The 144,179-nt window shown below is 43.1% G+C and overlaps 4 protein-coding genes and 1 pseudogene across 8 annotated transcripts in view; 3 read left to right on the forward strand and 2 right to left on the reverse strand.

The window, feature by feature from the left end:
• The first annotated feature begins 5,531 nt into the window (after positions 1 to 5,531).
• On the forward strand, positions 5,532 to 106,145 carry PLEKHG4B (pleckstrin homology and RhoGEF domain containing G4B). Its single transcript, XM_066627988.1, has 24 exons — positions 5,532 to 5,601; positions 34,595 to 34,792; positions 49,021 to 50,371; positions 54,778 to 54,963; positions 56,366 to 56,489; positions 57,618 to 57,711; positions 62,432 to 62,518; positions 64,135 to 64,251; positions 67,236 to 67,334; positions 69,633 to 69,775; positions 71,666 to 71,804; positions 73,114 to 73,236; positions 73,922 to 74,086; positions 77,397 to 78,298; positions 90,769 to 91,018; positions 93,667 to 93,756; positions 93,868 to 94,092; positions 96,170 to 96,340; positions 98,475 to 98,655; positions 100,133 to 100,249; positions 101,316 to 101,585; positions 101,948 to 102,162; positions 103,502 to 103,562; positions 106,085 to 106,145. The coding sequence occupies exons 1-23, from the start codon at positions 5,545 to 5,547 to the stop codon at positions 103,541 to 103,543; spliced, it is 5,346 nt and encodes a 1,781-aa protein (XP_066484085.1). The 5' UTR covers positions 5,532 to 5,544; the 3' UTR covers positions 103,544 to 103,562; positions 106,085 to 106,145.
• LOC136655142 (5S ribosomal RNA) lies at positions 94,170 to 94,283 on the reverse strand (annotated as a pseudogene).
• Positions 106,146 to 111,462: 5,317 nt separating the features above from the next.
• On the forward strand, positions 111,463 to 126,077 carry LRRC14B (leucine rich repeat containing 14B). Of its 2 annotated transcripts, XM_066627701.1 has the most exons (3): positions 111,463 to 112,390; positions 116,544 to 117,010; positions 124,156 to 126,077. In XM_066627701.1, the coding sequence occupies exons 1-3, from the start codon at positions 111,486 to 111,488 to the stop codon at positions 124,245 to 124,247; spliced, it is 1,464 nt and encodes a 487-aa protein (XP_066483798.1). In that variant the 5' UTR covers positions 111,463 to 111,485; the 3' UTR covers positions 124,248 to 126,077. The 2 variants fall into 2 exon arrangements, with proteins under 2 accessions (XP_066483798.1, XP_066483797.1); XM_066627700.1 differs by lacking the exon at positions 124,156 to 126,077 and having other exon boundaries at positions 116,544 to 117,912.
• A 2,567-nt stretch (positions 126,078 to 128,644) lies between these two features.
• Positions 128,645 to 139,095, reverse strand: CCDC127 (coiled-coil domain containing 127). Of its 3 annotated transcripts, none has more exons than XM_066627049.1 (4): positions 139,052 to 139,095; positions 134,301 to 134,385; positions 133,041 to 133,169; positions 128,645 to 132,430 (listed from the first exon to the last, which is right to left on the reverse strand). In XM_066627049.1, exons 3-4 carry the CDS (start codon positions 133,159 to 133,161, stop codon positions 131,760 to 131,762), a joined length of 792 nt encoding a protein of 263 aa, XP_066483146.1. In that variant the 5' UTR covers positions 133,162 to 133,169; positions 134,301 to 134,385; positions 139,052 to 139,095; the 3' UTR covers positions 128,645 to 131,759. The 3 variants fall into 3 exon arrangements, with proteins under 3 accessions (XP_066483146.1, XP_066483147.1, XP_066483148.1); XM_066627050.1 differs by lacking the exon at positions 139,052 to 139,095 and adding an exon at positions 138,727 to 138,806; XM_066627051.1 differs by lacking the exon at positions 139,052 to 139,095 and adding an exon at positions 135,516 to 135,536.
• Positions 139,096 to 139,239: 144 nt separating this feature from the next.
• Positions 139,240 to 144,179, forward strand: part of SDHA (succinate dehydrogenase complex flavoprotein subunit A) — a 22,797-nt gene continuing 17,857 nt past the window's right edge. Inside the window, exons 1-2 of one of the 2 annotated variants that reach the window (XM_066627047.1) lie at positions 139,240 to 139,343; positions 143,335 to 143,421. In XM_066627047.1, coding sequence (XP_066483144.1) covers positions 139,248 to 139,343; positions 143,335 to 143,421 — 183 coding nt within the window. In that variant the 5' untranslated portion in view covers positions 139,240 to 139,247. The remainder of the gene's footprint in view (positions 139,344 to 143,334; positions 143,422 to 144,179) is intronic. The other variant, XM_066627048.1, reaches the window with a different exon arrangement.

Here is a 144,179-nt window from a genome sequence, read left to right on the forward strand (position 1 = left end):
TCACCACTGACTGGCTCCAGAATTTGGTGGGGTTTGGAGTAAGGTTCCCTCAGTGGGTCCCCTTACCTGGCAACAGCAGGACCTGCAGAGAGAGAATTTTCTCTTGCATGCTGCCTCTGATCTTCCTGGGTGCTGCATACAAAGTAACAATGGTGTGGTGTAGACGCTTTGTGCCCTCACCAACAAATGCCTAAGTGCAACATCCCTGGAGCCGCCCCAGTCAAAGAAACTCCTGCAGGGAGTAGGAGGAGCCAACAGTGGACGAACAGACATGTCCCCAGGAGCTCCTGGGAGACAGTTTGTTTTCCCCCAAATACTGCAGGTCTGAAGAGGACCTGAAGATCTTTTTTAGGAGAGACAAGATCTTCATCGGTGCTGGTATCTGGGAAACTGCAAGCCCAACCCGGGGGGGGGGGGGACTTCCTTCTCAGAGGAATCTAACCATTTGTGACAGTTACTGGTTGTGATTGACTGATTTGGCTAAAAGCCCTGGATATACTAGAGGCGTTAACGAGAGACTTTTTAAGGAGGTTGAAAGTGCTCTTTTTCTCTGTTGTGGAATAAATTGGTGGTGGATTATAATTACAACTATGACTTGGGTGTGAACTAAAATCCATAATTATTCTTGGACATAATTGGATATAAATATAATTCTCATTAGATTTGAAAGAGCTTTGTTTTCTCTGCACCAGAGACGGTGAGACTGTTCTTGTTCGTTTTGTTTCTCTCTCCGTTAACTGCACTGGACTGTTATCTGCAAGAGGTATGTAAGGAATGCGGATGGCAGAGTAGTAATGAGGTGGTGGAAGTATGGAGAATAATACGATGTGGACATCTAGTGGACTAGAGAGAAATTGCAAAATGGATTCTTTTCCAGAAATGTGGATGCAGAAAATCTTGATTAATACGGAGAGATTGCTTGTTATGGAGTGACAACAGCTGAGTTGGTCCTCGCAGATTCAAGCCAGTCTGGAGACTCTTTTCCAACAGACAGATGTGTGCAAGGAACAATTGGAAGACGGGAAGAAACAAGCAGAAGATAAACAAGGCAGTGAAAAAGCAGACAAGGAGGAAGATCAACAGGATGAAGAAGAGGCGCTGATGGAGATCAAGAAAGATAAGATGGACAGAGTAACAGGAGTGCACAAATCACAAAATTTGTTGGAACAAGAAGAAGAAAATATATCCCAGTTAACTGGAAGAATTAACACACTCTATATAAGAAAGTGGATCTATATAAGTGGATCTATCAGATTCTGTTATAGAGATAAATTATTAAAGATATTACAGGAGAAAAAATGGAAAGAAAGAAAAAGAACCCTGAGGGGTAATCTGAGGGTTAAAGAAAATTGGAGGATATATTCAGCTAATAACAATGGCCCAAATTTATTTGAAAGGAAAAAAAAAGAATACATATGATATTGATAAATATGAATTAGAATGTATTAAAAAATATAGCTGGAAATGTAAACATGTGGAAGAATTGTTTTATATGTGGTTATTATGTCAAAGAAAAAAAGTGTAATTAGATTGGAGAATTAGATAACTGAGGTGATAATTTTGGTAATTATTTTGTTTTAATATTAATGAGCAATTGAAGTTAGTTTAGGCTTAGAAAGTGAATATTTAGAAAATATAGTATAGGGCATTAGGGAAAATTTATTGTATATTATATAAATAAATGGATAAATCAATAAGAGGTAGAAATAGATGAGTAAGTAGATTAGGAGATATAGTATGATTAATTAGTAATGGTATATGGTATTTAGCACTCCTAAATGTATGTAATATGTTTGTATGTCTGTGTGTGTTAATAAAAAAGAAAGAAAGAAATTCAGTCTGCTGCTTTTTTTGATAGACTGGGAGAGACAGTTTGTCACTCCCAGGAATGGAAGTGAATTGCCAGCTTTTCTGGAACTCCCATGTTTGTTATACTGTATTAGTACTCTAAGTTCAATATTGACAGTGGATGATGCATGTTTGGACTTCTACCGTGTTTTTCTTTTTGTAAATGCTTCCACTGCTACAGTTTCTGAGGAAGCATGATGGACTGACTTTATTTCCTGTGATGGTATTTCCACTATTTTATTAAAACACCAAAGCATAGCAGTTTTGATTGCCACACAGAATGCTCCAGGTTCACAGAATGCTTTCTGTGGTGCTAAAAAGCCTGTTGCTTTTAGTTGCCTGTACTCACTTTTATTATTGGGTATTGTGGACACGTCACTTATTTATGGGTAAGAATAGTTCCAATGATTTGCAAGTTTTAATGGAATTTAATTCTGAATTTTTTGTTATATATGCCTTGGTGTGTGTTTGTTTTTAAATGACTGATTCAGTGGTTTTTAAAAATATTTTTTTAATAGTAGACTAATAGTTGTCATAGTAGTGGTCTATATAGTAACAAGAGCAGATAAAAATGTAAGCTTTTCCATCCAGAGTACAAAGTTTGCTTTCCTTTGTAAAATGACTGGGCGATGGATCTGCCTGTCCCTTTAGCACATTTCCAACCCATGAATGCTGTGACCTGTGAACAGAAGGTTAGCTCTGGGTCGCCCACCATTAACACCAGAGATGATTGTTCACAACATAAATAGTTAGGAATTACTTGGACATCAAATTTTTGATGTGACATTTAATGCAAGCCTTTTGTAATTGTCTTTGACACTAATGGGAGACAATCAGGGTTACATTCTTTTCTACCAGTGAAGAAGACATTAAAACATTGTTTTGTGTTTTTAACATTATTGTTTTTCAGAAGGCTCTGGTATGTTGCACACACTTCAAAGCGAATACAGATTTCTTCAGTTCATACCTGGATTCAGTTCTTACTAAGCCATGAAACTCAACTAATGAGTTTGGGCTAGTCATCTCTCCACCTATGCTACCTCAGAGGATTTTGAGGATAATAGGAAGTGAACCATGTACACTACTCCTTGGAGGAAGGCTAGGAGAGAAATACAATAAATAAATAATCCTTTGTCACCTAACAATCGAACAGCTTTTATAACTGAGTTCCTGCTTCTGATGTAGATGCAGATATTTTTATATGGGGTTTTCATGTTTTTAGCTATAGTTCCTAAAGTAATCGTTTTGGTTGTCTTATCATTTGTTTTTTGTCAGTTTGTACCTGCTTCGTATGCCAGCCCCACCTCCGGGGAGAACCCAGAAATGACATCATAATGTCTTGTGACATCACTGCCCCTAGGGGCCGGGGCAGGATGTAATTACGCCTATGCCCTGAATATCTCCCTTTTGGAAGAGGGGACTGGCTTTAAGTGAGGGACTGTACCTCAGTGGTAATGCACATGCTTTACATGCAGGAGATCTCAGGTTCAGTTCCTAGCATCTCGGTGTAGGGCTGGGAGTGCTTCCTCTCTGAAACGAAGGAGAGCTGCAGCCCCTCGGAGTGGACATAGTGACCTATATGGGTCAATAGTATAAGGCAGCTTCATATTTTAGGACCCCAACATGCATTTTCCCCTATTGATGTATGGGTAGCTGAAATCACTCATCATTATGACATTTTTATCATGTTGTTGCCCCTCAATTTTTTTTCTTTCTCGAAGTTTGGAGGGCATATAGCAGTGTTTCCCAAACTTTTTCAACTGGCAGTTCGCTTGACCTACTGGGCCATTGGCCGAGGCTCCCCATTACGGCTTCAGTCCTATTCATTGTATAGTGATTTTGGAAGGATTCCAGGGCTCCCCTGGCTGGTTTCCGCTGCTCCCTGGAGAGCCATGGTTCACCATTTAGGAACTGGCTTATATATCTTATTGTACAGTCGCCTCCCTTAAAGGTCTGTTTAGAAAACACTCCTTGATCCTAACTTGAAATAAGACTATATAGGTAATGTTGCCCATCCTGAAGAGCACCTGCAATGCATCAGGCATTTCATTTCCCTAACCCAGCAGTTTTCAAACTCTCTAGGAGAGTTTGCACCGCTGTAAGTCCTTGTGGGGACGGGGGGGGGAGGGAGACAGCAGGGGTGGGGGGAAGGCAGCGATGCGATCCCCAGGATTGCTCCGCTCAGGAGAGCTGCAGGGACTGGGTTGCACTCACCTGCGAGCGTCTGCAGGGCTTCCCAGGTCATCAGAAGTGAAAGTGGAGTGATTGCACTCCACTTCCGGTTTTGCAGAAGTGGAGTGCAATCACTACTTTCATTTCTGATGACCTTGGGAGCCCTGGGATCGCGTCACTGCCTCCTCCCTGCCTCCCCCCTGCCCCCACCCCTTAAGGGGAAGAGGTCAGGGCCCTTAGACTGGGGCATCGTGACGCCCCAGTCTGAAAACGACTGCCCTAACCCAGTGTTTCGCAAACTGTGGGTCGTGAGCCAATTTCAGGTGGGTCCCCATTCATTTCAATATCTTATTTTTAATATATGAGACTTAGTGCTCCCATGGCACGTAACTGCATTTGGGGAAATGTTACAGACCTGTACTTTTAACAAGCTACTATGTATATTTTTTTTAACCATGATAGTAGATGGGACTTACTCCTGGATAAGTGTGGGTAGGATTGTAGCCTAGGATTGTTAAAATGTTTCCTGCTTGATGATGTCACTTCCGGTCATGACATCACTTCCGGTGGGTCCTGACAGATTCTCATGCTAAAAAGTGGGTCCCAATTCTAAATGTGCAAGAACCACTGCCCTAACAAATAATTGATAGTGTGTGCAGCTTTCTGGGTAGAGTGGTAGGTGGAGTAAGGTGAGGAAGCATATGCCATCATCTGTGTCAAGTGCAGCACAAGTACTGTATATGTTTTGCTATTGGTACCTGGGCTAGGTTTTGTACTTCCTGATTCAAGAACTTGTAGCAAATATTTCTTGCCATACTTCACAGATGATCATGTAATGTATTTTTTCACACAGCAGTTACCTCTCAGTAGGGGGAAAACTTAGCCTCAGATGTGCATGTGTATTTTTGTTAGACAGCCAAACCATGAGGTGTCTGGCTAGATTAAATAAATTCAAACAAGAATTGTCTTTGCAATATATTACTGCAAGCTGCAAACTATTGACAGAATCCACCCTCTTTTATTTGTGAAAACACTTGCAAATTTCAGATGGCTGTTGAATATGTTAGAATACTGTGTTAGGAAGCTTTTAGGGTTTTTGGTTTTGGTCTATGAAATGGGATGTATGAGCCTCCAGCTCCCTGCAGGGCACTCTGAGCAGCTTTGTTTGTGTGATGGAGGTAGATTCGTTTTCTCTTTCTCTCCCCCTCTCTCTTGGATGGAGGAAGTTACATCAGTATGCATAATAAAGCAGTGGGAGAGCAGTCCAGGCTGTTTGGAAGTGGACTTTTTTAGTCTGTTCTCACGGTCTGATAAGTGTGCAACAGGCAGTGCAGAAAACTTCTTGAAAACATTTATGGAGTGCGTAAAATTCACATGCAAAAGAGGGAGAAGGGAATTTGGCAGAAACGTCAAGTGAAATTATTAGAAGGTCATGGATGTGAGTTACAGTCTTCATTGTCTTGACATAGTTGATTTTATGGACTACTTTTTTTGCTTTGAAATCAGAACAGAGAAGGTGTCATTATGAATCACCAAGCTGCAGCTCTAAAGACGAGAAGTTATCATTATCTGAGCATAAAGGTATATTGGATGCAGACTTTCTATTTTTTTTAGTTAACTGTTTCTATGGCTTTGTTGTTTATTTGGAAAAAGTAATTAACAGTACAATCCTGTACATCTTTACTCAGAAGTAAATCCAATTTTGTTAAATGAAGCTTATTCCCAGGTAAGCACTCTTAGGATTGCAACCTAAGAATTTCATGGAGAATTTTAGCAACATGCAAAATTTACATGCTTCCTATTATGATTAATCAGACCAACCACATTTAAAAATAGCATAGGTTTTTACAGTGAGCAGATCCCTTTGCTGAATGGGAGAGAACCTGCTGGGGCTTTTGTGTCTTGTTCCCTTCTCTTGCTTGCTTTCTTGATATTGATTGATAAATAGGATGGCTCTTGACTTTGTAGCTGTACAAAATGAACTGCCATCCTGTTTCATGTTGTGAAAGAGATGTGGAATTTTTTCTTAGGAATATAGACAAGCTACTCTAATGTAAGAACATAAACTTGCTGTAGGGATTAGTTCAACAAAAACAATATTTTCAGAAGCAGAAAATTACAGAAGTGTCTTTGTTGGTTTATACAAATTGTTTAGAAAGATTTGGACTTATATTTTATTCCATTTTTATTATGAGAGTTGAAATTGGGGATTTTTCTTTTGCAGTTTTTGTTTTTATTTCTTGCCGCTCTTTTGATGATAGCTTTTTGGACAGTTGTATCAGAATGAATGTGGATTAAAACATTTGTACAAAGAGATAAGAATTTTTGTGTTAACAAGACAGTTATTTGCAAGCAGACTGGGATCTGAACAGGAAGAATTTGGGTTTTAGAAAACACATTTGTTCATTTTTTAAAAATATAGTTTTTACTCTGATACAATTACAGTATGACAAATTTAGCGTTTTATTAGCTATAGTTTAATATTTACCAGTTTAATATTTTCTCAAAGCTCAACTCTTAATCCAATATTAGATTTAGAGCATTATATTTTCTATACTTTGTGACTGACAGCGCAATCCTAACCTGTTTGTGAGGTGGTGCGGCCATCCCTGCCATCTCTGAGTGTCACAAATGTGCTATAAAGCACATTTGCAGCTACTCGTGATCCGGCAGTGCTGGCCCAGCTACCTGCACAGGCCTGCCGGTGCTGCATCCAGGAGTAGCAACCGGCCCACAAGAACAGCCCATAAGATCAGGCCGTAGGCCCATCTAGTCCAGCTTCCTGTATCTCACAGCAGCCCACCAAATGCCCCAGGGAGCACCCCTGATACCAGGGTGCAGGTCTCTTGTTGCCTACCTTGCATCTGGCATTCTGATATAGCCCATTTCTAAAATCAGGAGGTTGCACATACACATCATGACTTGTAATGGATTTTTCCTCCAGAAACTTGTCCAATCCTCTTTTAAAGGCATCCAGGCCAGATGCCATCACCATACAGGTAGGGTTGCACCAGGAAGCACAGAGGTGGAAGAGGGTGGCCAGAGGGCATTTTGGAGGTGTGGAGGGGTATTTTTGGGTCGAGGAGGGCAGAATGGGGCAGATCAGGCCTGGTAAGGGGGCAGGATGAACAGAGCAGGCCTCTATCGTATCCCAATCCTTATCCCGGCCTGCCTAGCATTACACTGGGCTTCCCAGATTTGCGTTGGCTAAATTGCAGGCGTGGATCCAAGAAGCCCCATAGCGATGGCTGGGGCTTTAGTAAGAGTAAGGGGAAATAAACCCCCTCAACCCAAGGAAACCTCCGGCCACCTCCTGAGCTGCACTGGATGCAGCATAGATGCGGCTGTACCTGTGCAGTTTAGGATTGGGCTGTTAATTGCTTGCGTGTGGAAGTTAGCATTGGGCACAGAATTTTAAGATCCTGAGAGCCTCTGCTTTCTTTGCTTTAAAAAAAGCTCCCAACAAGTTCTTAGCCTTTTAGAAGGCCATACCACACTGAGACCATCTATTCTGGCCGTACCACACTGAGACCATCTCTCCCCCTTTGTCCATTGCTCTTCTTTTAAAAATCTAGCAAGTACAGGTTGAGACTAATTATTCCTGTGGGTTCCCTTCCAAGCACTTTTGTTTTGTGGATAACAAAAAACCCGCACTATAGCAAATCAATTTAAAAAACAAAGTTTCTTTGCTCCAGTGATTTAAAAACAGCCTTGCTGACCTTCCTGATGTAAGATAAGAGTCATTAAGAAGACAATCCATCAGCACTTCACTCAGTGGAAGGGTACATTGCAAAGCTACTCAGCAAGTGCTTGAACAGTAGCTTTTAAAAGTATGGCTGCCCAGCATGATACTGGAGGTGCTGGAGCAGTGACTTTTTGTTTATATTCAGGAGTGGGAAGTGGGGGAGAAGGAGGAAGGCTGTAAAGCAGGGGTGCTCAATAGGTGGATCGCGATCTACTGGTAGATCGCGAGGCAAAATGAGTAGATCGCGGAGCCCTGTCTCTCCAAACTGTTAATATGTCAGTTTCGTCTAGTGACTAGACGAAACTGACATATTTAGCTAAACTGACACTGAAACTGACACTTTAGCTGCTCTTCAGGCATGCAGCAACAAAACTGACGAAACTGACTAGACTCCAGCAGGGGCTCCATACATTAAAGGGGGTGTCTATCAGACGCTTCCTTCCCCCCTGGTAGATCTCCGGGCCTTACTTGGTTTCAAAGTAGCTCTCGAGCCAAAAAAGTGTGAGCACCCCTGCTGTAAAGGAAGTTTATTTATTTATTTATTTGATAAATAAATCTGCCTAAATAAATAAAGATTTATTTATTTGATAAATAAATCTGATAAATAAAGGCAGATTAAATCAAAATAAATTTGATTTAATCTGCCTTTCTCCCTGGAGGGCACCCAAGGCAGCTAACAACATTTAAAAATAATACAATACATCAAAAAATACATAAAACAGCAATAAAATAGATAAAAAGCAACCAGCAGCAATAAAATCAGCAGTAAAAACAATTAAAAGCAGCCATCAGGCATCAAAGGCTTGCTGGAATAAAAATGTCTTCAGGCTTCACTGGAAGGTTAACAATGAAGGAGCTGTTCTCAACTCAAAGGGGAGGGAATTCCACCATACAGGTGCCACCACCAAGAAGGCCCTGTTTCTGGCCACCATCTCCCTCACCTCTCTTAATGGTGGCACAACCAACAAGGCTTCCTCTGATAACCTAAGAGGACGGGCCAGAATATATGGGAGAAAGAGTCTCTCAAATACACTGGTCCCAAGTCGTTTAACCGTTTATCTGACTGCCCTTGCTCATCCCAGCTTGAGAAAGGTGCCTCTGTTGTTTTGCATCCTGCCTAGGATGTGGCAATGTATTCTTGCCGTGGAGGCAGGCACTCAATTAACATGCAGTTGTGATTAGATTTGGCCATGGTGCTAGTGAGGACAGCTAGGATTCCAGACGCTTCATTTATTTATAATAACTTCATTTTAGTCCAATAAAAATATGCAATTCATAGCATTTTCCAAGAAACAAAAGAAAGGCAAGGTTTCTGCCAAGCCAGTCAGTACAGTGAGATGGGTGTGATTCCTCTGTTGAACCAAAGAGCCTTAAGGAGGGCCATGCCCTTCCTTAAGGCCTGTGGGACCTGAATCCTCTTGCCATCAGCCCAATTCAAATGACACATGATTGGCTTGGCAAAGTCATTTGCAAAGATTGGCAAATAATACAACACTCTACTGGCATGCCCTAGCACCACATACACAGGTAGACAAACAAGCCAGTACTGAAAAACAGGTAAAAGTTTGTGAGGCAGGCAACAGGGCTATTTTGACAAATGGCTCATAAGGGGTTAGCAAATTATAACAATGGTTATCCGTTTGCAGCAGTCTTAAGTACCATACTGCAGTGTAACTTTCAGGGCAGAAACAATGTACACTTTCAAATCTGACAGCATTATATAGTAGCTTCTGCTACCCAAGGTCTATTTTTCAATTGAAATGGTACCTTTTGCATGCACACCATGTATCACTTAGCTATAACTCCTTCTCATGGGTCACTGAATGTTAGACATTGTATTTTCTTTTGTTTGTGTGCAAATAGCAGCTTCATAGGTTCCTGGTCTAGATCAAACTGTAGCAGGGGGAAAGGTTAATTATCCCATCCCTTCATGGTGTGATCTTGATCAAGACGGGGGCTCTGTACCTGCTATTTGCATACACACAAAAAAGGATGTGTGATGGCAGGTGCAGTTAAAGTCCTGTCTAGTTTGGCATTGATAAAAATTTTCGGCTTGATTTCAGTAAGGTAAATAAGTGTGTGTTATAATGCTATGTCCAACTTTGATACTTTCCCCTTTTATTCCCCCTAATGATCACCTGTACAATATAGCGCTTAATGGTCTTTCAGTTTTTATTTTGCAGTTTAGGGCAGACTACCTTTTCTGCAACACTCCTCTTATGCTTGAAAAGAGTTTATTTGAGTGCATACAGCCTATCCTTGTTTCAGATGCACTGATGATATAATAATGTTTATTAATATAAATAGTTTTATGTCCACTTTGATGTAGAATAAAAACTTTTAATGTGGATTATCCTATTAAAACTCAAATCCAATTTGAAACAGAAGCACATAATCCACCCCCAATCATCTACCAGTTTAACATGAATACTGTCACCTTCCTCCCAAGTGCCTCAAAAGGACTGAAACCTTGAAAAAGAACTGAAAGTGATTGTGGCTGCTGAATTCCATGTTTTGATGGAGTGCTGAGGCTTCATTCTAGCTCTGCCTTCCAGCCTCTCATCTTCAGACAGAACCCAGCAATTTATCCTCAGTCATGTATAGGTCAACCCGCCTTATTGATGGGTTCAGGACCCACAGATTTAACCCAATGTGGGTCAGGAAGACCGTACTGTATCTCCCTGATGCGACTGAAGAGTCTTCGGGTTCCGTTGGGAGGGAGGCTTTTTGAGGCGTGTGGGGACAGTAAGTGACTTCCTTGTGCCTCAGAAGCCTGCTTGAGCCCTCTGAAAGGTATTTCTGGTTTTTCACTAAACTGGAAGTGTATCTCAGAAGGCTTTGGAAGGCTTTCTGAAGTGCAGGAAGGCCATGCACAGCCTCCCCACATGGCCTCTAATGGGTTTACTTGGATCTGTGCAAGCTGTTTTGCTGGCATGCATCCGAGCAGACCTGAGAGGGCATGGAGGGCAAACTGGTGGTCAGGATTTCTCCACTGATACTTGCTCACCATCTTCCTGTGACCCTCTCCTCCAAGGCCACAATCTCTGCCCCAGATCCGCCCACTTCCTCTACCAGCGGCTTACCAACTCTAGTGACTGTGGTGGGCTCTGGTGGTTAGGATGTGGTGCTACTGTCTTTTGTGGCAGTTCCTTTTTCAGCACCATATGTTCTGCTGTCATAAATTCCTCCTCTTGCCGACCTTTCAAGTAATAAAAAGTTTGAAAGGGAACCCTCGACAAGTGGAATCTGTCCTACAGACTTACCTTACTTTAAGGTTCTTCACTTTAGAATGCTTCGCTAATATGGAACTTTTCAATTATATTCATTTATATTTATTATATTCAATTATATATATTCTTTTCAGCGCTTGTCTGGCTCTTAAGGGGGTTTTCAGAAGTGATGTGCACATCAGCTGTCTCCGAGCTGAATTGAGCAAGTTGACCGGTGCCATTTTGTTACCTGTGCTCAATCTGTTCACTGCATTTGTGCATTTAACTCTAATACATTATAGTGCAAATATATTTTTAGGCCTTTATATGCATTTGCAAGTGAACAAAGGCTGTGATTCACTTTGAGGTGATATTCGGTTTACAACAGTGGTATGGAACCTAACCTGCCATATTAGTGAGGTATGCCTGTATATTATACTGAAGACTTAAAATCATGTATCTAAGCCAGGGGTGCTCAATAGGTGGATCGCGATCCACCAGTAGATCACGAGGCAAAATGAGTAGATCGCAGAGTGCCTACCCCCCCTTCAGGTGCCTCTGGGAGGAAACGCCGGGAGTAAGGCCCATTGTACTCAATGGGGCTTACTCCCAGGTAAGTGTGGCTAGGATTGCAGCCTCACAGCCTAATCCTAGGCATGTCTACTCAGGAGTAAGTCCTGTTATACTCAGTGGGGCTCAAGGTACACCAACATACATTGTACACATAAATGTTATATGTTATGATGGCGCGAACATTGTAAAAAAAACTCTGGTAGATCTCCGGGCCTTGCTGGGTTTCAAAGTAGCTCTCGAGCCAAAAAAGTGTGAGCACCCCTGATCTAAGCCTTCAATATAAACTCTACAGAACAGTCAGCTCTCAGTATCTGTGGGGGATCCATTCTAAGACCTCTCATGGATACCAAACCCGCAGATAATTGAATCTAGGTGGGGTCCATCAACCATGTCCAGGAGACGGTCTGAGGCCCAGGGAGGCCTCTGCGCTCATCAGATAATTACCATCTGGCAGGTGACTCCCTTTGATTTCCTCTACCCTCTTAGAGCAATCTGTCTGCAAGCTGGTGCCAGGCAATCCTAAATTGTCAGCTTTATTTCACTGAAAAGGCTAACTTCTGACTATCCAGCTTTCAAAAAGTGGTATGGTTCTTACACTTCCCAGCAACTCAAATCTCAGAGGAAGAAAATCTCCACGTTAAAGCAGCACTATCCCCACATCCTGCTTCAAACACTTCCTGCTCACTCCTCAGAGATGATGTAACAGAGAGGGAAGACCCACCTCCATGACAGAGTCCTTGTTAATGTCAGTGGCCTGTGGCCTGCCCAGGACACCTGTCCACTCAGCAAATGTTCATTTGCACAGTGCTGACTGCAGCTCCCTTTGCCATCTGAAGAATGCAGATTCTTCACTCAGGTTGCTCACTCTGTGCTGGCAGGAGTACTTTAACCAATGAAGGCATGAAATATATGTTAGAGAGTTGGTGGTTGTGAGGCCTACTATGTTTTTTATTAACAATAGCTGACCACTCTACACTCACCTTCTCCAAAGCTGAAAATAAATTTGAAGAACCTCTTCTTCCATGTCCTATTGCTCCTTATCCTCCTAAATTATTATTTTGCTGAGCTTTCAATGAACTAGAAATATTTGACATCTTTAATTTCTTAGTGTTTTGTGAGAGATTACCAGAGTATTTCAAGTGTGCAAGAATAATTCCCCCCCCCGTTGAAAAAGTTTATTACAGGAAGTTCAGAGAGCAACATCAATAATATGTAAGGATGTAAAGAATCCACACTTATGAAGAAGAATGGAAAATATGAGGAATAGTTCTGTGAAGAGGTTAATAAGGAAAGATATAGCAAAGCAGTGACTGATATGGAGAGGTCAGTACCGTATAGGGGACCATTTGTTCTCTACCATCTAATGAAAGAATAAGAGGACGTTAAATGAAAGTAGGAGGTTGAATTCTAATATGCTATTCAATAAGGTTATTTTTACACAACATTTGAACAGGCTGTGATACTAGCACAGGCAATTCCCTGAAACAAGGAATCTCTAAGACCAAACTAGGTATAATTGATCATGTCAGCCCAGTGGCGTCACTAGGATTCGTGTCACCCAGTGCGGGAGGCCTGCACATCACCCCATGCAGTGGGTGGAACAATACCCCAGGTGGTGGGCATGGTGATGTACCATCGCCCCACCCCCACTGGTTTTTTGACTGTACCTTTTGATAGAACATAGATATTTCAATGTGGTTTGTTTCATTGCATTCTGCATGAAATTACGCATTGATTGATATATAACATGATGGTCTTATTCCTCCAAACTCTGATTTTAGTGATTTTGAAAACAGTCAGTCAGTCACACTCTCTCTCTCTCTCTCTCTCTCTCTCTCTCTCTCTCTCACACACACACACACACACACACACACGTCAACTTACTAACACCTTATTGCAGCAGTTCTCAAACTTTTAGCACCAGGACCCACTTTTTAGAGTCACAATCTGTCTAGGACCCATTGAAAGTGATGTCATGGCCAGAAGTGACGACATCAAGCAAATTAAAATAAATAATTATAAATAATTAAATTAAAATAAAGAAATAATTAAATAAGGGGGAGCCAGTCCTGTTCCACCAAGTGAATTTTCTCTGTAGTCTGCCTGCAGTAACACCCCCCCCCCAGAAAGAATCAGTGAGATTTCCAGCCCTCCCCAGTGCCCAGTTTAAAATTCTTCTATTTCAAGTTCTTCTGTTTCTTCTATATCAAGATAAAGACCCACTTGGCTTTACGAGTGTAAAATAGAAAACATTCCCCTTACCAGCTGAAGCCTCTTTTTTTGGTCCTTTTTGGGGCGGGGGGGGAGGCTGCCTTCTGGAGCATTTGTTGAGCTCCATTTCCATTGGATCGGGACCGTTCTGGTGTCCTCACATTCCCCTTTGCCTGGCCTGGTCACAAGCCAAGGCACGTCTGCCTAGTTGCGAGTAAACGCAACCATGTGGCTTAGTTTCGCTTTCCATAGGGCTCAAAACACTCACAGCTGGGAGGGAGGGACCTCCTTCTCTGGTGTTTTTGGGGGGCTGCATTCATTGGGTCAGGACCATTCAGATGTTGTTGGATTCCTCTCAGCCTGCCCTTTGTGATGCACTAAGGCAAGTTTGTGCGATATGGCTTGATTTCACTTTCTGTAGGGCTCCATGCATTTTTTCTATCCTGGTTTTCGGCCATAACGTTTGAAGAAAAGGAGCTATTTCACTCTGGTTTTTTGCATTGCATTCCGCTGGAAATTCCGCATCCAATGGTGTATGGTATGACGGGGTTGCTCCTAAAACTGCAATTTTAGCGCATCATCCCCCCAGTGCGCGTCACCCCCCTTGCGCGTCACGCAGTACAGCCCACATCCCCTGCACCCCCTAGTGATGCCACTGCATCAACCAGAGCTTAAGAATTTCTAGCTATTGGAAAAGGAGTTATAAAAAAAAATCATGCTATAAGTTAAAGGCAGCATTTTACGTTTGTGGCAAGGCTGGTGATGGTGAACCAAAGAAAGAGCTTGCATATTGTGCAGTGTGAGAAACCCAGTTCATATCTCTTCATGCAGATTGATGCAGAGGTCTGGAGAACTTGCTCACAACTTTCTGTTGTAATAAAGGTATCATTAGAATTTGGCTTTTAGATTTTTTTCTAATGTGCCTACACAGCTACCTACAATTTTTGTAGCTACATCAGTATTTGCAGCAGGAAACACTTAAAGTGTGAAGAGGGAGACAGACCTGTCCAAACATGCAGTGGGCATGCACCACAGCCAACTGTGGCTCCTTTAGCATTTCTGTGTTTGGAAACGTAGTTGCTGCCTGGTTGACAGTCTATGTATGCTTGCCTCCTGGTATTTTTTTTAAAGTGTTGTTTTTATTGAATATTTTCTCTTTTACTCATGGGCATGATAAAAACACGATATCAGCAGATAAATACAAAAACAGGACAACACATTTTATTCACTTACCAGTATTTTAGAGGCAGTATAGAAAATCCATTGTTGATAGATACATGAAAAAAATTGTCCTTTGATCTCATTCTAATAATTAGGTAGTAGTTTCATCTTTTCTTTAAAGGGGGTATCTTTTAATGTAATAGCATTAGCCAATGCGTTCCATGTGATTTTTGCCAATCAAATATTAACCAGTTATTGGTTGAAATGTAAAAGTTTGTGTAGATGTGGGTAGTGAAGAGTACAGACAATGTACCATAGAATTGGCTTATATTGAAATGTGTATGTAACTTCAGTAGGGGGTGGCATCCATGGTCAGCCAAGTCAGTCACTGGCCAAGGACCCACAACCACCCAAGACCCCAAGCCTACCCCTGAAACCTCAGTACCATTGACTGAGTGTGCCATGGGGGCTCTATTGCAGGCCTTTGCTGCTGGGCCTGCAGCAACCTGATGCTAGCATTGGACTTGCATATCATAGCTACAGGGGGAGCAAAATGGCAAGTACTGCAGGTGCTGCAATGCGCCATGTAAGCGGACCCTCCCACTCACCCTCAGAGCCATTCTGGGCAGCAATGGCAACACATAGGTGCTTGCTGAACCAAACAGTGTCTCTTGCTTGTTACCATCGCTGACTGGAATGGTTCTGAAGGTAAGTGGGAGGGGCCACTTACACAGCGTCTTGTGGCACCTACAGTAATTATCATTTTGCCCCTCTAGCTTCACTACTGCTTAAACATATGTTTGGAAACACAAGTGAGCTTTAAAATCAAAATAAACAAATAATGTACAACAAGTAATGTATAACAGTTATACTCTGGAGATGATTGACTGCTTTGAAGTGGGAAACTTTTATCCTGCTTCCTTCTGACTAGATGGATCTCTCTTCACAACTCTCTTGTGAAATTTACAATAATAACATGGTAAATTGACATGGATGAAAACTGACAGAACCTAAACATGCCAGTATTATGGGAGGAACCCAAGAAACTTAGTGATTTTTGGTGCAGGGGAGAAAAACCACTTTCAAGTGATGGAATTCTTTTGAACCAGTCATTCTTTGACTTTGTTTGCTGTGAACTGGTGTTATTTCAGTTAGATGTTGCATATCATCAGGATGTGACTATAAACGCCACAGGATGTGAGGAGGGTTCTTTTCCTTGCTCTTTCCAAGGAGCCCTGTGCATTTCCTTGCTCAAGAGTTTTGTTCTCTTGGATGCCTCAACAGCTTTTAGGATCAAATTCTAAGGATCGAGGAAGTCCCCACTAACAGTGATGAGACAAATATAGTGCTTTCAGCAACATTCCTCCACCCAGTTGTACTTGTCAGTTTGTGTTGTTCATGAAACCCACTAAAGCAAAGCTGAGAATGTCCAGGTGTTTCCTTTAAAGCCGGAGACTAGCTAAGGTGACTTGTCTTTTGGCATCCCTCCATTGTTATTATCCTGACAAGATGACATATCTATGGTAATCTCTCTATATACCACATAGCCTTTGCTTTGTTTGTGTTCTTGTCTGTGCTGTGGATTGCATGCCAATGCTTTTTTTAATAGCTGAGGCAGATTCCACAAAACCAAAGAATGAGATGAGCACTGTCTTTGCTGAACTCCCTTCTTTCTTCATTCACTTTCTTCTGCTGTGCCTGATAAGTACTCATCTTCTTACCCCTTTAAAAAAAATCACTCCTCTTTTACTTCCCCTTAATCTATTAAACCCTGTAGTTTTAATTCCTTTGTAAAGATTACCTTGGACTCATTTGGAAGACTCTGCATTAACCAGAAACTTTTCTCCTCCTCTTTAAGGGTTTTCTCATTTCTGCCATAAAATTCCTGGGACCTAAAGGGTTCTATAAAGAACATGATGCAGGAATTTGGAAAGACAGAAAGTATTTTATTTATTTATTTATTGCATTTTTATATTGCCCTCCTCCAAGGAGCTCAGGGTGGTATACATCGTTCCTCCCCTTTTATTCTCACAAAAACCCTGTGAGGTGGGTGAGGCTGAGAGATGGTGCCTAGCCCAAGGTCTTCCAGGAAGCTTCATAGGTAAATGGGGATAGCCGTATGAACAGATCAGAATAAATGGTTAGAGAATTTTAATCTTGTCCATCCTTTATTATAACCTCAGAAGAGCCTTTTCTTTGTATAACAGCTACTGTATAGCTCAGTCATGAGAAATAGTCTACTAAGAACTATGTCCTAGCTTGCTGCACTTGTTCAGTCCACTCAGCCTCAAACAGGCAGAGGGCCCTGTCAGTCAGTGGCATACCTAGGGTACTTGACACCCAGGGTGGGCCACTCAAAACCATTGGTAGACCTGGCCTCTGCTTCAAGATCCCAGATGAGGACAGGTCTACTGGCTGCTCAGTGGCACATATGACACCTGGGACTGCCCCTGTCCCTCCCTTGATACACTACTGCTGCTGCTGCTCTCTATATAAGCTGGTTTTAAAAATGCACTTCAAGCAAGCAGAGAGCCATAACTCTTCACTCACTCTTATAGCAGTACAGTTCTTTGCTGTCTTTTGTTAGAGACAACATAGAAATGAAGCCAGAATGCCAGAAATGAAGCCTTGTTCTCCTAGCAAAAAATCCATAGTGAGAGTGAGTGAGCAGTAGTAATTTCTCTCTCCTTGCTTGGAGCGCAGAAGGAAGCATGGAGTGGAACGGGGGGGGCATGATTACCTGTAGCTGCTTTGAGGTCTAGCAACCAGTACAGCTGTTGGGGGCTTCATTCCTTATGCAGAGGTGCATACAGGGGGCCATAGCTCAGTAGTAAAGCATGGATAAGGCCCCAAGTTCAGTCTGTAACATTTCCTTTTAAAAGGGTTTTGGGAACTGAGATCGGAAGACCCTTTTCTAGAGAACCACTACCAGTTTGAGTAAGCAACATTTGGACTAGGTTCAGGATGCTCAAGAAGCAAATGTATGAACCAGGGCTGTATGACATAATTAGTCTACTTTTCACAGACAGACAGACAGACAGATAGAAAGACACACGCACACTAATACACATAGGACTGGTTCACATTAACTTTTTTTAAAACTAGCTACCACTTCTGAGCATCCCAAGGCAAGCACTTAGGTAGAGACCTAAGTATTGTTAAAGTCGTAATGGATGTGGCCAACAACAAATCCTGTGATCTCAGTAGCTGGGAAAGTACTGTTACCTCTGATCAACTGGTTCACACAGGAGTGAATCAAGGGTTGACCAAGTCAGGCTCTGGCGGGGGGCCCATGACTGGTACCTGAGACCTGTATGCCCAGTGCCTATACCATAGCAGCTGCACAACTTAGTTCAAAGCGGGGGGCTGCAGAAGGCTTCTCCTAGCAGTGCACCAAAATCTGGCACTGGTCTTGCGTTCACATCATGAGTATCTTCATGGGATTATGTTCTCATGCATAATAGATTGGATTGGGGCTACTCATGTCCATACAGGAAATATTATGTGAACTGTAGAGAGTAAAATATCAAGCATAATACTATCCTCCACCTCCACCACCCCACTGATGCAACGGTGCCAAAAAGGCTACCACTACATCCTGCAAGAGGGGGTCATTTGTTCCCTTACTCGGGGTAACCCTCCATGGCACGGGTGGGTCAACTCAGACCCGTGCCAGTGAAATCATGTTGTTCCAGGATGGTAGATTGAGCCCAGTGAGGGGGTTCTCAAACCTGATTACCCTCCCCTGCCAACTTACCTGCCCTGGCTGGTCCAGGGGATTAGCTGACATGTATGGGAAGGCTCTGGCTTTCCTACATGCACTGTGGCAGCCCGCACCTACACGCACTGTCAGGGGGCTGTTTACAGCTATTTTGAGTTAATCAACTCTGGTGGGACTCTTGTTCCACCAGCAGGACAGCCCAATAGGATTGGAATGTTAATATCATAAAAATATTTGAAAGTTATATGTATTCTAAATGCTCATATTTATAAATTTGCTTGAAGATATCTAGTCTAATATGTGTTATACAGGTGGAGCTTGTTTATCTGTGGAGGTTCCATTCCCAGATTCTCTGCAGATACCAAAAACCATGGATAACAAAACCTGTGGTTTTTGTAGCACACTTGAGCTCCGAATATGACTGAAGCCTTGCTCCAGTTGTGTCCGGAGCTATTCTGAGCCTCAGAGAGGCTGCACATGACTACTGCGAGGCTCTGATTGCTGCCAGGAGCCTTTTTCATTAACTTCCAGTCTTCACCAAAAACCAGAAGTTGATGAAAAAAGGCTCTTGGCAGCGTTCTGAGCCTCGGAGAGGCCACATACAGTGGTGTGCAGCCTCTCCAAGGCTCAAGAAATCTCCCAGATGCTACTGGAACAAGGTTCTGATCGTGTCTGGGAGGTTTACAGGGGGGCAATTTGCGAGTTCGGAACCCACGGTGAGGCAGATCTGCAGGTGCTGAATCTCTGGATAAAGAGTCCCCACCTCTACTGGTTAATGATGAGTACAAAAGATTCTGCATCATGTAGATTAGATCATTACAAGACAAGCAGAAGCCAACAAGATGCACACTGTGAGAGATACTTGCAAGATAAATAATAAGTTTACAGTATAATTTTGCAGTTCAAGTACATCAAATTCTGAGAAAATTGCCAACCCCTGATGTAAGCAAATGTTCCCATGATCATGTGCTAAGTTTTTTTTTCCTTTATTCATTCATAAGTACAGTAACAGTCATGGTCTCACAGAACTGAACCTCCAAAATGGGACCAAGGCACATCCATGTGTCATAGTGCAATCCAGCAACATATAAATCATAGGAGCATCTGTAGCTTATGCTGAGCATTGCTCAATCATGATTGAGACTGTGTACCTTGCAGGCATAATCTTGCCTTCTCCAGTTAATCAAGGTGGACCATAGTGATGCATCACATTATAAATCATTTGGGCACTGTTTGTTATTCAAAGCTGCTGAAGAAGAGAGTTGGAAGCAGTAAATGAAATCAGATTTAACAGTGATTTCATATAAAATCTGACATGCTGTCAGAGCAAATATTTAGGCAGGTTAGTTTAGCAGCATTTATTTTTATCTGTACCATTTCTCTTAAACGGGACCTTCAGAAGAGCACCAGAAACCACTGGGGGGGGAATGCAAGTTCTTTAGTGCTGTTCTACTGACAAGAGTTTATTTATTAACTTTCTGCAGGTTACTTCATGGTTTCCAAAATGATCCCCCGAAGTAGACTTTGGCTTCGTTTAAGACTTCCTTTATTATCCACAAGGTCTTTATAGTTTGGATAAGTGTAAACAAACAGAAGCTCTTGGCATCTACAAGACCATTTTGCTCTTCAGAGATAAAGCTCACATCCTCTTTGGAAATCCCCATGCAAGTTGAGGCACTTCTTTCCAAAGAACAGAGAGTTGTGTTTTTTTTTTTAAACTCACCCAGCTCCACTAGAACAAGAATCAGTAACACACTGAATTAGAGCAGACTGCTCTGGACAGATTTGTAATGCTTTTGTTCTGCAACAGCAGTTGACATCATACTATTTGTCTGAATGCCAAAGAATGGTTGTCACTGGACAGTAACCACTTGGCAGTTTCTACTCTTATCCTAGAGGTCAAACTCCCTTAACCAATTGCATTGTATTACTGTCCTCCCCCACCCCCATCATGACTTGTGGTGGTCTACTCACAAGTCTCTCAAAAACCATTCATTCAGGAATCTCAGGTTACCACTGTGAATCCCTGCCTGACAGGTATCCTGTAGTATGGATGCTTCTAAGATCAAGTAAATTTGACTGTCAGACAAATAAAATCTTAGCAATAGGGTTCTCTCATTTGCTTATGATTATTTTAAATGCAATTACACTAGTCTGTCCAGACTTATATGGAACGGTTGGCTGTTGTTAAAAGTAATCCTGTCCCAGGTTTGGATTTTCAATTGATTTATAATACTAAAAAGTGAAAAGGTTACTTTGGCCTACATCTTTCCTTTTAGGTTAGAAGCAAAGAGAAAAAGATGAGTCAGTTTATACAAATTATTTTAGCGGAATCCTTGCATATGGTCAGAGCAGCCATTTTCAACCTTTTTCAGCTCACGGCACACTTACAAGGCACTAAAATTGTCAAGGCACACTACTAGTTTTTAATTACATTATTATGTTACAATTAATTTAATTAATATAACTAAGGGCAGAAGCCTAACCAGTCTACTCAGAAGTAAGTCCTATTTTGTTCGATGGGGCTTACTCTCAGGAAAGTGTGGTTGGGATTGCAGCCTGATACACTGAGGGCACAATCCTAACCAGGTCTACTCAGAAGTAAGTCCTATTTTGTTCAGTGGGGCTTACTCTCAGGAGAGTGTGGTTAGGATTGCAGCCTTAGATCATTACATGACAATGAAAGAAATTCCCAAGAAGCCTGGAGAGGAAGGTGTATGTGGTTTCTGGAAAGGTTTTGGAGCAGGTCTCTTCAAACTGTTATCAGCTGATATGCTCTGAGATGCCAGGAGGTGCTGGCAAAGAGATATGAGTCTGAGCGTACTGGAGAAAGGGGGGAGGGGCAGTGAGGAGATATGGCTGAAACAAGTGCAGGATTCACTAGGTGGGGGGGGGAGAGAGAGAATGGGAGGCAACTGGTTTTGAACTTTGGAAGGTGGGGAAGAGGGAGGGGTGGGGAGGGGTAGTCAGAGGGGTTAACTGCAGTTATGATGGGGGGTTGTGTGTGCAGGAGGGGAGGAGGTGGGGTGGGGGAGAAGAGAAAAGCATCACTTGCCTGCTCATTTATTCAAGAAAGAGTGTGACCAAGCCTCTGTATGGCTACTCCAAAGTAAGCCCCATTATAGTCAATGGGACTTACTCCTAGGTAAGTATGAATAGGATTGTGACCCAGTGCCCTTCCTGCCAAAGCCTTGCCAGTGGAGGCAAGGCAGGGAGGGTCACTTTGGGGCATTGCTGGCAAGGAAAAGGGTTTCTCCAGGATCCTTTCCAGCTGCTTCTGGCTCCTACCTGTCTTCAGGCTCGCCCTCACTCCCTCCTCGCTCTCACCGCTCGCCCTCACTCCCTCCACGCTCCGCTGGGAGCTCTTTCACGCTCTTCTGGCTGCCTGCCCAATCAGCGCGTGGGGCAGGCATGAGCAACAGCAGGAACGTCCAAGCCCCTGCGCGGCTGCTCCTTTTTCTCCTGCTGCCACGCGTGGGAGAAGCAGCTGCACCCTTCACTGCCTGCCACCGCCACCACCTGACTCCTTAGCCCCGCGGCACACCTGAGGCAGCCCTGCGGCACACCAGTGTGCTGCGTCACAGCGATTGAAAACCGCTGGGTTAGAGCTTCAGATTAGGTTTTATCTTGCTACCCCTCCACCGGATCAATCATTTCTTCAAGTACCTTTGGTAGAGTTATATTACTGTGATGTTGATACCGGGATACCTTTTCCATGGAGGTAACACAAGATCTTCGTCTCCCTACTTCACCTTCTGACATAAAATGCCTATATTTTATGTGTAATTCTGTGTGATTCTCACAGGTCTGGGCATTACCTACCCCTCTGTATTTGGCCATCTCAGCTACTTTGATAGCAGCTGGGATGTAAATTACAGAAAGCCTGCCAGACAACTCTATGGAAGAGGGAACGCAGATTCACCAAAGCTTAGCTTTGCAATAAGAACATAAGAACAGCCCCACTGGATCAGGCCATAGGCCCATCTAGTCCAGCTTCCTGTATCTCACAGCGGCCCACCAAATGCCCCAGGGAGCACACCAGATAACAAGAGACCTCATTCTGGTGCCCTCCCTTGCATCTGGCATTCTGACATAGCCCATTTCTAAAATCAGGAGGTTGTGCATGCACATCATGGCTTGTAACCCATAATGGATTTTTCCTCCAGAAACTTGTCTAATCCCCTTTTAAAGGCGTCCAGGCCAGATGCCATCACCACATCCTGTTGCAAGGAGTTCCACAGACCAACCACACGCTGAGTAAATAAATATTTTCTTTTGTCTGTCCTAACTCTCCCAACACTTAATTTTAGTGGATGACCCCTGGTTCTGGTGTTATGTGAGAGTGTAAAGAGCATCTCTCTATCCACTCTGTCCATCCCCTGCATAATTTTGTATGTCCCAATCATGTCCCCCCCCTCAGGCGCCTCTTTTCTAGGCTGAAGAGGCCCAAACGCCGCAGCCATTCCTCATAAGGAAGGTGCCCCAGCCCCGTAATCATCTTAATCGCTCTCTTTTGCACCTTTTCCATTTCCACTATGTCTTTTTTGAGATGCGGCGACCAGAACTGGACACAATACTCCAGGTGTGGCCTTACCATAGATTTGTACAACGGCATTATAATACTAGCCGTTTTGTTCTCAATACCCTTCCTAATGATCCCAAGCATAGAATTGGCCTTCTTTATTGCTGCTGCACATTGAGTCGACACTTTCATCGAGCTGTCCACCACCACCCCAAGATCTCTCTCCTGATCTGTCACAGACAGCTCAGAACCCATTAGCCTATATGTGAAGTTTTGATTTTTTGCCCCAATGTGCATGATCTTACACTTACTGACATTGAAGTGCATCTGCCATTTTGCTGCCCATTCTGCCAGTCTGGAGAGATCCTTCTGGAGCTCCTCACAATCACTTCTGGTCTTCACCACTCAGAAAAGTTTGGTGTCGTCTGCAAACTTTGCAACCTCACTGCTCAACCCTGTCTCCAGGTCATTTATGAAGAAGTTGAAAAGCACTGGTCCCAGGACAGATCCTTGGGGCACACCGCTTTTCACTTCTCTCCATTGTGAAAATTGCCCATTGACACCCACTCTCTGTTTCCTGGCCTCCAACCAGTTCTCAATCCATGAGAGGACCTGTCCTTTAATTCCCTTACTGTGGAGTTTTTTTAGTAGCCTTTGGTGAGGGACCGTGTTGAACGCCTTCTGAAAGTCCAGATATATAATGTCTATGGGTTCTCCCACATCCACATGCCTGTTGACCTTTTCAAAGAATTCTATAAGGTTTGTGAGGCAAGACTTACCCTTACAGAAGCCATGCTGATTCTCCCTCAGCAAGGCCTGTTCGTCTATGTGTTTTGAGATCCTATCTTTGATGAGGCATTCCACCATCTTACCCAGTATAGATGTTAGGCTGACCAGCCTATAGTTTCCCGGGTCCCCCCTCTTTCCCTTTTTAAAGATAGGTGTGACATTTGCTATCCTCCAATCTTCTGGCACCGTGGCCGTTTTGAGGGACAAGTTGCATATCTTAGTCAAGAGATCAGCAACTTCATTCTTCAATTCCTTAATAACTCTTGGGTGGATGCCATCAGGGCCCGGTGACTTATTGATCTTTAACTTATTAATGAGGTCTGAAACATCTTCTCTTTTAACCTCTATCTGACTTAATTCCTCGGTCAGGAGGGGCCGTTCGGGCAGCGGTATCTGTCCAAGGTCTTCTGCCGTGAAGACAGATGCAAAGAACTCATTTAATTTCTCTGCCATCTCTAAGTCTCCTTTTATCTCCCCTTTCCCTCCCTCACCATCCAGAGGGCCAACCGCTTCTCTGGCGGGTTTCCTGCTTCTAACATATTTGAAGGAGCTTTTATTATTCCCCTTAATGTTGCTGGCCATACGTTCCTCATAGTCTCGCTTGGCCTCCCATATCACCTTCTTACATTTCTTTTGCCACAGTTTGTTCCTTTTTATTCTCCTCATTAGGGCAAGACTTCCATTTACGGAAGGAAGCTTCCTTGCCCTTTACAGGCTCTCAAACTTGGCTGGTTAGCCATGCGGGCACCCTCCTGGATTTAGTGGAACCCTTCTTTCTTTGTGGTATACACCTCTGCTGGGCCTCTATTACTGTTGTTTTATGCAGCCTCCATGCACTCTGGAGAGTTCGGACTCTTTTTACCTTCCCTTTCAACCTCCTTCTAACCAGCCTCCTCATTTGAGGAGGATCCTTTCCAGCTGCTTCTGGCTCCTACCTGCCTTCAGGCTCGCCCTCACTCCCTCCTCGCTCTCACCGCTCGCCCTCACTCCCTCCACGCTCCGTTGGGAACTCTTTCACGCTCTTCTGGCTGCCTGCCCAATCAGCGCGTGGGGCAGGCATGAGCAACAGCAGGCATGACCACCTGTCGGAAGTCAAGGGTTTTTGTTAGAGATTTGCCCGGTATTCTTCCCCCAACATGCACGTCGAAACAGATTGCAGCATGATCACTGTTCCCCAACGGCTCAGTAACATTTACATCTCTAACCAGGTCCTGTGTACCGCACAATATTAAATCCAGAGTCACCTGTCCTCTGGTGGGCTCCATGACTAGCTGCTCTAAGGCACAGTCATTTAGCACGTCAAGGAATCCAGTCTCCTTTTCGTGACCAGAACACAAATTGACCCAGTCAATATGAGGATAATTGAAGTCCCCCATCATTACAACCCTGTCCTTCCTTGTCACCTCCCTGATCTGTTTCCTCATTTCAAGGTCCCCTTCTGATTTCTGGTCTGGAGGATGATAGTACACCCCCAGTATTACATCGCCCCACAAGCCTGGTAATTTAACCCACAGAGATTCTACGGTGGAGTCGGACCCACCTTCAATCTCTACTTTGCTGGATTCTATCCCTTCCTTAACATAAACGGCCACCCCACCTCCAACACGCCCCTGCCTGTCCCTCCTGTAGAGTTTATAGCCCGGGATTGCAGTATCCCACTGATTCTCCGCATTCCACCAGGTTTCCGTTATGCCCACTATGTCAATGAGGAGAAAGGGGGCAGATTGGAGACACTTTGCTCAGGAGCAGAGGAAGGACTGACATTTCCCTGCTTTCTTTCACCATGTAGATATAAGCCTCTGGCTTGCCAGAGGCTCGAGCCTTTGGCACAAGCCAATGGGCCCTTGGCCCTGGGATTGTGCCTGGAAGGTTGCTGACATTGGCAGAAGTTTCAGGGAAGACCTAGAAACACTAGAAAGAGACATCAGAAAGACTGTTTACCTTTGAGGAGAGCCAAGATGGCTGCTATTCAGCAACACCTGCTATAAGCTCTTTGTTTGTATATATTCCATTTTGATTATGGAACTTTGAGAGAACAAAGAATCTTTTGGCAAGCAGTATTGGAAGTTTTTAGTTTTTTACTTAAATGCAATTGTATGGATGAAGGCAGTTTGAGAGGATAGTTTGTCTCTTTGAGATAATGGGGAAAACCAAAAACATAACACAAGATACTTTTGTGGGCCCTAGCTCTGGTGCTCAACCAGTGCTAGCCCAGCACTGGCCGGTGCTGGGCTAGTGCCAGTGGAGCACCAGAGTTCTGCGGCTTGGTTGTTGTGTGGACTGCTGAGCAGCGGAGAGTTAGGTGGGGGTGTGGGGGAGGCAGGGAGGAGGTGTGACGGGAGGGGGCAGGGCAGGAGAAAGATGGGACCCGTGAAGCTTTGCTCCGCCTGCTCCAGAGCCTCTGTGTTGGGCTGGCCGTCTGACACGGTGGCTGTTCATTTGACGCTGACCTTTGGGTCAATGTAGAATCGAGTAGTCCAATTGCAGGGCTACTCAGTTTACCTGGGGGAAGGAGACAAAAGTCCCCTTCTCCCAAGGAAGAGGTGGCAGCTGCCTGGAGCACTCGGGATGCAGTGGCAGCCATTTTTGGCGCCGCTGCAGCCGCGCACACCAGGCAGCTCAGGATTGGGCTGTTAGTGATCTTTAGACTAAAGACCCCTATAAGCCATTGTCCATCAATGCTGGTGGTGGAGAGATAAAAAAAACACCCACTTTCCCCTGCTTGAGGACAAATCTTCTCAAGACAAAACAACGCTGAAAGTGGTGGGGAAAACACTAGTATTGTGCAATGTTTTCAAAGCATGAGGCAAATGTATTCCTTAAATGACCTTTTCAATAACCTGTTCGTACACGCATGCAGAAAGGAGAGTCTCCATGCAGTGCTGGTTGTTGCCTCCTCAGTCTTCTCCCACAAGGAGAATTTTTTTTCCTATGCCAACAGCACGCGAAGGTGGGAGGTAGAGTGAATCAAAACATTGGGTCCACCTAGCTCAATATTGTCTACAGCAGGGTTTCTCAAACTTTGAAGGAGCTTTACTCCCTCAATAAGTTCTTGTGTGGGATGGGCTAGGGCAGCAATGCGATCCCCAGGATCGTGTCGCGAGGGGGGTACTTGTGCCTTACTTTGTAAGATGCTGGGCTGCAGCAGGGTGCAGGCAGCCCTTCACAGCGCTCCCCAATGCTTGGAATCTGCAAAAGAAGCAGGCGCAAAGCACCTCCTGCAAAATGGATGTGCTTTGCACCCGCTTCTTTTGCAGGTTCCAAGCATTGGGGAGCGCTATGCAGGGCTGCCTGCACCTCCTACAGCCCAGCATCATGCAAAGTAAGGCACAAGCACCCCCCTCGCCCTCCTACGGGATCCCACGTTGCTGCCTCCCTCCCCTTTCCCCGCCCCTTAAAGGGACGGGGGAAGTGTTACACAAACTGGTGGGTCGCGACAGAGATTCAGTGCTGCTCACCCAGATGTCTAACAGGTGTCATTCCGAGTTCTAGCTGGAGATGCCAGGGATTGCACCTAGGATCTTCTGCATGGGAAGCAGGTGCTTTGCCACTGAAGGTTCACTCCACCCTAGACCCAGTACTGACTAAGGTGATAATTTGTGCTAGGGCTGTGCCATTTCAAACTACATTTGAGGGCTCACTCAACTTGATGCTCCACCATACAAAAAATATCATATATATTGGTATATACTGCAAAGCCCCTATAGGGATGTCTGCTACAAATAGTAATGTTGACCCGTTGTAGAAGACTTTTATGGTGTTTCTGTGCTATGTCTTTATTGTATCTCTCTATCAATTGAATGTGAGTGCATCTAACCTGCTTGATGTGTACCTGATCTGTGACATTGAGGTTGTGTACCTAGACTGTATGGGGAATAGCAGGTAAGTGCCCTGGATTACTATTTTATCGCAGCTCAGTTGACCAAGAGACTAGGCTAGCACAGTGTGGTCTTCAACCTTTTTCATGCCACAAACCCAAAATGACACTGGGGACCCACCGCTGATCCACCCCTCCTCACAGGATCAAATCAGTCCACCCCTTACCCACCCGGTTTCTCTAGTTCTTATGTTTTCACAACAACTCTTTGAGGTAGCGGCCTGAGCAGGGCTAGCCTTAGGAGCTGTGGGGCAAGACAGTGAGAAGAGGCTGTGCAAGATTATATCAAGAATAGTTTTGATTTGAATACCATTATTGAATTGGATCCAAGCCCTCTCTTGTACAGGCTTTGTAAGATTGCCATGCCCCCAGTGAGACCCTATTGGAGTCATGACCCACAGATTGAAGAACGCTGGATTAGTGAATAAAAACCAGGGCAGTTTGTGGTTGCATTTTAAGTAATGATAACACAAACATATGACAGTACAGTACCTAGCAATGTAGTCAACAAGATCTAAGAACCCCACATATTGTATCCTTTAGCGTTTGAATGTATTTGTTTTTTTGCAGGACCTTCATGAAGGCATGTGAATAAAGATCAGTTAGAATGACAAGAGATAGAGATATAGTAGCCTGTGCTTTTTGCTGATAAACTGTTAGGTCTGTCTTATTTCAGAACCTAATTCATGCACAATTCTGACTCATTATTTAAAGGTCAGTTGTAAGAAGTTATTCTTGTCAGGAAAAAGTACCATATTTCAGATATGCTGACTTCTCACACACACTAAAAAAGAGCTAGACAAGTTCACAAGGGATAACCATACCTAAATGGAACCTCTGTGTTCAGAGACCATGCACTAGCTGTTGAGGACATACATAAGTGAACACAAGCAACATCATATCTTGCTTGTGAGCCCCCCAGACACATGTGGCTGGCAACAGTTGGATGCAAAATACTGGGCTAGGAGGACCTTGGATAAGAGGATTAAAGGAAAACTTCCTGATAAGATCTACGATAAAAGGCATTCACCTTGCATTTGAAAACTGTATAAAACTGTTCTTAAGAATCCATGGTGATGAGTGCCTGTGTTCAAAATACATTGCAATCTGATATATTCCACTGATTCTGTACCAGCATCTTCTTTTGCCAATCTTGGATACAGAACTGTGGAGTCCATGGGCCCGATATCGGATTTAGCAAGGCAGTTCTTGCAGGGAAACATTTTAACTTTTCTCTCCAGATGTCAATAACTCTGTGAAACATGTTAATGTTACATTTGTACCTCTGACTAATACAGGCTGCTGTCAGGAGAATACCAGGAAGGGCTTAACTAACCAAGAATAAATCACTGGGAGGCTGGCCAGTAATGAGCTCTCTCTGTCTGGAATGTTTTGGTACCATGAAGATTCTGTCACAGGAACAATGTATTCTGGTGAGGGGCAGAAAGAGCTAAAAGGGGCAGAAGCCAGGTTTATACGCTTGGTGCTAAAACTTGAGCTCCCTCTTTAAAATGAGGCAGAAAAGTAAAACTTGGCAGAAAGTCAAACTCTCAATTTGGTTCAATTTCACTGTAAAAAATCCTTTGTTTCCTGTCATCTCAGCAGTCTTTTAAAGGAATATAGTCTTTGAACTATTATATCAGATCATTCCAGTTCCTCCCAAACAGCCCAATCCAAGTTAAATCTCATCTCCCCCCCCCCCAACCGATGCAGCTGCACCAAGGAGGCATGCATGGCATCCTATGGTTTGGGGGCAGTTGGAGAGGTGTTGTTCACTTTCACGGAGGAAAGCTTCCACTCTCTCCTTGGTCCTGCACCAGTAATTTTGAAAGTGTAGGACCAAGGCATGTAAATAAGAGAGAGAAGTTTTGGCCACATGCTCATGCTGCCAAACTTTCCCTCCCCGATTCTGCCTCCTTCTCCACTCACCTCCCTGCCCAGAAACTCCTCTGTTCCAACATCATTCCTCTCACTGCCACCTTACCTCATGCTGATGGATGGTGTCCTGGCCACCAGCCCACGTGTGTGACCAATACCAATTGTGCTGGAGACCTTGTTGCACTGGTTGGCAGTGCTGGAGCATGCAACAGTTTCGCAGAGCTTCTGGCAGAATCCAGACACTCCACTGGCAGAACATGCATTCCACCCATGGAGCATTTTACTTGGACTGGGCTGCCTAAAGGTGAAGTTCTGGTTTATACTTGCATATACATCACTTGATACACTCAAAATTTGGTGATTGACTAAATATGCAGATCAAACTCCATTTGAAGGTTGTTGTGTTTTGTCATGCAAAAGGTTCCACAAATTTTGGCTAGCCTTGATAGACAAGCTAAAATGTGTGGTTAACCAAAATCTGCCCCTCCCCTTCAACAGAATCCTCAATGTTTACTCCAAAATAAATCCTACTATGTTTAGTGGGACTTAGTCCTAGGTAAGCATAATTGGATTGCATCCTAAGCCTTTGATCTTGCTCTTTATGTTTGCCTGAGATCTCACAGAATCTAGAACAGGGGTGTCAAACTCATTTCATACAGAGGGCCAAAGTTAGCATTCAGGGCTCTAGCTGAGTGCTGGAAGTGATGTCTTAAGCAGAAAGTGACACCATTAAGGCTGCTTAATGGCCAGAAATCAGACCCTGTTCTAATATAGGAACTCATTAACTGCAAATGGCAGAAGAGAAAGTATGCAAATCTTGATCATATGTCAAGATTTGGGAAAGCCCAATTTTCATGTGTGCTGCCATTTCAGCTGTAACACCTCAACAGCTGAGAGCCTGAGGGCTGGATAAAAAGCTTCCGGGCCCCCAGGCCTTATGTGTGACACTCCTGATCTAGAAAGAGGGATGGGCAAAGCTGATTGCAACTGTAGGAAATTATCTTTGCCCTCCCTTTTTCAACTCCAAACTTAGAGATGGGTGGAAATGGGATTGTTTTGGCACTGTGTATGAGACACTTTCTTCTCAACCTGAAGCTGAGGGAGAACAGCTTCATTCATACATTCCTTGTAGTTTTACTGTGTCCTGTGAAGCTCAGTAGAATTGCAGGATTGGTTTTGCCCTCTCCCCAACTCCAAACTGGAAAAGGATGCTGAGGATCCTTTTGTAGCCCTCATCCAGAGGCAATGGAACACTCAACATGGCAACAAATGTGGAACTTTGGTGATACAGAAATTCCATCTGTGCTGTTAGATCTGTGTTGATTCATTTGCACATGCACGTGTGACCGCTCAGTGCTGCATTCATCAAGTAATGAAAGTGCATGGTCCACACCTGTTTCTGTGGCCCTCTTCTTCCTGTGTCAAATTTTAGATGGGAAGTCCTTGGGGGCTGACCTGTCATCTTGTCAGCTGACAATATATAAATAATACATGTACAAACCAGTCCTATGTCTGTGATTTTGAAACTGGAAACTTTTCCTTAGGTTTCTTTTGCGTTTTGGATGTCAGATGCAGTCACTCAGCATGATTTTGACAGAGAAAGAAGAGGCTGAAGTTCATGTACTGGGTATGGCCTGTTGTGCCTACTGTCAAAGATGCTGATGTTGTTTCAAAGTTTAACTTGTGGCTCTAATTTGAATTGTTGCCCTTTCCTGGTTTCTGTTTGCATTTTATTATTAAATTTCAGGATTATATCCTCTTACTTGCTCCTTTGGGCTATACTTAAGCAGCCACAAAAGATGCTGGCCTTCAAAGCTTTTTCACTATAGCTATGCGCAACTACAGGTTGAGTCTCATTATTCCGGAGGGTTCTGTTCCCAGAACTTAGGTGGATGGCAAAAAATGCACTAAAGCAAATCAATTTAAAAAACAAAGTCCCTTTGCAGTGAAAGACAGCCTTGCTGACCTTTTGAAATGCACACAGAGGCAATCAGTCTCTCTCCAGGTGCTTAGTCTTCACTAGGAGACAGAAATCCCTCCCTCCACCAGGAACCACAGTGAGAGGGAAAGAATGGGTGATAATCACTGCCATTTAGCCTTCTTTCACATGCTCAGGGGGAAGGGAGGGGTTTGCCTTGTGCCTGAAGAGAGAATGATTGATGGATTGCCAGCAGGTTGCCCTTTCTCTCATTAGGGTGGCAGTGCTCAAAGTGTGTAATTTTAATATCATAAGGCAGTGGTTCTTAAACTTTTAGCACCAGGACCCACTTTTTAGAATGAGAATCTGTCAGAACCCACCAGAAGTGATGTCATGACTGGAAGTGACATCATCAAGCAGAAAAATTTTTAATAATCCTAGGCTGCAATCCTACCCACATTTACCCAGGAGTAAGTTCCATTTACTATCATTGTTAAAAGCATATACAGGTCCAACCCTGTTATACACAGATTCTAGTGGGTCCCGACCCACAGTTTGAGAAACACTGGATACGGACATAAGGAATTAATGGATGAGGGGAGCATGAACAGCTTCTTGCTGTTTCTTCCTGGCCCACTTCCAATATCTGAAGTGAGCTGAGATGAGAAAAGTATGTGGATCAACAGCATGATGGAAAGTAAGAAGCAGGAGCTCAGTCTCTGGTAGCTCCAGCTGTAAAGGTCAGGTAGGAGATGATTAGAAACATCCCTGTCTGAGACTCATTAGGGCCACTGATAATTTGCATACATGTGTTAATTTGTTGGTTGGCAAGACATCACATCCTATCTTAGGTCCACCCATTTTATCTTCATATTTCTCACACTTGCAGCCATTTAATTCAAAGGGTAGTGCTGTGGGATGATCCGACAATGTATGGATACTTGTGCAGTGTTTGTTCTGTATGTTTTCCCAAGCTATCTATGTGATAACAACTTTTTCATCTTAGAAACTTCTAAGTGTTGCAGCATAACACAGTGCCATGCCAAGGAAAACTGAGTTTGGAAATAATGAAGAATGCGATTAGATAAATAAGCATCTTTCCAAAATTAAAGTAACTCTTCTGTTAATGCTTTGCATAGGATGATCTTGGTGGGTGTGGGCTGGAATAGCCAAGCTTCCCCACTATGTGCCGTGGGCTGTATCAAATTCTCCGCAGGGCCAGATGTGGCCCCCATGCCGGGGTTTGGAGACCTCTGGTCTACAATATTCATATGCACTTTTTATGGTAGTTCTATCCCTTTTGGTTTCATTTGTGTTGTTTGATTTTGTGTGTTACCTTTTTGAAAGCAGAAAGACAAAATATAAAATTTTAATAAAATAAATTCCACTGCAGAAGTCTCAGTGAATGGGAGTTTAGCAGGGGCACAATAGGGAAGATTGGACCCCTTGTGTCATGCATTATTATTGTTTAGTCCCAGCCTGAGTGAAAACTCCTTGCCCTTAGGCCTTGCACAGTGAGCTGAATCCTTGGCTTTAAGACCTTTCCTTCACGCAGGAGGCTTGAACATATGTTTGCACAGTAGTGTGTGAAACTTTACAAGGTTGTTTCAGTTCTCATCGGTTCATGGCCCATTTTCAGTGTCGCTCATTATTGTGGGGACTTTCTGTAGCAGGCAAATGTATGTTTGCATACACACATTCAGTTTTTGGCTTCCACTTCTGCAAGCCACTTCAAAGCAAGCTGCAGGCATGAAATTGAAATGTCATTTTAAAGAATGTGATAACCATTCAGTAGAAAGTGCAAATTGCTGAACCAGCAATCTCCATTATTAGATATTTCTTCATCAAGGGTTTTTCTTGCCCTTGTTTCTGTAATCTGTCAAGGCTGCATTCCAGACACGGGTACTTTGAGGGGTGGTGGTGATCTTTTTGTTGTGTTTTTCACTTGTTTGATGTTTTGGAGATATTTGATTGGAAGTCTGTCTTATGGCTGACAACTTTCAACCCCAATTACAGCTTAGTAGTGATAATAGTGTGGGGTCTATAGAATCCAATATTGCTGCTGAGAGTATTGATTAATAATCTTGGCTAATACTAAGATGCATAGGAAGAGAATTCTTGAAGACTTATGGTAAAACAATGACTCATAGACCAATCCTATCCCCCCTCCCCTGCTGTTGCAGCCACACCACAAAAGCACACACTGTATCCAGTGGGGAAGGGTGGATTAGGAGGCTTGGTAGGGGAAAGGGGAATTATTTTCCCTTACTACTATGTAAGTCTCCTACTCGCCAGTGGGTCAGTCTCCTCTGACCTGTGCCAGCTCTTTATCTGGTGCACATCTGAGGAAAAGAAAGGGAGCTTCCGAACAGGGGGGATTGCCACTACATCCACCCCCTCTCCTTGCCCTGTTCCTACCCCCTTGTCCCATTCCTCCCCCCACCCATCCGGTTTTGGAGCTCTGTACAACAGGATTAGGCTGTAAATAATATAATCCTAAAGTTATGTATTGGCTGAAACGCCTCAACACAGAAAAGGTATCTAAAACCCTAAAAAATATGTTTCCTTTATTCCAAGGCTTTCTTCCTTTGTAATGTAATTACACATCCCAGACAGCCAATACTTATGTCATGTAACATGAAATATAGGCAACGAAAAAGTGGTTTTTCAACTTTCTATACTCATAAAACACTTTCATATTGTCTTGTAAGCCGGGGCACCCTTTTTGTTCCAAAGGACTCAAACCACATCTCGCCTGCAGTTTATAGGTGATGATGAGTAGTGGTGAGCAAGCTGTGATTCATGGATGTTTGTCCACCACGACTGCTGTTTTCATAGAAGAGTGCCTGTTAAGTTTCTGGGGAACCCCAGGGTTCCCAGAAAACCAGTGCATTGAAGGTTGCTATTTTGTTGCTTTACACTGAATTATATTTCTCCCATCAGCTAACAGCCTGTGAATTTTTATTGCAGGACTCTGAATCCCTTGATACCTATATCCAGACTACACTTTCTTCTCTATACCCACCTTTTGAGGCTACAGCTGCTACTGTTCTGTGGCAACTTTTCAGCATTGTTGAAAAGTTATATCGTGGAGATGGTCTCAGATGTCTAATTGATTTCCTTGTCCCTGCCAAGAGAGTCTTACAGTGTATCCAGCGGGAAACCTGTGTAAGTATATTTGTACCTACTCTAGGAAAACAGAGACTTCCTTTGTTCATGATTTAAAGAATAAAAAGAAAGATAAGGTGGGCTTTAATCTTTTAACTGCTAAGCTTTCTAAATCTAGCTAATGAAACCCTTAGATAACCATGGGAAAGTTTGCATTTTAATAAGACAGTGAAAGAGAAACATCAGTGAGACAGGAAAAAATATACTACTTCCTTTTCTTTCTGTTGGGAATATGAGTCCATGTACTTTTAATTCTAAACTGTTGCACAGTTGCCAACCATGGCAATTGATCATGTTACATTTTGGTAGAAATGCAAAATATATTTTGTTTTTTGCTGCTGATAGTTTAACAAATATTCTGTTGTAGGCAGAGGAAGCGCAGAAGACAAAAAATGGTTTTAGAAATGTTTTTGTGCATCAGAGATTAGGTATTGGACATAGTAGCACCTTTATTAATAGAACACCTTAGTGTTCTATTAATAACAATAGAACAAAGATAGTAGCACCTTTATTAATAGAACATAAACTTTTGTGAACTTCTATCAATTTTGAAACAGAAGTCAATCAAAGGCATTTAAATGGATGTTTGCTATCAACTTTTCATTGTTTTTGTTTTAAAGAACTGTTCCCAGTATTTGCAAACTGTATGTTGGAGTAGATAATCATAAATGCCACTGTTAAACTTCCTTGTTGAAGTAGCTGTAGTTCATATTTCGGTTCTGCTATCTCCAAATGACTTTTTGCTCTGCCACCTGCTTCCACCAGAACTATTGAATGTGTCCAAAAATGATTAAATGCTTACTTATTCGGTTTTTTAAGTCTGTTTTATATCAGATTTGCATCAATTCATTCTCTTCCTTAAAACATAGCACTATTTGCGCAAGATAGATTGCTGATTGCGCAAGATTTAAAGCAAAATAATATGCATGAAGAATTTTGCTGAAATGCAGACATGTATTTGGAGGTAGTGGATACTTAATTAAGTCCTTTATCTTCATCACTAATCTTGACAGAGGAAGCATTCCTGGGTTGCCCTTGGGTCAGCACAAGCTCCTTGTGCTGGGCCAGGAGTGTTGCAAACGTGCCATAAGGCACATTTGTGCCTCCTTGAGAGATGGGGAGGCTGGCGCAAGGACATGTGCCAGCCTCCACACCCCGCTTATCGGACTTTGGCTGGGTAAGGCGGCTGGTATGGAGGGTTGGGAAAGGTAGGGAGAGGGCAGAACAAAGACATTCCAGGGCAGGCTGGTGGGATGACTGGGCCTGGGAGGGGGCAGGATCCTGCACTTAGCCCAGATCCTACTCCCCTCCCCCCCGCCAGGCAGCCCAACCTTACAGTGGGCTGCTTGGATCTGTGCCACTTCTTTAGGTGGCGCAGATCTGGGTAGCCCCATAGGGGCAGCTGCCACATGACTTCCCCTTACTCCGAGTTGCACTGCAACTTGCCCAGCTCTGTTCTGCATGCAGCACAGGGCAGCCGGCTGGCCTGCCTGCTCCAGGGCAGATTAGAATTGGGCTGTAAGAAGCACAGCTAGGCCTGGAGTCTCCTGCAAGGTCATATGTCTTATTGTGACTCACTGACTATCTATAACAGTGCTCTCCAGACTTCAGCCCATGGGCCTGATCCGGCACCCTGCCTAGTCCCCCTGCGTGAATGGAACTTACCGTTCTGTGGGGGAGCCTCTTTTTCATCTGCTGATCTCCCCTGAACTGCACTCTGGCCAGCCGTTTCTGGGTTCTCTTGCCCCCAGCAGGCTGTGCGCCCAGAGTTCTGGGCAGATGTGGCTGGCTGAAGCACAGTTTGGGGGAGATCAGCAGCAAGACTCCTTAGCGGAACGGAATGCTTCATTAGTGCCTTGGAAGCCTTTCCACATGTGCAGCAGTTTGGAGACTGCTAATCTATAACATGATTGCAAAATGTTGGGGTATTCCTTTGTAAAATAAGACAGCTATTCAGCAGAAATGCACAATCTGCTTATGTCATTTGGCTCAAAGGGCTTATTGGCAGTCTGTACAGTACTGGAAAGTTCTCCCAAGTTGTTGTTGTTGCTTCTTGAGAACTATTATATCAATTGGTATCTGCTAAGAAGGTGTAAGCATAGGATAGTGCTTCAGGGGCTATTATTTCTTTCTCTCCCAGTGCATACTACTCTGTTCCTATCTCCTAAACCCATCAGCAACCCTTCAGAGAGCTGCACTTGCTCAGTGATGCATGTAGAGGAGGGGTTAGGCCCAGGGGTTAGTTGCCCGGCACATGGGGCTGCAGCGGTGCCAAAAAAGACTGCCGCCGCACCCAGCGTGCTCCAGGCAGTCACCGGTGGCTCCTCAGGAGAAGGGGACTTTTGTCCCCTTCCCCCAAGTAAAGCGAGTACTGCAGGGGCTACGCGACTCTACGGTAAAGGTCAGCGTAGAATCATGAGCCTCTGTGTTGAGCCCAACATTGAGGCTCTGGATCCAGTGGAGCAAAGCTGCACCAGTTCCGCCGCCTTCTTCCTGCCCTCTCCCCACCCTCCCTCCGCCTCCCCTCTCCCTGGAATGCCTCCTCCCCACCTCCCCCCATGTCCCCACCTACCTCCTCGCTGCTCAGCGGTCCGCATGACCTCCGAGCAGCTGAGCTCTGGCGCTTGCCCAGTGCTAGCCCAGTGCTGGCCAATGCTGGGCTAGCACTGTCACTGAGCCGGCGCACCGAGCTCAGGATTGGGCTCTGAAGCAGTTCTTGTTTGTAGTTTGCTAGTGTTGTTCTGATAAAAAAAAAATAGTCTGGGGAGTTTATTTACCGTATTTCCCCAAAAATAAGACCTACCCCGAAAATAAGACCTAGTTGTGATCGGGGGGGGGAGGGGTCGGGGGGGAAGGTGGACAACGTGACCAGGAACGCTACACTCCCACTTGCCACCTAGAAAGCTCCTGCTGTGCTGCCTTGGGCAGAGGACGCTGAGGAGGAGCTGAGGCAGGAAGCAGCAAGCGAGGCAACCCTACCGGGCTCTGAGGCTGTCTACACTTTCCAGGGAGTAAGTCCCATTAACTATAAAGGGACTGACTTCTGAGTAGGCAGGCAGGCAGGCATCTCCCGAGCGCCACCTAGAAAGCACCTGCTGTGCTGCCTTGGGCAGAGGACACTGAGGAGGAGCTGAGGCGGGAAGCAGCAAGTGAGGCAACCCTGCCTACCGGGCTCTGAGGCTCTCCACACCTTCCAGGAAGTTCCCATTAACTATAAAGGGACTGACGTCTGAGTAGACAGGCAGCCGGACATCCTCCTGGGTGCTGAGGGGATATTTTTGTAAGGTATATTTTTGTACATGAATGACTGTGGATTGTTGTACATTTAAAAAAAAAAAAAAAAGACCTACCCCAAAAATAAGACCTAGTGTGTTTTTTTTGAGCCAAAAAAAATATAAGGCAGTGTCTTCTTTTCGGGGAAACATGGTAGCTTAAAAAGAGGACAGGTACATTACATTCTGTCCACTGCCAGCAGAGACTCCTCTCATGCAACAGGAGATGAATCTTCCAATTAGGCAAAATCAATGAGGACAGAGGTCCAGACATTTGCTTTCTACACTTGCTATGGCAAGTATCATGAGCACCACCCTCCCCTTGAGCTTGGAACTGAGAAAAATAGAGCATCTCTGGAATCATAGCGCACTTTGAAAGGACTTCAAATGGCTCTAAGCTTCGTGCAATATTAGAGAAAAGAGTCTGCCCTACCTTCATCTCAGTAGAGAGTCAGGGTGATGGCAACAACACATTTTGATTGACTACTAAGGCCAGTCAAAATGTGTGAATGAGAATTTGCATATTCAGCAGATGAACAGTGTGACCTACCGCCACATCTCCAGTCTTAACAGGGTTCAATTCCAATTCATTTATTACTTAAAAATAAAAAGCAAAATTTTTTAGCAGGAATGTGTCTGTGTCACACGGTGAGACTTAAGTCAAGTCTCAAGTCCCCACCCCCTTTGACTCCACTTGTGCTTGAGTCTTAATGGGCAGCCATGTGATCTCATCCAGAGCCTTTTTAGGACTCTGTTTGACTCAAGTTCGAGACTTTTTGAGAAAGAAATCAGGCGCGGCTGCTCATGCCATTTTGGGTGCAGCTTCATGAAATTCCTTCCCCAAACCAGGGGAACAAATTCACTAGCAGGAGTAAATTACTGCCCAATTCACCAAGGAAAGTATTTGAACCTGGGAAGCTATAATTCAGGTCCAGCATTCTCACCACTATGCCAAACTGGGTTTCCAACTCCTGAGGTAAAGGAATCCGTTCATAAAGCAGGAAAACAATTCAGAAGTAGGGGGATTTCATTACTGAATAGGAAGAACAATCCACTATGTGGTGACATCAAGCCTGTTGTGTTGTTGTTTTTTTTAATAGTGGCTGAATTTACTACCTCTCTACGAGTAGCTGCTGTTGAAATATCTGCCTTTTGATAACTATATCTCCTCTCTTTGCTTAGGTAGATACTAGGTGTTTGAATGTCCCAGTGGACTAAGGCAGTCAGTAACTGCTCTGGGTTAGTGATGGGATTGCAGGTTCTAATCCCCACTTTTATTTATTTAAATAAAATAACTAAATTAATGAAGGAGGATTGCATCAGGCAGGGACCAGGATGCAATGCAAAGTAAACTTAGACCACTTAAATTGGTTTCTGGATCGCCCACAGAGGTCTTTGGGGCACCGCAGAAGTGGCAAAAAAAGTAAGCAAGCACACAGAGAGAGACACCAAGTTGAGTGGTGTCTTGACTTGTTCCTGAGAAAAACTCTGAGTTGCCGAGTCACTTCCAGTTTCAAAACAGGTGTGAGTCAAGTTCGTATTAGTCACAAAATTGTGTGTTTGGTGACTTGAGTCTGAGTCTTCCGAGTTAATCACCCATCACTGCTTTTTAGCCACCAATAACAGTTCTGCTCATAGGGACAACAGTTGATGGTGGTTGGTGCAACAACTTCTGTAGTTCATCTTGTACTAAACAAAATTAGTTTCCTGATTGATCCTAATTAAACAGGGCTGTGTGTGTGTAATTTGTGTCAATAAACTGACATTTTGTGCCAAGAAAAGCTGAATAAATTATAATTCTTAATACCACAATTTACTTGAACCTGCGAAAGCTATGAAATACTTAGTTTCACTAGAGAGTAAATGTGACCATCTATTTATTTTGGGATGCAGGTTTTACTTCATATCTGGGTTTCAAAATTAATTACAATACATTTGGATGGGTAAGTCAAAGTGTGAGCTTTCTTTGAAGCATTAAGAGATTCTAATTCAGCAACTGAATCGCGACATGTTGTTAGCATAATAAAAAAAGAGAAATTTGTTCTAACAGTAAAATGTTTTTAGTCATTTTTAATGGCAAAGTATTGGAGAACTTGAATCCCTGCTCACAAAAATACGTAACCTTATTGTTAAGTTTTCTTCTTTCATTTAAGTTAGCCAGTACTTATAGTCAGTGCTTTGTGGCTGCTGTGTGAGTAGGACCACTTTCTTCACAGGGAGTGAAGGGGTTGCCTACATTAATACCTTGCGAACTGCAAGTTTCTCAGGAATGCAACTATTCAGGAAATCAGTTGAAGATTTACAGCCCCCTGACTGCAACTCACTAGGGAGGGAAAAGGATTTATAACCCAGTGTTTGTGCAAAGTACAGAATCTTAACAGGAGTCAGAATAAGGGGTTTTGTGTCTGTTTAATTGTGGCCGCATTAAAGACAGTTCTGTTTTCACTAGGTACTATATGCAATTATTCATTGCCCTGATGACAGAAGTTTCAGCTTTCAAATGCCATTTTTCTCCAGCCTTGCCTCCACAAGTATTTCTTTTCCCCCTCTTTTGCCAACAGCTTTCAATTTCCTGAGTGGGAAACCAGAGGTTATGCAGCTATTCTGGCCTCTTCTGACAAAGTCAAAGCCACATCTTTTCTTAGTTCAGTTAATTGCACAGACAGGGAGTTTCTCGGTGTCATAATCTGGAAACAGATTAGAGATGCAAGAATAAATATTTATTTTCTTTATCACTACAGTGATAAAGAGTGGCACCCAGTGATAGCCTTGAATATTGTTGGCAGAAAATGAGTTTCCTTAAAAACAGACTCCACTAGACCTCAGAAACTGCAGGCTTCATTCTGTGTTGTTTCCGTGTTATGTGTGGAACTTTTCACAGCCTGGTTTTTACCCCAAAGCAAGTGCCTTTGAAGGTGCTATTTTGTACACACTTCCTTGCAAGGAGTCTCATTCAGTTCAGTACGACTTATTTCCACGAACCTACCACAGCATCTCTCTCCTTAGCATTGAAGGAAAGCTGTTTGCCCGAGTTGCACTAAAGAGGCTCCAGGTACTTGCAGAGAGCATCTATCCAGAATTGCAGTGCGGATTCTGAGCCAACAGGTCCACCACTGATATAGTATTCTCCCTTAGACAGCTGCAGGAGAAATGCAGGGAACAATGACAGCCACTCTTTTTAGCCTTCATAGATCACACGAAGGCTTTCAACCTGGTCAGCAGGGACAGCCTCTTTAAGATTCTCCCCAAGATCGGATGTCCACCCAGGCTCCTCAGCATCATCAGACCTTTCCACAAGGACATGAAGGGCACTGTTGTCTTCGATGGCTCCACATCAGACCCCTTTGACATCCAAAGCGGTGTGAAGCGGGGCTGTGTTCTTGCTCCAACCTTGTTTGGGATTTTCTTCACTGTCCTGCTGAAGGACAGTTCCTTTGGAACTGCAACAGAAGGCATCTATCTCTGGACTAGATCAAACGGAAAGCTCTTCAACCTCTCCAGACTGAGAGCAATGTCCAAAGTCCAGCTGAAATGTCTGCATGACTTCCTCTTTGCCGAAGATGCAGCTGTCACCGCCCACTCTGCCAAAGATCTTCAGCAGCTCATGGATCGTTTTAGCAAGACCTGCCAAGACTTTGGACTGACAATCAGCCTGAAGAAAACACAGGTCATGGTTCAGGATGTGGACTCACCTCCCTGCATTACAATCTCTGCACATGAACTGGAGGTTGTCCATGACTTTGTGTACCTTGGCTCAACGATCTCTGACACTCTTTCTCTTGATACTGAGCTAAACAAACGCATCTACCATGTACTCCAGACTCACAAAAAGAGTCCAACAAGAAGCTGACAGAACATACCAAGATCCAGGTCTACAGAGCTTGCATCCTGAGTACACTTCTGTACTACAGCAAGTCATGGACTCTTCGCTCACAACAGGAGAGGAAACTGAACGCTTTCCACGTGCGCTACCTCCGACGCATCCTCAGTATCACCTGGCAGGACAAAGTTCCAAACAACACAGTCCTGGAACAAGCTGGAATCCCTAGCATGTATGCACTGCTGAAACAGAGATGCCTGCGCTGGCTTGGTCATGTCGTGAGAATGGGCGATGGCCGGATCCCAAAGGATCTCCTCCATGGTGAACTCGTGCAAGGAAAGCACCCTACAGGTAGACCACAGCTGCGATACAAGGACATCTGCAAGAGGGATCTGAAGGCCTTAGGAGTGGACCTCAACAGGTGGGAAACCCTGGCCTCTGAGCAGCCCGCTTGGAGGCAGGCTGTGCAGCATGGCCTTTCCCAGTTTGAAGAGACACTTGGCCAACAGTCTGAGGCTAAGAGGCAAAGAAGGAAGGCCCACAGCCAGGGAGACACAACAGGGACAGACTACATTTGCTCCCAGTGTGGAAGGGATTGTCACTCCCGAATTGGCCTTTTCAGCTACACTAGACGCTGTTCCAGAACCACTTTTCAGAGCGTGATACCATAGTCTCCGGAGACTGAAGGATGCCAATGGTGATTTCCATGTATAAACATGTACAGAATAGCATTGGGCTGTGTATCTAATGTCTTGTAGCGTTTAAGTATACTTATTGGGAAGTACTTAAGTATGTTGTACTTACTAAGAATCTCTTAAAGTCTACCCACAGTTTTTTACATCAAGGTTAAGGAATAATATGTTCATTAATTTCAAAGGGTTGTGTTTCATCCAGTACATCATATCTGTGTTAGTGTGTAGTTTGAAAACACCAGTAAAGCTAGTCATATTATTGAGTAATTATTCACATCAGCAAACACCCTATAAATCAACATCACTAACCTTTAAATAAAAATTCTGATTTTGGTTAACAAGAAAAAAATTCAAAAAGTAAAAGATAATTGGTAGATGCAAAGCACCTGCCCAGACCTGAAAAAGGAAGAGACATCTTGAGGGGTCATCTGCTGTCTGTTTCAGATAAACACATATTTTTAGAAATGACTCAGAATGCTCATATGACTGGCTGTTGGACAACCACAAAGACTGTCTGTTGTTCTAGGAAACAATTTTGACTCTACAATGGAAGCGTTCAAAGCTGAAACTTCACATTACATCATCCCGTATCAAATACCTTACAACTCTACAAAGAAGCAATGTTTGAATGAAATTGTACACAGAAGCTCTTCCTTCATGGGGGTGTTTATTTGTAGGGCACCTCCTTGGGTGTACTAGTACATTATTTTGCTGGAAAATTCTCATGAATATAGAATGTTTTCCCTGGAACACCTAAACTGATTGAGGTTAACCTTCTGAGCAACCATATCCATTTACTTCTGAGGATACACACAACTGTTTCTCAAACACAACAGTGTTTCCCAAACTGTGGGTTGAGACCTGCTTGTTGGTGAGTCGTGAAACCGAAACTGACAAACTGATAGCTGACAAGGAAAATGTACTGAGCCCTATGGAATATGAAACTAAGGGCGCAATCGTAACCCCTTATGTCAGTGCTTTCCAACACTGGCATAGAGCTGCCAATCCTGCAGTTGGGTGTCACTCACGGAGGCTTCCTCAAAGTAAGGAAATGTTTGTTTCCTTACCTCAGAGTTGCATTATGTCAGTGCTGAAAAGCACTGACATTAAGGGGTTAGGATTGTGTCCTGAGTTGCACGTGCATGTTTACTCATGAGTAGGCAAATGTGATTTGGCTCTTATCAAAGGCCAGGTGAAGGGGAACACAGGGCCACCAGAATGGTCCTGATCCAATGTACGTGGAGCTCAACAAATGCTCCAGAAGGTGTTGTCATTCCCCCCCAGCATAGTGAAAAGGGTAAAAACAGAGACTTGAGTGTCTGGCAAAATGAAACCTTCTTTTGTTCTCATAAAGCTAGGTGGGTCCCAATAGTGTAATTTTAAAAAATGGGTCCCAGAGCTAAAAAGTTTGGGAACCACTGAATGGCTAAGTAATCTGGTGATTGGCAAGCATACAGGTAGCTTGTACTAATCAGTGCCTAAGGTCCTATGCAATACCTGGCCTCGGCTACCTGAAACCATAATCACAGACCAGGAACAAGGGTTGGACAGAGGGAGTTCCAGGGGGCAGGTGAGCAGGATGTTGGGCTGGGGCCTGTCAGTTGTGCCGGATTCCAACCCCATTCCCTGAGTGGCCACTCCGTTCTCCTCAGGTTTGCACCACTTCCAGAAGTGGCGCAAGTCCGAGGAGACCCATTGGAGCCATGGTGGCTTACCTGGGGATAAGGGGAAGAGTTTCCTCTTACCTCCGGCTGAGCCACTTCTGGCCCCAATCTTGTGCTGGATACAGTGCAGGCCTCCTGGCCTCAGACTCGTCAGTGCCCAAGTCATCAACACAGGTGACTCCGGTCTGCACAAGTCAGCGAAAAACACATGTTTTTGCAACCCAGACTCAAGTTACCTTGCTGCTTTGATTATAGCAAACACCCTATCAGTGGAACTCACCTGACTTTCCCAGCCCTTTGATCTAGACAAACACGTTTTGCTACCCAATGGGCAAAGTAGCACTGTTGCAAAGCAAAATATCTGCCCCAGATAGGAAGATTGACTGGAACCTGCATCCAGCACATGCTTGGGGATTCCAATCGAAGGTCAGGGACTGCTTGCAAAGGATACCCAAGCAGACTTTTAGACTGCCAAATTTGCACAAGAGTTTCTGGGGTGTCCAAAAGTAGTGGGGAAATTGGCATTCATTGTAGGAGCTCAGAGACAACATGACTGAAGAGTGCAAAGTAGACAATGAGATTGAGAATCAGAGGAAGTTTAGTGGAAGAGGAAGAGATTTGAGGAAAGGAAGACTGTATACAAAGGATATAAGGCCCAGGAATAGAAAATGCAATGCACTGCTGAAAGGAAAAAACTGAACATGCAAAGGCAGGTTTGGAAAGGTAGGGGATTCTGGACTAGGGAGGCAATGCTGGGGCATAGCATTGTTATGGGGCAATTTGGCGCGTGAAGGAATGCAGCACTCTTCCCACTTCCAAGTGTCTTAAATTCAGGCACAGTGTATCTATACTGCCCTGAAATCCAACCCAACCTCCGTCTCTTTATCCCTTCTCATCCTTGAGAAAATCCGCCAGTGGTCCGTGTATATAAGTGTTGGAAGAGCGACAGTATTAGAGCAGATATATATTTTTCCCCATCAGTAAGGGGAGCTGTACCCTTGTTGCTGGTTACTGCTCAGAGTGGTCACTGACAGAGTGGATAGAGAGATGTTCTTTTCCCTCTCACGTAACACAGAACCAGGGGACATCCACTAAAGTTGAGTGTTGAGAGAGTTAGGACAGACAAAAGAAAATATTCCGTTACCCAGCATGTAATTAGTCTGTGGAACTCCTTGCTACAGGAAGTAGTATGGCATCTTGCCTAGATCCCTTTAAGAGGGGATTGGACAAATTTCTGGAGGAAATATTACAAGTACCTTTGTTTACTGTAATAGCACTTGCAGCATGGGGAGGGTGGGGCAAGAGGGAGGCTGCACTGGATCCTGAGCCTCCGTTTTGAACCAACGGCCTGACACGGAGGCTCTTGATTCTACGGCAACTCTTGGGTCACCGTAGAATTGATTTGCCTCATTGTGGGGCTAGTTGCCTTACCCAGGGAAAGGGGACAAAAGCTTCCTGGGTGCCTGGCAGCTCAGGATTGGGCTGTTGGTTATTTTGCAGTGGTCCTTCAGTGTTAAAGGGTATGGATACCTAATTCTCTGATTAACCCTTCTAGCATTTTGGAAAGTTTGGGGCTTTGCTGTACTGCTTTTCCACAAATATTTTTGTGACATTATTAACTGGACAAAAGGTTTTGATAAAGCTGAGCTCCTTCAGATCTGAAGGATGACTCCTGCTGGTCAAAGGAAATCCCTTGTCTGAGCCCATGGGTAAAGAAATATGCTCTGCTCAGTGAATGGAAATCCGAGACAGAAATATGCCACTCCTGGCAAGGAGACCCGATGCTTCAGATACCTTGCTTTCCCAATATTGTTCATTTAATAAGAAACAAATGAATCTTTATATACACTGAACTTATCACCTGTCCCTCAGGAGGAAAGGGTCAGGGAGTAAATTTCCTAATGTTTTTGCATTGCCTCAGTTACTAAGTTACATCTCTTTACCAACTCTGTTGGAAAATCACATATTCTGTTTTCTGTTACTCTCTTCTGTCAACAGATGTCTGTCTGTTGGTTAGTTCTGTTGGTCACTTCTATCTGCCTGACTCTCTTTCAGCAAAACAACCACACTGAAGACCACCTCTCACATTATGTTTTAGGCGTATACCTAAACATTGATGTTTTTGGAGGGGGGCAAAACGCTAATTTTTTCAGAGACACCTCTGCTTCACTTATCTCAGTGGTTCTCAAACTGGTGGGTCACAACCCACCAGTTTGTATAGCTTTCCCTGCCCCTTAAGGGGGCGGGGGAAGAGGAGAGGCAGGGAACCAATCCCCAGGATCATGTCCCTAAGGGGGGGTGAAGAGGGGGTGCTTGCACTTACTTTCCATGGAGATAGGACTGCAGCAGGCTGCAGGAGATGTGGGGACCCCAGCACAGCCCTCTGCAGGGCACCTTGAGGCTTGGAATCTTGAAATGGAGTGATCGCAAAGCACTTCCTGTTTGCAGGAGCTTCATTGCAATCACTCCGTTTCAAGATTCCAAGCCTCGGGGAGTCCTGTTGAGGGCTGCGCTGGACTCCCCGCAACTCCTGCAGCTTCCAGCAGCCCTCAATGAGTCCAAGTACGTGAAAGCACCCCCCTTCGCCTCCCTTAGGGACAAGATCCTGAGGATCACTTCCCTGCCCTTGCTTCTCCCCAAAGACTTAGGGAGTAAAGCTCCCTCAAAGTTTGAGAACCACTGACTTATCTGATAACCAAGACTGGCTGCAACTCTCAGTCAACTGTGCTCTATAGGAAGAGCACATAATGGCAGAGTGCCCCAAATGCATTTCTTTAGTTTGAGAACAATGCCATTCAATGTACTGATTAGTGATTTGCACAAACCACCATAGCCTTAGTTTATGCACGTTCTCTGTGGTTTTCTATTTACTTTTTTTGAATTGAATTTTTTTGGAATTGTGTGTGACGATTCCTTCTCCCCAGGAAGAAGGTGTGACTTTTCTTCTCCCCAGCTTGTTATGAATTGTAGAGGATTGGATATACTTGATAATATCAGTATGACAGTTAAAAATTTATTTAATGTACCTAAAATAATATCATTGTTGGGGTTCTCAAAGCTAGCGTTCCTTTTTAACTGCATTAGGCCAGTGTTTCTCAAACTGTGGGTTACAAACCAATTTCAGGAGGGTCCCCATTCATTTCAATATTTTATTTTTAATATATTAGACTTGATGCTACCATGGTATGTGACTGCATTTGGCGAAATGTTACAGGCCTGTACTTTTAACAAAGTACTATGTATATTCTTTTAACAATGATAGTCAATGGGACTTACTCCAGGGTAAGTGTGGGTAGGATTGCAGCCTAGGATTGTTAAAAAATTTTCCCGTCTGATGGTGGCACTTCTGGTCATGACATCACTTCCTGTGGGTCCTGACAGATTCTCATTCTAAAAAGTGGGTCCCAGTGCTAAATGTGTGAGAACCACTGCATTAGCCCAAGATCAGCAGCTACTTACAACCCAGCTAACAAGCATTTTACAGCCAAAATAAGTCAGCTAACATTAAGGGCGTAATCCTAATCTTGTGTAAAGCATGTTTGTGCCAGCTCGGAAGCTCGGAAGCCACCCCAGCACATGGAGGCTACATCCAGCTTCTGTGGCAGCTTGTGAGGTGAGCCTTGCATTGGCCATGCTTGGCCGATGCGAGGCTCTGGAATGGGTGGGGAGGAGGCAGGAGAGAGGTGTTCCGGGGTGGGGGGAGGCCAGGCGGAGGGCAGTCCCGGGGGCAGGCGGGGAGCGGGGCTGGGATCTAGCTCCTATGTTGGATCCCAACCCCCGTTCCTGAGCAGCATGGAGTGACTTCAAGCTGCTCTGCTCTCCTTGGACTTGTGCCACCTCCAGAGGTGGCACAAGTCTGAGGAGACCCAAAGGGGCTGCAGTGGCTGAGCCACTTTGGCACCCTTGTGAATGCAGCAGCACAAGATAGGATTGGGCTGCACGTCATCTAACATTACATCTCCTGTTCTAGCTGCTGAGACAAGCTAATATTATAAAATTTTACTGTCTCTGACTTCCTCAGAGTATTTAGGATATCATGATGCACCTTTTCTCTGATGTTTTTCCTTGCTGTTTTTTTTTCCCCCAGAGAAGATATTCCATGTTTGTCTTTGATCGTTCTGCTGTACCATAAACAATATAAGTGTTGAGTAGTGTAAATATAGTCATTTTACTACAAGGTGTTGAAGTCATGCAAAATTATTCTTAATCTTTGACCTTCTCTGTTGAGATATGTTTACTATTTCAGTATGATACTAAAAGCCTCCACTCAACAGTTTACCTTGGCATCTTGTGTGCACCACTTTATGATTGTTTGTCTTCACTGTTCTTATTCTATCAGTATCTGTCACAACACCTTCCTTATTTTTCATATCCTACACTGGTTGGGTGTAATCAAGGAAAAATAATAATTCTAGATGAACTAAAAACTTGTAGTGCATATTGTAAAGGCATATTGTTCTGTGTTGTTTAATAAATGGTTCTAAGGTCAGGTGAGAAGAATTTTAGCATGATTTTATTATATTTAATATGTGATTTATTTCAAATTTGTGCCTTTGGTCATTGTATAATACAAGAGTTACTACTGCTAATTGTCTGCAGGAGGAGGGTATTGCTGATTCTGAAACTCCGTTTGGTTCGAAAATATATAGCATCTTTATTTTATAGTTCGTAGTCTGCTAGTTTAATCATAAGTTAAATGCTGCATTAATCAATGAAGAGTGAAAGGAACACATGGTTAAAATTCCCTCATAGATATTTCATTTTGTGTCTCTCTTTACAGGACAATTATACTGGCCTCATTTTCTACCATGAAGGATGGCCGTTGTGTATCCATGAGAAAGTCATAGTACAACTGGCATCTCTCCATAAAGTACGCTTAAAACCAGGAGATTTTTACTTTCAGATTGTGCCAGCAAGAAAGCAGTCAGCCAACTTAGTATTAAAATGCCTCTCCAGACATGGGCCAGGGATGGAAGAACTTATTGTACCTGAAACCATGTTTGGATATATTTTCACAACAGAGTTTTTAGAAAATGTAAATTGTGAACGGAGTGGCTGTCCTTTGCAAAGCTGTTTGCTGACTACAGGCACAGCCATATACAGGACCCCTTGGAAAAATATTGTGAATCCTATCTTTGTTCCTACAGCTGAAACAATCCTGCATAAATATTCTAATACTTCTCCATTTGAGAAGTTAGTAAGCACCGGTTCTGATGCTAAAGCCATGACGCAAACAATGGAAAGCAGCAGCTCACGTGAGAGTTCCACTTCGAATGATACTGGCTGTACTGTGATAGAAGTACCACTTGCAGATAATCATGGAAATCAAAACAGTGAGGATGCTGGGTTATGTCATGGCCCTGGATTAACGTCTGAAATTTCAAGCTCAGAAACCTCATCTGAGCTTGGAGAAGGTGAAGATGTAAATCAGAGAGCACTTTCTGGGAGATACCCTTACATGGATTCAGTTGTACAGCAAGCTGTCAAGGAATCTGAAAAGACCTTTGAATTGTCACCAGAATTTTTGGAGAAAGATGCATCAGTGACAAAGAACAGCACCAAAAGCATAACATTCGGTACAGATTTGAGCAGTCCACGTCAAAGAGGACGAGATTCTGTGTATTTTGAAACAAAGCGCTTGTTTAGAAAGTCATACATAGAAGCATTACAAAACCCAATGAACCTGGGTTCCAGTTCTGAAGAATCCATTGCAGAAGAACTGTCACCACATCTAGTGGCCTCAAGAGAGACTAATGATGATTCCAGTATCACTGAGAATAAAATCTGTGCAAACAGTGTTCAGCAAGAAAACTCTTGGTCTGAAAGAGTGTCAAAATTGGAGGGAACAAAAGCGGCCGTTGAAGTTGGAGATTGTTCCCAAGCTTCAGAAAAACTGCTTGTATCTCATCAAAGTGTTCTACCAACAGGTTGCAGATCAGGTTCACGAAGATCACGATCTTTAGACAGGACCCACAAGAGTTCACAAACGTTAGATAATAAATGTGGGATGTCCTCAGATGGAGCGTTCAGTGCAAATCCCAAAAAGCTCATGAATGGACATTTTGTACGACTGGACAAAATGGATTCGCGCCTTCATCAACTAACTTCTACAAAAAGCAAGGAGGATGAAGGTAAGTAGAAGTAGAAGTATCTAATTGCATGTTTTTAGTACGCCTGTTTGATCTGTTCTAAACTGTATGTCTTCAGTTACTTTACTCTGCTTTAAAAACCCAAATGTATTTGAAACATTTACTGGAGAGTAGGGAGTGCACATATGATACACACACACTTTTAAAAAATTGATATATTGGTATGTCCTGAGAGCTCAGGGAGGTTAGCTGTAATTTTGAATGAAAGTAATGCAGCGGTTCTCACACATTTAGCACTGGGACCCATTTTTTAAAATTAGAACCTGTCAAGACCCACTAGAGGTGATGTCATGACTGGAAGTGACATCATCAAGCAAGAAAATTTTTCACAATAGGCTGCAATCCTACAAAGGAGCAAGTCCCATTGACTATCATTGTTAAAAGAATATACATAGTAGTTTGTTAAAAATACAGGTCTGTAACATTTCCCCCAATGCAGTCACATACCAGGGTAGCATCAAGTCTAATATATTAAAAATAAAATATTGAAATGAATGGAGACCCACCTGAAATGGGCTCGCGACCCACCTAGTGGGTCCCGACCCACAGTTTGAGAAACACTGAGGTAACGAATCTGTGTCCCTTAATTAGAAATGAGCAGAATAAATGGGCGCAAGTAACAAAAGAGCGACAACTACAAAGCAACCCATCAGAAAACATTCAGAAAATGTTAGATTTACTTAAACCCGATTGAACTGAATGAGACTTTATTTGTCTAAGGCAGCTATTTTCAACCTTTTTTCAGCTCACAGCACGCTGACAAGGCACTAAAATTGTCAAGGCACACTAGCAGTTTTTTACTTACATTAAATTACTACATTACAATTAATTTTTAATTAATGCAATTAATACAATTAAATCATTACATGACAAAGGGCACAATCCTAACCAGGTCTAATTCAGCTGGAGTGGGGGGGAGATAATGTGAGGAAAGTGATTCTGGACCTTTCAAAGGTGTGGAGGAGTGAAGGGAGAGACAGTAATAGAGGTGCTAACTCCAATTATGAGATTTGGGGGGGGATGTGCCTGTGGGAGGGAGCGGGGTGGGGAGAAGTGCCAATTGCCTGCTCCTATATTTAAGAAAAAAGATTTCAACCAAAAGCCCAATCCTAGGCATGTCTACGCAGAACTAAGCCCCAATATAGTCAATGGGGCTTACTCCCAGGCAAGTGTGGATAGGATTGTGGCCCAAAGCCCTTCTCCTAAAAGGCAAAAGGCAAGGCAAGGAGGGTTGCTTTGGGGAGTTGCAAGCACCAGGACCCTTTTAGCCAGCCAGTTCTTGGGCTGGTGGCCTCAAGACTCGCTCCCAAGACTCGCTCGCTTCCTGCCTGCTTGCCTGCTCCTTCCTCCCTTCTTCTCACTCCAGACCTCTCTAGCTGGACTTAATACCCAATCCTAGGCATGTCTACTCAGAAGTAAGCCCCACTATAGTCAATGGGGCTTACTCCCAGGTAAGTGTGGCTAGGATAGGAAGGGCCCAAAGCCCTTCCTCTGAAAGGCAAAAGACAAGGCATGGAGGGTCGCCTTGGGCAGTTGCAAGCAACTGCGGCAGGAAAAGGGACTTTTTGTGGACCCTTTGCCTCCTCCTCCGGGCTTCTCTAGTTGCCAAATCAGCACAGGGGACGGACTTGATACCCAATCCTAGGCGTGTCTACTCAGAAGTAAGCCCCAATGGGGCTTACTCCCAGGTAAATGAGGATTGGGTTACAGTCTTCCTCTCGCTCAGCAGCAGGAGATGCAAAGCAGCCTCTGCTGCTCCTTTTCTGCCGGCTGCCACCTGAGGGTCAAAGCAGCTGCTTCTCCCTGTGCCCGTGGCTGCTGCCTGCCTCCTCTGGCCCCGCAGCACACCTAAGACAGCCTCGTGGCACACCAGTTGAAAACCACTGGTCTAAGGCTATCCATACTTACATAGGAGTAAGCCCCACTGACTTTAATGGAACTTCTGAGTAGACATGCATAGTATTGGGCTGTGATGGCCCAATCCTATGAGGGTCTTACACTGCCTGAACTAGCATTCCAGCAGCTTAAGATCCTTTATGACTGTCACAAACTCAATACTTCATTTTGTGTAGCCATACCATGGCTGCAGTGGTGTGCCAGCTATCCATCCATATCTCCTGGCAGGGTGAAGCAGAGACAGAGGTGTATGGAATGGGAAAGGGAAAGAAAGGGGGGAACTGGCTGGGGAGGAGGATGGATTGAGGTTGAGAAGGAGGCAGTATAGATGGCAGAGGCCACCACCAATATGGGCAAAAACTGCAAGAGAGGAAATTCTGGTTGGACAACAGGAAGAAATTCTTGAACTGTAACGGAAACAATCTGTAAATTGAACAGATTGCGGAGGGAGGTGAAGGATTCTTCCCAAATTGAGCTAATCAGGCATAGGCTCAACAGACACCTGCTGGAGATGCTGTAGGACAGGCTTTTTATCTGGCCCTCGGGCTCTCAGCTGCTGAGGTGTTACAGCTGAAATGGCAGCCCACATGCAAATTGGGCTTTCCCAAATCTTGAAATATGATCAAGATTTGCATACTTCCTCTTCTGTAATTTACAGCTAATGAGTTTCTCTATGAGGACAGGCTCTGATTTCTGGCCATTACCTGCTTGATGATGTCACTTTCTGCTTAATGACATCACTTCCGGCCCTCAGCCAGAGCCCTGAATGCTAACTTCGGCCCTCTGTATGAAACGAGTTTGACACCCCTGCTCTAGGAGGATTTCCTGCTACAGGCAGGGGGTTGGACTATTATTATTATTATTATTATTATTATTATTATTTTATTAACAGTATTTATATACCGCTTTTCAACTAAAAGTTCACATAACTAAAAAATCAAATAACTAAATGGCTCCCTGTCCCAAAAGGGCTCACAATCTAAAAAGATGCAAATGAATAGATGATTTTGTTGATCCCTTTCAACTCTATGATTCTATAATATCCTATCCCCTTTCCCAGGTTTATGGGGAATTAGGTAAGATTGGGCTGTTACTGTACTTCCTGAAGTGACTAATAATAATAATACTGGTGGAACCACAAAATTGAAAAAATTGAAAATGATGCCAAAATATTATGGGATTTCCGACTGCTGACAAACATCTATCACACAATATACCAGATATAACTGTAGTCGAGAAGAAAGAAAAACAAATCAAAATAATCAATATAGCAATACCAGGGGATAGCAGAATGGAAGAAAAGGAACTGGAAAAAATAACAAAATACAAAGATTTACAAGTAGAAATTGAAAGGCTCTGGCAGAGGAAGACCAAGGTGATCCCAGTGATTGACCCCCTTGGTGCTATTCCAAAACACCTTGAAGAGCACCTGAACAGCATTGGGGCCACAGAAATTACCCATCCACCAATTACATAAAGCAGCTTTACTGGGAACAGTTCACATCTTGTGACAATTTTTATAACAGCAAAATAGGACAAAAACCAGGCATCCGAGGTCCTTGGGATGAACTTGATGTCCGGATAAAACAAACAAAACTTACCTGACTGTGCGAAAATCTCAATAATAATAATAATAATAATAATAATAATAATAATAATAATAATAATAGAGTTTGTTATGTGATTGGCTGTCAAATATACTTTTATGCTGTGTTGTATGAAAAAGGGTGGGGCAAGGTGCAGCAGGAGGTGCAACTTTCTGCTATTTTTCCCTTCCCCATTGTTCCTTATGGACTACTCCTACCTAAACCAGCTTTGTTGTTGGCATAGCATTCTTCCAGCATTGGGGTGTGTTCATTGTCTAAAGAAGGGTTATGATATGGTGTACATCAACTCCTTCTGTTTGTTTTTTTTCCAGTCAGAATTCAGGTGAAAATGGATGGTAAGTTGAATGTAATGTTGAAACTGGATAGTAAGCTGAGTTGAATGCATGTTCTGATAAAAAGCCAATATGAAAAATTTTATTTTTTAGCATTAGTTGGGTCCTTTATAACACTGTAATTGCACTTGAATCTCAATACAATGTCTGTTGAAAAATCATCTTTCAGGAGTGGAACATCCATCTTAAATCAGTTCACCTTAAATCAGCTTAACTATTAAGTATTTGATAGTCAGCAGGTCTCTAGGGTTGTTATTCGTAGAACTTATCTGCACAACAGGCCTAAACTGGTTTAATAATCATTCCTTCTCCCCGCAGAACCCTGGGAATTAGAAGAAACAGGAGCTACTGAAGTGTATTAAAAATGTGTTTTTAGGCTTCCTTTTGTTGGAAGCTTTCCCATGAAGATGTTTCTCTTACCTAATCCATCCTCTAATTGTTGTTTTATATTTAATGCTTTCTGAGAACATAAACACATTATCCCAAGGTAAACTAAGTAACCAGAGAGAGAGAGCTAAGCTGTCCTCTTTTATTTGACTGGTATCCTCTCCAGACCCATCAAAAGACTCCAGAACCAGTTTCCAGGATTGCAAATCTAATGTAAATGCGCCACCTCTGCTGCTTCATCCTGAGAATCAACTGCAGTCTACAAACACTGGGGACCCTGACTTCTTGTTACCAAACCAATTGCATGAAGTTAATCAAGAACTGCTGCAGTCTGGAGTAATAACTCTGTGTGGTATGTAGTACATAGATAATGTTGCGTTTAAATATATGTATATGCAAGCTGTATAGAGATCTCTTATGGCATGTCTCCATGGGAGCTTCTGACACTCCCAACTCAGCATTACAGAGTTAACAGGAAAGTATGGGGAAAAGAAATCGCATGTTGATATATTATATTATTTATAACCTTTTATAACCTTGCTGGCCCCACAGTCATTTGAAGAGCAAAGAAATGGGTGTGAGAACATGCTGGGGCCTGGAGTGGATGTAGACTAGGGGAGGTATTGATTTAATCTCAAAAGTGAAGTACAGTTGCATACTCTGTTATTCAGGTAGGTGAGTTGGGAAGGGGAAAAAAGTATATTCTATGCAGTGTCTGTTCTCAGGAACACAAAGTAATAAACTGCTGCCCTGCAGTTTATTCAATAAGAATAAGGGCGCAATCCTAACCAACTTTCCAGCACTGAGGGAAGGGCAATGCAGCTCTGAGGTAAAGGAACAATATTCCTTTACCTTGCAGAGGCCTCCATGACTGCCATCCAACTGCAGGATGCAGTATATGCCCCACTGGCACAGCTATGTCAGTGCTAGAAAGTTGGGTAGGATTTAGGCCTAAGTAGTTTTGGGTGCTCCAGTGTAAATCTGAACTGATGAGCACAGAGAAATAGTAGAAGCAGTTTCGTGGATAGAACACCTGTGAAATAGTGGTAGATGTTAAGGGGCAAGTGAAGATATTTTTGTACATTCTTAGTGAAATATATTTTTTACTAGCAAAATACCTGCCAAATGTGGCATAGCTGGTCATGAAGTCTTTCAAGCTGGCTCTCCCCCCTCTCTCTTTCCAATCTGTCCACTGTCTCATTTCCACAGGCCCCTGCCCATTTCTTTTCTGCCCATTTGTCTCACTGCCCTTGCCAGTGAGCTATAGCCCATCTCTGTGATCATGTTATTGAGAAGTCAGCCATGGTTGCTAGGCAGGTACATATACCTGTCCATGGACAAGGAGGAAAAAACTATGCATGTACTACATTTACAACAATCTACACTCACAGCTCAGACTTCTTTGTCCCTCTCTTTAGATTGAGTTGATGGTGAGGATATGTGCAATGGCTGCTTATGTCACAGAGACATTACTGATATCTTCCATAAGCACTAGAAAGCAGTGTTTTACTCTCTTACATATTTCCCAGGGCAAGAGTAGACTTTAGGGAGGGAGCTTTCTCCTAAGTAAAATATTGTAGGTTCCCCTAATACACAGTCTGTTGCATTCCACTCTTTCTCAGCTTTCAAAACATACTTCTGCTTATTCTGGCGAAGTGGTTTGGGAGGAGGGAGAGGCAAGCAGATAGGCCTGCCAGGGGCATTATTACAGAAGATTGTTTTAAATTCATTCTTTCATTTTAATTTCTGGTTAGGAAACCGGGATCGTGGTGGAAGAGCAGTGGTGCAGGTCTGTATGAAAAACAGTACCTGGTTAACTGAACATTCCAGAGTTAATGAGCTCACTCAACTTTTGATATATTTCTACAATATTCCCAGGTATGAAGAAGCAGCCACGTAACATTTTTAGTGTTACATTCATACTAGTAATGTGACTATTGTAAGACTCTATTTATCATCATGATCAGTAGTTCCCAAACTGAACCTCAGCGAGCCATGGAAACCAGCCAGAGGAGCTGCAGAAACCTTGTGAAAAATTGCAGCCCTCTACAATGTAGAGGATTGTAGCCCTAATGGGGAGCTGCAGCCAATGGCCTGATAGGTGGAGCTACCTGTTGAAAAAGTTTGGGACCCACTGATCAATATCCTAAAAGTCATGTGCCTGTGCATTTTGTTAGCAAGATGGCTTTGCCCTCAAATGTCCCAGGACAGGTTGGATGAAGTTGTTATCTAAAAAGTAATTTTTAAGTTGAATTGACTGGGGTTTGAAACCTTAACAAAATCTCCAGATGTTATGAATACAGAATAAATTCATAAAGAACTATTTTTCAAAGAGTGTTAAGACTAATAGTTCATCAACTGGAGAAAGAAGCATAGCATTTCACAGTGACCAGATAAGGCTCTTGTAACTTAAATTGGGAGGAAGGAGAAAGAATTTCAGTAGGTGCAGCTGGCCACTATTCAAACACCAGGAGCCTTGCTCTCCTTTGCATATGGTCAAATTGGCATCATTTTGTATGTGATTGCATTATTAGCAGTTTTCTTACATCACATTGTCTGGAGGGTCCTTATTATGAAGGAACCCTGTACTTTTGAACTCCTCTCTCTGTCAAGATAGGAACCTCAGCACATAGCACTCTGGCAGTGAATAATCATGTTACATAGAAACACCTTCCTGTGGATCCTCTCAGTCCTTACAAGCATGAAGGAAACAGGCCATAGTAGGTAACTGTTTAAGGAGGATCTGTGCTGAAACCAGGTGAACAGAGCCCAACATGGCCAGTCTGGTCTTGCTCATGAGTTTCAGCTTCATAAAAGGAAGATTCTGATTTTCTAGTCATTGTTTTCTGTCAAGTTTCACTTTTGTAGCCATGTTTCTGAGTGTAGTTTCTAAATGCTCCTTCATGTTCCTCTGTATCTGTTAGGGCCTTATGTTTCATTTTTATTTTACTGCTCTTTATATATTTAGTAAGTACAGAGTAAAGAACATCTACTTTTTTATTTTAGAAAGGATGTCTGTGCTTTGGGACTGCTTATTTTAGTGGATGTTCGCAAAAGTCAGAACATACCTGCCCTTTTCAAATCCTTGGCAGCATTACAGGTGAGTGCAGGTAGTTACAATCACAGCTAAAATATGGAGATTGGACAGATATTTAGGCACTGGGGTGTGTTCATCTGTCCAGGAACAATATTTCTTTCCTTGAAGCTAGGACATTCTCAGCAGCTTCTTTCAGACGATATTTCTTTACCCAGTGTGTAATTAGTCTGTGTGGAACGCCTTGCCAAAGGAGATGGTGATGACACCTGGCCATAATGCCTTTAAAAGGCAACTGGACAAATTTTCAGAGGAAAAGTCAATCACAGGTTACAAGCAGGTGTCTTGTGTGCTCCCTGAGGCATCTGGTGGGCCACTGTGAGATACAGGAAGCTGGACTAGATGAGCCTTATGTTCTTATGATAATCCTGACCTAATTTAGGGCCCAATCTTATCCAGTTTTCCAGCACTGATGAAGCTGTGCCAGTGGGGCATGCACTGGATCCTGCAGTGGAGGAACATTCACCAAGACCTCCTCAAGGTGAGGGAACATTTGATCCCTTCCCTTGGGCATGGATTTCAGCTGCATCTGTGCTGGAAAGTAGGCTAGGATTGGGCCCTTACTCACTGGAATAAAGTGAAGCTTAATAAAAGTTAGATCCTAGTTTTTAGCAGTGGGACAGCAAAAAATATTATTTATTAATAGTAATAATAAATTATTAATTAACTATAATCAGGGTCCTGTGCTCCCAAGTCTGCTAGAGAACTTACATGTAGTATATTTGTGTAGTCATATTACTAGAGTCTCCCTAGGACTCCCTAGAACTGGAGTTCAAGGACTATCCCCCCAAACATTTATGATCATTCCAGGATACTCAGAAGGATGAACTGGAGAGGAAGATGTGCAGTTAGGAACTTCCAGGCCAGATAAAAGGCTGAAACTGGGTTCACATGTGATCTATTGTACTCCATTTTCTAGACAAAATGGGGAAATGTGACATTTTAATTTGGGGGTAAGAAGATTACTTCCAGCCATGAGAGTGGTCTCCCCATCTGGATTGCCCCCGCTGCAATTTTCTTCTGCAAACTGGACAAGGGTGCTTGCAAATTAAAAAAAAAAATTTCAGAAACTTTTCATAACCCACCAAAAATTAGTTTGTGACCCACTGGTGGATCCTGACCCACAGTTTGGGAATCACTGCTCCAGACCACTTCTACTGTCCAGATAAGTTTGGGGGAAAGCTTACCTGGACACCATCTTTCTTTAAGGGCAGTGGAATGCGCTCACTACTCTGCTTGTGTCAAAACTGTACAGCAATAGGACAGGGACATTTAATTTTTTGCCAAAATAATGACAGCATATTTGCCATAAAATGCTGTGGGCCATAGCACCTTAATAAATAGGCTTCTTTCAGAGTTCTGTATGTAATCAGGACCTTAGGAGGAAGCTCATTTGTAGATGAGTAAAGGTACCTGGAAAGGCACCTCAGCCAAGCTCTGTAATCATCTCTTCCCACCCACCCCATTCATGAATAGGCAGGGACATCCATCTCGCCCCAACTGCTACCCTCCCTCCTGTCTGCTCCAGGAGAAATCTTGTACCTCAATTTCCTCCTCACACTCTTTACTTTGGAGGTCTCTAGCTCCCCTCCTTAAAAAACTGATACAGATACTGATTATGGGGGATGCAGAAACAGGAGGAGGTCAGATCAATACGCAGCTGTTGTTGAGGTGTCTGGAAAAGCAATTCAGAAATGTTTGGTTTTAACCATTCGAAATGCATTCAGTCATTGACTTATAGTGTACTTGAGCCAGTTAGATTTGTAAGGTTGCTTCCCAGTGGTCCATGGTCCACATTTCCTTAAAGACATGAAAATTAAAGTTTTGACTGAGTGTTTTTGCTTTTGTGTTTAAGCCTGGTGTGATACTTCACTTTTAGGGTGTCCAATTAATACAAATACTACTTTATGGGCATGGACTTACCAATGCTCTTCCAGTGGTGCATTCTTGCACCAGTTTCAGGGAACCTCAAAAAGAGGTAAACAAACACTATTTTTCATTTACAGTGGTGCCTCGCAAGACGAAATTAATTCGTTCCGCGAGTCGTTTCGTATTGCGAAATTTTCGTCTTGCGAAGCGCGATTTAAAACAACCCCAAAAGCAAAAAAATTCATCTTGCGAAGTACGGCCATAGAAAAATTCGTCTTGCGAGTCACCAAAAAAAATCACAAAACACTTTCGTCTTGCGAGTTTTTCGTTGCGCGAGGCATTCGTCTTGCGAGGCATCACTGTATTTTTTTAGAGGGGCTTAGTATCTGTGGATTTTTGTACAAATTCACTTGATGGAACAGGACTGGCTTCTTCCCCATCTCCCTTTCTCTGTGTAACTTGCCGAATAAATTCACTTGGTGGGATGGATAGGGGTGGCTTCCCACCCCATGATCTCTTCTACTTTGTTTGGACAGGGGTGCAATTTCAGTGCTTGCCATTTGCGCCATTTTCCCTAGGTACACTACTGGTGATAGCCAAATCATGACAAAGATGGGAGAGCAAATTATTGTTGAGAAAATGTAATTATTTTCCTAAGCTGACTTTCCTATTTTCTGTACACGTTATATGACAGGCATGCCTGGTAGAAAAACAAGTCCTCACAAGATGCTGAATTAAATTCTGGAAGCAAGTCAGTTTGCATTGGCCCAGTGTTTTACCAAAGTTTTGGCCTCAGCTGAAAGTAGTGGAAGTGAGAAATAGGATAATTCTATTATTATAATGCCTTTCTTTGTGAGAATCTGGTTCTTCCTTATATCAGCCTCCCTTATAAAGAGATTTTTCAGTTTAATTCACAGTGCATCAAAAACATCTTTGCAAAATGAGTAAGAGGCATTGCTTTAAAAAAAGTTTGTTCTGTACATTGTCTTCTGAGGTAGGGAGTTAACCAAAGCACAACAGTGAAGAAAAATGCACTTTGAAAACACATTTTATAATTTTATTTATGGAAGTACATTTTGAGACTGCAAATTCCAGTGAATTTGTGGGGAAGGGTGGAGAGAATCAGTTGAGGAAGGAAGTGTTGAACATTCTGTAAAAAAAAAAAAAAAAAAGCAGCATTGCCTAGAGAGGTTAAAATGACACTCAGTGTTGTCTTTGTGTTGAAACATTAGACATGATCCAGCCATAGTTGAGTACTTTGAAGTTTTACTGTGGTGCAGTAAAATTGCACCACAATTTCAGTAGGCCTGTGGTACAGGAAAATTGCAGCCTTTGTATCATTATATCATGCAAAATCCCCTGGGGGCTGGGGATAAGAATAGGCTCTCAGTTTGGCTGTACTTGTCATAAAAGGCGACTAAACAGCCACTGGGTAGATGGGAATCGTCAGCCTGGGAAGGCAGCTCATCTGAGAGAAGGAAAACTCTGATCCCAAACCTCCACTGCCTTGTGGCTACATCCAGTTATGGAAAAGGCTTCAGGAGTCAACCTCGAGGCAAAATCCGGAGCCGGAGTCCCTGAGGCAGTTCATGGCTGAACACAGTCACATTCTGGCAACTCCTGCGACGCTGCTGGAACCAACCGTATTGGCCTCTGCCTTTCCATTGGACCATTTCAGTGACGTGGAGAGGGGGGATTTGCTGCATGGGTAACAGCCTATCCTCCATACCTACTTTACCCAGGCTTCACGCACTGGAGAGGACACTCTGTTCCAGAACCACCATTCAGAGCGTGACACCATAGTCTTCCGAGACTGAAGGATGGCAACAAGATCATGCAAAATTGTAAGAATTATATTAAAAGAAATCATTAAAAGAAGTGGATTGTACTGCCTGATGCAATGCACATTTGCTCAGAAGTAGGTCTTACTGAATGAGGTGGAATTAAGTGTGATTAAGTATGTGCTTGAGCTGCAGTACTAAATTTTTACTATTGAAGTTGGGATTTTTGAGTGTTTAACTTTGGCTTGATCATTCCCATTGTGGACTTACACAGACAACTGGAGGTTAGGATTTGATAGACAAGGTTGACTATAGGCTTGCTGTTTTTTTTCATGGTTAGAAAGACCACCTTCTTTGGTAAACATACAAAAGAAGGCTTGTCAGATTTCAACATTTGGCCTGTAATTTTAGCCTCCTTCTTGTGGTCTCCAAATGAAGAGATCGCAGAGTGAGTGACCCAAAGGTGGGGTACAGGCTATTTTCTGCTTAGCTGGAGTGTTTTTTACTGGTAGTTTTTTCCCATCTGGCTCCTCTTTGAGACACCAAATATAGCCAGGCTCTATCCCCTGCCATATGCTACTAGGCTCTGCACCCACCATTACCCAGCCCCTTCCTCCAAGACTTTGTCCCCAAATGCTCAGGGTTCTCCCTTTGCCCCCCCCCCCAAGTATCCTCAGGACACCTGGTAGACCTGTGTACCCTTTGAAAGGAAGATTATTCTAGATGATTCTGATAATAAATCCATTGTACCCAGGCTACCACTCTCTTCATATGATTCATTCACATTGCTCTTTAATCCTAAACACACTTATATTGAGGCGAGTGGGATTTAGTACTGGAATAGAAATGCACTGGATTGATCTATTGACTGCCTTCCCATGCTGAATCCTCACTAGTGATTGCTGCTGTATTTTATTTTATAAGATTCTGGTTTATTTTTAGAATAAAACTCTCTTTGCATTTTTTGCTTGTCTTTTTTTAAAATGAAGTGATTATGCTCATGCAATAAATCTGCGTGAAGATTTACTTAGTCTTGAGTCTTACATAGAGAGTTTAATGACTTTTTTGTGTTTCAGAGTACCATTCCTCATTCCATTCACAGTGTGTTGATACTAACTGATAAAGAATCTACTTTTAGACCCGACAAAGAGGTTGCATTTCAGGTAAAGAAAAATACACTGAATTTTATTTTTATTTGCTTTTCATAGTAATTATCTCAGAGTGAGCACACAAGTAGCAACCTGTGCTTAACTCTGAAGCCAGACAGCATATGTAACGGGCCAAGCAGCACCAGTGGCTAGAACCAGAAATCAAGAGAGAGACTGAGTCAGGACTGACTCCTGCCATGTAGGGCTATACGTACTGTCTCCTTTTTTTTCTTTTTGCTTTAAGAGCCAATGTCCCTTTAGAGTTGAGGCAGTGGCATTGCCCTGCTGCTGGTCTTTCAAGCTGTTGAGCTCTTGGGAGCAAGAGAAGAGATGACAGTCAATCAGTGTGTGGAATCCTTATCAGGAATCATTTACAATTCTAATCCTCAAGGCACAGGTTGTAATTTCATTATCGGCTGGATCTTAAAGAGGTCTTACATCAGTGGAACATGCATTCCGCAGACACATCCTGTTGCAAAAATACCAGAAAGTGCTTTGCAACAGCGCAAGGCCTAGGTTTGCCAGCAGGTAGGCTAGAAATTTCCTGCTGGTGCCAACAGTCATCAGGAAGCCATCGCTAAAATTGCCTATACAGGCATTCCCCCCATATCTGCAGCTTCACTTATCCACAGTTCACAAATCCCCCTATCATGCAACTGCCTTATCTTTGTCTGATTGCAGTCCTCCTGTCTCTGTCACTGTGTACGAACGCTAACAGGAAGCAGGAAGAGCTAACAGGAAGTGAGTTGGGCAGCTGAAAATAATTCAACACTAAACATCACATTGTTTTCAGCCCTCCAACCTGCTTCTTGTTAGTGTTTACAGCAGCACAGAGGCAACAAGACACAGGAATTGGTGAAAGGAGGGCTGCAATAAGATGTCATTTGCGTGGTGGTGGGAATTTCTGAACTGCTTCTTGTACGGTTCACTACTATCCATGGTTTCAGGTATCTGTGGTAGCAGCAGGAACCTATTCCTATAGATATGGGGGGGGAAGGGGTCTGTACTCAAAATTGCCTTGAAAACCCCTGACCTGTGGAAAAAGTGTACTTTCTCTTTAAAAAATATGAGCCCTAGGCTGTAACTGAGACCAAAGCCATTTCTTTCTCTGATATCAGGACCCCCTTTAGGGCATGTATTTAGTAAGTAGAATGGCAGGCTGAATCACCTGCACTAGCTGCTGGTTTTTTGTTCTTGGTTTGCAGATCTGGTAAAAGAGAAGTTGCACTAAGCTATCAAAGTGCAAGATGCAGACCAACAGTACAGCTGTTTGTTATAAAAGGGGCCGATCTTTTTTGTCCTTTCCCCATTCCTTGGAAAAGTGAATTTATTTTGGGGATGTTGTTAAATATTTTACACACTGAGCTTTTCATTTGGTGAATGCTCTCTTTTCAGTAATAATTGATAGCAATATTTTGAGGATCACAGTATAAAGTAGAAGTTTGATTAAGAACCACAAGATGTTGCCTTGGAGTCAACTGGCTTTTTTAATAGATTCTGTTAAAGGTGCTTGTCTAACACCATGCAAGATTTTTAGGATTCACTTTCTAGTACAGGTGCAGTAGTTTGATGTGCTGCAAATTTTGTTAAGAATAAAGAAATGATAAATGGCTTCTAACTTTCTTTGGCAGTGTGAAGTTCTCACATCACTGAAAGCCTTGCATAGGTTCATTGACAGTACTCAACTGACAGCAGAGTTTGATGGAACATTTCCTTACAATCACAATGACTGGATATGTTTTCGAAGAGTAAGTTACAATTTGGAACTAGCTGCCTTTTTCATTATGATCGCTAAATAATGTTGATTGCCTTTAGTTAACATCAAATTGATCATAACAGTTAGAAATTAATAATCTTTACCAGAGTGAAATATGACCCAGGTAAAAGTTGTTGGCTCAATTCAAACATCACACCAATCACGGTTAATGAAGTTTCACTGTGGTTTTGCATAATGTTGGAGTTGACAAACCACAGTTACAGTCATTGCTTCATCTTAAGAAGCTGCTGCACCATAGAGATAAAACAGGAAGGCAGACAAGCTGTTCTTAAACCCTGGTTTGCCTATTGTACATTGAAGCTCAAATCAAGGGCTGGATTCTAAACAATGGTTAGCACTAGCCATGGTTTGGCATGATGTCTGCATCAGGGCCATATTAATCCGTGGCTGGACCCCTAGGTTTTCAGGTATTTCGGTCCCCTTCCAGCACTTCAACCCCACTACAGCAGACAGGCTGACCCTGGTACAGTAGGTACTAGACCTCAGTACATACTGAAACGAAGCATGTCCCGCCTTTTATTACTTTCACCTGAATATTGGAATAGGGATATGGACAAAAAAGGAACCAGTAAGCAGTGGCATAGCTAGTGAGGGGTGAGGGACGGTCTGCCCTAGGTACCCTGCCTGGGGTGGTGACACCACAAGTGACTAAAATCACGGTTTTAGGAATAATACCATCCTGTTATATACCACTGGATGCAGAATTTCCAAAAGAATTCAATGAAAAAAACCAGAGTGAAATATCTCCATTCTATCAAAACTTATGGCCAAAAAACCTGAAAACAAAAATGCATATTGCCCTATGGAAAGTGAATCTGAGCCATATCGAGTGTTCGCTAATGAGTACACAGACTTGCCATAGTTCATCAGAAAGGGCAGGTTGAGAGGATTGTCACCAAAATGGTCCTGATCTGATGAACACAGCACCCCAAAAACACGTGAGATGGAAGCCCCTCCCTCCAAGCTGACGAATGTATTGAACCCTATGGAAAGCTGAAACTAAGTCACACAGTCATGTTTACTTGCAAGTAAGCAAACGTGTCTTGGCTCGTGGTCAGGTTAGGCAAAGGAGAATGCGAGGCCATTAGAATGGTCCCGATCTGATGAACGTGGAACTCAACAAATGCTCTAGTAGTTAGCCCTCCCATAAAAAGAATAAAACAGAGGCTTGAGCTGGTAAGGTGAATTTTTTTCTTTTTTAGACTTGAAAAGCTAGGTGGGTCCTAACAGTGACATGGTTTAAATATGAGAACTTAAATTGAACTGGGCACTGGGTAGGGCTGAAAATCTTGCTGATTTTTTTGTGGAGGGGTGGTCTTATTGCAGGCAGGCTACAGAGAAAATTCACTTGGTGGAACAGGGCTGGCTTCCCTTATTTAATTATTTGATTTTCTTTAATTTAATTATTTATTTTAATTTGCTTGATGATGTCACTTCTGTCCATGACTTCACTTCCGGTGGGTCGTGGACAGATTGTCATTCTAAAAAGTGGGTCGTGGTGCTAAAAGATTGAGAACCGCCGCCTTAACTCAAAACGGACCGATGAGATGTCCTCAGGGTTGGGGGGTTTGACATCCTAGTGACCAAAATTGTGGAAATCATGTCTTTTAGGAATAATACCATCATGTTATATGCCATTTGACTCTGGATTTCATCCATTGCTTGTGGGGAAATATTCACTGCCTTTATTTTCTTGACATTATTATTATTCATTTCATGTCATGACTATTAGTATCTCTCTGTCTCACCTACCTCACAGGGTTGTTGTGAGGACAAAATAAGGGGAGGAGTCATGCACACCACCCTGAGCTCCTTAGAGGAAGGGTGTATAAAAATGTAAATTATGTCACATGGAGGGGTGACAAAAATTTATGGGCCCCGTGTGTCAGATGGCCTAACTACGCCACTGCCAATAAGAAATATGGCATTGGGGTGTGTGTGTGTGTGTGTGGTATGAGAGTGTATATATATATATAGATAAATGTACACATATTGCTACAGCATAGAGTGCAAAGTGCCTTTAACTATTGGAGCCCAGGCGCAGGTAACAGTGCCTCAGCCAAAAAAAGAAATGATGGGCCACTAATCCCTGTGGGGTCCCTAGGCTTATGAATAATATAGCTCTGGTCTGCATTGAACTAATGAATCATCCTCAAAAATCTCAGCTAAACAGCCCAATCCTAACCAACACCAGCACAGCTGGACTGCATGGCCTGCACTATATCCAGAGTGGGTTAGGAGGTGGCCAGGGGGTCTCCGCAGCCTGCCCTATAGGGGTTCTTGGATCCACACCAGCTATATAGCTGACACAAATCCAGGAAGTCTGGTGTAAGGCCAGGAGGGCTGGGGAAGAGGTTAGGAAATGGCGGAGGAGAACTACACTGATCCTGTCCTCCTCCTGCAGCCAGTCTGCCCCTCATTCCATCCTCCCCCATCCAGAAACCTCCCTCCACTCTCCCCACAACCTTGTGGTGCTTGGCACCTTATCTCCTTGCGCTGGTGTCCACAGGTCCGGATGTAGCAGTGGCCGGGTGGTGCAGGCCACTCCACCAGTGCTGCTTACTCCTAGGATGTTGTGAACACGCTTCAGCAGTAGAAGATAGAATTGTGCTGTAAATCATGTTCTTGAAAAGCAACCTCTCTGCTCGCAAAGTAGCAAAGTAGCCATACCCATCACAACGAAAAACTCTTACAGAATCCATTTTTCCCACTGTAACGCATTAGGCATGTGGAAAGGTATCCATTATGCATTGTGTTGAACTCATCAATGTAATTTAGGCTGAAACTTGATGCAAAGCAGCATGATTTATTTCTTAGGAAACAGATCGTGCCATTCAATTGTAAGTGGTGATCTAATGCAGAGGTCCAGTGCTGAACTCTTCTGCACAGTTCGAAATGAAAGTGCATGAGGACACTTTTAATAAAATGAGTGATTTCTTGTATTTATTCTTGCAGAAACTTGAACCATTCATTACAAACTGCAAAGAGGCCCTTGTTTTCTTACAATACTCTGTATGTTCACTCAGTAGTGCCCAGACTCCTACTTCAGCACAAGTAAGTGTTGGTCGTGTTTAAATGCTCTTGTCTATATCAACTAAACTTGAAGAACCACTTTCTGGGAACTAATGTAGTATAATGGCTGAGGGCCAGATCCTATCCAACTTTCCAATGGGCCCGATCCTATCCAATGCAATGACAATGGAGCCTCAATGTAAGGCTAGGGATGGAGCTGTCAACTAGGAGGTCCCCCAGTGCCACTTGCTCACAACAGTTTAGGTTCCCCCTAAACTGCAGTTGCTTTAAACTTCAAAAAAATCTTTGGGAAATATTATCACAGATATTCTTTATCACAGTGCCCTGTGGGGGATATGTTTTAGCCAAACTGACAAGGTATTTTTGAAGTGTTTCCAAATGTCAGTCTTCTCAAGATCGCTGAAATGCCTGATAATTAATCTTATAACTAAGGCTTATTCCAGTTATTCACTGATAGGGCCCAGATCTGGAACTATAACCGGATTTTTTCAAGTAGATCAATGGTTCCCAGACTGTGGGTTGGGACCTGCCAGTGGGTCGCAACCGGCTTTTTGGTGGGTCACAAAAGTGGCAAGCTTATAACTGACAAAGAAAATGCATTGAGCCCTATGGAAAGCAAAACAACCCACCTGTGTACATTTACTCATGAGTAGGTGAACATGCCTCAGTTCACTTCAAAAGACAGGTCAAGAGGAACACAAGGCCACCAGAATGGTCCCAATCTGATAAAAATGGAGATTAACAAATACTCCAGAAGGCAATCCCCCCCTCCCATTGTAAAAAGAATAAAAACAGAAGCTTGAGCAGCTGGTAAGTGAAACTTTATTTCTTACAGCGCAATCCTATGTTGCGCAGGCCAGCCAGGAGGCTTGCGCTGTATCCAGCGCAAGATAGGGCACCAAAGTGGCTCAGCCAGAGGTAAGGGGAAACTCTTCCCCTTACCCCCTGGTAAGCCACTGCAGCCCCTATGGGTGTCCTCTGACTTGTGCCACCTCCTGAGGTGGTGCTCAGGAACAGGGGTTGGGATCCGGCATAACAGCCGGATCCCAGTCCTGCCTCCCACTCCTCACCCGCCCACCCACGGGGTCGCCCTCCCCCCACCCCAGAACGCCTGAATAATTTTCCTTCTATTGTCATTTTACTTATGAAGGACCTCTACTTTTCTTCAGTTTCCTTTATGTTATGTGCTATTTATGGTTTCTGCTCCTATTGCAGTGGAACTTATTCACAGTGGCAGACCTCCCCAGCCCCACGCCCCTGGGCAATTGTTCACCATAGCACTCTCCCCACAGGATGTTGTCGCCCCTGCACACAAATCCGCCCCCCCCCCCACTTACCTGAAGCTTGTGGAACTTCGCACAACCATTGACTGTGTCAGGGAAGCTTCCCGAGGCTTTATACTGTGCTTCCAGAAAAACAGAAGCACAGTTTCTGACCCCATTGGGAGCCTCAGAGAGGCTTCCACAGGGTCCTAAAGGCATTTGCCCATCATTTATAATGGGAGGTCCGTCATTGTATTTGTTTTTCTTTAGTCTGCAGGTAGGGCGGTGAGACTAAAGATCTAAAGCGCATAAATGCACATATGCATTTGATGCAAGAAATGAATCTCTTTCATATCAATGCTATTTACCTCATTTTTTAAATCTTTTTTATGGCTGTTATTCAAATTGACACTCCACACTTTTCAGTATCAATTGCTAGCAGAGGGCAATTGCAGTCTCTTAGTTCCAGGGATTTTCAGCCCTTTTCATCTCATGGCACACTGACACAGCACTAAAATTGTCAAGGCCCACTCGCAGCTTTTTGATAACTGATGAGGCACACCCCACTGCCAGTGGGGGACTCACATCCCCCAAAGGCCCACTAATAAATGGGCCTCCTACAAACTCCTGCAGCACACCCACAGACCATTCGCAACACACTAGTGTGCTGTGGCACAGTGTATTGGAAACAGCTGCAGTATTCAGACTATCCTATTATTGGCTGTTCCAATGTCTACTGGTAGCACAGAACTGTATGCTGCTATGGAAACAGATGCTATGTAGATTTCTGTGATAGCCACAGGTTCTCACATGCATGTCAATCACTTGATTTCTGCACAGCGAGTCATATCTTAATGTGTGAACTGACTCCACATAAGAGCAGTGCCTCTTAATTGGTACAATGCTTGCTTAAGGTGGTAGATCTGCTGTAGCCCATCCATCAAGTGATGGATGATGATGTTTTAATCAACCCTACAACTATGGAGAATTCAGCTCTCAAATAATTTCTGTGTAGAATTACTAGCAAAGTAAACTGAATAGCATTTATTTTGTATAGGAGGTGAATGACTTGATGAGCAAACACAAGAGAATGATGAAACTTGTCCTGGAAGATGAACTATTGGTGACCTTAAGACTTGAGGGTGGGACAGTCCTTGCAAGGCTTAGGAAGGAAGAATTCTGCAATACCGAAGATTATCGGTAGGTGCTTGCTTTGCAAATACTGTTTTATTACATGTTACCGGTTCTTAAGAATTTGAACTCTCATTACCCCAAATTATTATACTAGTTGAAGAATGGACAGCCCATTCCTACCTAAATCCCTGCATGGCAATGCAGCAGCACTGGTGTGGTTTCCACTGCATCCCAGAGGGGATTTTCAGATGCTGGAGGTCTTTTTGGAGTAAGAGGGACATTTGTCTCATTGCCTCAGAGTATGTCTCAGCAGCCACTGTGGGGCAAATTGGACCTGTGCCAGCTCAATCGCTTGCACAAATCTGTGTTTATCCATGAAAGCTGGTGAGGCCCAGGAAGGGGGTCGGGTTCATCATGCACTGCCACCACCAATCCTGCTCCTGTCCCAGGCATGATCCACCTTTCTCCCTGCTCACTATCCCATTCTGTCCTCTAACCACTGTGTGGGCCTACCTGCTCTGGCAAGTGTCCATGGGTCTGCCAGGGCATGGGAGCCCGCTGGTGGAAGTTATCCCTAAGATGCTCTTATTTTTGACATTGGTTTGTTTTTGGATTTATTTTGCAAAAATTTCACATTTTTTAAGCCTCATTTGAACTACTTAAGCATTTGGTCAGTAACTTTTATTGTTGTTTTATACTTTTCATTCTATAACCCAACCTAAGGACTCTGTTGAAAGTTTTTGTAAAAGTAGCTTTCTATTTCTCAGTTACAATACTGAAGAGTAGTAGATTAAGGGCCCCCCAATCCTGTAGAGCCTTAGCACCAGTGCTGAGCTCTGGCGCTGGGTGTCATAAGTGTGCTGTAAAGTGTGCCACATTTATGGCACCCTCTGAGTAGGGAGCACTGGTGCCAGGACAATGCTGGGTGCCAGTTGGTGCCAGTTGGTGCTGGGCCCCATGCCAGGAAGAGGATGATGTGCTGCTGGGGGGGGTAAGTTACACTACCAGGTGGTGGAACATCTTCTAGGGGCATGAGGAGGGCAGGGACAAGGCAGGGGGTGGAACAGGGGGAGGGGAGGATCCGGCCTGGGAGCAGACGGAGACAGCAGCAGGTTCTGTTGCTGTATCCTGTGCTCCCTCCTGGCCTGGGCAGCCAAACACGGCTCCTTTGGGTCTGTGCCCGCTCAAGAGTGGGTGCAGATCCAAGGAGACCCATTGGCGCTGTTGCTGCATTACCTGGGGCAGGGAAGCAAATACTCCCTTACCCTGGGGAGACTCCCAGCGCTAGCCCAGAGCCCATTGGATTCAACCATTTTGTTGCTGCTGGATCCCTGGGCACCACTGACTATAGGATTAGGCTGTAAATTCCAGTTATGTTTATGACATGTTTATGTCACAAAAAGGAGCTATGTGGATGAAGAACCGCACAGCAAACTTCTGAGGAATTGGCGTCCTACGTGATTTGGGGACATCTTAACCATATTGACAACATGGGTTTTGAATAACTATGCTGGGGTGGTTAAAGCCTCTCCTCCAAAGTATGTCTCTGTGGGAGCCACTTACTTAACTTCCGCTATGGTGATCCCTTTCCTAGCAGCAGTGACATCAAAAAGCATAGATTTGTAAGCCACCTTTGATCTGTTTAAATAAAAGATGATTCATAAATCTATGAATACAGAAGACAGAACACAGAGTTCAAAGGTTCACTAGCAACACAGCTCCCTGGATCTCAGCCTTCAGTATTAACAATATTCAGAGAATATGGATAATTCCACTGTCATCTGCAGGACTAGGATCATTATGTTATGGTGGACTTAGAAGCTTTGCTTTTGTCCTTTAGTAAGCAGATCCTTAAGCTTGTCTTTGCTTTATGGAAAATCAGGAAAATATGTTTTATATCTGACAGCATCTAGAATTAAAAAACGTTTTATGGGTGCTTATTTTTTTCTCCATTAGGGATTCCATGGAAACTGTTACAAGACTTTATAATCAAGTAGATGAGGAAGTTCATAGATTGGTTTTGTTGTCTAATAAGTGCTTGCAACAACTGGAGCATCTCTTGGCTAAAAGAAAATTTGAAGAAGGCTGTGATCAGGTCAGTACTTTTAATGTACATTCTTCCTTATGGAATGCATGGTGACTGCTTTTCAGCTTAAGAAAAAAGTGGGTGATCCACAGCCCAATCCTATCAAAATTTCAAGTGCCAATGCAGCCCCAAAGTAAGGGAAGAAATGAACCGTTATCTTGAGGAGGACTCCATGACTGCCAGCCCACCGCAGGATGTAGCATGCACCCCACTGGCACAGCTGCATTGGCTCTAGAAAGTTGGTTAGGATAGGGCTGCTAGTCAAGAATCTCCCACTCTTACCTAGTTTGATGCTTAAATGAATGGCTGAGACCACTTTACGTTTTCCAGTAACATTTGCTGTGTTGGCAACCTTCAGTCTCGGAAGACTATGGTATCGCGCTCTGGATGGTGGTTCTGGAACAGCGTCTAGTGTGGCTGAAAAGGCCGATTCGGGAGTGACAGTCCCTTCCACACTGGGAGCAAGTGCAGTCTGTCCCTGGTCTGTCTCCCTGTCTATGGACCTTCCTTCTTTGCCTCTTTGCCTCAGACTGTTGGCAAAGTGTCTCTTCAAACTGGGAAAGGCCATGCTGCACAGCCTGCCTCCAAGCGGGCCGCTCAGAGGCCAGGGCTTCCCACCTGTTGAGGTCCACTCCTAAGGCCTTCAGATCCCTCTTGCAGATGTCCTTGTATCGCAGCTGTGGTCTACCTGTAGGGCGCTTTCCTTGCACGAGTTCTCCATAGAGGAGATCCTTTGGGATCCGGCCATCATCCATTCTCACGACATGACCGAGAATATTGCTGTAGCAGATACAGTAACATTTAGCTATGGAATACAGTACAGTTAATGTTAATACACATAATGTTAATGTACAGTACAATTAATGTTAATTCAGTAACAATTAGCTATGGAAGATTGTGGTATGTTGTAGTTGTGCTCAACTTTTCTCTTGCCTCCTCATGCAGCAGTTAATGAAGTGAAGTGCAGGGTGGAAAAATGTTAAGTGATGTCATGACATGCCTTTGCTTTAGTTGGGCATTGGTGGAAAATGTGGTGGGGGTGTGGTCACATGTTTAAAGTTACACGTCATTCAGTCCTTAGGATGCACGTTCACAGTGAGTCCCTTGTTTATAGAAATGTCCACTGAACAAAGTAGAAGTGAACTTCTGAAAGAAAAGAAAGTTGGGGTTGTTGCATTAAAGAAGTTTACAGCATCATATTTGCCCTAGTTAAGACATAAAGCAGTTTTTGTTGTTGTTTTCTAAGCATGTTTCAGAGATCATATGGTTTTTATGAAGCCACTCATTTTTTTGTTATAGTATGTTACATTCTTTCTAGATAAAATGCTGGTTTGAAAACGAGAGAGAAAAATACCTTAGCCCTTTGGACCAAGAACAGCTTGCAGTTGAAGTTGTGAAAAGGAAGCAGGAAGAATTTGCTGTTTTCAGTGAAAAAGCAATGGTAAATATTTGGTCCAGAATTTTTTTTTTCATTTTTTCTGAAACTTTATTTGTGTAGCTAAAGTATTCAACAACTGAAGAAATGCATAGCAAAGATCTAATGGGGTAAGAAGATTATTAATTTATATCATTGCTATTTGTTAGTGTAGCTGGACAATAGGAAGGTTTATATGTATAAATAACATCTAGAGTTGAGTTGCAAGGAAATTCTTTTGGCAGTGGTTGTAAAGTGTGCTTTTGAGGCAGAAAAAAGCTTCATTATCTCCAGCAGATGAGCAATAGCCTTAATTACTGGAATAAATGGGAATTTGTTATCTTTGGCCTGCAATCTGTTGTAAACCCATATTGTGCAAGCGATGGGACAAGACTGGTACATTCTTGTGTATACCAGTTACTTTTGAGCTATTCCATTTGGTCATTGATCTTATACAGGACATGTTAAGGGGAGATCTTTTTTTTTTTTTTTTTTTTTACTACTGATGATATCAGTAGTTTCCTTGACAAAATTTGTGAAGCCAAAAGCTTAGAAGAACTGCTAATTAAGAACTACATGTATACAGAAACCATTTTTAGCTTTGATATCAGTTAATAAATGCTGTTTGAACTCAAAAACTCCACAAACCTTTCTCCTGCCCTCCTGTGATAGACAGGCAAAACAAGGTGTGTTTTCATGTTTTCTGCTACAGCAATATTCCCAGAAAGGGCTGCAGCTCATAAAGGAGAATTCTGCATTAAAATCTGAAGAAGAATTTCAGTCCTTCAGTAGATTCCTGAATAACATCACTGTTCAAACAGAGAAGAGGAGAAATGAACTGGAGAAATTGGTCAAGCTTTATGAATTTTATGAAAAAGTAAGAGGTTTTTATTTCCTTTTTATTTTAGTGTATTGCACTTTAGCACTCTAAATATGTATTCAGCCATACACCACAGTACTGTATCCTGTAATGAACCTGAAAGCTTCATACATGCCTTTCTGCAAAAATAGCCATGCTTATGTAAATCCCTCCATATCTTGGGGCTGACAGACTACTATGCTGTGTATTAATTACAGAACAGTTTGATGTTGAAACTGGAGGTGATTTATAAAGCAGTTGAGAAAATGAGTGACTTCTTGACAGTCAAGTTCTTGGGGGCTAATCCCGCCCCATCCCCAATAACACTGTCCAGCCTTAACAACTTGGCTGGGCAGAGTCTGCTCATTTTGGAGCTGAAGTTCCTCATACTGACCAGACCAACAAAGAGCACAAGTGATTCCTGCTCTACTCCTTCCCCAGCCAGAGTGGTCACTATCCCATTGGGAAACGGGAGATTGCCCCAGAGCAGGGTTGGGAACTAGCCTTGGATGACTCTGACTTGAGTTGCAAAAATGAGCATTTTTTGCTGACTCGTGGACTCATCCAGGGCCCCCCTGAATTGGTACTTGTCCCCCTGCGTGCAGACTCGAGTCTGCCTGTGTCTGGGTGTGTTTGCTTACTGTTTTCACAGCATGAAAACCTCAAGGGGCCATCATTCAGACTGGGTGAGCAGCAGGGAAGTTCCAGCTAGGAGGCAGAGAAGGATGGATGCATCCGAACAGGGGGGGGGTACGTGGGAGTGAGCTGTTTTGCCCATCTGATCGGAAGGAAGGAACCCATGATCACTGGACAAAGGTTGGGTATCTGATATCTTCTTTGGCAGAGAGAGGAGCCCAGGGGGGTTCTTGCCTTACAATTGGCTGGAGAAGCCCAGGGAGGAGGAGGGAGGTGGGAGAAAGCTCTTTTCCCCCGTCTCTGATGGGAAGGAAGGAACCCATGATCATTGGATAAAGGATGGGAGGTTTAATATTTTATTTGGCTGAGGGAGGGCAGGAGGAGGAGCCCAAGGGGGTTCTTACCTTAGGATTGGCTGGAGGGGAAAAGGAGGTGAGAAAAGGTGGGGAAAAGCAATGGAGAGGCGGTTCATAGCAATCACGCTTTCCAACCTTGTAACTTCTATGGGCTTCATTGTTACTTGGGAGGGGGAACCCTCATTGAATGACCTGCTGTGGTGGGGCTACTTCTGAGTAGAGCTGCAATGGATTGGGTAGTCCTAGTAAGAGTCACAGCTGCTGTGTGTGACCCTCCTCCCTCTAGCCACTTCTGTCCCCACTCTCTCAATGTCTGTCCCACCCCCTCCTGCCCTGTTTATAGATGGGCAGGGACAGCAGGGGTGTATTAAAGGAGAACTCTGACATACACACGCACACACTGGCAGCAACCCTGTTTTTTTCCACAGCAGGGTTTTTAAAGGGGGCAGGGCGATGAGTCCTGTTGAGTCACAAAAGGATGACTCAGCGACTTGGAAAGCGCCCTCATTATGACTCGTTTTTGAGTCTAGGGGGGCAGTGACTCTCGACTCGAGTCCAGCCACGCTGGACCTTTCCATCCCTGTCCCAAAGACCTATCTGATGATACCCAGAGAAAATCTGAGCACTGCTCTTTATGGTCTGACCAGTGCAGCTTCACCAGAACAGAAGCACCATAGGAGCTTTGTGGTGCCAGGACTAGTGGGAGTTTGAAGGGCAGGAAATGGAAGGCACTTTTACTACCTGGTGTCATTACACATTTTCTTTGTAGCATCTGTGACTGGGAAACTTTAGGAGACTGCACAATTGCCTAGGTTATCAGTTGAATAAGACTAAGAGCCCAATCCTATGCATGTCTATAAGTCCCATTATAGTTAATGGAGCTTACTCCCAGGTAAGTGCAGATAGGATTGCAGCCAAATTTGTTAGTATCTAGGACATTAAAAAGACAATGGTGTAACAACTAGGGCTCACCCAGAGTGTGGCATTGGATCTAGTTGGGGTTATTAATTTCAGTTAAATGCCCTGCTGAACGTATTGTCCAGGCTTATATTTGTTCCTTCTGCCGAAGATAATTCTACAAGAGGGATTTGGGCTCTGTAGCAGACAATTCTCATTACCAGACTACAGTTTTCAATGTTTTTTGGGGGAAGTCATAACTGTTAAACTAGTTGCTTCCCAGTTGTAGGTTGCCATGTAGTTCCTCCCGAACTCTCATTTTGTTCCGATTTAATTGCTCGTAATAGTTTAATATTGTTGTTGACTTTTTGGTCCTCTGTACACAGTAATGTTCCATCACCACTTCTAGTAGAAGTCCTGAGATTTTAAACTGTTGTTTATAGATTTTTCTCCCCTTTGGTAAAGCTTTGGTGTCTTTCACTGCAGTCGCGTAGCCCACAAATAAATAATACTAATAGATAAATATATACAAGCACGCCTCTGTATGAGCGGCGGTTCTGTTCTGGAGGCCCCCGTGCAGATAAGAGAACTGCAAGTACAGGGAAAAGTTAAAAATAGCCCCACACCCATTACATTACCTGATTTTTTGTGTAGTTGTGCTGGAAGCACAGGTATTTCTTTAAACTTGCTTAAACAAAGCAATGCAATATGCAGGCATGTTACAGGGAGACTAATATGAAGCAGGACAGTTCCTGCATATCTTGTTTGCTTTGTTTAAGCCATTTCTGCCCAACGTTGCATATACGCAACAGAGACTAAATGTGTACCCCTGTGGTATAAGGCACAAATGGGTTAAGCAAATTTAAAGAAAGAAACGCCCATGCTTCCAGCATGACTACACAAAAAATAAGATAATGTAATGGGCACGTGGGGAGCACAGAGGCATGTGGATCAGCAGATACTGGATCCACAGATACAGGGGGTCACCTATAGCAACATTTCTCAGCATTTGCCCCCAGTTGTATCACTTTGCATGGTTCACCTGTTGGAAGTACCACCATATATAACTGGTGATGATGTCATTGCCAGTTACCTTGGGATTGAGAGGCCAGGTGCAATGCAACACCAGTAAGAGGCTCAGGACAGACACGAGGGCTTCTTTGAGCATGTGAAAAGTGCACACTGGAGTTTTGCCCACTGAGCCAAGCCTCCTACTGCTGCTTGTTTAGTTGCATTGCTGATCTCGCTGCTAGGCAGCAGCTGTCTGGGGGTCCTGTAAGTACTAACGGACACCACTTCAAGTACCTCCAGTGGTGCTTGTACCACTGACCTTATATACAGTATCTGTATAGCACTGACCTGTTAACACTGATCTGTAAACACTGACCTTATATACAGTATTTAAGTGTTTTATTCTGTCTTGTTTTTTACTTATCCAGGCTCACAAGTGGATGGTTCATTGTAATGAGTATCTAGAGCAGCTTTCAGCAGAAACCAAATGCTCTCAATCAGCAGTTCAGTGTTTGCAAAGCTACCACCAAGAAGCGACCAAACTTTCTGCAGAAAACTTTCAAAAAGTCAGTGAGGTTATAATTGCTCTGGGTAACAAAGAGGAACTAAAACAATGGAATTTTTTATGGCTCAAATGTCAACAAACCAGGCACCACCTAGAAGAAGTCCTTTCAGAAGCAATTAAAGGTTCCAGCAAAGAAGGAACCAACAGTCCTTTCAAGGAGATTGGCTGGAAGATTAATCATAACCTGGGAAGCAAATCTGGAACACAGGAGAGTTGTTCTTCTAGCCTTTGTTCTAGCACTGATGATAACATCTGGGATAGTAAATCACTCAGTACATTTCAGCATAGCAGCCTGTCAATGGGTGAATCTCCTTATTTAAGTCAGGAGGACACCACTCAATGCACAGATGCGTTTTCTCCTGTTAACTCCTCCCTTTCACAAACACTTACTCCACTGTTGGGGAAATTTCAAAGGACTAACCATGTTTCGGAGGACCTGGACAACATTTCCACCTGCTATTCAGAGCCTATCCAGACACCCACCACCCGCCACAGGAAGCATCCGCTCAAGAAGATTATGAAGAAGACACAGAGCTTTGAGTTGACCCGACATGAGAGCAACCACTCTGAACTGCATCACTATGGGTACACTGGAGTTTATATCAGAGGACTGGAGGTAGCCAGTAATGTTGCTGCCGAAAGGAGAAACACACAACGCTCAAGTATCAAAAGCCCTTTTGTGTGTAGAAATCGAAGTTTGTCCTCTCCATCAAGAATCCATCAGGTGGAAGATGAAGAAGAAGAAAAGAAGAAAAGAGGGGGAAGGTGAGAAATGGCAGCACAGGAATCCATTTTGGTGAATAAACAGCCTGAAAAGTGCTGTAAAATTTTTATTTTTGTTCTCAGTAGGGATGTTAGATAATTAAAGATTTTTAGTCAATTACCTGTCTTGTTTTTAATCACTCAAAATGACTAAAAATAAATATTATAGCATATTTGCATAGGACATGCCTTGAGGGTCTTTTAATGGAGACATTCATTCTTGAACAACAGATAGAAGGCTAATTTACAACATTGCAGTCTGTACTAAGGAACACATGGAAAGAATCTTAATTTTTATTTCTTTGTAAGATTTATATCCTGCCAAAAATAGCTGTATAGACCCATCAGGGTGGCTAGCAACAATCAAATATCTTATTCTGAATCTTAGCCTGAGGTATTAAGTGAATAATTTTATTTTCAGAGCAGTCAAAGAAAAAGATATTATGTCTTTTTTAAATTCAGAAGGATGCTCTTGGGTAGTTCTATGCTCTTAAATTAGTGCTGCTTAGCAGAGAAGAGGATCATCACCATCCAGTCATCTCTTGCAGGGCTAGATGTGTTTGCACATGGAGCTCCCCTGAATGCAAATACTTACCAACTCTATTTAGAGGAGGGGCCACAGTCTCTTTAAGTGAAGTGAATACAAATGTCCATGTGTGCAGAACAAGTTTGTGGGTGTCATCTCCACCTCCTTCTGCTAGGTGCTGCTCTACCTCCAAGAGGCTGGTGAAACTCACTGACATACCATGCTATGCATTTCACAGTCCTTTTATTGTGGGGGAGGGGGTTGACCTTTTCCCCAGGTAAAGGTCATCCCTTCCTCTTTGTCCCTCCCCATTGGCTCAGCTCACCTGGCATCCTATGATGAAGCCCTCCTTCTGTAATGGAGCCTGGAGTCTTCCAGGGTAACCTGGTGGTACCTGCTGAATTATGAGCTACTAGGGATGGCCCCAGGGCACTTCACAGACTACTTTGGCCTCTCCCCAGGTAGACATCACTCCCCAGGTAGGCCAGCCCAGGCTGCCAATGTCCTTTTGGTGAGCCTTTGCCCAGACAGTTGTGACCCTTTCAGGCAGAGCCAGAGCCAGAGTCCTCTTCTTCTTCTCCTCCTCCTCCTTCTCTCTGGCCCCTCCTGTTCCTTTCTCTTCCACCTCCCACCTCACCCTTTTAATGGGCCTAGTCCATCCCCACTATCCAGCAGCCAGCTGCTTCTCATTCAACCTGGAGCAGGCCACAGCTGGTGATGTTGCTGGTCATCACTCTGCCACCCAGTTGATTGGCGGGGCCATGCAGTCTTCCTGTCAGTTTGTTGCATCTTGCAGGGATTCACAATGGAGTAAGAATCTAACAATATTCTTCCTGTGTAAATTGTGCTGCATGCTGAAATCTGAGGGCAAGTTAAAATGTGGTTGTGGTATTATGTATATATTATATTGTGCCTTCCATGTTCATGGTGCTTTACACAGAATGAGGCTCTTGTCTCAAAGGCTTACAAGGGAGGAAACAGAGGAAAGGGATGGAAGCCTTATTCCTTCTAAGGGGCCCATGCCAGTGTGCAGACTCTTTCTCTTCCTGCATCCCCAAACTTCTGGGTTGCCACACTTTGCTGCACAGCCATATAGCTTTGAGCCATGCAGGTTAGTGGGAATCCTGGATGGAAGTAGAAGTAGGAAAGTCAGTATTATAAACTACAGTATTTGCATGTTACACTTTATAATGTTTTGATAACATAAGGCAGCGTTTCTCAAGATTTGTCCCCTGCTATACCACTTCACATGGTTCACTTATTTGAAGTACCACCAGATGAATTGATTATGACATCATTGCCAGTTACGTCTGGGTTGGGAGGCCAGATGCAATGTGACAGACACCAGTGAGAGGCTCAGGGTGGAAAGGAGGGATTTCTGAGTATGGAGAAACATGCTTTGGAGTTCTACCTGCCAAGCCAAGCTTCCTACCACTGTTTGTTGTGTCGCATTCCCGGTCTTGCTGCAAGGTGCCAGGGGCTTGCGAGTATACCAGATACCACCTCAAGTACCACCGGTAGTACCCATACCACTGGTTGAGAAACACTGACATAAGGGATTGAAGCACAAACTCTTATAACTCATGAGCACTCTGGGTTCCTGATCACATATCAGATGGTCTTATATTCCATGACCAATCAGTTCTTGATGTATCCTAGGAAGAATTGACCAGACCCTTGCACATGAACATTAGGGATTTAGTTCCACAGACACAAAAAGGGAGGTGGCAGTGTTGGTATTAAACTGATTTAATCCTGAAATATGCTTTGGGAAGAAATAAGCTACTTGATACTGTAACAGCCATATGAGATGAAAATTTACTCTGTTAAAAATGTCAAGAAACACTGTTACCAGAGTCCTCACTTGTGACGCTATACCCAACATATACACCTGGCCCAGTCACCTTTTCCTCCTGACCTCCTACAGTGATTCTTTATTCCAAAAAATTACAAACAGTTTCTTTGCCAGAGAAGCTCCCAAAGCGTCTGCCCTCTAATATTCATTTTGCAAAATGGAATCCAGTGCAACTGTCACACATGAGTGTCCAGATGTACTGGCCTTCTTTATGGAAAACCCTTCTAAAGCAGCATTTAATCTGCTGACTAATTTAGACTAGCAGCAAACTAGTCATGACGTAGTGAGGCTCCTTCCTGATCTGTCACAGGTGCCTGAGGTAAGTGAGGTGCACTGTCTCTCATTCATGCTTGTTTGTATAATTCACACTGCTCAGAAGACTACAGGAGACTTCTCTTGAGACTTGCTTCTGATGTTGTAGATGAGAGGCTACTGCTGGGCTTTTTTGCTGTTTGTGACAGGACATGTACATTTCAAGAGCACCACACATAATTGCTATTTGCTTCACCAGAACTTTTGTCAGTCTGGGGAGGGTGCATTTTATTGCCAGAGTTGCCAGGAGTGATGTCCTCAGAAACTTCTCATACTGCTTTATGAACTGCACTCGTCATACGCTTTCACTGTTTGTAGTAGGATACAGACTGAGGTTGCTTCAAGGACACCACATAACACTTGACACTTCAGAGGATCCCGCTTTATCTTGCAATGTAAACTACTTGTCCACTAGTCTAGAAAGCAGCCCCACATCCTCACATAAGAGCTTTTTAAAGGTGTCCCACAGCAGAGGATAAAGACAAGTCGTATCTTGATGACATCCTCACCCTGTTTGAGTCTTTTCCTTCTCTCTCAAGCAAACTTTATCTGAAAGGGTTGGCAATGCATGGAGCAGAAAGTCCTCTTCAGTTCAGAAAGCAGGCAAATGCTGCAGCCACCAGTATGCTTGCCATTGTAGTTCTGACTCTGATAATGATCCCTGGAGAGACAGAATGTTCATTGTCTATGGCCCAAATACTTACCCACTTTCCAGCACTGGCATAGCTGTGCCAATGGGACGTGTGCTGCATCCTGTAGATGGGGGCACTCATGGGTGCCTCCTCAAAGTAAGGGAATGTTTGTTCCCTTACCTCAAAGCTGCATTGCCCTTGTGTCGGTGCTAGAAAGTGGGTTAGGATTGCACCCTATGGATAACAAACTACCATAGATGTCAAGTGCTGCCCCAGGCCAATGTGCTCTAGAAGGGCTTCCCACCCAGTAGCCTGCCTGATTGGTTACATGTTTGTATGATTGAGGGCCACTCTTGAAGAAAAACAATTATAGGTAAGCAATCTTGTATTCCCAAAGAATTATGTTCATGACCTACAGATGTACAAGCACTCATACATAGCCCTAATTATGCAAATTACTTCTCACAGTTAAAAAGAACAAAACAAAGCAGTCACCTTTTCACCTTCCTTTTTTTTCCTAACTTGTGCCCCTTTATATGGCAGGAGAGTACATTTTTCTGGTTCTTTTCCCCTTTTCATAGTTGATATATTCCCCTTTTTACATTTGATCATACATACACCTTTGGCAGTATGAAAAAAGCCAGTTATCTCCTGCAGTGGGGCTGAATTCTTCCTTTTCCATTATGTGGGAACTGGAATGTTACTCAACAAGGTCACTTTGTATAAAATGTTAAGACTGAGAGGCACTATATACCTGGTGAAACAAAGATATCCTCTCTCAGCTAGGCCAGCTGGACCTTTGTGAGCTCCTGTGAACACAAGGTTCAGAAACAGGAAAAAGCTTTTCATTTTCCATATAGAATAAACTTAAACAAATACTTAGAAATTGTGTGAAGTTATTTAACCAAGAATGACAAAGGCCTCATTTAATAAGAGAGTGTTATATTGGCAATACATCATAAGGAATAATCACAACCATATTTGAATGTTTTAAAGATGTTTTTTGCTGATTTATTATAATCATCAGGGGTGGTCACACCCATCAGAGTGCTAACCTGCCCAAATGTCAGCACTGGGAAGGAAATCAAGGGGAGAGGAAAGGATAAAATGGGGGGAGGGGTAGAGATGAAAATTTCTGGAAATTTTGAAGCTCTGGGGAAAAAAAACCAGTTTTTTCTATTTTTTTATTTTTTTTTAAATCAGAAATTTTTGGACAAATTAAAAAAATACTACATTAGCACACTTTTTTTTCCTTTTCCAGATTGAAAGTCATTCTGTTACTTTAGGAACATAAAATATAACTATGGACAATTTGACTTTGCATAGAATTATCACAACTAGCATATTAAAAATGTAGTGTATCCAAACAATTTTTACAAATAGAATTTACCTTTTTTATAATATTTATTTGTAATTGTAACAAATGGAGCAACAAACTCCTGAACTGTATACTAGTTTATGTGGAACAGACTAAAAAACCTCCACAAAACAATTTTTAAAAATTCAGAAGTAACAATTAGTCACATTTCCTCTCCACAGTATTAAAAAAAATTAAAAACCCATTCTCATAAAAAGAATTGAAGAGGTGGGAAGTGTATAGAAGGGAGTGGGACTAAGTTTCAATGAATGGGCATGAAATGTAATCAGAATCATTTTCTGAGCTGTAATTACCAGTATCAGTTTCAGTCTCTGCTTCTGCAGCTACTCTGTTGTGTCTGTCATTATTAAGGACTTCTAAAAACTGAAGGTTTGCCTGGATTGAAACAAGCTTCTCTACCCTTTCACGTGTCAGTTTATTTCTTGATTTAGTGGGAGTGTTTCCAAACATAGACCAGATTCTTTCACATGCTGCAGAAGATGGAGGAATCTGAAGAAGGAGAGAAGCAAGAGGAGTCAGAGACGGTGTTGTGCAAAGACCTTGCAGCCATGTTGCAGGAAGAATATGTTTGGCAGAATCCCAGATTGCATTCCTGGACCAAATCCCTGAAGATGTTCTGCATTCTGCAACATTTGAAAGTACCTTCCCAACATCAAGTCCTAAATGTGATGCTTGTTCTGTAATCCAGTCAAATGCAGTAAAAGTGCTATCATCACTTCTATTTCCACCTTTGAATCTTGGATCCAGCAGATTTGCAGCAGCATGAATTGGATGGCAACAAAATTCTTCCCTTTTTTTAATGAAATCTTTCACTTTACTTTCTTCTATAGTTGTAAGTACTGAGATTTTCAAAAACAGTTGTTTTTATCTTGGTCATTAGATTTGGAATTTCTGACAAAAGTGCACTATCTGATTCAGATGCAGTGATTGCTGCAGCAATTGGCTTTAGAATCTTCAGGGAATTTTGTAGCTGAACCCAGAAGACATCCTGATCAAGAACAGTGTTTCTTACACTCCTGGGTACTTTTAAGATCTTCAGCTATTACTGTTTCTTGAAGAGCTTCTTTGTTTTTTAGTCATCTTTCAAAGGAGATCACCACTACAGAGCTTCAGCGTCACTATTTTATTCTTTGCATTTTTTCTACTTGCTTCTTCTTGAAAACTGCAGTTACAGTATGAGTACCTTTTACATGTTTTATAACTTCTTTTGCTCCTCTAAAGATCATTTGAAGGGTGTCCAGTTTCATAATATCATTAAGAAGCAAGTTGAGCCCATGAGATGCACATCCTATTGCAGTAATATGTGGATACTTCTCCATTATGATCTCCCATGCTGCTTTCATATTGCTGGCATTGTCAGTCAGCAAAGCAAATATTTTACCACTCCCCATTTTCTGTAGGACTTCACATATTTTACAGTTGATATACTCCGCAGTATGTTTGTTCTCTCCTGTTTCAATGCTTTTGTAAAAAACCGGTTGAGGTGTTATAACAAAATTTATAATTCTTTCTCCTCTCACATTTGTCCATTCATCTGTAAGTAGTGCAAGACACAGTGCTTCATTAATTTTTCCTTGCACAGATTCCATGACATGTTCATATTCCAACTGCAAAAGAGGCTTGCTCAAAGAATGTCTGCTGGGCAAATGGTATGATGGTCTTAGAAATTTCAAAGCTTCCTGCCAGTATGTATTTATTGAAACCAGTTATTGAAAATGGTGTTCCAGAAGAATATATTGCTCTTGAAAAAGCTTGATCAATTTTTTCCTGACCTTCAGGTGTCATCTTGTCTACAATGAAGTTATTGAATAATTTTTGGAGGCTACTGTCTTCAGCACGTTTATTTGAAGATGCTGCTGATGGGACAACACTTTGTGTTACTGCTGATGTTACAGATGGAGTAGAAAGAGGACTTTTTGAACGAGAATGTTGAGAAAAACTGTGCATTTTCATCATTGTGGTCCTCTTCACTTAGATCCATGAAGGATTTTTTAAAAATATCTACAGGACACTTGTTACATACAAGAATGTGTTTTGTCATCCTGGTAGCATTTGGAAATGCATGTTCCATCTGATAATATTTGCAAATCACATTTTTCTTCTCAGAAGAACTTGTAATGTGAAAATGCCTCCATATGCTAGATGTTGATCTCACCATTTTTCTTAGGGGAGTAGAAAAGAAAAATAATTTAATGGCTAGTTTGCAAGAAGACACTAATCTATGGTTGTGGGTGGGGGAAGTAAAGAACGAGATTAGTAGTAATTAAATATTATTTACGCAAAAGTTATAAAGATGAACTAATGCAGCTAAATGATTCAGTTTTCTGGAATCAGATAAATGTAAACTCTTACATTTTTCAATTAAGTATATACTTTCAGGTCCTTTCTGTTGCTCTGTATTTTCTTCCAATGTTTGAGGCCTAGTGAAGAGGACAGAACAGAACCAAATGTACCCATCTACATCAAAAACAAAACGAAAACCTTTTTCTTTTCTTGTTGCAATGGCAGCACCTCCTAAAGGAAGAAATGCATCTTGTTCTTGCATTGGAGAGTTCAGTTTGTAACCTCGGACTTGCTTGTCCTCAGTGCACAGAAATTAGAATAATCTGATACATATTTTTTAGAAATGAGTTGGAAAATATTTGAACACCTTGTCTTAAAATATTTTATTCATCATGTTAAAATTAAACATTCCATAATCAATTTTTTTCTTTTTTCAATTTTTCCAGTATTTCAGGAAAAAAACAAAAAAGGTTTCAGGAAAAAAACAATTTTTTTCTGAAATTTTCCTTTTTTCCCCCAAGCCTTCAAATCTCTATGAGGGGTTGTTGCAACCTGGTACTAGCATTGATGATGATGATTGTGCCATTAACATAAACAGTGCTTTTCACAGAATGAAAGGACAGGTTCCACAGGGTTTACAATCTATATATAAACACAATAGAGGAAGGAAAGGGAAATGGAGGCAAAGCAAGAACATGCAATTGTTTTAGTTACATGCTCTTGAGCTTCATGACAGTGAGGAAAGAGAACTAAGCACTGTGCCAAAGGCTTCATCTTTGGTGAGACTGGCTAAATATATATCAAAGCTCCAATCCAATATACAGCTTTATTTATTATTTATTTAAAAGTATTTTTATCCCACCTTTCCTATGCCAGAGCAAATGCCCAAGGCGGCTTACAATTCCAGATTAAATAGAGACGAATGCTTAAATCTCGTAAGACTCTGAGGCTGCAATCTTATACACACTTTCCTGGCAGTAGACTCCATTGAATACAATGGGCCTAACAGCTAATCCTAACCTACTTTCTAGTGCCCACGCAGCCCCAAGGGAAGGGGACAAATTGAGTGTCTGTTGGTTGCCATTTTCAGAGTTGAACCACTACTATGATTGTTTGCCTCATTATTACAACCACACAAGTATACAAATATCAGCCGATCCCTAGATTGTAAGTGTAAAAAAATATCCAAGTCTATACAGGTGTGTATCACCACTGTCAGATGATGCATGTGTTGTATTTTCTGCTGCTGTTTCAAGCTCCCAGTTGCATGAGAATTTCCCCCATTTAGCATTCCTGACATGGTGAGGCAGCAGGCTTTAATATAGTGAAATTCTGAAATTATTTAACTAAAAAGAATTTAATTCACAAAATGGATTTTCTAAAACATACAGGCATCTGCAGAATTTCCAAATTTTAGATGGACTTCTATGTGTTCATAGCAGAGAAAAGAATTTGTAAAATATGCCACTAACTGAAATGACTGAAAATTTTACATCTTTTTAAGAGAATTCCTTATACAGCCTGCCGCCCCTGGGTACCAGCTTTCTTAGAGTCAGAATCTTCCTAGGAATTGCTGCCCTCATCTTACAGTGATCTGAAGCCCAGTAAGCCAAGAGGAATTCTCTCCTCTTGCTTCTACACTACAGCAATCACCATCCCAGTTTCCAGTCAAGAAGATGCTTGCTCTTCTGGGCTTGAATGGGCTCAAAACAATAGTTACCACTACCAGTCAAAGTTCTGTTCTCTAATCTGTCTTCTCTCTCTAAAGGTAACCCTATTTTATGGGTATTGGTTGCATTTTTTAACGTTTTAGCAGGAACGTATAACTTTCTAACTAAGGGATTCCATGGCAATACTATGAAAAAGGGAATCTATTTGTTGATCATTACTTTTTCATTGCAATAATTGGTAGAAACTGATAACATTTCATATTAGAACCCTACATATTGTCATCTTGGTTTTATCCTACATGTATTGCAAAATTCAAAATAGTGTCCAGACACTATTGTGACTAGGCATTCCTAAGCTCAGAATTCAGAGGTGATGAAGCTGGAGTTTTAGATCCCTCATCTAGTTACTTTTCTCCAAGTCATGGCAAACATGCACTTGAAAACCACTGGCTGGGAAAACTGGTTGAAGGATAAGAATGTCAGGCAGAAGTGGTAACTAACCCACCCATATACATAAGTCATCCCTCCAGATTGCATGCTCCTAGCAACCTGAATTATCCTTAATGTTCAAGGTAGAGCTAGGATAGTCTGAATTTTAAAAAGCATGTACTGTATGTTAATATTTGTAGCATCAGGCCTATCTATACGTTTTCTATTCAATAGCATTTCTGGGTTGTGATAAGCTTATCACAGAGACTGACTCTTAGTTTGGTTTTCTGGATCAGTGGTTCCCAACATTTCTTCACTTATGTACCCCTTGGCAGCCCATTTCCATAAATTGTACCCCTCATATTAGCCCTGCATGGCATTCTAATTCCAGCCCTGCAAAGCATTCTAATACAGACCTGCCTTTTTCTGCCATTATTCAATTCTTTCTCAAGTACCCCAAAAGATCCTGGCAAGTATCCCTGGGGGTACATGTACAGCAGGGTGGGAACCACTATTCTAGATCAGTGTTTCTCAAACTGTGGGTCGGGACCCACTAGGTGGGTCATGAGCCAATTTCAGATGGGTCCCCATTCATTTCAATATTTTATTTTTAATATTTTAGACTTGATGCTACCATGGAATGTGACTGCATTTGGGGAAATGTTACCGATCTGTAGTTTTAATAGGCTACTATGTATATGCTTTTAACAACGATAGTAAATGGAACTTACTCCTGGCTAAGTGTGGGTAGGATTGCAGCCTAGGATTGTTAAAAATTTACCTGCTTGATGATATCACTTCCAGTGGGTCCTGACAGATTCTCATTCTAAAAAGTGGGACCCGATGCTAAAAGTTTGAGAGCCACTGTTCTAGATCATGAGATTAAACTCTTCCTGTTTTGTTAACAACCCCAACTATTTTAAATAATTTTTTTGTTTATTCTGCCTATTGAAGAAAGAGAAAAATGTATGAGGAAACAAAGGCTGATGCCATGGACTGCTACACCAGGAAATATATCTTTAAGATGGGTTGCAGGAATTCATGCAATGTTGAAACCTGCCATCCTGAGCTGGTCTGTGGTGATATGCAGGAATAGTGTCCAAGCATAGTGTTGTATAGAATGCACTGGAATGGGAAAGAGGTGGATTTGGTGGCATACTATCTTTAAAGGGGCTTTACCCACTCCTGTTCACATAATTGAGTCATTCCTCAGATACATGCCAAGGCACTCTAGTATGGCATAAGAGAACCTCTCACATGCTGTGGGAAATTAATTAGCAAAAGATTCCAAATTAGCTAAAGCTAAAGGCAGGGAATTCTGCTGTCTGCCTGCTTTCATGAGTAATTGGATAATCCACCCGTGCCTGAACAGGAGAGGCACCAGAGCACATTTACTCCTCCAAGAAAAACAGTTTATGATTGTTGTAACCAAGGTCATAAATTTGGGGCCAAATCCTATCCAACTTTCCAGCGCTCCTGTAGCCATGCCATACTGCTTTTCAAGATGAAAACTGCATTGGGAGTTGCAGTCACAAAGGTCCAGTGGAATGTACAGTTTGGCCTCAAGGGGAATTTCAAAAGAAGTTTTCTGTATGGCATTGGGTTCAACATGACACTGGCAAAAAGTCTCAAAAGCTAATGAATTGTACCAGGAGCATCCTGGCATCCTGTCCCTCATAGTTCTTGAGAGGGCTGTTTGCCTTTAATTCTTTTAGAACCTGGTGGGGTTTCCCAGGAGGAACTCCCTGTGTGTTGGAGTTTGTGTTGTTTAGGGAAATTCATGGGAAAGCAGCTGTATAGCATCTCAGGAATGTTCTTCTGTTTTCCAACAGAATGTAAACACTGAAAAGGTCATGATAGTTTTGCAGATATAATAGGAAACGTTTTGATTCTGTGGGGAAAAGCTTTTTCAAAGAGCAGAATTATTTTGTCTTCCTGGATAACTATTGTTCTTGTGTGGCTTTTGTTAATCACTGGGAGTGAATGGTTCCAGTTTGACCAGTGAATGCTCTCTGTCATCCATGAGTGGGAATAAGGCCAGCAGATAAGAATCTGAAATGTGCCAGTAGGATTGGCTGACATGCTGGTAAAGTGTGGTAGAAAAATGCCTGTGTTATGCATGTTGTTCACTGAAATTTGCACAGCAATAACATTTTAGCAGGCAGTCATGCTACCTTATTTTTACTATGCCAGCTTGGGGGTACCTGGGAAAGGCACCATAGTTGACCCTCTTAACCTGAAAGAGGCATGATCTGCAAGCTAAGACTTCTTTAACATGGCTTCTGTCTTTCTCAGGCGTTCCATGCTAAATGAACATGGTAGCACTGTTGAGGCAGTGGGTTTTCTGTTATTGTTGGGCCCCAGCCAATACTGAACCACCTTACCCTCCCAGGTTGGCCCCATCTTTAAAGCTGCAGCAGTCACCTATGGGCTGCTTGAACGTTATGGCTGAGAAACCTACAGAAGAGCTCCTAGGAATAATTTCCATCTCCATCTGCATAGTTGGGCAATTGTATGGCAAATACCAAGAAAAAGTGGTTCTATGAACCTCAGTTTTCCAGAAGGGGGCTGGCAGTTCTAGCTGCAAGACAATCTATATAGGATTGGTTCAGAGAAGTCATTCTGTGATAAGGTAGAGCAGTGGTTCCCAACCTGGTACATATACCCCCAGGTGTGCTTGCTAGGACCTTTAGAGGTACTTGAAAATGAATGGAATAATGGCAGAATAGGCAGGTCTGTTTAGAATGCCTTGCAGAGCTGGCATTAGAATTTCTTGTAGGGCTAATATGAGGGGTACAACTTATGGAAATGGGCTGCCATGGGGTACGCAAGTGAAAAAAGGTTGGGAACCACTGAGACAGAGGGATGGTCACTCAGTGGCAGAACACTAGTTTTGCTTGGAGAAAGTCCCAGGTTCAATTGCAGCTATGTCCAGATAGGGCTGGGAAAAACTGCTGTCTAAGACTTATTATAATTTTTTTTTAATTAACAGTATTTATAAACCGCTTTTCAACTAAAAGTTCACAAAGCGGTTTTTACAGAGAAAAATCAAATGACTTATGGTTCCCTGTCCCAAAGGGAATCACAATCTATAAAGATGCAAGAGAACACCAGCAGACAGCCACTAGAAAAGACACTACTCTCCCCCTGCTAAAAAAAGGAGCACCCACTTGAAAAAGTGCCTCTTACCCAGTTAGCAGGGGTTAAGACCCTGAAGAGCAACTGCCAGCCAGTGCAGATGTTACTGACCCAGCTAGATGGTTCAGTGGTCTATCTCAATGTAAGGCCGCTTTGTATGTTCACATGCAACCTCTGTTAGCAAGTGTAACTGAAGTGGAGAATCATTGTTAGTCTGTGTTTTGTTATGTTTCTATGTCTCTTCCAACAGTAAAGTGAACCACATAATGGATGAGATGATCACAACAGAAAGAGAATATGTCAGATCGCTGCACTATATCACTGACAGCTATTTTCCGGAAATGGAAAGGATTGACTTACCCCAGGATTTGCGAGGAAAGAGGAACATCATATTTGGAAATCTGGAAAAACTCTATGATTTCCATTGTCAGTATTTTCTGAAAGAGCTGGAGCACTGCATGGACTTCCCATTGCAAGTCAGTCATTGTTTCCTCAGACACGTAAGTCTCCCATTTCAAGGAGGAATGTATCGTTGCTGTCAGATACCTTGTGCTGGCCACAAAACTGTAATGTTGCAAAATACTTTGTCCTTGTTCTCATTTGAGGGGAAAGGAGGCAATGAAAATATTTTAACGAGTAAATAATCATAAATATGGTAAAAATTAAACTGCCTAGTCTTGTGTTCTTTCTATAGAGTGTGTTTGCAGATGTTTGCTCATTTCTGCTTCATAATGGATTACTGCTCTACCTCACATATAGCTTCCATTTCTATATGTGAGGTAGGTATAATGCATTCTAGCTATATAATTCCCTTTTGGGGGGGGGGGCTCTTGTTCATAAATACCTATGAGGCAGCCATTAAAGAAGAGGCCCAACTTGCCTGTTCACCTGTGGTAAATAGGAACACCTGCCCCTAGAGTTAGTTGTCCACATCCACAAACACACATCTCACTATGTATTATATTCTCCTAGCTGCATGTCCTATCCATTAAGAGCCAGAATAAGCAGCTGACATAGGTGCTGTGTTTATAGCCAGGGAAGGAGCACTAGTTGAGCTCTCCTTACTTGAGAGCTACGTATGCTCAGAGTCCTGTACTTGAAAGATCATGGGCTGTTTTGAGTAATATGTCATTTCCTATGTTTGTCATAAAATTGTAGTTGGCCATAATTGACTCTACAAGACAAGGCAGGCCTGGAGGGAAAAAAATCCCACCCCAACAAAAATAACTTTACAAGGGGGTTTTTCATGTGAATCACTGGGGGGGGAAAAGATACTGTGATTAACATCATAGTCCTTCTCTAATGGAGTTGCACATTTAAAAACATGTTTATCGTCAGCTTAGAAGTTCAGAAGGATGGGGTCTTTCCCACTGCTTCTCCTAAATTGTTTTTCTATTACCTGTTGCGTTTGGCACTTGAAATAACAGCTGTTCCCTGATCTCTTGCCACTGAGCAAGAGAGAGAGAACGTCCTTCATCATCAGTCTTTTCACTGTATCCCGTACGAGTTCTTCCTCCACGGTGCTGTTCCCTAATTAACCCAAATCACAGGTTTTCAAACATCTGCTGTCTATGGGCTGGTCGGAAATCTAATTTCTACTTGATTTCTACTTTTATACATTCCTGCGAATATGCACTGAAGACATTTTGGGGATATTACTGATGTTACATTAAGGGACTGAGGAAAACGAGAAGAAAAGTTAAACCCAAATTCTTTTAGGCTATTAAAATTACTCTCTGAAAGGGGCACAATTCAGTGCAAATTAAGTACTTTGGCCCCTTTTTGTTTACAGTAAAATGTTCAATCACTACTTCAAGCCTCTCACCTGATGACACAGCTGCAATTTCTAAGAGGAAGTGCTTGGAATTTTATTACTTCTCTAACACAGAGAGATGTTGTAAAGATTAACTAGTACTCATAAAATGCTTTTACAAGTTTTGTCTATTGTCAGCGACCACAGAGTATCCCTGCTAGCTGGCCAAAAGTATCTTTTCACTGGCTGTTTTCTGGTGCTTCCTATGCCTCTGTTTTAATCTGTGAACCCTTTTGGGATAGGGAATTATTTATTTGTTTAAATTCACTGCTTTGTGAACCATTAATCCGTTAAAGAAGAATGAAGAGGTTAAGGGAAATATGTCTAGGAAACCTTTTTGTGGCTTTACCAACCTTTTGAAAGAGAAAAGCAAATTTACATTTCATTTACCTTAGGACATGTATGACAATGGGGATCAGCTGGAGTGTATTGTAATTACTCAGTCCAACACTCTTATTTGTCATGTGCAATAGCAGACTCCCATCTTCCAAATCTCCTCATTTCTCTGTAAGTGAAATCATTGGCAGTTTCTGAGTGCACATGTGCATGGCCACGAAACAAGGCACAAGATTCTAAACAGTAGGAGTCCATGAAGTTGTTTAGCTCTTTGCTATTGTGATGTCAGCAGATGATGATGATTATGATGAATACTTATACAGTATACCACTTTTCAACAAAAAGTACAGTGGTACGCCAGTATCCATTCTGCAACCCCTGTGGATACCAGAAACTGCAGATAAGTGGGACATCACGCCCTTGGCCATTATGAGGCAAGGGGACCTGCATTCCCCTCACCTCCGCAGGCTCTTCTGAGTCCTGCAGAGGCCATGCAGATCTACTCACGGCCAATATGGGAATCAGAATGACTGTCACAAGCCAAAAAGAGACATCAGGTATTGCTGTAGCTCCCCTCACCTCCAGAGGGCGCGTGGGGGGCCCCCCGCTTCCTCAGATCTGCAGATAAGTGAAACCATGCATACGGGATCTGCTAATACAGGGATCTCCAGAAGTTCACAAAGTGGTTTACATGGCAAGAGAAATCAGTAAGTGGTACTTTGTTTCCAAAGGGCTCATAGCCTTCCTTAGTTTGTATGTTTTGCTGGTGCTGCATAGTCACAAACTGTAGTAATTTTACTCAGCCTCCAATATTCAGCATACAGTATTCTTGCTGATCAAACCATCTTATGCCACCAGTTCAAATCAGTTGATGTTGTTGGTTTCTGCAAAAATAAGAAAATGGATATCTTATTTCAATGTTACTAAATATCTCTGATTTGCATATTGGCAAACTAATTGTCAAGTTTAATGTCAGTTTTTTCCCCCCGATTATTGCAGGAAGAACAGTTTGGAATGTACGCATTGTACAGCAAGAACAAGCCACAGTCAGATGCTTTGCTTATAAGCCATGGAAATACCTTCTTTAAAGTAAATACCACTGAATTTTTTTTGTTCATCTTTAATTGTGTCCATAACAATTGCTGATATTTCAAGTGCTGCATCATCTACTATCATGTGTATCTCTAATATTCCCTACAGAATAAGCAACAAGAATTGGGTGATAAAATGGATCTGGCTTCTTATCTGCTGAAACCTATCCAGAGAATGAGCAAATATGCGCTCCTGTTGAAGGATCTCATCAAGGAGTGCTCAGCAGCCCAAGAGCAGGAACTCAGTGCACTCCGTGCTGCTGAAGAAATGGTCAAGTTTCAGCTTCGCCATGGGAATGATTTGCTCGCAATGGATGCTATCAGAGGTTGTGATGTAAGCATAACCAAAGTCAATCCCTTGGTCCTAGTTATTGTGGTTGGCAACCTTCAGTCTTGAAAGACTATGGTATAAGCCTACAGCACCCAGTATTCCCAGGCGGTCTCCCATCCAAGTACTAACCAGGCCTGACCCTGCTTAGCTTCCGAGATCAGACAAGATCGGGCATGTGCAGGGTAACTGCTGGATTGACCTAGAGCAGAGCCACTGAGAGGAATGTCATCAGGGAGTACAAAGTTTCTTGGGGTTTCTTTCCTTCTCCCTTCAAATGTGAATTTGGCTCCCCTGGGCCCCATTCTTTGGCTCCAGGGTCCCCTTTTTGACCCCGGGTGGAGGCCCTGACCTATAATCTCCAGGAATCTGCATCAATCTCCAGGAAGCTATTGAAGCAATCCTGGAATTTTAACACAACCTCCTTGACTAAATGGCACTACAACACATTGGGGGAAAAATCTCTAGGAGCAGCTTTGGTCAGAATTGGTGGTCTTAGAGCACAATCCTAAGCACTCCTTGGGCCAGTGCAAGTCCCTTGCACCAGCCCAGTACTGTCACAAACATATCATAAGGTATGTTTGCGATGACTTGTGAGTCGGGGAGGCCAGCATGAGTACGTGCGTCAGGCTCCCCACACTGGGGCAAGCCCCAGGACCAGTAAGTTTGTGCTGGCCTTTCCAGGCTGGCACAGAGGTCGGGGGGGGGGCGAGCAGAGGGTGGGAGGGAGGTATTTAGGGGCTGGCAGTGGTCGGGCGCATGGGCAGGTGGTGGGTGTGTCGGGGGAGGAGCCAGGATCCAGCACTTGTGCCGGATCTTAACCCTGTTCCCCTGGGTTAGACTCAGTAGACCCGAGTAGACCCATTGGGGCTGCAGTGGCTTTATCCAGGGTAAGGGGAAGTGATTCCCCTTGCTCTGGGCTGAGTCGCTTTCGGCCCCAACCTTGTGTTGAATATGTTGCAGGCCTACCAGCCTCCCCTTTCTAGTGCAAGTTAGGATTGGGCTGCCTGTCTGAGTTGTGCATTTTAAGCCAAATTTACTTTTTAACTTCAGTGGTCTGGGATAGCAAGTGGCTAAGACTGCAGTTTTCAAACACTCAGGGAGTTTGAAACCCGCAGTAAGTCTTTGTGGGGGCGGGGGGAGGCAGCAGGGGCAGGGGGATGGCAGCAACGTGGTCCCCAGGATCGCGCCGCTCAGGGGGTTGCAGGGACTGGGGTGCTCTCACCAGTCCCTGCAGCAGCCGTCCCTGGGTGCGGGGAGCCCGGCACGGGCACCTGCAGGGCTCCCCAGGTCAGAGAAAGTGAGAGTGGAGAGATCGCTCTCTGCCTCCACTAAACCGGAAGCGGAGCACGATCTCTCCACTCTCACTTTCCCTGATTTGGGGAGCCCTTCAGGCACTCACTCAGGGCTTCCCGTACCCAAGGACGGCTGCTGCAGTGACTGGAGGGTGCACCCCAGTCCCTGCAGCCCTGTCAGAAGGGAAAGTGGAGCGATTGCACTCTGCTTCCAGTTTAGCGGAGACGAGGTGCAATCGTCCCACTCTCACTCTCCTTGACCTGGGGAGCCCTGCCGAAGGTCGCGCAGGGCTCCCCGCACCCCTGGGAGGCTGCAGGAAGCTTGGGCAAGTGCATCCAAGGCCCTGCAGCCCTCCTGAGTGGGGCGATCCTGGGGAGCATGCAGCTGCCTCCTCCCTGCCTCCTGGCTGCCCCTGCCCCTTAAGGGGAAAGGGACCAGGGCCCTCAGGCTGGAGCGTCGCGATGCCCCAGTTTGAATACCACTGGGCTAAGAGGTTGAGCTATGCAAGCCATGTTCTCACAGCTCTGTGATATAGGTACGATCAGGGTCTGCACCAGGTTACATTTCTGAAAGTAGCCCCCCAGTTATTATGATGATTGAGAGCCCAATCCTATGCATGTCTACTCAGAAGTAAGTCCCATTAGTGTCAGTGGGGCTTACTCCCAGGAAAGTGTGGATAGGATTGAGCTGTGAGACTGTGTATGTAAAACCCTTTGAGTACACTCAGAATGTGTTAAATAACTTTTTTTTAAAATTGCATTGTCATTTTATTTTATTGTCTGGTCAGGTCAATCTGAAAGAACAAGGGCAGCTGAGGTGTCAAGATGAGTTTATTGTGTGCTGTGGCAGAAAGAAGTATTTGAGGCATGTCTTCCTTTTTGAAGACCTCATTTTGTTCAGCAAAACAAAGAAGATTGATGGAGGATATGATGTCTACATGTACAAGCAATCATTTAAGGTAAACCCCTTCCTGTTATTTGAAAGCCTGGTTAGAAAGCAGGAACACTGTGGGCCTAATCCAATCAAACACATGTAAAGCCCATTGAATTCATTAGAAAAGTCAAGCACAAGATTAAATCAATATTCCTTCTAAAAGGAGTCTACATCACTGTGCAAACCCTTTCACTTGCAACATGGCAGCTCCTCATCATTTCCAGATGCATGACTATGACATCAGATACCACCACCAAACTTCCAAGAATAGCCAGTTCCAAGCAGTGTGGAGCCCAACTTCAGTGGAGCTTTGTGGCCATGCAGATTAAAGGAACAATGGATGAAATATCTCCCACTGGTATCAATACAATTTTAAAATGCTTAGGTTTGGTTGGCACATCTCCAGTGTTTGCCCTAGGAAGAGACAGGATACAGGTCCATTCTGTTATTAATTATTATTAACAGTATTTATATACCGCTTTTCAACTAAAAGTTCACAAAGCGGTTTACAGAGAAAAATCAAATAACTAAATGGCTCCCTGTCCCAAAAGGGCTCACAATCTAAAAAGATGCAAATGAATACCAGCAGACAGCCACTAGAACAGACAATGCTGGGGTGAGGTGGGCCAGTTACTCTCCCCCTGCTAAAAAAAGGAGCACCCACTTGAAAAAGTGCCTCTTACCCAATTAGCAGGGGTAAAGTTTAGCAAAGTTTTTCTGTTGTTTTTCTCCTTAGAGAACCAGGCTGAGAAATAGTAACTAACCTTTTTTTCACAAGGCTGTTGTGAAGATAGAAGAGTTGGGAGGAACTTCCTTGAGCTCCTTGGAAAAAGGGTGGGATAAAAAAATAAATAGCTGTGTTTTAGATACCCTTGACCACAGATAAACCAGTACTGCTGAAATTATTAATTCTGAGATTGAAAATCCATATTAATTGGGACTGCCACCCTAACCCCTATTACAGAAATTTTGGTCAATTAATCAAACTTATTTTACTTAATTGATAAAAAATACTTAAATTTGCATTGGGTGGGCAACCCAGTCCTAAACTGCCCAGCACAAGGGGCTGCAGCGGTGCCAAAAATGGCTGCCGCTGCATCCAGCATGCCTCAGGCAACTACTGCCACCACCCCCTCGGAAAAAGGGGACTTTCGTCTCCTTCCCCTGGGTAAAGTGAGTAGCCCTGCAATGGAGCTACTCGATTCTGTGATGACCTAAAGGACAGCATAGAATGTCATGCAGGCGTCCTGACACGGAGGCTCAGAATCTGGTGAAGTTCCACCGGTCCTGCCTCCCTTCTGCCCCACTCCCTCTCCTGTCACACCTCCTCCCCGCTCCACTGGCACTAGGGTGCTAGGGCCCACAAACATGCCTTACAGCACATTTGTGACAGTGCATGCTGTAAGCTGGCATGCATTCTTTAGGATTGGGCCCTAAATCAACAATTTTGAAGAAAATAGCATACTTTCTTTGTCTTCCGGTGGCGCGTATAGATGTTGATTCATGTGGCATCTTGGGAGATGCATAAGAGACTTAAGAAATGTCTCTTAAGATGTTCCTGGCACCTGCACTTTTTATATCAAAAATAGTTAGGCGTGTAAGTTATGTAGGATCAAAACTGGCCCAGACTTACAGCTAGCCAATCGGGTGATGGATCAAAATCCTACCATCCAATTGGCCCCCTAGTTAATGCTTCATCTGCACCAATCATGGGGAGTCTGGGCGGAGCTAAAGGGTATAAAAACCAGGGGTATTTGTCTTGTGATTCATTGCCAGGTTCTGTTCTAAAGATGTAATAAATGTATTGAGCTGTTATCTCTATGCCTTCCTTTATTCGCATGGACCTACTATATAACAATTAGCATTTTTAAAATATGTTTAATTAATCAGGGATGCCTTTTAATCTATTAAATGTGGTTTTAATCAATCAGTTGATTGAAGAGTGGAACTCTAATATTAATACAGTTTGTCTGCTATCATTTGCAGTTGCCTGCACTGAGCAGTAGGTTAGATTAGATGACCTCCAAAGTATCCTCCAACGCTTCACATTCTATGATTCTATGATATACTGATCCGTGTCCAATTAATGGCTGCAAGTTGGATATGATCTCATGCTGCAAGAGTGTTTTGTGGGTTTCTCTTTTCATACCTGTCTGTAGACGGCTGAGATTGGAATGACAGAGAATGTTGGCGATAGTGGCCTGCGATTTGAAATCTGGTTCCGAAGGCGAAGGAAATCCCAAGACACCTACATTCTTCAAGCAAATTCAACAGAAACTAAGATTGTGTGGACTAATATAATAGGAAAAATTCTTTGGAGACAAGCCTTGAGAAACCGAGGTATGCCTGTGGGCAGGGATGATCAAACCAATGCCTGAGGCCACCCCTCCAACAGAAAAGAGGGAAGCTGCAACTTACCTTGGCTCCTTCCTGCATGATCCTCTTGAGAAAACATGGGTTATGTTGAGAATTCCCGGAGTTGGTGCATCAGTCAAATTTAGGCATAAGCAGTCTGGGGGTCAACAGTTCCCGCCCCCTCGTTCCTTGTGTGGTGCCTTTTAAGGTTAAACAGAAAACATGTTAAAAGGAATAACAGGATGGGGAGTGCTGCTGACTATATGGTTTTTTAATATGTGGTTGAATTGGGCCTGGGAGGGGAGCAGTGGCAGAACACTGTGAATCCTTACCCCAGTCCACCTGTATGAATCAACTTGGACTTGCAATATCACTGGTGCAGAACCAAGTTGACCCATAGCAGCTGCTGGGGCTTACCCGAGGACAGGGAGACAAATGTCTTTTTACCTCGAGGAGGCATTCAGCTTCCAAAATTCACCCTTGGGATTTAGCATAGCTATGTTGCTGCACTGGGATTGAGTTAGGATTTTGAGTTTTCATATGGCAGAACTGAGATATCCTTAATACAAGATTTTATCTTCTTCACTAAACCCCCAAACCACATCTCTGTGTCATATTTCCTTTTGTACAAATGATTCTCACTTTGAGCTTCCTATTTAAATGCACTATTTTAGTCTCCTATCATTCACAACCAACCTAGAGGTGCAACATTGGCATCCTTTAGGGCTCAATCCTAACCTGTTAGGCTGGCCCAAGGGACCTGGGAGGGTCGCAAACATGCCATAAAGCACGTTTGCGCCTCTGTGGGGGGAAGCCAGGCCAGTGCTCCCAGAAGCACCAGCCTGCGGAGGCCTCAGCTCCCAGAAGCGCTGACCTGCAGAGGCCAAGGGAGGCCTCTGTACTGGCTTTGTCCTGGTTCCTTGCGTCAGCTCGAATGAGCCGATGCAAGGGTGACAGGTAGGTGTGGGGGAGGTGCGGAAGGGGAGGGAGGGAGGCATTCCTGGGCGGGGAGAGGGAGGGCGATGGGCAGCCCCAGGGGCGGGCAGGCAGGGAGTGGGAGGTTGGGCTGGGATCCGGCAGAGAATCCGGCATTCTCCGGGGAGAATGGAGCAGCTTCAAGTTGCACCGCTCTCCTCGGACTTGTGCTACCTCAAGAGGTGGCACAAGTCCAAGGAGACCCATAGGCGCTAGCAGCCCTCACTCAAGGGTAAGTGAAAACTTTTCCCCTTGCCTGTGGCTGAGTCACTTCTGGCCACAATCCTGCTCTGGATACAGCACAAGCCTCCTGGCTTGCCTGTTCCAGCGCAAGTTAGGATTGCGCCCTTAGTCTTAGTTTGCATCATGTGCCTTATTAACAACTTGGCATCAATTTTGGATTTCCTTCTTAGAACGAAACACTTCTCAGTCTCTACCAGGAGTTATTCTGTAATGTTACTCTCATGCGTGTGTGTTTGGCTTTTAGAACTTCGAATGCAAGAGATGGTGTCTATGGGTATCGGAAATAAGCCATTCATGGATATCAAGCCCAGTGATGCAGCTATAAGTGATCGGGCAATAGACTATATCATGAAAGGAGCAGGTATGATTTGACACTTATCCTCACTTCTTTGGCTGCTCTAAGATTTGTCTACTTGTGTTCCAGCAGTACAGCCCAACTTACTGCATCTCTAAACACAATGCACTATTGCACTCTACTCAGCCACTGCCAGAAACAGAGAGCAGTGCTGGCTGCGTGGCAGTGGCCCTCCCAGCTCATCCGGCATCAGTAAGTCAGCAGCAGGGACAGGTCCTGGGTGCAAAGAAGGAGGAAAAAAGAGTATTGGAAGGAGAATCTGGGGCATGTAGGGGGAGGGAGGTGATGGATCTGGCAGAAGTCACACATTCTAGATATTGTCCTCTCTTAAAAATCTCCCTGCCCCTTTTCTCTCCTTGGACTTGCACCACCAAAATGAGTGGCAAGTAAAATCACCACCAAAATCAGTAAAAATGTTTTTAACTTCTCCTTGCCTTCAGGTCAACCACCACCGCAGCATGCAACTCACGCCTTTTTCGTGTGACTGCATGCTAAAGTGTGGCAGGGGATAGGACTGGGCTCTCAGTATATAAAAACCAGCTCTCCACCATAGCTCACCTCTTTGGTCTCCCTCACCTAGTGTCCCATCTCCTCACCACCACTACTTATAACATTTGGGTTGTGAAGAGCCTTGGAGCGCTTCCAGAATAAGGGATTGGAAGAGAGAGAGACTTCCTTTTCCATTTGAGATAGAGTGGAAAAGTGCTCTTTCCCCATCTGCTGCTTGTCACACACACAGTCTCCCCAAAATTCCCTGGTGCCTGAGGCAGGCTGCCAAGTTCACATGGTCCCTTGCCATGCCAGATGTTGCCCCAGCTGCATTCCAGAAGAGGAGGCACAAAGAACTGTTGCTCTCCTCCTCCCACAGCCCCTGAATTTGAAAGGGAAGAGGGGAATGGAGCTGAAGATGCGTGGAGGAGTGGAGAGTGGAGTACAGTATCTCCTACTAGTACTGTATGTTTTCTAGTACTGAGTTCAACTCACTCTTAGCTGTAAAAGTAGCTTTGTGCTTTGGATATGTGGTTCTTTAGGAGTGCTCTAAGAGTTGGCAGAGGGATTTTTATTTTTCCAGAGTCAAGATCTCGTGCCTCAATTGCTGTTTCTTCATTTGACCACTCCACACCGTTTAAGAGGCCTCATTCCACGATCTCAAACAGCAGCACATCTTCCTCGAGCAGCCAGTCTTCCTCTTCCATTCTGGGCTCACTAAATCTGCACATCTATTCTGCTCCATCTCATCCTGGTTTAGTAGGGCCGCCCTTTTACCATTGGTCATATGATGTCCGAACCTGTATTGAGGAAGACGAGCTGGAACAGGAAATCGGGAGTCGGCCTTCAATGAGTAAGTGGTCTGCAGTGCCTGCATTAGACAAGGGCAGTAATAATGATAGGTACTGGGTATAAAGAGGCTTCTGGGCAATTTTGCTGGTCTCCTTGCAGTTCCCTCTGTTGGCCAGAGTTGAGTGGTTGTGCACAGACTGAATCTGTAACTGTTCAAGACTGTTGTCAGAATTTGCTGTACAGGCTGGGAGTGCCCTGTGTATTTGTGGAATGCTAGCAGCTGGCATGTTTGCAGTTTTCTAAGAGCTGTGGTCTTAAGGATCACTGGTAGCAAAATGTTTTTTCTTTGAGAGACGCCTGTTGAACAATAGGCAGACGGCAGAGTCCAACATCTAATTGTCTTTTCCATCCTGTTTCCTGTAGTTACTGAGAGTTCTGAGTCCTCCCAGTGCACATCAGGTGAAAGCGTGAGTGGCTTCAGCAGCTCAACCCAGGCTGGGTTCTCCCCACTCCTCACAGAGACTTTTCTGGATGAAGACACTTCAAATGCTGCTTTTAAGCCTCCATCACAGTGTGCATCTCCTGCCCTCTCAGAAAAGAGTCCCAGATTAAAACCCAGCAGTCAGTACATTCCAGCTGTAAGTTTGTTTTTTAAGTTTACTGTACACTGAAAATGGTTAGGAAACATTTTGTGATTCTATCAATCTATTGCTGCTCAGGGCATTTACAATGGAGGAATTCCTTCTCTTTTCAACTGCATCTATGCTAGAGAGTGCACCGTACTCCATACAGATGCCACCACCAGCTGTGGAGGGAGAACACAAATTCCACATTGGCTGGGTTCAGTCCTCTCAACCAAATGCATGACAGGCAAAATGGCATTTAAAGTAGTTGGCTTTCATTTTTCATCTGCTGGTGCTCCTCTTTCTGTGGTTCAGGAGTCTGTAGAGGTGGCAGACTGATAAGATATCGATGATTTGCCTGTTGAGGCATCGCACTGTGGAGGTCATCCAGGGATCTGACATGAGGTGTGATGGTCCTGAAGTGGTGTTTGGCATCAGTGATAGGCTGGATGTGGGCAAACTAACTGCATTTAAATTCAGAAAAGACAGAGATTGGTAGGAGATTTGGTCAAGAGGCTGATAACTTTGCAGCGGTGTGTCAGTCTGTTCTGAATGAGGTTGCTGTTCCCTTGAAGGAGTAGGTCCACCATTTGGAAGCACTCCTGGACTCAGCTTTGATCCTGACTGTTCAGGTGATGGCTGTGGTCCAGATTGCTTATGCCTAATTTGACTGATGAACCAACTATGCCTCTGCCTGTCTCAGACATACTCAGCCATAGTGACCCATGCCTTCATTACCTCCTAATCAAAATGCTGCAACATACCCTACATGGGGCTGCCCTTGAAGACTTTTTGGAAACTTTAGCTGCAAGACAATTTGGTCATGTGTCACTATTGTTTTAACTGCATTGGTTTGTTTCAAGGTGTTATTTATTACCTTTAAATCCCTATATGGCTTAGAGCCAAGATGTGTGAAGGATCACCTTTCTCTATATGACTTTACCTATCCATTAAGATGAGGGAGGAAAGCTCCCAGGAAGGGAGCATGTTAAGCTGCAGCAGTGACCGTCAAATCCTAACCCCCTTCCCAGATCCAATCCCATGGTTCATGTAGACCTACCCCAGCTTTTTAGCTAACGCACTCCAAGTATCTACACACACACATACCCCCATGCCACGGCAGCTTACCTGAGTAAGGGAAAGATTATTTCCTTACCCAGTGGAGGCCTCTGCAGCCCGCCCCTTCCCCACACGATGCAGCAGTAGTCATTTTGGCACTGCTACATTAGCAGAGGGGGGAGTTAGGATTTGGATCAAAAGGGAAGACAATGGATTGTAGTTGTAAGGACCATCCAGACCATTCTAAAATGTAGTCATGCTGACTGTAATTAATTTTCCCTCCCTTCTCTGCCAGAGCAAAACCTCTCATTTATTAGGCCTCTCAACCATGGTTTGACAGAAATTCAGTACAGTAAGTAAGTGGATTTTTTTCAGCTAAATTGATCCATTTAATAAAAAATACCGAGACTGGCATTCTAATTTGCTATTAAAAAACACAAATAACCATTCAAACTGGGGATGGGAGAATTTCTGAAAACTTGATTTGCATGTTCTAACTATTGGTGATAATACTGAACATCCACTTAGATACTAATTGTAATTTTCCTCCTGTTGTCCTCTCTTCTGCAAGCGCTTCCTTTCTCTACATCTTCAAAAATGTCCCTTTTCAGGATTCTGTACATGGTGTTGGAGCACTGTGGCCTGAGATTGTGTTGGGTTGTGCCCTTGGTTGTTAATGATGCTCGCAACAAGACACGGAAGAAAGTGACATGTAGGCCCCACATAATTCAAGAGTCCAAAACTCAAACATGGCACCTTCCCATTCCTGGAAATTAAATCCCAGTAGGTGGTGGAATTGTCTTCAAGTATTTAAAACGCATTTCTCCCCAAAGGTGTATTTATTCAACATTAATCTGAGTCACAGACCAATCCTGAGCTGCCCATGGTAAGGGCTCACAAACGTTCCTTATGGCACGTTTGCAACAGTGCATGACAGTGGTAAACTGGCGCACACAGGTCTTGATCAGGTCTTCACTTTGCCAATTAATTTCAGATAATTTAGGATCATTTTTTAATCTGATTTTTGACTTGTGAACAGTTGAAAGGGTCTACTGTTGTTTGGGGGGGGCAGGGCGATGTAGTGAACTGAACAGGCACAATCTCCGGGGCTCCGGATTTCAGCCTGTTTCTCACCTCTATTTCTGCGGGTCCAGGCGATCCGATGAATTTGCCAGGAGAAGTTTAGTCATCCTGACGATGATACCTGAGTTAGGTTGGAGTCCAGCCGGGGGGCTTGCTTCTCAGGAGTTGGGCAGGAGGTCTGGTCTAGAGGGTTGAGCCTCCATTTGCCTGAAGATAACATCCGAAGGTTGCCAGTACGAGGCCACCGGCACCGTAAATGGTTTGACCTTGAAGCAGCTGACAAGCTGGGCCAAGCTATTCCATCTGCTCTGAGCTTGGGAGGATGGAGGCCAGAATGTGCGACCAGATCAAGAAAGAAACATCTGAATGTTGTGGTTTCTTGAAAGATAAAACCTTCTTTCAAACTGTAAAAATCCCTACGGGGATTTAAATTGTCTGCCTATGTAAACCGCCTTGAATAAAGTCTAAGGAGAAATCTGAGGACCAAGAAAGGCGGTATAGAAATACCTGTATTATTATATGTATTATTAAATATTTATTAATAATTATAGATTAACAGGTTGCATTAGGTAGGGACAGCCAAAATGCAGATGCACTGGGCACATTTCTCCATAGGTAGCTCCAACGTATAGAGAGAGAAGCAAGAATACAGAGATTACAAACAAGACGTACTTTGGAAGATTACATAATAGATTGAAATAGGATGACATTGTGACATTCCTGAGATAGCAAACAGAGTCCAAGATGAAAATAGTCCATAATGTTGATATGGACAGATAAGTGTTGGTTTGGCACTGTCCTGCAGCAATATAAAATTGTACTGGCCATGATTAAATGTGAGGATATAATATAATAGGAAATAATACCAAAAAAAGTAACTTGTAACAGCAGTTTGACAAAAGATATGGTTGACTAAAATGAGAATAGAGATGTCCCAAACCTAAGTTCATGATACAATTTACTTGGTCAACAAAATCAGATTTTTTCCAGAATACAGGGGCCCCCCATATCCATGGATCCCATATCGGCAGTTTCCTTTATCCATGGATTGGGTCTGCGGTGCCCCCCTGCACCCCCCCATATGCTCCCCTTCAGAATTAAAAAAGCAAACAATTTTTTTAATTAAAGACTTCCAATTTTTTTGCGAAAAACCAAAAGTGACATGGAAGTCTCTTTTTTCTTTTTCTTTAATCATCATTCTGAGCCCAGCAGAGGCCTTGGGCAGATGTGCACAGGCTCTGCCAGGCTCAGAAGACCCTCTGGAGGTGAGGTGAGGCGAGCTGTGCTCCCTCACCTCTGGAGGGTGGCGGAGTGTTCCTCCGTATCCATGGATTCAGCTATCCACAGGAGGTTCCAGAACGGAACCCCCACGGATATAAGTTTTCAAGGCATCCCATATTTTAAAATATGACAGAACTGAACACAATCCAGACCCTTGTTTGCATGTGGGGAGGGCAAGAGGCAGAGACATAAATTGCTCTTGGGCAACACCTGTGCCAAGGAATGGGTCACTGCCTCCTTAATCCATTTTCTGGGAACAGTGTGTGAATTTCTGCATCACAGCTAGGTTGGAGTGGATCTATTTTGCAACTTGTATGAAAATTATTTTGAAGCAATTTTCTACTTGCAGATATTATAGATTATTCCAATTTCACCTGAACTTCTTGCAGCCTAAGTTTTAAAAAGAAACCTGTATTGTTTTCACATGCTATGTTTTCCCCTCCGAAGCAACATATTCATAACCCTGTCAAGCTAGTTCTAAATTATAAAATATATTTCTTTTGTCATTTTCTAGGATGATTTGGATCAGACTACATAACACGAACTTCTGAAACTTGAACCTCTCAGCACAGCACCTATTGATTCCAGGTGGCATTCTTTTGTCCTTCCAACGAAGGAATTTCTCCTTGTTTGTATGTAAAAAATATGCTTTTTCAAATTTTTCCACATTAATCCAAGTTTTTGTATATAGCTGATGAGATTTAGATGTTATTATGTTTTTTGGAAATCCTGTAAATGCAGAAAGCATTATATGTAAATATTTATTATCTTGCATTATAAATTGTTCATTTTTATGGCAGACTTAAGGAAGAAGACTCTTACTAGCACACACTCCAATAGGCCTCAGTAGCAAAAGTGTGTTTGTGTGATAAGAGCCAATATCATTGAAATGTTGAAATATTTCTAGGTCACCTAGGTAGTATTTTCTATAGTGGTTCTCAAACTGGTGGGTTGCAACCCACCAGTTCGTGTAAAGCTTCCCCTTTAAGGGGCGGCGGGAAGAGGAGAAGCAGAGAAGCTATCCCCAGGATAGCGTTCCTAAGGGGGCAAATGGGGAGTGCTGTGCTTGCACTTACATTTAAGTTGTTAGGGCTGCTGGAGACTGCAAGAGGTGTGGGGAGACCTGTGCAGCCCTCCGCAGGGCTCCCTGTGGCTTGGAACGTTCAAATGGAGACATTGCAAAGCACCTCTTGGAAACGAAGTGCTTTGCAATGTCTCTGAACATTTCAAGCCTTGGGGAGTCCTGCAGAGGGCTGTGCAGCAGTGGCGTCACTAGGATTTGCGTCACCTGGTGCAGGAGGCCTGTGCGTCACCCCATACAGTGGGCGGGGCAACACCCCAGGTGGTGGGCGTGGTGATGTACCATTGCCCCGCCCCCACTGGATTTTTGGCTGTACATTTTGACAGAACACAGATATTTCAATGTGGTTTGTTTCATTGCATTCTGCATGAAATTACGCACTGATTGCTATGTAACATGATGGTATTATTCCTCCAAACTCTGATTTTAGTGATTTTGAAAACTTGTAGTGTCGCGCGCATGCGCGACACACACACACACACACACACGTGTCCACTTATTAACATCTTATGGCAGCAGTTCTCAAACTTTTAGCGCTGGGACCCACTTTTTAGAATGACAATCTGTCTAGGACCCATTGGAAGTGATGTCATGGCCCAAGTGACATCAACAAGCAAATTAAAATAAAAGAATTAAATAAGGGGGAGCCAGCCTTGTTCCGGCAAGTGAATTTTCTCCGTAGTCTGCCTGCAATAACACCCTCTCCCAAAAAGAATCAGTGAGATTTTCAGCCCTCCCCAGTGCCCAGTTTAAAGTTCTTCTATTTCAAGCATAAGATAAAGACCCACCTGCCTTTGCAAGTGCAAAATAGAAAACATTCCCTTTACCAGTTCAAGCCTCTTCTTTTGGTTCTTTTTAGTGGGGGGGGGGGAGGCTGCCTTCTGGAGCATTTGTTGAGCTCCATTTCCATCGGATCGGGACCATTCTGGTGTCTTCACATTCCCCTTTGCCTGGCCTGATCACAAGCCAAGGCACGTCTGCCTACTTGTGAGTAAACATGACCATGTGGCTTAGTTTTGCTTTCCACAGGGCTCAATACATTTGCAGCTGGGAGGGAGGGACCTCCTTCTCTGGTATTTTGGGGGGATGCATTCATTGGATCAGGACCATTCTGATGTTGTTGGATTCCTCTCAGCTTGCCCTTTCCGATGGACTAAGGCAGGTTCACCTACTCATGAGTATACATTGCCATGTGGCTTAGTTTAGCTTTCCATAAACCTCAATACACTCACAGCTGGGAGGGAGGGACTTCCTTCTTGGGTGTTTTTTGGGGGCTGCATTCATTGGATAGGGACCATTCTGGTGTTGTTGGATTCCTCTCAGCCTGCCCTTTCCAATCCACTAAGGCAAGTTTGCCTACTTGCGAGTAAACGTGCGATACGGCTCAGTTTCACTTTCCATCAGGCTCCATGCATTTTTTTGTTTCCGTTTTTTTGGCCATAACATTTGAAGGAAAGAAGCTATTTCACTCTGGTTTTTTGCATTGCATTCCACTGGAAATTACACATCCAACAGTATATGGCATGGTGGGGTTGCCCCTAAAACCACGATTTTAGCACGTCATCCCCCCAGTGCGCGTCACCCCCCCTTGCGCATCACCCGGTGCAGCCCACACCCCCTGCACCCCCCTAGTGACACCACTGCTGTGCACGGCTCCCTGCATCTCCTGCAACCTCCAGCAGCCCTAACTATTTAAATGTAAGTACAATCACCCCCCCCCCTTCATTCCCTTGAGCAATACAATCCTGGGGATCATGTTGCTGCCCTTGCTTCTCCCCCACAAAGACTTACTGAGGGAGTGAAGCTCCTTCAAAGTTTGAGAACCACTGTTCTATACTATTCATTAGTATTTGTAACATTGGAAGTTCTCAAACATTTTCAGAAGAACTCTCCATACTGGAGCCAGACTTCCTTGTAGTTTGACAAGTACAATACCATTGCCCAAACTTTTTAACAACTCACAGTACTTTGAACACATTCCATGCAATGTGCAACACAATCCTATCTGGACAGCCTGTGCTGCAATACAGCAGCACCAAGACATCTGCCACTGTATTCCATGGGGCCAAGGAGGCAGCCAGAGTGTTGACAATAACATTCCCAACAATCAATGGGCAGCATGTGAAACATTTTGTAGCTTTTTGTCCCTTCCTATGGTTAGCAAAAGCAGAATAAATTATGCAAAATTTAGGACCAATATGCAGCTGTGCTTATTTGTATAATTATATAAGTTGCAGAATTCAGGTTTTTTCAGGGCAGAATTTTGATGAGTTTTGGGGGGTTTTTTATAGCTGGTTTAACAAAGTAGCAAAGAGACAAAACTGTGGATCAGGACTTATCTGGCTGAAACCTCACTTCTGCCATGAACTCACTAGGTAGGCTTAAACAAACCACTTCCTCTCAGCCTCAGCTCTTCAGCTGCATTGTGCAGATAGTAATACTTCCTTACCTGCAAGGTTGTTGGAAGAATAACAAAAGAAAGGGTGTGAATTACTTTAGGCACTTGAAAGCAAGGTAAAAACACTATTTTTTAAAAGCACAAAATACACACGGCCCTGAAACCAGGGCCAGCCCAAGCCTTCCTGATGCCTGAGGTGGAGTGCCAGATGCTACCCCTCCTACGTGATAATGTGCTAGTCTCTGCTCCAATGTTCTAGCTCTCTCTTCCCTCCACATTTCCTCTTCCTCTCTGTACCCCTCTTCCTTTTCCAATCCGGAAAGTGGAAAGAGAAGGAGGAACAGTGGAGACAAGTAGACAGATAGAGAAGAGCACATCCCACTGATCAGGTGACCACTTCAGCTGACATCTGGGATGGGCCTCTACTAAATCTCCATAGTCTTTTTAGAAAGTTGCAGATTCACCCCCCACATCCTGCAGCTTAAATACATACTTTTGCTGCAATCACTGTACTTTGATTGAATTATGTGAAAATAAATTTGGATTAAGCAGGTGTAACATTTGTATACAGGTGAGGATGATTTTTTAAGCAGCCACCCCACTTTCAGTGCAAACAGTCTTTGCTCTCTCCAGGGTCAACCTGTGTGTGCAGGGGAAATTGTTCTGTAAGTTTCTGTCAAAAGCTGGCTGTGGATATCAGTTAACTGGCTAGCTAGTGTGTTTAGGTTAAGCCCCACATGCACACATAGCCTCCTTGGAGCAGTTCCACACCTGTTCATAAAATGTTTCCTTTTTTTTATAAAAAAAAAAAAGGTTCTTGATTAGCATAGACATGGATCAGTGTTCGTGTGGCACTTATATAACTGTGGACAGTCTGCCTGAAGCAAAACAAGAGAGGCAAGACTGATTTGATAGGATGTATTCTCGTCATGCAAATGGCAAAATGAGGTAGACTCCAGGCTCGTGCAATTGGTGTTGAGCCTGCTGTGACATCTTTAAAATGTTGTATCTGTCTTTGCTTTGTGTTTGATGTTGGCTTCCTGCACTGTACACAGAGAGCAAGGTTTCAGAGCCAGACCTCCGAAGTCTGCCCTTGGTAGCCAGAAATCTGGTAAAGTGACTCCCTGCTCGACAAAGCAAACTGGGCTTGGAGGAGTTAGAGAGAGACTTTTGCCTCCTCTCACGAGTGTCTGCACCTTCATAAGGAGACGTGTCGCACACTTGAAGAATTGTGGATTTATAAGAATCTAAAAAACATAGCATTTTTCATATGGTGTTTAAATAGTTTTGTTAGTCAAACATTGCCATGTATAGTACTTTTAAAAGATGGAATAATAAAGGAAACATTTATCCTATATTTTTGTATATATTTCTTCATTGTCATTTTTAAACAAAGCCCTTGTGTCATAAATTCAAAAAACTTATATCTTGGTTAGCGGACTTTAAGAAACAGGCATAGTCAGGAAGGGCCTGTCTCAATGGAACCCCATGATCTGAGTAACTAATGCTGTGGTTGAGCAACAGTGGCGGGCTATAGCCTAGATCAGTGGTTCTCAGACATTTAGCACCAGGACCCACTTTTTAGAATGAGAATCTGTCAGGGCCCACCAGAAGTGATGTCATGACTGGAAGTGACATTATCAAGCAGGAAAATTTTTAACAGTGCTAGGCTGCTATCCTACCCAGGAGTAAGTCCCATTGACTATCATTGTTAAAAGAATATACATAGTAGCCTGTTAAAAGTACAGGTCTGTAATATTTCCCCAAATGCAGTCACATACCATGGTAGCATCAAATCTAATATATTAAAAATAAAATATTGAAATGAATGGGGACCCACCGGAAATTGGCTCGTGACCCACCTAGTGGGTCCCGACCCACAGTTTGCGAAACTCTGGTCTAGATACCTTCCTTGTGGGTGTCTCTAAAGCATCTGTATGGCCCTTGCTGGAAGTGGCATGTTGGGCCCTTGGCCAGATTTAACAGGACTTATTTTCATTTCAGCATAAAGATAAGGAGGCTTTCAAAAGTGGTTTTGGTACCGAATCTTTCCAACTACCAAAATAAATCTATTTACTGAAAAATTATTCTGTACCATCATCTCTGAAAATGGTCCGTTTGTGTATGCTTTCCACATGGCAGACAGGACTCTTTGATTCTTATTCTATTTGTGTTTAAAAACTGTCTTTTTCATCAAATCTTCATCAATGATTCTGCAAATGAGACTGTGCACGCCTGAATTAAATCAATTCAAAGTGTTGGATTTGTGTCTGGTACCAGAATAGTTCAGCATATGACTGCTCACTTTACCTTCTCACATGTGGTTCACCTACTCCTCACAGCAGCAGCTGCAGCTAAAAATAGAGAATGATAAGCAAGAGTCAGCCTCTGTTTAGACACAGATTTCTCGGGAACAGAAAGACTAGGAAGGCAGCAATGCACACTCTTCGGTTTGTAAGTGCTGAGGTGCTGGTATCCAATGCACAACTTGTCAGAATGAGTCTTGGCAGTGTTGCGCACAACCTTTTCCCCCTTCTTTTTAAGGCCAGTTACTTACAGGAGCAGGGGAAAGTGATTCATGACCTGGTAGAAAACTGGCCTCTACCAGAACTTAATATCGGAAAGCTGTTGGGGAAGACAGCAGATCACCAGGAAGACATCAGTAGCCGAGCGTGCCAGGTATGCCTGGTCAACTGTCTAACTGGCCTGAAAGACTATGTGCTGAATTGTTCGTCTCCATATGCAAAGAGACTCAAATCAGTGGATTTGACAGGCATAAAGGATGTTGAAGTTCAGCTTTGCAAGTGCAGAAAGACAATGGGGAGATGGGCCAGAACGGAGCTGCTCTCGAAGATCTGCTATGATCTCCTTGTTGACATGGAAAGGCTGCAACTTGATCCAGGTGTGTTTGAGATTTCTGTTGATGTCCTCATTGATGTCTTTGTTACTGAAAAGAGCTATGAACAGGTCGTCCAGGCCTTGTTGATGAGGTGTCACTGCCCTCTAAAAATCCGCTGTCGGGCCTTTAGAGCAGACAATCTGGCCCTGCGAAAGCTCTTCTACATCATCAAGCTTACAGAACCCTCTTCATTGCGCAAATTTGAAGTGGTCCATAATGTCAGGCTGGAAATGGAGCATTTGCAATTACTGTTGAACAATGTCCACTTTCCTCAGTTGGCCTCGCTCACACTCCCTGCGAGGACATTTGATGTGAGAAGGTTCACTCCAGAGGATGAAGCTATTCTGGCAGCAATTGGAAAGAGTCTGAGCCAGATGACCCAACTGACTGAGTTGAGTCTGGCATTTTCGACACTCACAGGAAGGATACGTAAACTGCTCAGGTAACTTGTGCTGAATAGTTGTTGCTGGTGCAACAGACTGCCATGGAGCAGAACAAGTGCCTAGTCATTGAGTTGCTGTTACTGGAGAGAGCAGACTAATATTTACAAATGAAGGTGTCTAACTGATCAGGAAAGGTAGGAGCATATAAAGCTGTCTTATACTGAGTCCAAGCAGCAGTTTATTAGTTTACATTGAGTCAGAGCAGCAGAGTAGTATTGTCTACTCTGCTTGGCAATGGATCTTCATGTCCAGTATATGGGTCCTGCATATTGTAGCCTGTGCATCTTCTCAGCCTTCTGAGTTTCTTTCTAAATTAAGATGCTGGGGCTTGAGCTTGGGAATTTCTGTGAGTTCCACCATTGAGCAATATGACTTTCATGACTATGCCCCTACTCTCTTTACATTCATAACCTTATCATAGTGCAGAATAGTATAAACTGCAAGAGAGAGAGAGATCTCCAGTGTCCAATCTATGGTATTTTCTGCCATGGTACATGATACCAAACTCTCTGTCCCTAATTAATCTCTTCTCATTGTTCACTTGTAAAAGCCAACCAACTCAGATGGCTCCCTATTATTTCCATGTTGCCAAAAAAGAACTGAACTGCAGAACCCCTAAGGCCAAGGTGATGTTTTACCTGAGAAGGAGAAAGATACGATTTGTGGAACTACACCACTTGCAGGGACTGGATGGTGCTTAAATGTTTTGAACTATTATATAAAAATTTGAGAACCTATATACCTGAATCAGTTGAGATGGCCTCGAGTGACATTTCTTGGAGAGTAATTGCTCCAAGCCAGTGATTTTCAACCACTGTGCAGCACCACATGAATAGTCTGCAGGAGTGCCACATGAATTTGGGGGGTGGTCACATATTACTAGGGGCCACTGTGATATGTGAGTCTGCAGCCAGCAGTGTCTTGTCAATTGTCAAAAAAATTGATGGTGTGCCTTGACAATTTTAGAACCTTCTCAGTGTGCCATGAGACGAAAAAGTTGAAAATCAGTTGTTGAAGCTGGGGTGCCCAAACCCCAGCCAGGGGGGCCATTTGTAGCCCTCGGGGACCCCCAATCCAGCCCGCAGGGAGCCCCCAGTCTTCAATGAACCTCTGGTCCTCCAGAGACTTTCTGGAGCCCACGCTGGCCCGACGCGACTACTCTCAGTGCAGGGGCCGACTGTTTGACTTCTCACTCAAGCTGCAGGTCGAGGGCTCTCTCTGCTGCTTGCTGTTTCATGTCTCTGAAGCAGCAGTGGCAGCAAAGGAAAGGCTGGCCTTGCTTTGCGCAAGATTTTTTTATATGCCTTGAGCTATTGTGAGACCTTCATTCATTCATTTAAGTTCAATCTCTAATATAATCATTTATATAAATTTATGTAAATTTATTCAAATTTTAAATGTAAATTAATTTTTCCCTGCCCCCAATACAGAGTTGGAGAGATGATATGGCCCTCCTGCCAAAAAGTTTGAATACCCCTGCTCTAAGCAGTGACATCCTGATACACAGTGGCAGCATCCGGGATAAAAAAAACCTAGTGGGGGACACAGAAAGGGTCAAGCGCATTTAGGGAGTGAACTTTGTCCCATACGTTAGATTTCTGAAAGGTAAATAAAGGTATATTTCACATTAACATTCCACCCTCAACTAAACGGAAGCGAGTTCATGGGAAGTTTCTGTTTCTGTTGTTTTTTGAGCTCATACAACTTTCCTTCAAGGGATCAGCTGCATTGGGGTATTTAGTGAAGGCAGGATAGAAATGGATTGATGGATGAATGAGGGATCTAAGAATGAGTGGTAGCAGAAGGATGAATTATTTCCCTCTGGAAGGGGTTTGCCCGCTCCATGCTGCTCAGCTGGTGCATATTTTGTATGGCTGTGTCACTTCATTGCAAGGGTTCCATTGCTTTGCAAATACTTGCCTTTCTTCAAATCTTAATCCTCTTTGTTGTTTCTTCAGCTGTAGTTTCCAGCAGCCAAAAATTGTTGTAATTCTGCTAAATGGGATCTGTTGATACGCATATGCAACATTCATAATTTGGGGTATTTTATTTCATTTTTTAATCTTTATAGCCCAAGTCAAGAAACCAGTTGAAAGATTACATTGGCAAGAGGTCTAAGGCTGAAATCCTGTGCACCCTTTCCTGGAAGTAAACCCCATTGAAAGCAGAGGAACTTGTTTATAAGTACAAGTCTAAACATGCTTAGGATTGTGCTTTATAGGCAACATTTTTGTACCTCGCATTTGACAATGATATCTCAGTGTTTCTCTGTTTCAAAAGCACTGGTATATTACTGTATTGTATATCTAAGGGCGCAATCCTAACCCCTTATGTCAGTGCTTTCCAGCACTGACATAAAGGCAATGCAGCTCCGAGGTAAGGGAACAAACATTCCCTTACTTTGGGGGGCCTCCGTGAGTGACACCCAACTGCAGGATGCAGCACATGTCCCATTGGCACCGCTAGGCCAGTGCTGGAAAGCACTGAAATAAGGGGTTAGGACTGCGCCCTAAATCTGTTCATATTGAAAATATGCTACATATTACTTACACAGTACTTATTACACAAAAGTGTTCAAAATCCATTTCACTTCTTTCTGAAGATTAACAGCACAACTTGTGCTGGAACAGGCAGGCCTGCTCTGTATCCAGTGCTAGTTTGGGGCTAGCTGAGGCTCAGCCTGAGGCAAGGGGAAGAAATTCCCCTTACCCTGAGGAGAGCTGCAGCAGCCCCAATGGGTCTACTCAAATCTATGCCACCTGGTAAGGTGGCGCAGATCCAAACAAAACAGAGCAACCTGGAGCTGCTCCGTGCTGCTTGGGAATAACTGCCAGATCCTGGTTCCACCTCCCGCTCCCTGCCCACCCATCCAAAGTCTTGCCCGCTGCCCGCCCTCTACCTGCTCCACAATGCCTCACCTGCTGCTGCCGTCACGGAGGCTGGATCTGATCTCTGTGCACTGGCATGGCTTACTCATAGGAAGGTGCAAATGTGCTTATGGCATGTTTGTGACCCTCCCAGGCCAGTGCAAGAGACTTGCACTGGTCAAACACATCTTTAGGATTGTGCTCGAATACTTTTATGATTGTTGCCAAATCTGAGACAAAATGGCAATCATCTGCCCAATCTGTGGCTAAGAATGCAGGTCAAATGCTATCCAAAGTAATGGTGAAACTAGCCATACAAGGCCAGTTTACCAAGAGTTAAAGAGGACTGGGTTTTATGTAATTTTTTTTACTGAAGCACTGAAGATCATTTTAACCTTGGAAATGGGGTAGATATTTGACTCACAGACTTTAGTTTCATAGGATCTAAGTAATCAAGAATATTAGTAGTAAGGAAGTCTGCTCCCTGGCCTCCAAGTCAGCAGCACTGCGAGGATTGTGGTTTATTGCTTTTCATTTGGTGGCACTTATTCTTCACAGGTGATACACTTTGTTTCAAACTATTGATTACTGAGTTTAAACTTATGTAAACTACTATTGATTAAGGGCCCAGTCCCATCCAATTTTCCAGTGCCGGTGCAGCAGTGCCAATGGGAAGCACTGCTTCCTGTGGTGGGAAGGCAGTCATAGAGGCCTCCTCAAGGTAAGGGAATGTTTGTTCCATTATCTTGGCGCTGGCAGTTCTATCCGGTAAAGCGAAGGATTAGAGGTCTTGGGGCCGAAATGATCTCAACCTATTCTCAAACTTTAAAGGGTAAGAAGCCCAGCTCACTGACATGGAACCAGGCATGGAATGTGAGCCACCCAATGGGCCACTTTCGGTAAGCAGAACTGGCACTGCAGGATGAACTGAATGCTGGGTTAAGGTGCCCAGTCTTGGGGCTGCATTGTGATTGCACCAGTGCTGGAAAGTTGGATAGGATTTGGCCCTTAGTCAGTATGAGATAGTTGTAACAAGAGTTGTAGCTGTAGCTCAATGCCAAATTTTTGAGACATCTTCTAGCCTTGCATTTCTATGATTTTTGTGTCCAGGACCACTCTAGTTATCATTCTGCCCCAAGTTTGTCATCCATAGACACTACTGAAGTCCGTAAGACTTCACCCACCCATGATGATACAATTGCATCTATTGTTAACATACTTAATAAATACTGAATGTATTTTAATTCTGTACTGTAATTGTTTGCTTTTGTATTTAACGCTCCAGTCCACTGAAGTCCCCTCTGAAGGTGCTGGATGTTTCTAATTGCTCCTTAAACCATGTCGACATGGCATATTTAGCCAACAGTCTGCACTCTAATCACCTGGAAGTTCTTGATATCAGCGGACATGATGTGACTGACTTATATCCATCCACCTTCTTCAAACTCCTGAATCATTCATCCCACACACTGAAGAGTCTCGCTCTTGAGGAATGCAACATTCAAGACATTCATGTAAACATGTTAATATTGGGCTTGGTTCCCTGCCGGAAACTCGAGGAGTTGAAGTTCCTTGGAAATCCTCTATCTTCTCGAGCCCTGAAATGTCTCTTCAACATTTTCATTGATTTTCCAAGGCTGAAATACATTGAATTTCCAGTTCCAAGAGATTGTTATCCAAATGACATCAGTTATCCAATTGGTGAAGCTGATCTTTCAAAATATGATCAGCAGAAATATGAGAATATAGCAGGTGAACTTAATATGATTTTATTGCAGGCAAAGCGGGAGGACATAAAAGCCTCTACACCACTCTTTGGGGGTTATGATGCAGCGATACAAGAAACAGGCAATGAACTGGGATCCTTTCTGCTACAGTCTTTCAGAGATGCCATTGAAAGCTTCAGCAAAGCTCTTCAGGAAATTAACTGAAGTTGAATCATATGTTGGCTTTCAAGTTCAAACATTAATTTATTGGTATTGTCTAGCTAGCAAGGGATTTCCCTTGCATAAAATAAAGACCTGCAAAAAGAAAAGAGCTGTAGCCCCTCCCCCCATAGGTAATCAATGCATTGGTGAGAGAGGACTGCCATCTTGGACCTTTATCCCAGGGTGCGGGGCTGGGGAGGTCTGCCACTACTGCTGGCTATCTTCCTTTGTCCAAGAAAGGGCTGCAGCCAGCCTATTATATGAAGCTGCAAGATGAAGCCCTTCACTTGCAAGTATACCTCCCAATGTTGATAGCTTCTCCTGAATCCTAAGAGAAAGTTCACAGAACTTAGTACCTTTTCATCTGAAGTTGCAAGTGCTTAAGTTTAGGATGAGCTTTTCCCTTCAAGTTCACGTCTTTCTATGCATGGATCTTTAAGGCATTCCATAGATTGGTGTACTCAAGACCTTCTCTCTCCAGCATGTGTGGGAGAAGAGTAAGTTGTACGTACAAGTGAGTTAGAAAGGTTATTGCAGTCTTGTAGTATTCCACCCCTATAGTAGAAGTGGGGAGATGCATCTGGTCTTGGGAACAGTAAGTGTTGAATCCACATAAGAAATGCAGAATGGATTTAGATGAACTGTATTCCCAACTGGTTTTGCCCTGCTCTTTGTAGCATAATGCTAAAGTGGCATAATTAAAAGCAGTTAAGAATTAGAATTGAATCTACTGTCAACTAGTCATGTTGCTTTCTGTCTGCTTTCTGGTCCTTTGGCACCACGTAGAAGCAAGAACTTTTATTTATCTATTTATAAGGACATTCTTATAATAAAACAATAACATTCCCTACTTCTATGAAGAAAAATCCTGTTGATCACCTGCAGACTCCATGGGAGTTTACTTGGCTGGGTGAGTGGTAAAAATACTTTTATTAATGTAATTAGCTGATTGCTGGCACCTTAGTGAGAGGGGAGAAATCATTTAAAATGAGAGATACTGAGTTGTAAAAACTATTTATTTTAGGGTAGTGGTTGGAGAATTGGGCCACTTTTACAAATGATACTTTTCAAATCTACACACTTCCTGAGTATGGCCCAGATCCATTGGCAGTGTAAATTTTGATACCTGTTCCCTGCTGTCCCCCATCTAAGAATCCTGAATGGAGCAACGGAGTTTATACCAATGTTCACCATCCATTGTATCTAATTATTGCTCAACTTCATCAGGTAGTAATCATATAATACCCCCCTACTATGTGAAGAATCTTCCTCAATAGCCTCTCTGTAGAACATCCAGTGCTAGCAAGGATGAGAAGAGTTAAGATTCATGCGGTAACCAGCCCTACATGGTACAAGAATGAGATGATGAATCATGTGAGCCAGCAGATGAAATACGGAAAATGTAATGTGGTTTTGCCCTTGGGCAGTCACTTAACAAAGAGAGAGCACAATTTTGTACCAATAGTTCTCAAACTGTGGGTTGGGACAAACTAGGTGGGTCATGAGCCAATTTCAGGTGGGTCTCCATTCATTTCAATATTTTATTTTTAATATATTAGAATTGATGCTCCCATGGTCTGTGACTGCATTTGGGATATTGTTACTTTTAACAGGCTACTATTATATGCTTTTAACCATTATAGTAAATGGGACTTACTCCTGGGTAAGTGTGGATAGGATTGTTTGCCTAGAATTGTTAAAACTCTTCCTGCTTGATGATGGCTGCAATCCTAACCATACTTTCCTGAGAGTAAGCCCCACTGAACAAAATAAGACTTACTTCTGAGTAGACCTGGTTAGGCTTGTGCCTGATGTCACTACCGGTCATGACATTACTTCCATTCTACTTCCATACTTACTTCCATTCTACTTCCATACTTACTACTTGGGTCCTGACAGATTCTCATTCTAAAAAGTGAGTCCTGATGCTAAAAGTTTGAGAACCACTGCCGTACTGGATTTACGGCTAGAATTGGAAAACTGTGAATTTTTTTTTATCAGAAAATGAATTCTTTTTGAGATCATGTCTTTTGGAACACTAGAGGGCAGCACCACTCTAATAATAATCATCATCTTGTTCCTATGTATTTTAATAGATTTTTCCAGTTTATTAAAAACTCCATTTTATTCCTAATTCAACAACTGAACTAATGTGAACAGTTTGCTGTCCCAAGGAGTATAATTGGTACTCAGTCTCTCAATTTCATTCCCCTCTCCAAATCTCCAACTCTTCCTCCGTGAATGTCTTCCTCTCAGTCTCATCTGTGATACCAGTAGCAGCCTTGGGCCAGATAGGGTTACACTCAAGGCATCCAGCAGGTGGCTGCACGCAACATAATAGGCTTACATCAGAAACCTATACTGTGAAGTCATTAGTGAGGTCACTGTTATCTCTGAAGGGGAAGTAAATCTCCTAGGAATGTTGACTTGGGCCTTGCTTGATGTAGTTGGTGAACTGGTTTTTGGCACATTTGAGAGGAAATAAATGTAAAATAGAAAATACTCAAGGGGGAAAGGAAAATAATGGCACGTCCTAGAACAGAAAAATGTTAGCTGGTGTCCTGTAACTGTTCTGTGTTCACTAATTTATCTGCCATCATATGCCTGTCAAGTTGGAGTATCTTACTGGGGTTTCCAGAAATTAGGCTCTGGTACCTTTCTTCCTATGCCACCAGCACTCTGTTCCCATTTAAAACCTGCTGGATTAATTTCTGGGCTTGAAAGGTATCTTCTAGGCTGTATGATGAGGCCTCAAAGGCTAATCCTGGCATATGAGACCCTATAAAGCCCTGAGCCTCAGAGCCAGTTCATCAACCTGAGCAACTCCTGGATGAAATAATTGCTTGGGAGGCTCTAGTCTCTTACGTCCCTTCCCCTTTCCTGACTGCTGCCTCAGATTTGGTCTCCTGCCTGACTTGGATCCTGCACTTGCTTCTAACCCTTCCAGCTTTCTATAGGTGTTTCCTACTTATTCAACAGGTTAGGGTCTACAGCAATGTCAAAAACCAGAAATTGTTAAAATGTGGAACCCAGTCTTTTTTTTTTACAAATGTCCTGCTATCTTTTTGCTGCTAGGTGAGTGCTGGATGATCTCCTCTTAGACCAATGACCCTGCCAGTCCCTTCCTGGTTGCACCCATGTCATTTCTTTCAGATAGGGCACCTCTACTTTCCCTCCTCAGGTGCTCCTTTACAATTCATGCTGCCCCCATCAGATGGGTCATCTCAGAGGGTCTCCAGCATCTCACCACATGCACTCAAGATCCAGGTTTCCTTCTGCAAGTCAGCATTTCCTCCACAAAAATACTGGTGGGAGGGGGAGCTCCTCCTGCCTCCCTATAGCCCATCCCTTCCTCATATACATGGGCTCCCGGGGCTTGTAGTTTCTGTTTGCCACAGTAGTTCCCATTCCTGCACAGAGAGGAAAGAGACACAGAGAGTAGTTCCATTCCTGCACAGACCATTGAAAGGCGGGGGTGCCTGTATCACTGTTCCTGATACACTCTTGGCTCTGACACTTCTGGCCCATCCTTACTTTAGAACTCAGTGTGCTGCTTGAAACCAACTACACAGCTGTCTCTGTGCCCGGATCCTGATCTGTCTGATCTACAATTCAACCTGGCCCATTTTGGACTCCAACCCTGGAGGTAACCCTGCTGAGTCACAACTATGTCCCTTGTACCATTAATTCATATCAATTAAAGCAATGCTTCCCAAACTTTTCAGTACTGGGACCCACTTTAAAAAAAAACGATAATATTTTATGACCCACTGGCCAAAGAAAAAGAGATCTAGAAACAAATATTTTTCTTTATTAATAATAATTAATAAATTATTTAGAAATTGGGTTCCTGTGCTCTCAAGACTGCTAAAGACCTTACATGTAGTATGAGTGTAATATGTGTAGACATTTGATAGACTCCCTAGAGATAGAGTTTAAAGTCTGTTCCCCAAAACCTTTACTGTCATTCCACGGTACCCAGAAGGCAGAACTGGAGAGCAGGATGTTCAGTTAGGGACTTTCAGTCCAGACAAAAGACTAGGTTCACACTGAGTAGACATGATCTACAGCTGGTCAATTAAAAATTGGAAAATGTGACATTTTAACTTGGGGGTATGAAGATGACCTCATATCACAGGTTAGCATCCCAGCATTCCACAGCATAGCATTTTCTTCTGCAAACTGGGCAGGGGTTCTTGCAAAGGTTCTTCTAATGTTTCAAAAACTTTTTGCAATGCACAAAAAATCAGCTCGTGACTGATGGGTCCTGACCCACAGTTTGGGAAACACTGCATTAAAGCAATACAGTGATCTGAAAATAGGGACTCCAGGGCTTGCAGGGTTGTAGACTTGATCTGAAAGAGCAAACAATGCAGTTTTCCAGGAGTCTTTGTGGAGAAACTGCTTATGCCCTGCCTGTTGTGCACTCTTTCTGCTGCCTCTATTGATGACCTGATGATGATGATGACCAGATCTTCCCTCAGAATTGGGATCGGTGTCACACAATATGAGTTGACCACTGAAGGCATGAGAACATTTGACACTGCCTAACAATTTTTGACAATATTGATTTGGTTTCTTAACTATATCTGATAGGTCAAATTACCCGGTCTTCTTGGTTCTCAGCTTTCTATGAAATACCTCCTAACGTAGTCAAAAATATAGACTATGTGTTACTCACAGTTTGCTGTACCGTTCCTCTTGCTGCCATGGCTCCACAAGACTCAAGATCAGCATGCCACATGGAACTGTGAACACCCTGAGCTCATACTTGACATTAGGTATCTTCTTCTGTGATGTCATAATGGTACACTTTATGCTATCAGTGGGTTCCCTGAAGGTCCTGAAGCTACTATTAGCAGGGAGTTTTACTGGGTCACATCCCATAGCCACAAGGTCTCCTACTGAATGTCAATCTTTTTCTTTCTTTTCTTAAATATAATTTATTTCACATTTTCATACCACCCTTCTTCCAAGGCACTCAGGGTGGTGTACATAGTTCTTCCCCTCCTTTTGACCTCACAACAACCCTGTGAGCTAGGTGAGGCTGAGAGAGATTGACTCACCTGAAGTCACCCAGGAAGCTTCAAAGCTGAACGGGGATTTGAACATGGATCTTCCAGGTACAGCTTCCAAATCATTACACCATTCTGGCTCTTACAGTGTATCTATCTTATGTATCTTACATAATCTATCTTTTATGTCTCTGTCAATTCAATCCTTTGTGTGTCTACTCTGAAGTAAGTCCCATTGTGTTCAGTGGGGCATACGCCCAAGAAAATGTGTATAGGATTGCAGCTATCTTTTCTATCTCTCATTAAAGGCACATATCCTCAGAAAGGTGGCAAATCACCATTATTAGTTAATTGGGCCTGTTAGTTAATCGGGTACTATCATCCAATAGCAAAAAATAATTTGGGAAAATAGCATAAGAAATAAAATTAGTAATTAGATAAATATGTACATGAGTACACACACACATGCACATACCGGCACATACACTGGGTTAAGTAGAAGATACAGAGGGTGCTAACATCAAAATACTAAAAACGAGAAAAAATTGCATTGAAAGCATTTCACTCCTGCTTTCAATCATTTACAATGCAATCCTATGCATGTCTACTCTGAAGTAAGCCTGTGTTCAATAGGGCTTACTCCCAGGAAAATGTGTCTAGGATTGTAACTTTGGAGGAGTCTAATTTAGAATGTTGGACTGCGTAGTAAAATGCTTGTGTCAGTTATGTATTCCCAAATGTCACATTCTTTTTCGCTTAGACATTGAAAGACTAATATCGAAATGCTCCAGAGGAATCAGCTTGCTAGCTTATCCATCATATCACCCCCAAGTGATTCATAAACATAAAAATAGGTGCACTAAAATACTTAAGCGGTGGTAATCTGAACTGGACTTACAACAAAACAGGGATCAAAAAATTAAGCAAGCTGAGTCTCTAATCAAGAGGGTGTTTGATGATTAATTGCAATAAAATACGTTTTGCAATGCGGACTCCTGTGCTCAAAAGTCCAGACACATTGCAAGTCAATATTCTTAACTGTGATGTGGAAGAAAGAAATGTTGCCAAGAAGGAAACATTCTCGTTGCTGTGGGAAGATCTGACTATGGAAGTGAGACGGCAAGAGAGGTAGAAACCCATCAGCTGATATTAATAACAATCTTGTATTATTGACAATTTTATCTTACAGAAATTTAAAATAATGGTGACAAAAGTGACAAAACCGTTTCAAAACCACTTGTGTGTGTGTGTGCATGTGCGTGTGCATTATGGTTCTATGAGATTTATCATCACTATTTTAAATTTCAGTTTTGATTTGAACTGAAACCAAACTGATTAGAATTGAGGGGGAAATAATGAAAGAGATCTGATTAAGGAGAGTCATGTGTATTTCAGATCACTGTGCACAGCGTGGCATTAAAGATTATAATTTTACTTTATGGTTTTATAGATAAGAACTCCACATGTTTCAGTCATGTCAAGCTTGGCATATATTGCTTTGCTTTTCTAGTTATGGTGAAAAATAAAATGGTCTTACAATCAATAACAATTGATTCAATTGTTTAAAAGATCTGAAGTGAATGAAGTGTTGGGGGGGCGGAGGTAGACAACGTCTATACCATCAATCTTTAACGGGTGACTTACAATTGCTACATCACTGTGGTTTAACTGGTGAATTATGACCCAATTGATCTTACCAGCATCAGTGGTTGTTGTACCAGAAACACTGACACATCTTTTTAAAAGAGGAAAAAGGAGAGATAAGGAGATAAAATTATAAAAGAAAGGGCTGATCAAAGGGGCAAAGATAAAAAAAAATAAAGATTAAAAGTGGGCTTCATATTACATAGTGAACCTGTAATAGTTTTGAGCTAGGAGTACTGAAGACTACTAGTCTACACAATCCAACTCTGCAAACATATTGTTTATTTATTGTGAGTTCATTTTCTTACAGGACAACACTATTGGAATGGAATAGCATCCGTCATGAGAGATATGCAATGCAACATCAGGATACTTTCCTTGTGCAAAGATCTCCCACCATGAAGTTACAGATGGGTAAACTTGGAGAAAAGATGCAAGTGTACCACCTTCCCTACAACAATGTGCTCCCTGTACCATTGTTTACACCAAGTAGATTACCAAATAAGCATCTTTATGCCTTTCAAGAAGATAAGAACAGAATAGCAATCTCCAGAAATGGCTCTAGTTCTGAAAAAAGGGCGGTTGAACAAATTATAAAGGCTCTTCAGCCCACCAAACCAAGTTTCAAGGTTTCCAGCTTTATACCTCAGCAAAACATCAGGTGCCCATCAATGCACTAATTATTATTAATACCCAGTTATGATTCTTCTTGACAATGATTTGTGGCTTTAAATGTTTTGTAGTTGGTAGGACTGTCACATTCAAGCTCAGTTTTAGATTTAAATCCATGTGGGTTTTCCAGCTCTAGTTGCAGGCAACTAGTTGTGCATAAAAATGATGGCCTCAGACAGGAATATGCAACCACCATGAGCATCAAGAGTACATCCAACCATGCCAGTGGGCCTGAGTAAGCATCACAATGCAGACAGGGACGTGCATCTACCTGCACATCTGAAACATGTGTGAATCTGCTGGATCAAGTCAATGAGAATTAAAAGCCAGGTGTAAGCCAAAAAGAAAATCTGGATCCAAATGTTTCTGGAAGAGGAAGAAATTCAACTCTTCCATGTCTAGTGTTGAAAATAATCCCTTGTTTTGCCAGTATAGTACTGATGAATTTGCCTGAATTTGACTGGTACTCTGTGCCTGCCCCTACCTGCAACTTTCACATCTGGACACCTTCAGGGAGGCAGGAGGGAGGTGGGCCTTATTGACAAAGAAAACATTTCAGGAAATGTAGAATGTATTCTGAATTATCATGGCTGGGTGTGTACAGAAACCTGAAAAAAGGTGGAACTAGGAATTCACTTCACAACTGATTGTGATTTTGGCTGAAAATAGAAACACACTGTAAAATGTAAAAAAATCAGGTTGTGGAACCAAAATTATTTAAAAGAAGCAAGATGCAGAGGTTAAACCAGTTCAAGAGAGAAGCCCCAGGGGAAGACGGAATGAGGGTATAGCCAAGGAAAAGCTGTTGACTGCCAGTATGCTACAGAAGCTTTCAGACTCTTCTAGTTTACACTGGGGACTGTCTGGTGCCTGCTGCCTGCTGCCTGGGCTGCCCAAGAACCAGGGCAGAATGTTGGTTTTGTGCCCATTATTCCTCAGAGTACTGAAGTATGTATATTTAGCAACCTGAGAGCATCATTATTTTGCTATGCTCCCTTCTAGATGCTCTACATGTTTTGCAAATACTAAACCAGAATTAAAGCTTCAAATGCAATTCAGCACTTGCAAAAGTAAAGGGTGGGATGGAAGCGTAATGTGATTAAGGCTGTAATCCTATGAACACAGACCTGGGAGTAAATACCAAGGAGTTCAGTTGGATTTGCATCTGCATAGAGAGTTGAATGATTGTGTAGGTGTTCAGGGGGGAAATAAAGAAAAGATTGTGAGAGGACTAAGAACTCTGTTTTTGAGGCCAAGTGTAAGTGACATGATAAATTAGAGGTATGACCTGTGAGCTGCTGAAGTATAGGTGCAACACTACCTGCAGGACTCTGGAGGGCAGTGTATTATCCAGATGCCTGAGATCCTCTATCTTGTTGTCTGCAGTCCCTGTAGGTTTTCTTTTGAAATGTTTACCTGCAGGTCTGCTGATGTTTTTCTGTATCTTTTTAAATTGTGAACCCTTTTGGGACAGGGAGACATTCGTTATTTGATTTTTTTCTGTAGATCGCTTTGTTAAATTTTAGTTGAAAAGCAGTATATAAATAATTATTACCTGCCTCTGCTCCTGTGTATTTACTAATAGCAGCAAACTAGCTCGGTGGCAGAATTTACCATAGGAAAAGTGTTCTTCTACTGCTTATTAGAATCCCCCTTTTCCAACATGAGCAAGAAACCAAATGCTCAAGGAACAAAAGCTGTAAAATCAGAGGTCAGGAATATTCTCTGCTGACACAAAGAAATTCCAAAATGATGAAAGAAGAAGAATCCCAAAAAAATGAAAGACCATTTTGACTAGACGTATAGTGCAAAAGCTGTGGGGGTGGAGAACACAGATTAACAGATGAGAAACAGAGTGCATATGTGGTGAATTATGAGCATCTGGACTTGGAAATATAGTTTGCTGGAGCTGAATGGTCAAATGATTCCAGATTACTGTGATCCTATGGACAAACTGGAAAATTCTGAAAAACACAGGCAACAGTATCTGTAAAAAAAGACTTGATGACTTTTAATGGAAGAACCAATAATTTGAAAGCTGGAGTGAATGACAGAACGCATACTAAGGAGCCTGATTTATATGCAAAGATTCCCTCCCAGATTGGCATACAGAGGCTTGATCTAAAATTTGCAACACTCAAGGTTGGAAGATAAACTCTAGTGCTTTCTAAAAGTATTAATTTCCATAGTTTCCTCTTCTCTACTGTTTCTCAGGTTCTTTATGCTTCTACTGTCTACAAACTCAAAATATAAATGATGTGACAATTCCCTTGTATGTGACTAACATGCTATCAACCACAATAGAAAGTGGTCTTATACTTTCAATAAAATGATTATCACATGCCTCCTCACTAGAGGTTCTATGACCACTGTGAGGTGGCAAGTGGCAAACTTCAGCTTGAAAAACACCAGCTGGTTTTTTCCCCCCACTGCTTGGTAGTGTGCACTCCTTTCTCAATTTATACTGGGAGTGAGATGTAGGAGAATTAAGAGAATGTATAAAACCAACTCCCTGGAGCATTGCTTTTTTAAAAAAAGAAGGCTCTGTATCTGCAGTTGTCTCACCTCCCACAGAAATCCAAACTCTGACACTGATTTATTTCTCCTTCAGCTATGACTTGCTTTTTCTCTTGTTTCTGGATGAAGATTGCTCAGTGAATGGTTAGTTTGCATCTTCAGGGTCCTGCCTGAGCTGCAGTCCTTGCCAACCCATCTTTTGAGACTATATACATGGTCTTGGCTGGCCATCTTTTTATAGGTATCCGTTACAGAAATTATACTCCCTTGGTCCTAATAGATCTTTTTGAAGCATTTAAGAAAGTTGGCCATGAGATACTGTAAACATGACTCTGTAGTAGCCTGTTGATCTTATCTGCACCACTTGTTCAGTAACTTGTTTTAGTTGTATAGAAAAACAAGGTATGTGATAACTTTCCAGAGAGATTATGAATTATTTGTCCCTTCATAAGAATATACTACACTGCCATCAGAAAAACTATAGTGTTCATCACTAACGCACATGACCTTATATTCTTTTTCTCCTCTCTTATGTGGCATTTCAGATTATTTTATAAATGATCATTTGGATAGCAGGCACGATACTTTTGAAATACTGCAGTGGCTGACTGGCCTGCATTAAGATTCCTTGCAATTGGCAGAGTTGGCTCTATGTTCTTCATGTTTCATAAGTAGGCTATATTGAGATGTGTTCTGGACTGTAGTGAAGTATCCATGGTAGCAGTAAACATGCAAGAAGTCTTAATGTTACTATGAATCTTCCTGCTGTTTGATGCATTCATGAACTGTGCAGCTATATTCACATATTAAGCATAAACTCACTGAGTCTTCCACTTGAAAGTTTAGCCAACTGCAAGCAGTAAAGCGAAAACTGCTTGACAAGAGATGAATCTGACCAATTAGGTCTCTCACTTATATTTCATTGCAGTTGGAGTGGAAGACTGGGGGCCCAATCCTATCCAATATTCCAGCACTGATGCACCTGTGCCAATGGGGAATGTGCTGCAACCAGAAGTGAGCAGGCAGTCACACAAGCCTTCTCAAGGTAAGGGAACATTTGTTCCCGTACCTCAGGACTGCATTACAGCTTCATGGACACTGGAAAACTGGATAGGAATGGGCCCTGGAAGAGTTTAGCAAACACTTTACATAATTTCTTCCACATCATGAAACAGAAGGACAGCCTGCACTCCTTCCAGCAAACTCCTCCAACAAAGCAGCTGTCTCTGAATTCAGCCTCTACTTTTGCATGTCATGGCAATTTGACTCTTTTTATATTTACCCACCTCTATATCTATGTAAATCTGAGAACTCATCCTGTAATGAAGTAGACAGTAACCCATAAAAGCTTATTATTATATACAGCTTTTCAACAAGAAGTAGTTCACAAGGTGGTTTACATAACAAAATATATAATTAAATATGGACTCTCTAGGTAGCCTTAGGAAAGCTCTCTACCCTTTTATCTGCAAAATGGGGCTGACAGTTATTGAGATGGGGCTGTTGCAAGAATAAAGCTATTTTCTTTCTTGAGAGTGAGTTCACTTATGCAACTTGCTATATTGTACTGTATAATTACTTGCACACTTACAATAGTAACAAGACCAGAGTTTGAATTTTTCACAATAATTTATTTCAGGGATAGTTAACAGTAAGGTGAGTAATTTTTTTAACGTATGTGCACCAAATACAAGAAATAACATCTGGTGCTGAATCTTCTTCCAAAAAGTGAGTACCTTCCAGTGATTTTCAACCTTTCTAATTTAACAGCATACTGACTAGACACTAAAATTTTCAGGACACACCATCTGTTTTTTGACAATTGACAAGGCACACTGCACTACCGGCAGGAGGCTTACATCCCCAGTGGCACTACGAATAAGTTACCCTCCCCATACTCCCGCAGCACACCTGTGGACCATTTGTGGCACACTAGAGCAAACGACTCTGGAGAATACTCAAAGAATCTTATCTACATACAAACAGGCCAGCAAACAGCAGAAGTGAGCATGACAAGAGAGATAGTAAGGAATGATTTTAGTGTTGAATACAAGCTACTGGTTTAGTGTTTCAGTCTATGAAACTTGTCCTTCAGCATGAACAGGGAACAATTCTCATCAAATATTATACCGGGGGGGGGGTGTCCCATATCTACGGATTGGGTCTGGGTCCCCCCAATGCACGTAACTCTGTTGTGCACCCCCTCTGGAGGTGAGGCGAGTCTGAGCTCAGCAGAGGCCAAGGATGTTTGTCCCTGGCCCCTGCTGAACTAAGAGTGAGCTCTGAGGCTCAAAACATGTGACTTCCGGTTTCACTGAGAAACCAGAAGTCATGTTTTTAATGCCATGCCGGAAGTCACGTTTTAAAGGGTTTCCCCCAGTCTCCCAAAGCCTTATAAGGCATTAAAAAGTCACTTCCAGTTTCTCTGTGAAATCAGATGTCCTGTATTTTGAGCCTTAAGAGCTTAGTCTGATGAATATCCTCGGCCTCTGCTGAGCTCAGACTGCCTACTGGAGGAAAGGGGAGCAGAGTTTCCAAAGGGAGTGGGTGGCCCCAAGATTGCAGGCATTTGCCTGTATCCATGGTTTCAGATATCTGTGAGGGGTGCCAGAAAAGAAACCCCTACAGATAAGGGGGCATGCCTGTATAATGGGCTGTTCTTATCCATAGGGGGGTATGGAACCAAACCCTTGGAGATAAGGAATTCCACAGTTGCTTGAGTCCACTCCAGCAGCTCGCACAACAACTTAACTGGATCCTCCAGAGGCCTCTCCTGAGTCGTGCCAGGTTGGCAACCCACTCATTGGCCTCTATGGGCATCAGAATGGCCCACCGAAACCTCCAAAAGCTACTTCCAGTCAAACCTTGTCCCAAAAGGCTCACAAACTAAAAAAAGAAAAACAAACACAAAAAACACCAGGAACAGCCACTGGGAGGGACAGGGGTAATTGCTACCCCCTTGTTACATTTACAAGAATCACCACTTTAAAAGTGGCTTTCTGTTAAAGGGAGGAAGGAAAACAATTATATTTTTTTGCTTCCTGGGTTCTCACTCTTTTCTTTTCTTTTCACATCATTTCTGGGTGTTTTTGCTAAAAATATTACCTTGTAATTGCTGATGCACAGAGACAGATGCACCAATACAGCATTACAGCTACAGATCTCAAAGCAAGGTTACTTTAAGTAAATTCTTAGGTATAAATCAAAAATCTGAAAGGAAGATTTCCTCTTTCAAAAATAATCCAAGCAGAATATTAGAAAATTATATTCATGCTCAAAACAGTACAAACAACGGCAGTACCTGCAGCCTTCTTCAAATCTAGACAAATTTCTCTCAAAATACGTACTGGCCTAAGGGTGCAGCCTGGCCTGGGAGTGGTGCACCAACTCCTTTTTGTATCTATGTTTATCTGCATACTTGTGCAATTGAAATGGTTTTACAATTATCAGCACAAATGAAAGTGACAGCCTCAAGCTCCAATAACACAGAATGGGGCACAAGACCTTTTACTACTTGTAAAATGCCAAATGAATTTATGAATTGTTTTTCCCTTGCATGAAAGATTTTAAAATTAGCCCAGCAAATAAGTCCACAAAGGTTAGTAGCCCATCTGTCCACATATTTCTAAGTTAATCACTTGTGGCATGTTAACAGCCTGAAATAAAGAGAATAAACTCTCTTTCACTATATAAAAGCTTCCCTCTTACTTGCCACAAGTGACCAGAATTATTATTTACTTTATTTATATCCCGCCTTTCTCCTTGAAGGGACACAAGGTGGCCAGATGGTGTAGCTATTTACAAACCTGGATCACAACAAATGTCTTGTACCAGTCAGGTGTACTGAAATTCTGACAGAATGTTCACATGCAGTGCTTAATGTCTAAAAAGAGGTGTCAGAATTCAAGCCTGCCTGAAAGGCACTATCTGGGAAAGAAAGCCTTCTCTCTGATCCTAGACATGGAGGGGCTATTTGTGGTTGTTCAGTAAAAGGCACTCTGCATTTGCTCAAGGACACCATCTTTTTCTGATTACTTCACATGCTCCACTGTTATACGCTGGCGTTAAAAATTCATTCAAGAGGTACTAGCTTTACCCACTAAGTTCTTAGTGTCAACTATTTTGTTTTAACACAATCACTGTGATATTTCTGCAAGTATTAAGCCTAGCCCAGATCACAAATGACTAAAGCTGCAATCATATGCACACTTACCTGGGAGTAAGCCCCATAGAGCACAGTGGAACTTACTTCTGAGTAAACATGCATAGGATTGCACTGTAAGTGAATAATTACTAAGCGACTGATTTGAAAACTTGGTTATACACTTCAGCGATGAATACAGAATGTTTTCATAGCCTTACATGGATTTTCAGACTGAAAACAGCAAGAACACAAACTGACAGCAGTTGCTTCCAAGTAGCGTGAAAAGATTTCTTGCAGGAAAGGTTGCCATGCAAGTGCTAGAAGTGGAAATAATCTCCTTTAGGCCAGTACTTGACCTTCTAAATTCAAAGCCTTTCAGCCAACACAGAGCACTAGGGTACCGCTCAATCAGCATTCCCCTTGGCCAGTCAGATGAAGAGGTGTTAAAGCACTTGGGACACTCTTTTGGGCAACTAATACAAATATGGTGGCAAAGTGGAGAAAACTTGTATACGTACCAGATAGGTACTGGAACACTCATCCGATACTTGTAACATATAAATGGCCACAACTTTTAACCACTACTTTCCCAAAATGGCTTTCTCTACTCTCTTGAACTTTTTGAGTTCAACAGACAATTCCCAGTATCGGAGATAAAGCCACATGAGCCTTCCATTCTGACGTTTATTGGTGTTTAGCAAATAGCTGCAATAGGTGTCATGTCTGAAAATATCTTTCAGGCCAGTTTCCATTTCTAGATCCAAAGCAACTGAATCAGTTGCTGCTTTAACTAGCAAATTTTTCTCTATTTCCAGTCGTCGACTTCTTGGTAGCATAAGGCTGCAGTAGATATCTTGCCTTTCTGTAAGTGCTTCTTCATATTCTTTTAACAGAGCAATAGCTCTCTTTTGCCACTGCTCTTCCTTCTCCATACAATTCTGATACAAAACACCAGCAGCTCCAGAGTTCTGCAGAACTTGTTTTTCTTGTTCTAATTTTGCACGTTCTTTTTCCAGAATTCTTCTTTCTTCCACTAGTTTACGGCTCTGGGAGACAAGGGCTTCACGATAACTTAATGTTCTGTTCCGCTCCTTTTCTAGTTCCAGCTCTAAGTGAGCAACTGTACGGCGGTTTTCTGTGATGATGTCACGATATTTGGTTTCAAGCTCTCTGTGTACAGTTGATAGTTTTCTATAGAAATCTTTTTTCTCTTTGTCTATCTCTTTCTGACATTCTCTGGACCAGATCCAACCTGCAATACAATTCAGGTGTAAAATTAAACTTTAAAACATTACAAGGCTCCTCATGAATGTTACTGAAACATTATAAAGAAAATGTCTATTGGTATTTTCAGGCTATTGTTTTCCCCTCTTCATTGAAAAATACTTGAGTCCAAATCCAACAAAGCTACTATTGCTGTTCCTATGGGAAAGGCAGGTGTTAAACACCTTTCTATTGGTGTCCTAATTAATGAGCAGGGGCAATGTTGCTTGTCCTATTACATTTTAAAAAAAAAGATAAACTACTGAGAAACAGAAACATACTATATTAAGAATTTAACAAGTATGTGCTTCAAGGGGAAAGGCAAGTAGTCCATGACAATCCCCAGGTTCCTACGTTTCATAAGAATGGCTACAACATGCCATCAACTTTGTTTATGTCTGCATATAATGGTATTTCCTCTTCTATTCTGATCTGGGTTGACTTTATTCCATTGCAGGTTGGGCCCATTTCAACAGCAGATTTCTATGAACTTGCTATACTAAAATTCCATAGTCCAGCTCGCACTAATTTCTGCCAATACAGTCCATCTCATTATATGCAAGATAAAAAAAATTAGTTTTATTTCAAATGTAACTTACGAAAGGCAGCCAATCCCAGCATTGGAACCAACAAAGCATAATTCCATTTGCTTCCAGGGCTTCCATCATCTCTTGCATTAGGCCGGATGTTCCAGTTAGGAGGGTCATTTAAATTATTCATGGACAATCCTTAAAATTAGGAAAAACAATTCTTAAGTATCTAATAAACTGGTTGTAAAGTACACTGTCAAATATACACATCTAAATTGGCATATTATTTATATAATGCTCTGAAAAATTTAGCAACATACCTATACAGAGATCCGTACGGTCAAGTAACCACAAAAATGGGCAAGGTTAGTGGGCTGGCAAGAAAGCTTCTGGTTCCCTTCCATATTCTCAGTCAGCTCTGTTCAGCTACTTTTTACCTGGCCCCTACTTCCCTCTGCCCAATTTCTTATATGCTCCTTCCCTTGTTCAAAACTTATTTTTCCTTTCCTGCCCCAACCTCAACCATAGTTTTCCTTCCTTTCCCTTTCACATTCTCATTCAACTACAACTAATTCATTCACTCATCCATAAATAGTCCTGTGGAAATAATGTTCAATAGGCAGGGACAGAGAGAGACAATGCTGATGTCACAATAGTATTCAAGTCTAAATATCTAACTTAGTGTTTCTCAACTAGTGGTACGGGTACCACCAGTGTTACTTGACGTGGCATCTGCTGGTATTCGCAGAACCCCTGGACACCTGTAGCCCAGCAGCAAGACCAGAAACACGACACAATGAACAGCAGTAGGAGGCTTGGTAGGCAGAGCTCCAAAAAAATGCTTTTCCATGCTTGAAAAAACCCTCCTGTCCACTCTGCGCCTCTTACTGGTGTTTGTCACGTCGCATCTGGCCTTCCAACTCAGACGTAACTGGTGACGATGTCAATGACAGTTACTTCCAGTGGTACTTCCAATAAGTGGACCATGTGAAGTGGTATGGTGGAGGACAAATGTTGAGAAACACTAACTTGTGTTATTGTGCTTTTTCAAATTGGAATGGCTACGAGAGAGACATTTAGAAAGCTGTCCCCCAAGTAAAAAGAAGCAGATTCCCTAATGTGTATTACTTTCTGCCTCATCTTTCACGGGTACCTCTCCTATCAGGGGAGGCAAAGCAGTACAAGGTGGCCACCTAACAAACATTATATAGAGAAGTTAGACAGCCACTTTCTATATGCAGATATAATAATCTTTAAAAATATTTGAATATTCAAAGCAATATCTTAAATAAATGTTCAAGTTTAAGGACATAATTGAATAAATCTTACCCTTAAGTTCCCTCTTTAACAGTTGGGAAAATCTGATCACTCAGAGAATAAAGAGAGAAGCTTCCTGATCAAAGCCATCCTAAAGCTGAAAATAAATTAAACATATTTGTTTGTTTTGGAAGAAAAAGTTGATAAACATTAAATAATAAAAATATTTTATTTGGTTGTATTCTAATATCAGGTTACTAATTTAAAATCGATGTTTACTTCAACTAGCCAAAATAAATAAAAAAATTCCATCAACTGGAAGAAGCAGCACAAACTATACAGGTCCAGCCTTGTTATACACGGATTTTTTATACACGGATTTAACTCGACATGAATGACCACTCACTGCAAACGAGTGAGCATGTGCTGATCCCTGGAGAAGGGGAAAAATGCATCCCTTTAAAATCAATTTAAAAAACTGAACAGTCATTTTAACAATAGCCTCCTTAATGAGAGAGACAGAGGGCAGCTGGCTGACAATCCATCAAGCCTTCTCTCTCCAGTTGACCCTTCCCTTCCCCCTCTCTTCCCCCTGAGCACTTGAAAGAAAGGTGATCATTTTGCAATGGTGAAGGGAGGGGCTGAGTGAAGCGCCTTTCTATGCTCTTGGAGGAGGACTGATTGATGGACTGTCTTCTTAATGACTCTTATTTTACATTACAAAGGTCATCAAGGCTGTTTTTAAATCACAGGAGCAAAGAAACTTTGTTTTTTATATTGATTTGCTATAGTGTACTTTTGCCATCCACTGAGTGCTTGGAACAGAACCCATGCAAATAATGAGGCTCAACCTGTAATACTGAAGTCTGACTTCATTCCAATGCAGACTCTTCACATGATTCAAATCTAAGGATGATTCAAATCTAAGAAGAATCTGAAACGCACACAAGTATTTCTGACTCTTAGACAAGGTGCTGTTGTTTTGATCCTTTGAAACAGGGTACACGTTTTTCCATTTTATTTGCTATGTAAACTACTTTTGTGAACTTCTCTTTAAATAAATTTTCTTAATAATAATCAACATGAACTCAAGTTTGCATCTGCATCTTGCCTGAGAATCATCTCTAGCTGGGTGATTTTGAAAAGGCCCATAGGGTACCTATGGGGTGCTGACTTCCCACAGAAATATATGACTCACAGGACTTGATCACAGCAATATCAACTAATGATCTCTACCCTTGAATGGGTGAGACAGATATGACAGAACTGACATATCCAGGATCTCACCTGCAATGCACTCAGGTCACACAGTTAACAGCTGAGGGCATAATCCGAACCAGGTCTACTCAGAAGTGTCCTATTTTCTTCAATGGGGCTTACTCTCAGGAAAGTGTGCAGCCTGAACCTCATGCATACAACATCTGGTTTGGATGTATATGTATGTCACTTGATTTCTTAACATTCACCCTTGGTCTATGATGAGATAGGTGGACTGTATCACTTCAAGCTGCAGGCGTGGAATGTCATTTTAGAATGTGCGCGCGCGCGCGCACACACACACACACCCATGTAAAAACACTCTAGGGTTAGATTTTTTTCTGCATACAGGGAGAAGTGTTCTACCCTGCCTGTCCCTTGGTCTGCGAGGTTTCTATGTTCCTTTGCACACTAGTATGCAAACCTGTGATCCTCCACCTACAACCTGAAGCAGTACAATATATTCTGCAACCTAACTGTATAACACAACCATCCCTCCTCAATCTGCTACATGTGTAGACCAGCCCCACTGGCGTCACTAGGGGGGTACGGGCCGCACCTGGTGACTAGTGGGGGGTGATGCGCTAAAACCGCTGCATTAGGAGCTATCGCGTCATGCCATACACGGTTGGATGCGGAATGTCCAGCAGAATGCAATGCAAAAAACAGAATTGAAACAGCTCCTTTCCTTCAAAAGTTATGGTCAAAAAACCGGAAAGAAAAAATGCATGGAGCCCTATGGAAAGTGAAAGTGAGCCGTATCGCGCGTTCACTCGCATGTAGGTGTACCTGCCATAGTTTGTCAGAAAGGGCAGGCTGAGAGGAATCCAATGACACCAGAATGGTCCCAGTCCAATTACTGCAGCCCCCCCAACCCCCCCCTCGAGAAGCTCCCGCCTCCAAGCTGCAAGTCTGAGCCCGAAAAGAAGCCATGTAGCCGCGTTTACTCATGAGTAGGCAGACTTGCCTTAGTTGAGACAGGCTAGGAGGACTCCAAAGATGTCAGAATGGTCCTGATCCAATGAACACAGCCCCCAAAAACACCCAAGAAGGCGATCCCCCCCTCCCAGGTTGGAGTCTATGGAGAACTATGGAGAACTATGGAAAGTGAAAGCCTCACGGTCTTGTTTACTTGTGAATAGGCTGTCGGTCAGGCCAGGCAAAGGGGAATGTGAGGACACCAGAATGGTCCAGATCCAACAGAAAAGGAGCTCAACAAATGCTCCAGAAGGTAGCCCCCCCCCACTAAAAAGGGCAAAAAAGAGGCTTGAACTGGTAAGGGGAAGTTTTCTATTTTGCACTTGCAAAGGCAGGTGGGTCTTTGTTTTGATATGCCTGAAACAGAAGAACTTTAAACTGGGCACTGGGAGGGCTGAAGAGCTCACTGATTCTTTTTTTGGGGGGTGGGGTGTTATTGCAGGCAGACTACAGAGTAAGCTCCATTGACCACTATGGGACTTACTTCAGAGTAGACATGCATATGATTGGGCACACAGGCTGCAATCCTACCCACACTTTCCTGAGAGTAACCCCACTGACCACTATGGGACTTACTTCAGAGTAGATTCACTTGGTGGAGCAGGACTGGCACCCCCTTATTTAATTACTTTATTTTAATTTAATTATTTATAATAATTTATTTTAATTTGCTTGATGATGTCACTTCGGGCCATGACATCACTTCCAATGGGTCCTGGACAGCTTGTCATTCTAAAAAGTGGGTCCCAGTGCTAAAAGTTTGAGAACTGCTGCCATAAGGTGTTAGTAAGTTGACACAGGTTCGTGTGTATGACTCTACAAGTTTTCAAAATCACTAAAATCAGAATTTGGAGGAATAATACCATCATGTTATATATCAATCAATGCGTAATTTCATGCAGAATGCAATGAAACAAACCACACTGAAATACCTGTGTTATAACAAAAGGTACAGCCAAAAAAACAGTGTGGGTGGGGTGATGGTACATCACCATGCCCACCACCTGGGGTGTTGCCCCGCCCACTGCATGGGGTGCCATGCAGGCCTCCCACACCAGGTGATGTGAATCCTAGTGATATCACTGACCAGCCCTCAATGACTGACAGCTAATGTGAACTGAGACCACCAAAAAGCACATCTGCTTGAGGGGATGACAGGCAGTTATGTGGAAGTTCTACTGGTGAAGTTAGATCTATGATGACTCAGATGCCAATTCATCCTACCCACCCTCCTTTTTTAAAGCAGCAATTTTCAACCATGGTGCCATGGCACAGTGGTGTGCCACGAATGGTCCTCAGGTGTGCCACTGGCGATTGGGGGAGGATAATATATTAATAGGGCAATTGGGGGATGTGAGCACCACTCTGGCAGTCTGGTGTGCCTTGTCAATTGTCAAAAGAATAATAGTGTGCCTTGACAATTAAAGCACCTTATCAGTGTGCCTTGAGATGAAAAAAACTGAAAATCACTGTTTATAGAATCATTTCAACCAGCGCAATCAACATAAAACTAAGGATGTATATTAAGAATTCTCAGGAGCTATTATAACAATGTACAAGAAAAGTCATAAAGCAGTATTATATCAATTCATAAATCACTTTGCTGCAGGAATCAAGAAAGGTATGAATCAGCTCATCTGTGGAGCAATCACGAAACACACACGTACTACTGTTTTACCCAATTCCCTTTCCAAACTTGGTCTGGAGAAATGAATTAGTTCCCCTCTTCACTCGAAGCAGACCTAAGGGTGCAAAAAGCATCTCTGGACCCCACCACTAGGGTAGCTTGCCTGTTCAACCTGCAGAGTTCCTCCTTCCTCCACTCTCTGCTTCTCTAGCCGCTGCAGCAACACCTTGGTTCCCAGTGGCTGCTGGGTGAGGCAGCCACACACCAGACTCTAGCAGTCAGTCATTCAGTCCCTCCTCTTTCCTCCAAGCTCTTCCTCTTGTTCTCTCAGTGTCTCCAAGCTCCTTCTTTCTACACCCACCCCATCTCACTGCTCCAGGTTCTGCTTTTACCTGTGGGCCTTCAAGTGGCTGCAGCTGTGCAGCACACTCCCTGCAAACTAAGGCCCTGGTGTTAACCCCCTGCTTGCCTGCCAGAGCAAGGGGCCACTGTTGACACCACACCCTCTCTCCTTGAGGGATCTTGCACATTTCCCTTACAACTGACAGTCCACCTAAGAGTGAGCTTTGAGCACTGGGGACTTTGAGGTCACACTCAGTGCTTGAACGTTGACTGGTCTTGACCTCCTCAGCCTACCAGTGGGGGCTCTGGAGCAGCAGGAGTGCGCCTGGGCTGCGGGTGGGAGCTCAAGGGACTGCATGCCTCTCCTGCTGCCGCCGCTGCCACCCCCTGCGAGGCTCCAGCAGGCCTGGCAGCGGGAGGGCCGCGCCTGAGCCCCTTCCTCTGACACAGGCGGTGGCGTAGCTGGGGGGGCGGAGCAAAACGGAGCCGTACAACTGAATGGCTCCGAAAGGAGGGGCTGCTCGCTCGCTCGCCCCGCTGCCAGCCTGAGCTCTGCGCCCCCCTCCAGCTACGCCACCAGAGCTTCTCCCCAGCGGAGCCACCTCACGCAAGGACCAACCTTCTGCCACCAGCGAAGCGTCTCTGCAGCTCTCACTGCGCATGCGCAAGCTGCTCCCACCCGCCTCCTTTCGGACCGAACCATCTCGAGAGAGGGGGGTGCGAGGTTGGAAAGCGATGCGCACCCCCTTTTCCCTGGAGTTAGTTTGTCCCGCTGGCGACAACTGTTCGGTCAGGGACGGCCTTCCTGTTGGCGCATGCGCAGCAGCCCCACCTCCCAGCCGGGCGAAATGGCGGCGGCGGCGACGAAAGCGGCCTCCCGCGGAGTGCGGCACCTGCAGCTGCTGCGGGCGGTGAGTGCGTGAGGAGCGCTCGTGCCTTCCCGCAGGCGCGCGGCGGAGCCCCAGCGGGCCGTTAATGTTTGAAAAGGAGACGCCCGCACGAGGCGCTTGCTGCGTCTCCGCACGTCGCCCTGCCCGGGCGGTCCGCTGGGAACCTTTTCCAGCCGCCTCCTTCGGCGCGGGGCGTCGCGCCTGTTTCGTCCGCTCGCCTGGGTCCCCGCAGCAGCCCTGCGGGTTGGGACTCTCAAGGTCACCCTGAGCAGGGCCGAGACCTCGGCTTCCTCTCCGAGCGCTCAGGCCGGACCCGGGCCTCGGCAGCCCCCCTTCGCCCTCTCCCGAGCCCTCCTCATTCATTGCGAGGGGATCCTTGCGCTGGGCCATGCCATGTGCTTCTAGGTCATGCCATGGGATGTCATGGGCCATGTCATGGGCTTCTGTATCATGCCACATGTCCCGACCATGTCATGTCATGGACCTGTTCCCATGTTCTGGAGGAAAAATCCATTATGGGTTACAAGCCATGATGTGTATGTGCAACCTCCTGATTTTAGAAATAGACTATGTCAGATGCAAGGGAGGGCACCTGGATGAGGTCTCTTGTTATCTGGTGTGCTCCCTGGGGCATTTGGTGGGCCGCTGTGAGATACAGGAAGCTGGACTAGATGGGCCTATGGCCTGATCCAGTGGGGCTGTTCTTATGTTAAGGAGCAAGCTCCAAGAGGACTCTTCAGCTGCCGAATGGGCTGTTCTTATGGGCCATGTCACATGCTTCCTATCATGGAAGCAAGTCAAGATAAGAAATGGTGGGAGGGGAGCCAAGAGTCTTCTCTTCTTCCCCCCCCCCACTTGTCCATTCTTCAGATTGCGGCAGACCTTGCCTTGTCCAAAGCTGGGCTGCTGTGCTTCACCGAGCATAGCAGCCCAAGTACGTGTGAATTTGGTGAATGCAAAGCTTTTTGCCTTTCATACATTTAATGCAGTGGTGGTAAAGCAGTACCTCTTTCTTTCCATACCTTTTACGCTTATTGAAGGTGCACAGATGTTAGGATGACCTAAAAGCAGTGGCGTAGAAAGTGGGGGGTGGGGTGGTGGCCCATGCCAAGTACCAGCCATAATGGGGTGTCACGTGTCCCCCTCTTCATGTGCCCAGGTCCCCTCTTGGAGGTGGCAGCCTGGGGAAAGAGGTGCGTGGATCCTGGCAGCTTCAGCAGTGGTGGTGCTGTCAGTGCTGGGGGAACATTGTGCAGGGGGGCCTGACCTTGCTGGTGGGAATGAGACATGCAGTGGGGAGGAGGAGGTGGCCGTGAGCATACTCTCCTGCAGACTCTTCCAGGTTCATTTGGCTGCTGCACCAGGTTGTGCAGCACCACTCGGGGTGTGCACATGGCTGTCCAGGTTGCTCCTTAGCCCCCTTCCTGGATGACCATGCGCTGACTCCAAAGGGCGCTGCATGGCCCAGTGTGGCAGCTGGCTTCACAATTGGACAAACCCTGAAGAGTCAGCTGATAGCTGCAAGAGCTTGTGCCTCTCACCTCTCTTGGCAAGCTGATGAGAGAGTGCACCAGTGGGCCTTGTTCTCAGCAGCTGCAAGCTGGCTCTTCTGTTGCATACCAACCGAGGCCCCATTTGTAGCTGGGTTGCCTGAGATTGTGCTGGAGCTTGCTCAAAAGCTGGGTGACCCGGAAGTGATTGGCATGGAGGTGCAGTCTGGAGGGGGCAGGGCTAGCTCATGGGCATGATACTGCCTTGGGATGCTCCAATGGAATGTCTCTACCTAAAAGCACTTGTAATCAGACTGTACTTGGAATTGGACTACGATGAAGTGGTTAAAACCTTGAGCCCCAGTCTGAAGCTTGAGAAATAGTTCTCTGATCCTGGCTTGTAAACGGTCCCTTGCCTGGAGGGCAAGTCTTCCAGGTAAACAGGAAGGGGCATCTTACAAAAGCTAGTGGTCTTTTGGGGCCACAAATTCATAACATAGGTATGTGTGAATTGTTAGTCCTGGAGAGGTTTTGTTGGACTAGTAACTCTTAATGAACTTATTTTAATACTGCTCTAACCTGCATTTTACCATCTAATGAATGCTGACTCTTATCTAAAATAAGATCCTAGTTTGGAGGCCAGGCCTTTCTCCCTGAAATTGAGGAGATTCTAATTATTCCTATTCATTATCTGTTTATTTTTTAAAAAATTACCCTTATTCAAGTTCTGTAAATTGGAACACTTGGTAGCAAGTGAAATGCTGCTACTTCCTATTTGCTTGTAGGAGCTAACTATTCTTAGTGAGTCCTGGAGTTTTCCTACTCTTCAAAGAGTTGAATGCATAAGCACAAAATTTTAGATTCTTTTTAAATTATGGAAGTACAAAGATATTTACAGTAAGAAGATAGAGTGCCAGTGTATGCACAAAAGTAGTAATTTAAAATTATCATTTCATTACCCATAATTAGTAGATACCTTCCAATTGTTTTGCCTAGGAAACCTTATTTTGAGAACAGCGTAATCACTGGACTGTTCTGTTCTGTTATTTCTGACAACACTGTTCTGAAGAATGGACCCATAAATCTTTTAGAGATATTTGTGACATAACAATTGCAAATCTGAGCTATGGTGGAAATTGTAGCAATCTCTCTAGCATAAGGATGAGCTTGTGCTATCTAAATGAAAGGATTTATATCATACTAAACTTACAAGTGTATGGTGCTACTGACCAATACTAAACTTTTGAAAAATCTGTCAACTCAGAAGTGCAGTGAAGTGCTTGGATAATTGGATTGCTGGTTAATGATTTTCTCTTCTGTACAGTAATACGGTGATGTGAATCGGTCCAAGCCATAAAGCAAAGCAAAGTTATGTTAACCTTATCTGAACAAATATGAAGTCACAGTAAAACGTAATGGCAAACTTTTATCTATGAAATGAAACTTTGGATCAGGTGAATCCTATGCTTTACAAAGAGCCTTTGTTCAGGCTCTTTCAGTTTAGGAAATCCTTATTTCTTCAGATTAAACTTTTAAAGATGGCAGTTATGCAGGCATGCAAGGCTGCTAGAACAATGTAAATGTTTAGAGTTCAACTCACTAGTCTTTATTAAAATAAAACAACTGATTGCCTTTACCTCTTCAGACAGTCTTCCTTTTCAACACCTACTTGCTAATCTTGGGGAAAGCTTTTTAATGTCTGCCTGTCTTGCAGCTAGTAGGCACGGGAGTCATGTGAGAGAAAAAGGTGGCAAATTCTGGGAAAGCATGTATAGCAGATTCAAGATTGTGTGTGATTAGACTTTGATAAGGAAGTGTACTCAACAGGCTGGTACTACATACCAGAAAGAATTAAAGGATGTACGTATAATTTTGTTGGAGATAGGAAAGGGGATTTATAGCACATGTGGGTGGTTTACAACAGAATCTAGGAGTTCTGGCAAAGTTGTAATAAGAATGATTTTTGGTGAAGACTTTGTACTGAATGCAAAACTATCAATTTATATACTCTGCCCAGGTCTTTGTGAATAAATTTTTACATGTTGATAATTTTAGGAGCTAGAATGCTAATTGCTAAGACTGAATTGCTCTAGAAAATCTGGAATATTATTATTAATAAAATTATTGTACAGCATTAGTCTGGAGTATACTGGAGGGGAGTTAAAGCTAAAAAGAAATGCAAGAGTGTTGGAATGAGAACTTCAGAAACAAAGTAAGAGATTAGGTTTTTGGATTAATATGAATTTTGAAGTTATAAAATATATGGGATTAAGGATTGAATTTGTTGTTCAACTAGGGCCATAATACGGAGTCAGAATATTTTTTTTTCTGGTGGACCACAATGACCTTACATGTATGAAATGTTTGTATTTTTTTCACTCGCACAACCCTGGTTTTCTCTTTCTGTGTATGTGATATGTTTATACTTAAAAATATATTGTGTTGCATTATTGCAATTTTTGTTGAAAAGAAACATTTTAATTTCTTTAATCACATCAGTGTGTTTTTGGGTCTTCCTTTAGCAGGGGCCGGCAACAGCGGCTGTCTTTCGAAACTTTCATTTCACAATTTATGGAAAGAAAAATGTATCTGCTAAAGTATCTGATTCAGTAAGTTTCTTGCTTCCATTCTTGGGTATTATCTGGGTATACACAGACCAAAGCAACCGTTATCAAATGGGCAGCTGTGTGTTTGAAGCTGCTACACACTTATCTAGGTGTAAGTCCCACTGAACTTCAGAGGATAGCTATATCTAGGATTTAACTGTTGGTGATGGAACTATTATTAGATGCCATCTTCAAATTCTTGGTCATTTTACCTATAAAAGCATCTAACGTGCACTGGATGCTGTACAAAAGTAAAAAATGAAAGTTCCCAGGTATAGGTTCTCAATCTTAAAAAAAAAAAAAAAAAGATTGAAACATAAATGAAATGAGAGGGAGTGAGGGGAAAATGCAAACTTTGTACTAGCTAGAGAAGTTGAAAGAAGAAAAAGCAATTGAATACAATAAGGTTAGGTGTGGGAAAGAAACAAAATCTGCTAGGATATCAAGAGGGAAATGCAAGAGAGAGAGAAATTTTTGTTAAAAAATTGTCTTATAGTGAGACAACCAAAACTTAAAAAAGAGAGAGTTCCATACAAGATGAGTCATAGGGTAGAAGAGAGCACATAAGCAAGAACAGAGATGATAGGTTTAAGATGAGAGATGGGAAAACAAATGAACAACACTGTATTTTAAACATAGAATGAGGGTCTGAAAAACGTTTTAGTAGAATTGGGAGATAAAGGACTAATTTTAGAAATATTTAGAGTGAACCAATAGAAAAAAAGCTAGAGGAGCAACAACAACAACAAAACCTTTATTTG

This window comes from Tiliqua scincoides, chromosome 5 (assembly GCF_035046505.1).
Source record: "Tiliqua scincoides isolate rTilSci1 chromosome 5, rTilSci1.hap2, whole genome shotgun sequence".
Classification (NCBI taxonomy): domain Eukaryota; kingdom Metazoa; phylum Chordata; class Lepidosauria; order Squamata; family Scincidae; genus Tiliqua; species Tiliqua scincoides.

Bases quoted from the DNA above. Each gene is read 5' to 3' on its own strand.
- PLEKHG4B (XM_066627988.1), top strand. From the start codon at position 5,545: ATGAATCACCAAGCTGCAGCTCTAAAGACGAGAAGTTATCATTATCTG. The intron at 34,793-49,020 runs GTAAGTATATTT...CTCTCTTTACAG, and splicing joins GTATCCAGCGGGAAACCTGT to GACAATTATACTGGCCTCAT. The intron at 67,335-69,632 runs GTAAGTGTTGGT...TATTTTGTATAG, and splicing joins AGACTCCTACTTCAGCACAA to GAGGTGAATGACTTGATGAG.
- LRRC14B (XM_066627700.1), top strand. From the start codon at position 111,486: ATGCACACTCTTCGGTTTGTAAGTGCTGAGGTGCTGGTATCCAATGCA. The intron at 112,391-116,543 runs GTAACTTGTGCT...TTAACGCTCCAG, and splicing joins AGGATACGTAAACTGCTCAG to TCCACTGAAGTCCCCTCTGA.
- CCDC127 (XM_066627049.1), bottom strand. From the start codon at position 133,161: ATGAATAATTTAAATGACCCTCCTAACTGGAACATCCGGCCTAATGCA. The intron at 132,431-133,040 runs GTAAGTTACATT...ATTGTATTGCAG, and splicing joins GCTGGGATTGGCTGCCTTTC to GTTGGATCTGGTCCAGAGAA.